This window comes from Bos indicus x Bos taurus, chromosome 8 (assembly GCF_003369695.1).
Source record: "Bos indicus x Bos taurus breed Angus x Brahman F1 hybrid chromosome 8, Bos_hybrid_MaternalHap_v2.0, whole genome shotgun sequence".
NCBI lineage: Eukaryota > Metazoa > Chordata > Mammalia > Artiodactyla > Bovidae > Bos > Bos indicus x Bos taurus.
Window position 1 is genome coordinate 62,910,096 of NC_040083.1, and position 125,820 is coordinate 63,035,915.

General features: G+C 48.1%; 3 protein-coding genes across 3 annotated transcripts; 1 reads left to right on the plus strand and 2 right to left on the minus strand.

Annotated features, from left to right (window-relative positions):
* The first annotated feature begins 262 nt into the window (after positions 1-262).
* NANS (N-acetylneuraminate synthase) lies at positions 263-20,138 on the plus strand. Its single transcript, XM_027549733.1, has 6 exons — positions 263-494; positions 3,837-4,052; positions 11,534-11,633; positions 12,590-12,744; positions 17,939-18,205; positions 19,901-20,138. Exons 1-6 carry the CDS (start codon positions 363-365, stop codon positions 20,108-20,110), a joined length of 1,080 nt encoding a protein of 359 aa, XP_027405534.1. The 5' UTR covers positions 263-362; the 3' UTR covers positions 20,111-20,138.
* Positions 20,139-24,101: 3,963 nt separating this feature from the next.
* Positions 24,102-49,124, minus strand: TRIM14 (tripartite motif containing 14). The gene is made up of 6 exons (XM_027549734.1): positions 48,771-49,124; positions 45,929-46,024; positions 38,250-38,483; positions 34,667-34,829; positions 31,374-31,463; positions 24,102-27,449 (listed from the first exon to the last, which is right to left on the minus strand). The coding sequence occupies exons 1-6, from the start codon at positions 48,984-48,986 to the stop codon at positions 26,914-26,916; spliced, it is 1,335 nt and encodes a 444-aa protein (XP_027405535.1). The 5' UTR covers positions 48,987-49,124; the 3' UTR covers positions 24,102-26,913.
* Positions 49,125-53,858: 4,734 nt separating this feature from the next.
* Positions 53,859-121,545, minus strand: CORO2A (coronin 2A). The gene is made up of 12 exons (XM_027549735.1): positions 121,328-121,545; positions 79,149-79,349; positions 66,532-66,648; positions 65,440-65,589; positions 62,785-62,964; positions 61,963-62,079; positions 61,158-61,262; positions 60,338-60,434; positions 59,256-59,368; positions 58,846-58,936; positions 57,803-58,077; positions 53,859-56,782 (listed from the first exon to the last, which is right to left on the minus strand). The coding sequence occupies exons 1-12, from the start codon at positions 121,493-121,495 to the stop codon at positions 56,651-56,653; spliced, it is 1,746 nt and encodes a 581-aa protein (XP_027405536.1). The 5' UTR covers positions 121,496-121,545; the 3' UTR covers positions 53,859-56,650.
* Between the last annotated feature and the right edge of the window lie 4,275 nt (positions 121,546-125,820).

Below are 125,820 nucleotides of genomic sequence, written 5' to 3' on the forward strand. Positions count from 1 at the left end.
GGCGCATTCTCTCCACGCCCAAGGAAGCCAGCCTTCAGCCTCCTTAGGGGAATGTTTGCTCACCGATGCACTCACTCTACGCCCGTCAGAGGTTAAGCTCGCGGCTGTGAGCCGCACTCCAAGCTCCAGAGAAGGCTGTTGGACTTCCTCTTTCCGCCGCACCTCTCTACTGCAGGGTGGCTCCGCCCCCTAATCTGATTGGCTGTCGGGAGCGAGGCCGTGCTTGGGGATTGGCTGCCCGGCGGCCAAGGACTGACGTGGCGGGGCCGGTGTGTGGGTCTCGCTTGGGCTACGGACCTAACGCTCTAAGGAGGTGGCGGGACCCTGACTGGCGGTGCAGCAGGGAAGCGTAAGCCACCACCATGCCGCTGGAGCTGGAGCTGTGTCCTGGGCGCTGGGTGGGCGGGCAGCATCCATGTTTTATCATTGCCGAGATCGGCCAGAACCACCAGGGCGATCTGGACGTGGCCAAGCGCATGATCCGCATGGCTAAGGTGAGGGGACGGTCTAGACAACTCGGGCACTAGCCCGGGGGCGGGGGCCGGGGTAGGGAAGGGCCTGGAGGAAGAGCGGCCTGGGCCGGGGTGGGGCGGGGCTGCGCAGAGACCGAATCATCCTCGCTCTGCCTCTCTGTGCCCTGCATCTGGCCTGGCGTCCAGCTCTCCAGGTCCACTAACAAACGTTTCGAATCCTGTTCTTCATCCCTTTGCCACCCTCCTGATTTGTTTGCGTTACTACAGTTGCTCCCTAACCCGACCTCTCTCGCCCCTTTCTGGTGGCAGAATGATCTTTCTGCAACACAGATTTGATGAGCCTTCAGTGGCTATGCACTGCCACTGTAGAGTCGAAACCCTTTAATAAAGTCTTCAAGACTTTAATGACCTGACCTCTTCCAGCCTATCATTTTTTAAATCTCTGACATTTTCTGCGACAGTGAATTACTTCCAGGAAGTTCCTGAAGTTGCTGTTGTCTCTCTCATCTGCCATTCCTTGTAATTACTTCATAGAATTTTGAGAATAAAAAAGATGTAAAGCTCTTAGTACAGTACGTGGCAAATAGGACTCAATACATGTTAGCTATTAGTGATATGATGTTAATGAACGCTCATGCTCCCACTTCTCTTGGACGCTTTCTCCAACTCCTCCTGTCAGAGTTGGGTTCCTGTAGTTTTTCCCATGGCATTGCATTGTCAATGTCTGTTTAAACTTTCTCTGTTAGACTGTGAGTGCTCTGAAGGGGGGACCTGTCACATTCTTCATTGTAAACTCAGTCCCCAGCATAAGATCTGCACTGTGATTCCTTGATTTAGAGGTAGTTCACTAAATCTTTTTTTCCTTTCACTTCCCTTCAGCCAGAGTTGTTCTGTCATTCATAATTAGGTTTTCTTTTACTCTTTCAGGACTTAACTCTGCTTTTATGGAACCCTACAGAATCATAAAGATACTTTATTTGGGGACTTCACTGGCACTGCAGTGGTTAAAACTCTACTTCTACTGTAGGGGATGTGGATTTGATCCCTGGTTGGAAAACTAAGATCCTGGGTGCCACGTGGCCAAAAAAAAGAAATACTTTTATTTTAAATTTTTATTTAATCATTGAAGTATAATTGATTTGCAATAATATTAGTTTCAGGTATACAACATAGTGATTCAATATTTTTATAGATTATACTCTTCCATTTAAAGTTATTGCAAAATAATAGTTGTATTTCCCTGTGCTGTACAGTATATCCTTGTTGCTCATTTATTTTATACATAGTAGACGGTACTTCTCAATCCCACACCCCTTTCTTGTCCATCACTCCTTCCCTCTCCCCACTGGTATCCATTTGTTTGTTCTCTAGATCTGTGAGTCTGTTTGAAACCTAAGTTTCCATCAACAAACGAATGGATAAAGATATAGTGTGTATGCACAATGGAATATTATTCAGCCATAAAAAAGAGTGAAATTCTGTCATTTACAACAATGTAAATGGACCTGGAGGATACTATGCTTAATGAAACAAGTCAGAGAAAAACAAATACTATATGTTATCACTTATGGGTGAAATCTAAAAAGTAAAATACACTTTTAAAGAGTAACAATTGCTAACATTTTTTAATGCTTACTGGGTCAAGTGCCTTAAATGCACCACCTAACTTTCAAATTTGATGCAAAGGGTGTGTTACACCTTGACTTATTTGTCAGTTTGCTTTTTTGCCAGTAGAGAAGCAATAAAAGCTTGAACAAAGAAACCATCAGCAGTGGGGTAAAACAGGGACAGTGATTGTGTTTTCTGAACCTAGAGTTGACCATAGCATTAAACAGATACAGAAATGTACCTCATTTACGAAAGAAGTGGAGAAAAGAAGGGGAGGAACTTTCTGTCCTCCCAGTACAACTGCTGTCGTGTGGGATGTGGTAGAACTTTCTCTGATCTCTCCTCATTAGTACTTTCTGCTGTTTTACTTCACTTTACTACTTCCTATAAAGGGAAGGTTTGCCTAGATGGAGACAAGCTTTGTAACCTCTTGAGCGTAAGTCTGCTTCTTGAGGCAGACATGAGAAGCAAAGGAGGGAAGCATTGCGCTAGGAAGACCATGTCGTGCAGCCTCCAGGAAAGCCCTCTGGCCACCTCTGCCAGAGTCTCCGCACAGTTTTGGTCAGGTCCCTCTAGGCCTTGGGGTCTTTATCTAGACAATGAGGACTCTGTCGTCCAAGGTCACTTTCAGGTCTAATGTTCTTTGAACTTCTTTCTAGCATCAAGTTTTGACCATGCCATTTTGTGGCTTTTCCAGGAGTGAAAGTGACGCTCTGAGCACAGACGTTTCTGGAGCCCAGGTTTGACCTGTGTGTCTGTAGCAGTGTCAGTGAGCTGAGACTTGAGAGAGTTTCCCTTAATCTTTCTACCGAGTGATTAAAAAAAAACAAAACAATTTTGAGAGCTTGGAGGCTGACTGGCAATAAAATTATAGCTTTTAGAGTCAGATAATCCAGCTTTTATATTATAGCTTCTGTTCAGTAAAGCTGGGGCATTTCTAAATTTTTCTGCTTGCCGTTACCCCAGAATCTCTTGTTCAAACAAGATGCCATATAGAAACCACATGTGCAGAACAGCTAACAGCCACCCCCATCAGGGGCTCCTCAGAAAGTTATAGGCCTTGGAGCTGTTCCACATGGCCATTTGTACAGATAGAGAAACTGAGGCCAGAGATAGGGAGTGACTTATCTAGGAGAGTCAGAGTTAAGGCAGATTCTTTTCCCCCTAAATTCTGGTCCAGTGCTCATATCCTCTGCTGAGTTATACAACTTAAAATCTTGATTGTTTGATTAATTATTTTTAATAGTATAATGTAAAGCAAAGTCCCCCCTGCCTTTTTTTTTTTTTTACATTTTAAGAGGGAAAAACAGAGGGGAACTCCTATCCCCAGCCTTTTCTTCTTTTGAGACTTCCTTGCTTCTGTTTCTCTTCTTTGGGAGTTCTTAAGAACTCTGTCGTTCGATGTTGGCATTTGTTTGTTTGTTAAATGTTTGTTTATTTACTGATTTGTTTGGCTGCATCAGGTCTTAGTTGCTGAGCCTGAGTGAGAGAGTGAGTGGTCTGAGTTGTGGCATGCAGGATCTTTTAGTTTTGAGGTATGCGGAATCTAGTTGCGGTATGTGGGATCTAGTTCCTTGACCGGGGATTGAACCCTGGTTCCCTGCATCTGGAGCATGGAGTCTTAGCCACTGGACTGGCAGGGAAGTCCCCTTGATGTTGTTTTTAAAGATAATGGTTTAATAGCAGTTGCCCCAACATTTCTCTTCTCTCTGAGAGCCCATGACCAAAAATTAAAGGAACCCTAATATGTTGCAGGAGTGTGGGGCCGATTGTGCCAAGTTCCAGAAGAGTGAGCTGGAGTATAAGTTTAATCGGAAAGCCTTGGAGAGGCCATACACCTCGAAGCATTCCTGGGGGAAGACATACGGGGAGCACAAACGCCATCTGGAGTTCAGCCATGCCCAGTACAAGGAGCTGCAGAAATATGCCGAGGAGGTTGGCATCTTCTTCACTGCCTCTGGAATGGATGAGGTGAGCCCTCTGCCATTTTACCAGACCTAGGGGACAACAGGTGGCCTGGTGTCTTGGTGTCTTTGACTTCAAGCCAGCTGCAGGCCTTGCTCACTTTACACTGTTTTGTGCTTTCTGAGCTAGAGTTCCCCATAACGTTGACCAGGTAAATGTCCAACTAACAGGAGGCCGGGGGGATTGGAGGCCCAGTGAGATTTGGAGGACAGAGAACTATGGTTTTCAAAACAGGCTGTCTCTGGGAGTAGGGGGCAACCACCTGGAAACCCAGCGTCCCTCAAGCCAATGGGAGATCCCACTGGGCCAATTTGCTCCCAGTGGAAAGTGGCCTAGACTCAGAATCGGGAAACTGCAGTCCTAACAGGAGTCCTCCTGTTGCCGAGTGGCTGTGGGTGATCTGGGTGGGGCGACACTGCATCTTCTAGAAGGGAGTGGCTCCCAGGATGGCCATGCCTACATCCTGGAAGAGACCAGCTGGTGCCAGGTCTCAGGTTCCATCTGCTCTGTGACCTGCCTCAAGACTCCTTCGTGGGCTCTTTCTTCAAATATAAAAAAATTTAGTTATAAAAATAATGTCACAGAAAGTTTAGAAAACAGGGAAAAAAAGGAGAAAAACTGACTCATAATCTCTACACAGCAGCTCTTTGTACATATTTCCTCCTGAACTTGTTTTATATTCGTATTTTATTACCTGGTTGTTATATTTTGAATGTTTAGTTCTGTGTTTGCTTCTTCCGGTTAATATTATACCACAGTGTTTACCCATATCCTGGTTTTCTTTCTCAGCTTTATTGAGCTATAATTGACATGTAACTCTCCATATCTTTTGCTGAAAGTTATTAATCGTGGTGTAGTATTTCTTTTGAGGATTTATAATATATGTGACCATTTCTTTATGTTTGAACATGAGGTTATTTTCAGCTTTTTGTGCTTTTAAATGATGCTGAGATGACCTTCTTTCTGTGTTTTGAGTTTCCTTAGGATAACTTTGCAGAAACGGATAAGTAGACAAAACTTAACATTTTTAAGGCTCTTGGCTAGTGATTCTTTCAGTCAGCTAGGGTATTTGAAGAGACTCCAGTTCCTTCTGTAGGCCTCTGACCTCTGTGTTACTGTTCCAACCCTAAGCTGTGCCTGTAAATTACATCAAAGAAGCATCACTCTAGTCTAGACCATTAGTAGATTAAAAAAGGAGGGGAAGCAGAGAACCTAGATGTCTGGGAAACTTGACAAGTTCAGGCATCAGTTCCGTAGCCCAGATTCATTCTTTAATTCACAGCCTTCATAAGCATGACATTCTTCAGATCTAGTTGTTCATCTAATAATCATAATTTCCTACATCTGAATTTAATGTTATAGTTTATGAAGCATCTTCGCTTACAGTACCATATTTTATCCCTACTATGTCCCATTTTACAGATAAAGAAACGGAGGCTCCAGGGGCTAGAAAGTCTATCCAATGTTGCACAGTTGGGAAATGGGTCTTGAGGGCAGATCTGACACCTTTCTGGGATTCCCCAGTGGCCACCCGGGTGCTGGTCCAGGCATGTACAGCTTTCCAGAGCTCAGCAGAGCCTTTGGGCTTCCCCCTGTTCTTCACCACCCTCCATGTTGGTGGCTGGAGAGTCTTGGACCCACGTTGCCCTTAGGACAAGGGGACAGATTTTTTCTTTTTTTTTTGGCCTCATCATGTGGCTAGCGGGATCTCATTTCCCACCAGGGACTGAACCCGGGCCAAGGCAGTGAGAGTGCCAAATTCTAATCACTAGACTACCAGGGAATTCCCAGGGATAGATTTTTTAATAACAGCTTTATTGACACATCATACAATTCACTCAATTAATTTTAGAACATTTTTATCACCCCAAAAGGAAGCCCTATACCCGTTAGCAGTCATTCCTCAATTCCTTCAATTCTCCCAGCCCTGCTGCTGCTACTGCTGCTAAGTCACTTCAGTCGTGTCCGACTCTGTGTGACCCCATAGACGGCAGCCCACCAGGCTCCCCTGTCCCCGGGATTCTCCAGGCAAGAACACTGGAGTGGGTTGCCATTTCCTTCTCCAATGCATGAAAGTGAAAAGTGAAAGTGAAGTCGCTCAGTCACGTCTGACTCCTAGCGACCCCATGGACTGCAGCCTTCCAGGCTCCTCCGTCCGTGGGATTTTCCAGGCAAGAGTACTGGAGTGGGGTGCCATTTTCCAGGCAAGAGTACTGGAGTGTGCTGCTGCTGCTGCTGCTAAGTCACTTCAGTCATGTCCGACTCTGTGACCCCATAGACGGCCTCCTACCAGGCTTCTCTGTCCCTGGGATTCTCCAGGCAAGAACACTGGAGTGGGTTGCCATTTCCTTCTCCAATGCATGAAAGTGAAAAGTAAAAGTGAAGTCGCTCAGTCATGTCTGACTCCTAGCGACCCCATGGACTGCAGCCTACCAGGCTCCTCCGTCCATGGGAGTTTCCAGGCAAGAGTACTGGAGTGAGTGCCATTGACTTCTCCTCTCCCAGCCCTAGGCAACTTCTAATCTGCTGTCTGTCTCTATAGATTTGCCTTTTCTGGACATTGTATATAAAAAGAACCAGACAGTATGTGGTCCTTTGGGTATATATATATATTTATGGTAACTCAGTGTTTAACTTCTTTGAGGAACCGCCAGACTTTTTGAAAGTGGCTGCACCATTTTACGTTCCACCAGCATGTATGAGGTTTTTGCCTCTCATTCCTGGTAAGTCCGGGTGGAGGTTATTTACCTTCTTTGTGCTTCTATGTCTTCAGCTGAACTCACCTCGCAGGGTTGTCATGAGGATTAAATGTGATCACCCGCAGAAGGCGCAGCACGCAGCCAGCGCTCAGCGACATTAGTTACAGTTGAGGAAGCAGCCCGGGCTGAGGGTCAGGAAATCCAGGTCCTTGCCCTGCTCTGCTGAGTTCATCTGCATGTGAGCTTGGCAAGTCGCTGCCCTGCTCTGGGGCCTCCATCTCCTTTCACGTGTGAAGAAGCTGCCATCCAAAGTCTCTCCCTGCTCTTTTGTCCCGAGTCAGCATAGAATCTGGCAGGGTCACTAAGATGACTTGGACCTGGAATGAGGACTTTCCTGTTCAGACTGTTCCCAGACACCTGAGCTCCTGGATGTGGGCTCTGAAGGGAATGCCTGGCCTCTGCTTGCAGCTGGGCAGCCGCTGCTCAGGAAGTCACTTCTTTAGGTCTTTTGCTGCTGGGTGGCTTTGAGGTTAAGAGTCAGGAGCAGACAGGGGAAGGAGAGGAATCTGGGTGTTGGTGGCTGGGGCTGCCTCTTGGTTTCCCAGGAAGTGTTTGGTGTATAAATTTGAGCTCTGCAGCCACACTCAGGTGCTGACACTGACACTTGCTCTGTGAGCTTGGGCTGGTCACATAACCTCTTTGAGCCACAGGTGTCCGTCCATCTGTGACAATGAGGTAATCAAGATGCCCACCCCACAGCTGCAGTGAGGACCTGGTGAGATGAACCTGGGGGCTTGCAAGATTTGTACCCACTGACTGACAGCTGTTCTGTTGCTTAGAATCCTTTTCTCTGCTTCACACTTAAAGGGGCAGGGAGTCTTCTCTGTCTCAGGAATGCTGTTTGCTCCCCACTGGTGTCCTGACAAACCAAGGCACAGGCAGCGAGGAGAAATTTTTTTTTTTTTTAGATTTATTTACTTATTTTTGCTGTGCTGGGTCTTTGTTGATGCACACGGGCTTTCTCTAGTTGCGGAAAGCAGGGGCTGCTCTTCCTTGCTGTGCAAGGGCTTCCCGTTGTGGCATTCTTAAGAGCCTTTGCAAGAGTGCCATTTGCTTTGCTCGCCAGGTCCCTTTTTGCCGAACCAGCAAGTCCTGTCTACCCGGCTGTTCAAGGGGGGTTGGTCGCTTGTTCCGTGTTTGTCTAGAAAGCAGCTCTGAGAATTCACCCCCGCTGACTTCCTCATGGACAGTGAGCATGTACTAAGTGCCAGCTTTCTCCACCGTGTGTGCTGTCCTGAGCGTTCTTTGTGTGCTGAGGAAAGGTTAAGGCATGGTGGAACTTTATGAAGACCAAGAAAATACCAGGCACCTGGTCAGAAGCTGCACAGAGGCCTGTGGAACTCGACTGAAATGAGCAGAGTGCCTTTGGTCGAAATGGAGAGTTTTGTTGAGAAAGCAAATGGGAGCCATGTCGTAGAGGCGGCCCTTGGAGGACCAATTCCAGCAGAGCCACCCTTCCCTCCTCGTGCCTGCCCCCACAGTGCCTGCCCTCGCTCCTCCAACACCCCTGCTCCAGGGCACCCCTGCCTGTGCTGTGGTGTGCTCTGACTGGGCTGAAGGCAGGCCGGGCCTTTTTGGCTCCATGCTTCCCCGCCCCCCATCCTTTCCTCAGCCTGGGCAAGCCCTCCGGCACCTGTTCTCCCAGCTTGTTGTCAGAGATCCCGAAATCAAGGGGAGTGGAAGCAGCTTTAGAAAAACCCCATTTCCACTCCTGTCTTTTCTGTTACCCCTTAGATCAGCAGGCTCCCAAATTTCTCATGGGATACATTATGGAAAAGGGGTTCCTCATTAATTCATTAATTAAAAGTCCCTTCCCCAAATAAACAAGGGTTCTGTGCTGAATACGTGTGGGAAATACTAGGAGTAAATTAGCTAGAGGAGGGTATTCATTAGGACCCTCCAAGGTGAGGTTTTACAGTGCAGTGTTTCACCCCAAACAGTTTGCTGGTAGGACCCTTTGCTCTGTGTTTAGCCCCTGGATGCCTAGTGAGGGTCATACTCGATTGAGTTCCTTTCAGACAGGCTCAGAAAGCCTTTGTGATGTGGGGCAGAGGAGAGGAGAAGTTATGAGGCTGCCTGGCTGCGTTGTATCGATGTCCCGTAGATGGAAGGGGGACTGAAAGCAGCATAGACGGGGAAGCCAGGAAGTCCACAGAGAGAAAGGCAGCCACTGGCGCTGACCCAGCCTGACGGGGCCTGGGCCCAGTAGTACTGCCTCAGGGTGGAAGGCTACTGAAACCGGCACCCTTTGCAGAAGAGATTAATCCAAAATGGCAGTTTTCTAAGTGGCCACTAGGTGGGGCTGGCTCCCTAGGAAGGCTGCAAGAAACCAGCTGCACCTTTCTCTGCCAATAGGAATTTACCCCTTTGCTCGCTTCAAAATTGTAGAGCTCCATGCATATTTTCCTGGAGAAGGAAATGGCAACCCACTCCACTATTTTTGCCTGGAAAATCCCATGGACAGAGGAGCCTGGCAGGCTACAACCCACGGGGTCGCAAAGAGTCGGACACAACTGAGTGACTTCACTTTATGTAGATTTTACAATCAGCATAGGTAAGCTTTTGCAAAGCATTTTTCCTACATTTGGCCCCGCCTTGCCCCTATGTGCCCTGCGCCTCTCCTGATTGGGCTCATCCATCTCTTTATGGCCCTGGGGACTCTGATCATGAGCCATGCTCTCACAAAGTGGAGCATTAGAGATGAAATTTTGCATAGGATTTTCCCTCTTAAAATAGAAAACACTCTCTTCATCTGCCAGATAGAGTGGGGAGGGTGGGGACACTAGACTTTATTCAATAAATATGTTTAAAACAAATGCTTTTCAGTTTCATCTTAGGGCTGGTTAATAGTATGAGACACACATACACAGGAGAGAATGACATAGAAAACTGTGGAAGGGAAGAGAGAGACAAGGAAGACATAAAGCAGAGGGGAGGAGGCGGCGGTGGCTTAGCACCTTGGAGGTGAGTGGTGCTTTGGCCATCCTGAAAGGTGTGTCCTAGATTGAGAGTGCCATCTGCCTTTGGCCTGTTCACTGGCTGGTTAGGCACTGTATGTCTCTCCAGCAGCTCTGTTGCTGCTGCTGCTGCTGCTGCTAAGTCGCTTCAGTCGTGTCCGACTGTGCGACCCCATAGACGGCAACCCACCAGGCCCCCCCGTCCCTGGGATTCTCCAGGCAAGAACACTGGAGTGGGTTGCCATTTCCTTCTCCAATGCATGAAAGCGAAAAGTGAAAGTGAAGTCGCTCAGTCGTGTCCGACTCTGTGCGATCCCATGGACTGTAGCCCACCAGGCTCCTCCATCCATGGGATTTTCCAGGCAAGAGTACTGGAGTGGGGTGCCATTGCCTTTTCCAACCAGCAGCTCTAACCCCTACTTATTAGAGGAAAATGATTCTCTGAGTGAGGCCAGTGATTCATCTGCTGGGAAGATGGGAGAAAGCTCAGGCAGTACTGGTTTGATTCAAAGAACCTGCTGGCAAGAACTTCCCTGGTGGTCCAGTGGTTAAGACTCACCACTTCCAATGTAGGGAGCACCAGTTTGCTTCAATCCCTTGCTTGGGAACTAAGATCCCACGTGCTGCATGGTAAGGCCAACAAAAGAAAAGAAGTAAAAAAATAAAGAACCTGCTGGCAGAATGACCTCATACTGTTCCTTACCACCCCCGAACCCTTTGGATTTCCACGCCAGTAACATTGCTCCTTGCTAGTCTGTTTCACAGAGCAGTAACAGTGGTATTACTGAGGAGCTTACAAGAAACGCAGACTCTTGGGCCCCACTCTAGATCAACAGAATCAGAACGTGCATTTCATTCATCCAAGATCCATGGCAGGTTCGTGTGCCTGTATTAAAGTGTGAGAAGCACTGACCTAGCTAACTTCCAAACTTACTTCTGAGACTTGGCCAGCATTTTAAGATAGATGGAACTTAGATACTGGGAAATATTCCAAGGCATTGACTCTCCCTACTTCTGATTTTCAACTTCAATTAAAAAAAATAGTAATGAAAAGTAATTTGGGAAGTTTTGGTAATTGTACACCAAATTGAGATTTTACTCTTAAAACTTGTGGTCCACTAATTCCTTCAGGAGGCATTTGCTGACATTTGCCAATTTCCTGAGGGTTATTGATGAATCCCAGATAAGGATGGTGAAGGGCCCTAGAGAGGTAGCCTCAAACAGTCAGATTGGTTTTTTTCTGTGGGCAGCATAATTTGCGGTCTGAAAGGGCTTGGGTTTGATGGGCCCTGCCAGCTGTGGATCAATGTGTCAGAGCTGGGCCATGAAACACTTCATTTCTTCTACTTTTGGCAAGGATTGAAATGGCCTCTCTTTTCCTGGCTGTTTGGTCCTGAGGCAAGGATAAGGCCTTTGAGGGCCACTCACTTTCTCAGTGCCTATTTGTGTGAGTCAAGATTAGGTCATGACCTTTCTTGTTTGTTCACTGGGCCCCAGGCCCCCAGGGAAGGAAGGTCTGGCCAGGGATCTGATTCTTTTCCAGATTCTCATAGACAGTGTGCGCCAGTATGCAGTGTTGGACAAATGGATGGGTGGATGTGAGTGAAAGAATGTTTGAATTTGAATGAAATGACTGATAATGAATCTGTGTTTGCTTTCAAGTTGCTGGGCAAGAGAAGGGGTATTTCTATTTGTAGGTGGCTCCTCGCCTGTCTTGAGGATGGTGATTTTGAACCTCGGTGAATGTGAGCCCCTCCTTTGATTTTTGTAGATGGCAGTTGAGTTTCTGCATGAACTGAATGTTCCCTTTTTCAAAGTTGGATCTGGGGACACCAACAATTTCCCGTATCTGGAAAAGACAGCCAAAAAAGGTAAGTGTTTAATTTTTGTCATACAATCTGAGTCCAGACTTTTTGTGTTTTTACACCATTGGTAATAACCCACTAAAGGAGTCTCCTGAAGACAGATTTTCCAATCAGCATTGACTCCCACTTTTTCATGTGCTGAGTTGAAAGAAATTAAAGATATACAGTTTTTATATGAATTTTTAAAGATTTCTTTTTTTGATGTGGACCATTTTTTTTAAAGTCTTCATTGAATTTGTTGCAGTATTGTTTCTTTTTTATGTTTGTTTTTGGGCCATGAGGCATGTGGGATTTTACCTCCTTGACCAGGGGTCGAACCCATACGCCCTGCATAGGAAGGCGAAATCTTAAGCCCTGGACCACTAGGAAAGTCCTCATAAGAATTTTAAAATGAAAATTATTTTTAATTTCTAATAAAATATTTATATAAAATGAAGGATATGACAGTATAAATGAAACTCCTTAGAGGCAGCTCTGACTTTGAGAAGTACTCTCTAGGTATATTAGAACATCCAGCCTCTGCACATCAGAGCTTGTACAGTGGTTCTCATGTCAGTACTGGGACTGAAGCAGGTCATATGATGATGATGCTTTCTACTTACTTCATAGCCAAGGATCTGAGACTACACAGGTAGGACTTGGCAGCTCAAGGCCTCACCCTCTTGAATCTGGGGCATGCTCACCCTACCACGCTGTGCAACCTCTTAATACAATGAGATGCTCATCTTTCTCTAAAGAGTGTCAGATTCCTCTTAATTTGGTTCACTTTGCTGCACAATAATGTTGTGGGGTGAAGGGAGTCTACGTTTCCTGTGCTTGAGGACAGAAACCCACCGACTTCGCCTGTGTTCCCCCACTGTGTAAGAGCTGTTTGAATGAGACCAACAGCAGGGGTGTGCTTAAAGGGAGAATCGGAACGCCTGAAAATAAAGTGCTGATGGTACTGGTGTTGGGTCCTTCAGGCCGCCCAATGGTGATCTCTAGTGGGATGCAGTCCATGGATACCATGAAGCAAGTCTATCAGATTGTGAAGGCCCTCAACCCCAACTTCTGCTTCCTCCAGTGCACCAGTGCCTACCCGCTCCAGCCTGAGGACGTCAACCTGCGTGTCATCTCGGTGAGCACAAGGGAGGGCCCTTGTCTGACTGGGTCACTGGCTGTGGGAAAGATGCAGCCAAAATTTTAACCAGCTTTGACATGCTTTGTAATTGGGACATCCTTCCAGTGTTCTGGCCTGGAGAATTCCATGGACTATGTAGTCCATGGGTCGCAAAGAGTCGGATGTGACTGAGCGACTTACACTTTCGCTTGATAGTCTTGCTGTTCCAGAATCAAATTAGAACCGACTATGGAGTTAAGCAGTCAGATACATTCTTAAAGATTATAAATTAAATTTTCTTAACACCAATCTTAATTTCTCTCATTATAAAATTTAAGGTGGAGTCTTTCAGGGTTTTTTTGTTTTTTGTCGTTTTAAGGTGCAGTCTTTGTAATTGGCCATATACATTTTCTTTGCCTGTGTGTATTGGCCATTAGGGGTCCCTTTTCTGTGAATTGCTGGCTTTTATCTTTTCTTAATGAGTTATGCATTTGTTTTTGTAAAATATACATACAATTTGCCATGGGAGCCATTTTTTGGTGTCTAGTTCAGCGGCACTAAGTGTTTCGCATTGCTGTGCCACCATTGCTGTGTCCATCTGAAGTGCTTTTTCTCATCTCAGAGTCATACCATATTCTATACTCATTAACATGGAGTGCCATGCGGCTGTCATTTTATTTTCTGTCACTACGAACAAAGCTAGTGGAGGTGATGGAATTCCAGTTGAGCTATTCCAAATTCTGAAAGATGATGCTGTGAAAGTGCTGCACTCAATATGCCAGCAAATTTGGAAAACTCAGCAGTGGCCACAGGACTGGAAAAGGTCAGTTTTCATTCCAATCCCAAAGAAAGGCAATGCCAAAGAATGCTCAAATTACCACACAATTGCACTCATCTCACATGCTAGGAGACTAATGCTCAAAATTCTCCAAGCCAGGCTTCAGCAATATGTGAACCGTGAATTTCCTGATGTTCAAGCTGGTTTTAGAAAAGGCAGAGGAACCAGAGATCAAATTGCCAACATCCGCTGGATCGTGGAAAAAGCAAGAGAGTTCCAGAAAAACATCTATTTCTGCTTTATTGACTATGCCAAAGCCTTTGACTGTGTGGATCACAATAAACTGTGAAAGAGATGGGAATACCAGACCACCTGACCTGCCTCTTGAGAAGTCTGTATGCAGGTCAGGAAGCAACAGTTCGAACTGGATATGGAACAACAGACTGGTTCCCAATAGGAAAAGGAGTACATCAAGGCTGTATATTGTCACCCTGCTTATTTAACTTATATGCAGAGTACATCATGAGAAATGCTGGACTGGAAGAAGCACAAGCTGGAATCAAGATTGGCGGGAGAAATATCAATAACCTCAGATATGCAGATGACACCACCCTTATGGCAGAAAGTGAAGAGGAACTAAAAAGCCTCTTGATGAAAGTGAAAGTAGAGAGTGAAAAAGTTGGCTTAAAGCTCAACGTTCAGAAAACAAAGATCATGGAATCCGGTCCCATCACTTCATGGGAAATAGATGGGGAAACAGTGGAAACAGTGTCAGACTTTATTTTTTTGGGCTCCAAAATCACTGCAGATGGTGACTGTAGCCATGAAATTAAAAGACGCTTACTCCTTGGAAGGAAAGTTATGACCAACCTAGATAGTATATTCAAAAGCAGAGACATTACTTTGCCAACAAAGGTTCGTCTAGTCAAGGCTATGGTTTTTCCTGTGGTCATGTATGGATGTGAGAGTTGGACTGTGAAGAAGGCTGAGCACCAGAGAATTGATGCTTTTGAACTGTGGTGTTGGAGAAGACTCTTGAGAGTCCCTTGGATTGCAAGGAGATCCAACCAGTTCATTCTGAAGGAGATCAGCCCTGGGATTTCTTTGGAAAGAATGATGCTAAAGCTGAAACTCCATTACTTTGGCCACCTCATGCGAAGAGTTGACTCATTGGAAAAGACTCTGATGCTGGGAGGGATTGGGGGTAGGAGGAGAAGGGGACAACAGAGGATGAGATGGCTGGATGGCATTACTGAGTCTATGGACATGGGTCTGAGTGAACTCCGGGAGTTGGTGATGGACAGCGAGGCCTGGTGTGCTGCGATTCATGGGGTCGCAAAGAGTCGGACACGACTGAGCAACTGAACTGAACTGACTGATGAACATGACTACTCTCGGTTTCTCAAATAAATGGAATCATACAGTATTTGTCCTTCTGTGTCCACTTGCTTTCACTTAGCATAACGTCGTCAAGGCTCATCCATGTTGTAGCGTGTATTAGCATCTCATTCCTTTTTAAGGCTGAATAATATTTCATTGTATGTGTATACCACTTATGGCTTATCTGTTCATCTGTTGATGGACATCTGGGATGGTTCCACCTTTTGGCTATTGTGAATAATGCTGATATGAATGTTGGTGTGCAAATATTCATTTTTCTTCATATTGAATTGTAGGAGACCTTCTTGAAACTTCTGAGTTTTCCTGTTCTGTTATTTACCAGCTCTCTGATTCTTTCAGTACAGTATTTGACATTCTGAGGTTTTCTCCCCCTGATTATGTAAGCTCTTATACATTTTTCTAGAGAATCTTTCCTATTTAACTTTTAAAAAAGTAATCTTTTTTCGAAATGACATGGCTGTCTTTGTAACTAAAATTTTAGTCCCTCCCAGTTTTGTAGTCTTTTCTCCATTGCTCGCTCATCTCTAAATCATATTATTTTTAAAAATAAAACATGATTTAAGAAAAAAAAGAAACTCAGCCCTGATGTATATAACATAGAAAGTGAACATCCTCTATAATCCCATCCCACAGATTACCATAATTGACAATTTAGTGTGTATGATGCCAAATATTTTCCTCAGTTTTCTTCCTTTGTGAAGCGTGGTCCTGTTTCCCTTCCACCATCCCCCTCCTCACCTCCCTGGTGTGCTCATGTCCTTTATCCTGAGAGCAGGGCATGATCAGAGTTGAACTGCCAGCCAGCCCCCCACCCCTACCAGCCCAGCCCACCCCATCACGGCAGGGTGAGTACTCTGACCTACAACCTGCACTTCCTTGTCCATCACATGCCCTTAAGCCTGGTTTCTGAGGCCTTTGCCACTCAGACGTCCTAATCTTTTATTAACTCCTGTCTGGGTCTTTCTGCTGTACTCAGGCCTTCTGGCCGCCCTCCCTAACAAGGCTTACTCGACTTAGCATGTCTTTTGTTGCTTCCAGTGAATTACAGATAACCAATTAATTAATTATTTAGCATTTCCACCAAAGGATTGAGATTGGGCTGTCTGTATTATTGATGGTGATCTTTGTGCATATAGCACGTTTGCTTCCAGTTCAGTTCAGTTCAGTCGTTCAGTCGTGTCTGACTCTTTGCGACCCCATGAATCGCAGCACGCCAGGCCTCCCTGTCCATCACCAACTCCCGGAGTTCACTCAGACTCACGTCCATCAGTCAGTGATGCCATCCAGCCATCTCATCCTCTGTCGTCCCCTTCTCCTCCTGCCCCAATCCCTCCCAGCATCAGAGTCTTTTCCAATGAGTCAACTCTTCGCATGAGGTGGCTAAAATATTGGAGTTTTAGCTTTATCATCATTCCTTCCAAAGAACACCCAGGGCTCATCTTTAGAATGGACTGGTTGGATCTTCTTGCAGTCCAAGGGACTCTCAAGAGTCTTCTCCAACACCACAGTTCAAAAGCATCAATTCTTCGGCTCTCAGCCTTCTTCACAGTCCAACTCTCACATCCATACATGACCACAGGAAAAACCATAGCCTTGACTAGACGAACCTTTGTTGGCAAAGTAATGTCTCTGCTTTTGAATATACTATCTAGGTTGGTCATAACTTTCCTTCCAAGGAGTAAGCATCATTTAATTTCATGGCTGCACTCATCATCTGCAGTGATTTTGGAGCCCCAAAAAATAAAGTCTGACACTGTTTCCACTGTTTCCCCATCTATTTGCCATGAAGTGATGGGACTGGATGCCATGATCTTCGTTTTCTGAATGTTGAGCTTTAAGCCAACTTTTTCACTCTCTACTTTCACTTTCATCAAGAGGCCTTTGAGTTCCTCTTCACTTTCTGCCATAAGGGTGGTGTCATCTGCATATCTGAGGTTATTGATATTTCTCCCGCCAATCTTGATTCCAGCTTGTGCTTCTTCCAGTCCAGCATTTCTCATGATGTACTCTGCATATAAGTTAAATAAGCAGGGTGACAATATACAGCCTTGATGTACTCCTTTTCCTATTGGGAACCAGTCTGTTGTTCCATATCCAGTTCGAACTGTTGCTTCCTGACCTGCATACAGACTTCTCAAGAGGCAGGTCAGGTGGTCTGGTATTCCCATCTCTTTCACAGTTTATTGTGATCCACACAGTCAAAGGCTTTGGCATAGTCAATAAAGCAGAAATAGATGTTTTTCTGGAACTCTCTTGCTTTTTCCACGATCCAGCGGATGTTGGCAATTTGATCTCTGGTTCCTCTGCCTTTTCTAAAACCAGCTTGAACATCAGGAAGTTCACGGTTCACGTATTGCTGAAGCCTGGCTTGGAGAATTTTGAGCATTAGTCTCCTAGCATGTGAGATGAGTGCAATTGTGTGGTAATTTGAGCATTCTTTGGCATTGCCTTTCTTTGGGATTGGAATGAAAACTGACCTTTTCCAGTCCTGTGGCCACTGCTGAGTTTTCCAAATTTGCTGGCATATTGAGTGCAGCACTTTCACAGCATCATCTTTCAGAATTTGGAATAGCTCAACTGGAATTCCATCACCTCCACTAGCTTTGTTCGTAGTGATGCTTTCTAAGGCCCACTTGACTTCACATTCCAGGATGTCTGGCTGTAGGTCAGTGATTACACCATCCTAATTAAATGCGAGAGATGCTTTCTGAATCAGTTTAGGTATTCGGTTATAGTTTTGGTGTTATTCCTGGTGGTTTGCGCAGTGTGACACATTCTTCAGATGTGTTCCTGATAAGAGCAGCCATTAGTTTTAAGCCTTCACAGTGTGCTGAGTGCCCTCCACGTGCTCACAGCAGCTCCCACCAGCTACTGTCATCCCCAGAAGGAGAGGTCCCGGGAGCCTCAGAGACTTCTTGGAGCTTCACAGATAGTGAGTGGCTGAATGGGGCCTCAGATCCATCAGCCTGACTCTGGATTGTATGTGGAAAGCACTACACTATTTAACTTTCTTTTCCTTTTTCTATTTTAAAGGAATACCAGAAGCTCTTTCCTGACATCCCCATAGGGTATTCTGGGCATGAAACTGGCATAGCAATATCTGTGGCTGCAGTGGCTCTGGGGGCCAAGGTCTTGGAGCGTCACATAACTTTGGACAAGACCTGGAAAGGGAGTGACCACTCGGCCTCGCTGGAACCTGGAGAGCTGGCCGAGCTGGTGCGGTCCGTGCGCCTCGTGGAGAGGGCGCTGGGCTCCCCGACCAAGCAGCTGCTGCCCTGTGAGATGGCCTGCAATGAGAAGGTGGGTTCTCCTGGCCTGCCGGGTGCCAGTGTTGAGAGGAGCTATGTGGGCTTACCTGAGAGGCAGTGGGAACCAGCTGTACCTGAGCCCAGAACGGTGGGGTGATGCAGGGATGTTGCTGCGAGCCCCTGAGGTTTTTGGAGTTCATGTTAGCAGCGGGAGGAACTTACTGAAGAACTTTAGCTATTCCTCTGGTTCCCTGGCATCATATGACGGTTTTCCATTAAGTCTCTGTGGTCCCAGCGCTGAAGACCCTGGTGGTGTCTGGGGCCTCATGAGGCATGCGGAGAGGTAGAGTCTGGGGTCCCATGTTGTAGGTAATCCTAGAGGCATGTTCAGGTGGAGGGGTTCCATGAGGCAGGGGCAGGAGGGCTGTAATAAGTCAAGGAATCCCTAAGCATGGGGAGAGACTGGAAGCATGGGGCAAGGGTTCTCAGGGGCTTGCTGGGGGATAATGCATACATTCCCTTGGGAGCCCTTTGAGCTAGCTGTGCAGCATTAACCTTCAGACAGAGTGGACGGGGGGAAGCCAGCAAACTCTGCCTGGCACAGGGGCCATCGGGCCTTCCTGGAAGCCAAGGCCTAGACCTGGCTCAGCCTCTGAGTCGGGGCTGCCAGGGGAGCAGGCACTCACTCCTCTGATGCTGCAGGCTGTTTGGGCCGAAGCCAAGATGCCACTCCAGGCCTGCTCCAGGAGGGTTGTCTTTTATTCCAGTGGGGCCTACTTGCTGCTCTCAAAGATGTATATACACTGGAAAATTAAAATAACAGTAAAAAGAAACTAACTGCCTTATAGAAGAAGAGAGGAGAAAGCTGGCTCAGAAACTGGAATAAGAGTTTCAGCAGCTGAGCACTGAATTTGGTTCTGAGCATCCTGGCTCTGTGGGTAGACAGTGAGACACCACAAGACGTAACATCTGATAATCATCTGCTAACAAGACCTTTGTCCTGACATAAATTCCAGAATGGATTCCTTGGCCCTCACCTGGAAGATGCAGAGTTAGATACTTTGTGGAACAGCATTTATAGACCAGACCTTAGAAATGCTGGTTCTGAGCTCCAGGTCTCCTTCATTCCCCTCGTTGCCCAGCCTGTCTGCCCCTTCCATGCTTGTGAGCCCTCCATATTCCTGTTGTACTGAATGAGGAGGCCGTAAGGTGTGTGTCCGTTGAGCCGCGGGCCAGGGGTCAGGGATCCCAGGTTCTCCTCCTGGCTCCTTGCAACCTTGGCCAGCTTACCCGCCCTCCGTACACCTCCATTTCCATGTGTTTAAAATGTGATACTGAACTGGATGATGACAAAAGTAATCACCATTTTTATTTACCAAGTCTGTGTTCCAGGTAGATTACGGGCATTATCATCACTAATCTGACAGGATAGAGGCACTGTTATTTCCCATTTTGCAGAGACTCTCAGCCTCGCCTTGTCCCCAGCTGCCTGGGATTTGGGTCTTGCTCTTTTTGGCTACATAACCTGAGTCATTTATTGTAAAGGCCACCCCTCTGAGTCTGAGTCCACCCCACACTGGCCAAGACCCTGCTGTGTGTGAGCTATTGTTCTAGGCACCCAAGGGGAAAACAGACTCCCTGCTTTCCAGGGACCTTGTGTGAGAAAACTGATCAGGGACCCTGGGGGTAAAACAGCGTGTGCTAGTTATTTGTGTGGCTGGCACTGAATCTTAAATTTTATCCACAGCTGGGCAAGTCTGTGGTGGCCAAAGTGAGAATTCCAGAAGGCAGCATTCTGACACTGGACATGCTCACTGTGAAGGTGGGTGAGCCCAAAGGTTACCCTCCTGAAGACATCTTTAGCCTGGTGGGCAAGAAGGTCCTGGTCACTGTGGAAGAAGACGACACCATCATGGAAGAATTGGTAGAGAATCATGGGAAAAAAATCAGATCTTAAAATAAAGTGCCATTCTCTGAATTCTGAATCGCCTTGCTGGTACCATCAGGTGCATTTGGCTGAGGTGGGGCAGGACTGCTGGTCTCTGGGGATCCCCAGGCAGCAGACATTTTGGGGCCAGGCCCTGGGTTAAGCCCATTGGAGGGATACAAAGAGCAAATATAGGCAGCCTCTGCCTCAGGTTGGCTGGCCCAGAAGGGGCAGTGGGCTCAGAAGCTTCTCCTCATTGCCCATTGCAGTGCAGAGGGGTGAATGCTAGCTGTATGGGCCCTTCCTTTCAGCCTGCCTTCTTCCAGCCTGCAAAGCCAACCCTAATGACCCCAAATGTCCCTTCCTTCCGGCTCTCTCCCCTTATCTCCTGCCTGCCCTGGTTTTTTTTTTTTTTTAATATATTTATTTAATTGGAGGCTAATTACTTTACAATATTGTATTGGTTTTGCCATACATCAACATGAATCCACCACGGGTGTACATGTGTTCCCCATCCTGAACCCCTCTCCCACCTCCCTCTGCCCTGGGGTTCAATCCAATTAACTATATAGTGATCACTTGGCATTAGAGAAGAAGGGGTTGGTCAGGGTCTTACAGGCAGAAGAATGAGCAAAGAGAGGGAAACGGCATATATTCCTTCTTTCAACAAGTGTGGAGGGCTTGCCACGTGCCAGGCCCTGCTCTGTGGCCTGAGGATGCAGGACTTCCGTTCTGATGGGGATGAATGCTTCACAAACCAGGAGCACAGGAAGTAAACCACAGCGTGTTAGAAGGTGACATGTGCAGTGAGGTGTGTGAGGGAGATGGGGAGCGTGGGGCTTTGTGTGTTTGCAGCTTCTGGTGACTTGTACGTATGCCAGTGATGCTAAAATCAGCCTTTCTAGGATCTGCAGTGAAATTACACCCAGCTAACAAAATAGCCTCACTGCTGGACTTCCTTGAACTACAGCACGAACCTTTCACAGACATTCCGTATCATATTCCTCTTTGTTCTTTTGAACCAATACTGAGATTATTTTCAGATTCTTAATCTTTGTTTGTATTTATTTGACCTGGTTACTGTAACTCGTGTTTCAGAGTGTGTCTTGGAGTCTCTCTTCAAATGTGTGAATTTGCCTTCTGAAGATTCTTTACTTGTGAAGATAGGGCCTCCCTCTCCTGTGGGTCCCAAGACAGCTTCTGGAAAGGCACCTACCTGCGTTTGTATGTGTGGGTGGGGTGGGGTGGGGCTCTGGAGTCATACGAGAATCCATAAATTGACATGCTAAGAGCTACAGTGTTACAGCATCCATTTCTAGCTGCTGTTTACTCCTTTCACTTCTCCCTATAAACAATCATGAGTAGAAAATCAAATTTTCTGATTCCATAACCCTTTTTTCTACAAGAGTAGAGATGACATTAAACTAAGGATCTGAAGACTTCCTAGTAAGAGACTTTGTATGGCAGCAGACAGATGTGTTCCAGGGCCTGAGAATAGGATATGGGTCTGAAAGGAAAGGAGGGAAGAGCCTAGCTGGGGCTCCAGCTGAGAATGTGCAGCAGGCAGTCTCTGGTCAGCTACCTCCAGGTCCTGTCAGACTGGAATGTTAGCTCCCAGGCTGCTCTGTAGACCTCAGAGGGCAGAAGCCCGGGAGCCTCACACTTTGAAGAGCAACTGAGGGCATAGGTCTTTGGGGAAGAGGACTGTGTAACATGCTGGAGAGGAGGAGGGCCATTGCCTAGAACATGCTTCCCACTGGCACATAGAGAAAATGACAGCCTGTGGATGATGTGTGTGGGTAAAGTATGGGGCTGCCTGCACACTCTGCCAGGAGGGCTGGCCGCCTCACGCTGTGCCAGGCCCTGAGGTCAGGAGGATGGATATCTGGGCACAGCTCTGGTCCATTTGCACGTCCCCAAGGCAGAGGAACCAGAGATCAAATTGCTAACATCCGCTGGATCATGGAAAAAGCAAGAGAGTTCCAGAAAAACATCTATTTCTGCTTTCTTGACTATGCCAAAGCCTTTGACTGTGTGGATCACAATAAACTGTGTAAAATTCTGAAAGAGATGGGAATACCAGACCACCTGATCTGCCTCTTGAGAAATTTGTATGCAGGTCAGGAAGCAATAGTTCGAACTGGACATGGAACAACAGCCTGGTTCCAAATAGGAAAAGGAGTACGTCAAGGCTGTATATTGTCACCCTGCTTATTTAACTTATGTGCAGAGTACATCATGAGAAACGCTGGACTGGAAGAAACACAAGCTGGAATCAATATTGGCAGGAGAAATATAAATAACCTCAGATATGCAGATGACACCACCCTTATGGCAGAAAGTGAAGAGGAACTGAAAAGCCTCTTGATGAAAGTGAAAGTGGAGAGTGAAAAAGTTGGCTTAAAGCTCAACATTCAAAAAACGAAGATCATGGCATCCGGTCCCATCACTTCATGGGAAATAGATGGGGAAACCGTGGAAACAGTGGCAGACTTTTTTTCTGGGCTCCAAAATCACTGCAGATGGTGACTGTAGCCATGAAATTAAAAGACGCTTACTCCTTGGAAGGAAAGTTATGACCAACCTAGATAGCATATTCAAAAGCAGAGACATTACTTTGCCAACATAGGTCTGTCTAGTCAAGGCTATGGTTTTTCCTGTGGTCATGTATGGATGTGAGAGTTGGACTGTGAAGTAGGCTGAGCACCGAAGAATTGATGCTTTTGAACTGTGGTGTTGGAGAAGACTCTTGAGAGTCCCTTGGACTGCAAGGAGATCCAACCAGTCCATTCTGAAGGAGATCAGCCCTGGGATTTCTTTGGAAGGAGTGATGCTAAAGCTGAAACTCCAGTACTTTGGCCACCTCATGTGAAGAGTTGACTCATTGGAAAAGACCCTGATGCTGGGAGGGATTGGGGGCAGGAGGAGAAGGGGACAACAGAGGATGAGATGGCTGGATGGCATCACTGACTCGATGGACGTGACTCTGGGAGTTGGTGATGGACAGGGAGGCCTGGCGTGCTGCGATTCATGGGGTTGCAAAGAGTCGGACACGACTGAGCGACTGAACTGAAGTACCTGCCAGGTGGGAGGATTCAGTGCTGGGCGTATAGTGTGGCAGCAGACAGTCCCTGTCTGCTGGTACTTCCACAACCAGGCCCTGCATGTGTGAACTTCTGAAATGTTTTCCAAAACACGGGAGCTATAAGAGTGGGCCTAGGAGACGAGGCGTTGGCCAGGGAAGCTCTCCTGGAGGTTGTGGCACTCTTAGATCAGCCTTGCAGGTTCAGAAGTGACTGAGGGAGGAACTGTGGGATTTGAGGCGTGGGAGGGGCTGTGGGTGTCCAGGTGATAGTTGGGCAGGGATGGCCACATGGAGAGGAAAGAAAAGATTTGGAAGGTGGTCAGGAAGCAAGCAAGGTCTTAAAGCCTGCTGACTTGGACCTGCCTTCTATAAGCAATGGGAAGCCATGGAAGGCATCAGAGCAGGACATGGGGAACTCAACCTTGGGCCTCTCACTCTTAGTGCTTATCCACCCCACCTCGTATGCAGCTTGGCTTCCTGGGCAGGCGGTCTCCTCCTCATGGTATGGGCTCCTGTCTACCAGGCCTGGCTGTGCCGGGCCACCTCTATGCCCTCTGCTAGGCTGCCTCCCACAGGCTATCATCACTGTCCCCTTCTCCCTGACAAAGAAGAACTGCAGAAACAGAAGAGATCATGGAGGGTCCCTGAAATCTCTAAATATTAGTAAGTGACCACAGATGGCTTCAATGTCAATCAAAAATTACAAATATTATCTTGGATAGGAACAGCTGGAAGGCAGGATTTATTTCCACATGAGCAAGAACTCAGTGAACTACCTTTAGAAATAGTGATCTCCTCCTGCTATTAGAGATACTCCATCAGGGACCAACTGACAGCAACAAGGAATTTGTGGAGAGGGTGGGAGATGAGCAAGGCCCCGTCCAGGCCTAGGTTCCGGGTACTTGAAGCAACACAAACTCCCAATGAAGAACACGGTTAAAAGGGATAGTATTCATGTTTTATTAAAACAAACCACATCTGCAAGCAATTTGCTCTTATTAATAAAAAAATTTCTACAAATTCAAGTCTACAAAGACAGTAAGTGATGGGTACCATTTCAGACCTGGACCCCAACAAAGCTCAGTCCTGTGTTGAATGCTGCCGGAGGCACCTGCTCCTGTCAGATGGCAGCTAGGAGTATCGGCTCTCTTAGCACTGCCATGCCCAACAGGAACCCATTGGCATGCCAACAGGTCCTGGCATGGCACAGCACTGTAGTTTTCAGGACAGTTCACATCCTCTGGGCTCATTTGAGCCTCACACCACTGCTAGGTAGGGTCATTAATCTCACTTTACAGATGATCTCCCATCAAGTACAGCGACTAGCCTGAGATAATGACTGTGGACAAAAACTGCAGTTTTTGTCCTTTATAGTTCAGCTCTGACTCTTGCTACAATACATGAAGCCCAAACCTCAAATCTCCCTCGGGGTGTAAGACTTCCTCTCAGAGCCCACAGAAGGTAATCCAAAAATAGATTCAATCCCACAGAGTAACCAGGCAAAAGCAGGGCATCACAGGCCTCATAAGAGAGGGGCCAGAGCAAGTAGGCACTGGCTAGAGACTGGCTACATTCACGTGAACACGGTGGAAGAGCACAGACCCCAGCCCCACCACTAGCTGTGAGATACTGGGCATGTTATTCATTCTCTAAGTTTTGCCATGTGTACAACTGTCAAACTATCTTTCTCCTAGGGGTGATGTAAGGATCGAATGAGTTAATAGTTGTAAAGCATTAGAACAGTGCCTGGCAAAATAGCAAGGATTTTTACTTGGACCCTGTGGCTGTGAGTCTGGGAATAAGTCTTACAGAGATGAACAGAGATGTGGGGTCAAGCGTACCCATCTCCCTCTGTCAGGAATGCCCTCTGCCTGTCAGAATTCAGCTTGGGGCCATCCCCGGTAGAATTAATTTCCCTTTTCCTGGAGTGTAGTGTTTAAAACATCTAGCCAAGCTAGAGTTTTAAATGATTTGGTTAGGACTAAAGCCACTTTTGAAGTTCCTTCTGCCTTGTATTCTACTTGTATTACACTGCCTCATATGAAATTACTGTTTTTAGGTAAAAAAAAAATTAAAAAACCACTGGATTTATATGGTTCAAACTAATTAATGCACTGAGAGTCTGTTTAAACCACGGAGATTCAGCCTTGCATGTTCCTCATCCTACCACTGCCCTCCTGTCAAGCACCTAAGAAGATAACTTAAGACAGTATAACTTCAAACCACATAAGGAATTTGACAAACAGGATGCTGAACGTTCAGAACCGAGGCACAGACCCTAGAAAGAGGCCTTTCCCTCCCTCCTGGAGGAGCTGACTTCCTGCTGATTTAACCTCTACTGACAACATCACTACTCTCTGGAAAGCAGGGGGTCTCTGCATTTCCTTGGCAACATTCTGGACCTGAGGAAAACAGGGATGCCTGAGCTGCCCAAACCCCACTCATGGTGAGTTCCTCTCCTTTTGATTCCAAGACAGTTGGGAAAACTGCCTATGGTCGCTTAGCAACAGTCATCTGCTGATTTCTTCCCAACATCCCCTAAGAAATGAATAAGCAGTAAAATCTTCCAGACTGAAAGCTGGGCTGGAAGGGCTGGGCCAGAGACACATGGCTGGGTGCTGGGGGGGTGGCCCAGTCCTTAATCTCTGTGGGTGACTTGAGGCAACTTTCTTTCATGACCTTATTCTCCCCAAATGTACAATGAGGTCAGGCTGGGTGATCTGTGAGGCCCTCCCAACTCAGCTGTTCTGATTCACTAGCAGTCAGCTAGTGGTCATCGACTCACTGCCTTGGAGGGAAGGGACTTTTTGAATTTTTCAGGGTGAGGAAGGCGTAGGATATGGCTGCCCTTAGAAATCTTCCAATCTAATTGGAAAGACAGGTTGGGGAGACTTCCTGGGGCAGTTAAGCCTGGGGAAGACAGACAGGCAAAAAGAAGAAAGGGCTTTCCTGTATAAATGTGTTTGTATGGGAAACGGCAAAGGCACGGGCATACAGGTGGAACTAAGTGACCCAGTTCTGATTGAAGGGTCTCTGAAAAGAGCAGTAGGAGCTAGATGAGGGTATGTACTTTGGGGCAGACTAGAAAAGCCTTGAATGCTAGGGTAAAGTGATTCCCCCGCCCCCCTCCCCATTGTAGTCCTTGGAAAGCTTTTGATAGTTCTAAGAAATTAAGTGAGGTTTCAAGCAGATCACTCTGGCTGTAAGGTAGAAAATGAGCTTGGGAAAGTGTTCAGGCCAGGAAGTGGTAAGAACCTCTGGCAGCTGCTCCTAAGGGAGGTGACATGGACAAGCTGAAGTAGAGTGAAGAGGAGGAAGCATATCCAAGGGACATTAAGGGATAGACGAGTCCTAGCGACTCTCACTCATTCACATATTTATCTTGCGCCTACTATGTGCCAGGCAGTTCTGGGTGCTATGTGAGCTGATGCTGGGGATCATGTTCACTGACATGGTCAGGGTGCTTAAGGCTCACCTGTGGGTGTGTGCTTTCAGGAACCTGAACTAAAAGGCAGTGTAGTATGAGTGTCCTGGTGGCGGGGTCGCACGAGAGAGCAGCAGGAGAGGACCTGCAGGTTTAGGGCTCGTTTGAAGCTCGCCTACTAGGAGAGGAACTGTACAAAGCACAGGGAAGGACTGGTGGGGGAGACAATGGGAATGCTTACAGAGGAGGTCGTAGACCAGCTCCGTCTGGATGCAGTAGAGTAGAGCCGTGGAGAGCCTAAGGCGGTCACTAGGGTCTCGGCCACTAGGGCAGCCGGGAGATGCTGATGGCCCCTTCCCAGAGCCGCAGAGCCGGGTACAGCGGCTCCTGGAAGGCGGCCCGGAAGGTGTGTAGGTGGCTCATGCCGCCCGTCACATCGTAGAAGGCCAGGACGCCGGCCTCGTAATCCAGGAAGACACCGAGCCGGTCAGGGTCGTGGCGGGGCCGCAGGCGGCTGCGCTGGCAGTCGTGGAAGGCCCAGTACTCGAGGTCATAGCGTTTGAGGCACCAGGACTGGCGGTTGCAGCCCAGGCGGGCGGCGTCCGAGGCCCCGTGGCGTCGCAGGGAGCCGTAGGCCGCGCCCACCCACCAGCCGACGCCCGCCTCCTGCACATCCACTTCCCAGTAGTGGCGGCCGGCGGCGAAGCAGTCGCGGCTCAGCACCTGCCACAGCGCGTCGAAACGCAGCGCCGCAGTGGGTCCCAGGCGGCCGAGGAGGCTGCAGCGTACCGTCAGGAGGTCGGCAGAAAGGCGCAAGCGCGCGTGCATTGTGTCGGGCTCCAGACAGGGCGTGCGCGCGTCTGCGGAGGGCGGGGACACCGGGCCAAGCCTGAGGGGCGGGGCAAGCGACCCCGACACCGCCCCGCCCCGCCCCTGGGAGAACGACAGTGCGCGCGCAGGCTGTCCTGCGCTTGTTCACGGAAGAAAACTGGAAACACGCAAATCACCAGTGAGGAGGTGATCGGGGAACACGGGGAGGAGACAGCATTTTAATACACATCCGTTGTACAGCTTGAATTTTGTACAGTGGAATTTGCTGCCAATTTCTAAAAATTTAAAAATAACCCTATCACTATTTTAACACTTGGGTGTCCTTCCAAATTTTTTTACTTGCCCCTTTATGGTTTTTTTCTTAACATTAGTGTCATACCATACAGACTCTTGGTAGTTTGTTTTTTAAATGTATTAATGTATTTATGAACATTTTACCACGTCGTATAATATTCTTTTATAAGAGCATTTTAATGGCAACGTTAAGATTTTGATGTATAGATGAATTCAAATTTAATGTATACCTTCCCCCTGCTTTAAAAAAATATTTAAGCTTTTAAGAAGACTTTTAAAAACACTAATGAATACATGTTTATATATCTGATTATTTGGGCTATATTCCTAAAAGAATTGCTGGGTCCATGAGGATGATTGCATTTTTAAGGCTTTTGCCAAATTGTCCTCCAGAAAAGTGGTGGTGATTTGAACTCCCAGTTACAGTTATTGTTGCATTATACACATTTGGAGACATGAAGTTAGAGAAAAATCTAGGTCTTAGGGCATGTGGATGTTCAACTTTAGTAGATACTACCAGATAATTTTCTTGGTAGTATTTTGGAGTTTTCTGGAGAGCGGTTTTATATATTTTTTATTAGATTTATTCCTAAGTTTTTAGAAAGTGTTACTGAAAATAATGTTTTAAACATTTCATTTTCTAATTGTTTATTGCCAATACATGACCTAAATCAAATCCCTTATGATTATACAGTGGGAGTGAGAAATAGATTTAAGGGCCTAGATCTGATAGAGTGCCTGATGAACTATGGACGGAGGTTCGTGACATTGTACAGGAGACAGGGATCAAGGCCATCCCCATGGAAAAGAAATGCAAAAAAGCAAAATGGCTGTCTGGGGAGGCCTTACAAATAGCTGTGAAAAGAAGAGAAGCAAAAAGCAAAGGAGAAAAGGAAAGATATAAGCATCTGAATGCAGAGTTCCAAAGAATAGCAAGGAGAGATAAGAAAGCCTTCTTCAGCGATCAGTGCAAAGAAATAGAGGAAAACAACAGAATGGGAAAGACTAGGGATCTCTTCAAGAAAATCAGAGATACCAAAGGAACATTTCATGCAAAGATGAGCTCGATAAAGGACAGAAATGGTATGGACCTAACAGAAGCAGAAGATATTAAGAAGAGGTGGCAAGAATACACAGAAGAACTGTACAAAAAAGATCTTCATGACCCAGATAATCACGATGGTGTGATCACTGACTAGAGCCAGACATCCCGGAATGTGAAGTCAAGTGGGCCTTAGAAAGCATCACTACGAACAAAGCTAGTGGAGGTGATGGAATTCCAGTTGAGCTATTTCAAATCCTGAAAGATGATGCTGTGAAAGTGCTGCACTCAATACGCCAGCAAATTTGGAAAACTCAGCAGTGGCCACAGGACCGGAAACGGTCAGTTTTCATTCCAATCCCAAAGAAAGGCAATGCCAAAGAATGCTCAAACTATTGCACAATTGCACTCATATCACATGCTAGGAGAGTAATGCTCAAAATTCTCCAAGCCAGGCTTCAGCAATACGTGAACTGTGAACTTGCAGATGTTCAAGCTGGTTTTAGAAAAGGGAGAGGAACCAGAGATCAAATTGCCAACATCCGCTGGATCATGGGAAAAGCAAGAGAGTTCCAGAAAAACATCTATTTCTGCTTTATTGACTATGCCAAAGCCTTTGACTGTGTGGATCACAATAAACTGTGGAAAATTCTGAAAGAGATGGGAATACCAGATCACCTGACCTGCCTCTTGAGAAATATGTATACAGGTCAGGAAGCAACAGTTCGAACTGGATATGGAACAACAGACTGGTTCCAAATAGGAAAAGGAGTACGTCAAGGCTGTATATTGTCACCCTGCTTATTTAACTTATATGCAGAGTACATCATGAGAAACGCTGGGCTGGAAGAAGCACAAGCTGGAATCAATATTGGCGGGAGAAATATCAATAACCTCAGATATGCAGATGACACCACCCTTATGGCAGAAAGTGAAGAGGAACTCAAAAGCCTCTTGATGAAAGTGAAAGTAGAGAGTGAAAAAGTTGGCTTAAAGCTTAACATTCAGAAAACGAAGATCATGGCATCTGGTCCCATCACTTCATGGCAAATAGATGGGGAAACAGTGGAAACAGTGTCACATTTTACTTTTTTGGGCTCCAGAATCACTGCAGATGGTGACTGCAACCATGAAATTAAAAGACAACTTACTCCTTGGAAGGAAAGTTATGACCAACCTAGATAGCGTACTGAAAAGCAGAGACATTACTTTGCCAACAAAGTCCGTCTAGTCAAGGCTATGGTTTTTCCAGTAGTCATGTATGGATGTGAGAGTTGGACTGTGAAGAAGGCTGAGTGCTGAAGAATTGGTGCTTTTGAACTGTGGTGTTGGAGAAGACTCTTGAGAGTCCCTTGGACTGCAAGGAGATCCAACCAGTCCATTCTGAAGGAGATCAGCCCTGGGTGTTCTTTGGAAGGAATGATGCTAAAGCTGAAACTCCAGTACTTGGGCCACCTCATGCGAAGAGTTGACTCATTGGAAAAGACTCTGATGCTGGGAGGGATTGGGGGCAGGAGGAAAAGGGGACAACAGAGGATTAGATGGCTGAATGGTGTCACGACTCGATGGACGTGAGTCTGAGTGAACTCCTGGAGTTGGTGATGGACAGGGAGGCCTGCCGTGCTGCAGTTCATGGGGTCGCAAAGAGTTGGACACAACTGAGCGACTGAACTGAACTGAACTGAACTGAACAACTAATTTTGGTATGCTGACATTACATCTGGCAGCTTTTCTAATTCATTTGTTAACTCTAATTTATAGCTTAATTTGGATTTCTGTAAAGAATCATGTCACCTTTGCATAATGATCTTTTTTCACTCTTTTCCTATCCTTAGAGCTTACATTTCTTTTTCTTGCCTCAAGTCACTCTCTAGGACATCTAGAACAATGTTGCATAGTAGTGGTTATACTGGACATCCTTTTCTCCTATTCCTGGGTAAATATCCAACAGAAATGCATATAGTTGCATCAAAAGATATGTACAAGGATGTTCATGTCAATATTATTCATTATAGGCCAAAGCTGAAAAAAAATATCTGTACACACATGTACTTTTAAAATGTCTGGAAGAACATATGCCAAAATATTAACATTTATTTCTGGGGGAGGCAATTGTTTTCTTTTCATATAAGTAATTTGTAATTCTCTACAAGAAGCATGCATTACTTGTATAATTTTTTAAGGAACAAAGATATCCATAATATATCAGTAAATGAAAACACAGATTACAAAACAGTATGTATAGTATGACACCATGTTTGTAAAATATATATATATTAAATATTTATCATTGTATGTTTATATAGATATGCCAAAGAAAGTTAAAAGGGCAAATAGTAGTACTTATCTACTGCTATGTGTCTGCTTGGTAGGTAAGCAGAAAAACTTCCGAAGCTCTTCAGTGATTTATGAGTTATTTTCTTTTAAAAAATTTTGTTTTCTACAGTGAACATGTATTATTTCTGAATTAAAAAAAAAAAACACCTGATAGTAAGGGTTGGAAAAAACCAAAGGTGTGTCTCTCAGGAAGAAAGGGAGGCCCCTCTACTTCAGTGACCCTCCTTCCCCACCATTACACCCCACCCTCTTCCCCCTTTCCCCACACCTGGGGTCTTACATTTTAAGAAGAGTGATCGCTCTGGTGAGGGGCTTGTTTTCAACAAGGAACCCGGCTGGACACAGGAGCCCGAGAGCTGACAGTTCCTACCTGTAATGAATTGTGAGAAATCAGTGCCTGGTGTTTAGGCAAGCAGCACTAACTACAAAACATTACTAAAAATATTACAGAACTGGAGATTCACATAATCTCTCCCCAAGAATGGCATGCAAATTTAAGTAGGAAATGCAAATTCACAGTAACAGGGAAACTCCAGGACGAGGCTCAGATCTACAGAGAAAAACACACTTTCCAAGACTGGAAGCAAATTGAGCACTGGCAGGCCAGTGTGAGTGAGCCCCGGACATGGGGAGGACACTGCAGGCTCCAGGACCATGCTGAGAATCAACCATGTATTCAGTGGTCAAGGAAGGGGGCAATTTCACGGCAGACATGCAAATTCTAGGATAAAGGTAGAAAACAGGAAATTACAGCTGAGTCCTCAGCAAGGTCATATTCATCCAGGTCAAAGGGAGTTCAGGTAAAAGGTCCTCCTCGTTTCATATTCATCCAGGTAAAAGGTCATACTCATCCAGGTAAAAGAGAATTTAGGGGAAACTCAGGTCACAATCCCTGTCTATAACAATTCAGTCAGGTAAGTGAGGAGAGAAATGGACGTGCTTGAGCTATGCCGCAAGGTAGAAAGTGCTCTGATCCAAGAAGAGACATGAAAGGGCTCCAGGGCTTAGAGGGGTCAGTGAAGGCTTCCTGGAGGAGGAAGCACCTCAGCTGGCCCTTAGATTTGGGGAAGCTTTGGACACCCAGAAAAAGGATGGGAGGCTTTCCCAAGAATATAGCAGGAGCAAAGACAGGTACTTGGAGTATTATGTAAAGTGAGGAGCCAAGGAAGGTGTTTGAAGGAGTGTAGACATGAGCAGAAGAATTTCTAAGCCTCTCTCTGATGGGGAATGGATAGGGTAGGGTGAGAGTAGAGACATCCTGTGGGTAGGCTCATGGCTGACCTGGGGCAGCAGGGATGGAAAAGGAGCCAGGTTCAGCATATACTGCAGTGGTACAAGTTCCAAGGCTTGACTCTACTGGGAGCGGGGAATGAAGAGTAGATTGGAGGCAAGCAGCAGCGGTTTCGGGGTTAGCGGGTGGAAGATGCTGGATTCCATTTCAGCCTGTTGAACCTGCAGTGTCTGTGGAACTCACAGGTAGGGCGGTGAGGCGGGATGATGGAAGGGCAGTGGTGCTGCAAAGACCCCATCTCCTTGGAGCCTTCCTGGGAGGCAGTACCTCTCAGTATTACCTGTGATAGTGAGAATGATGGCCTCATCTGGAGGTGGATGAGAGTGATGGCCTGGGAGGAAACAGACTCCAGGGGAAGAGAACACAATCCCTGGTACCAGAGTCTGTCTTAATTCTGCCTCGACTCCTACCAGCTGTGTGACCTAGCGCAAGTCAATTAACCTCTCTGACCCTCAGCTCCCTCATCTGTAAAATGGGGGATAATGAAGGCGTCTACCACATACATGGGGTGGTGCTGCTTGCTGTGCTTTTTAGCAAAGCACAGAGAATACATGAAGCAAATGACCGTTGGTAATCTTGCCATCAACGTGAGCTTCAATCACGGTTTGCCATTTTTTGATCATGGAGCGTATTTTGACATGGATAAGATCCATACCATGAAAGGCAGTTTTTGCCCTTAACATCTTCGGGAATTAGCTTTAATTCTCTAAACGCAGCTTCATCATTTTACAGATCAGCAAGACTCACTTCAAGAGGTGACCTTCAAGGCCATCAGATGCAATTTGGGTTGCTACAGTTCTTGTGATTAGGGTTTTTCCAAAATTTCTTATTTGGAACATAGCTGCTGCTTTCATAACCTTTCTTAGAAAACGGGTCAACCACTCACTTTCTTCTTTGTTCCTTTTTGCTGCCTTTTGTCAAGCACTTGCTCTTGCAAATCCCTATATGCTACTCAGACAGCCAAAAGGGCTGTTCCTTCCAATTCTAAGTGCTCTTTTTCATCTCAGAATATGACAACTTCTTTCTAGTTGTTCAGTTCAAAATCTTTGGAGTTTCCTTGGTATCTCTCTCTCTTCTTCCCTCTTGTGCCCACATCTACTCCAATTGACTGCTTCCGCCCCCCGCCCTTTGCTCTTCCTCCAGCAAGTCAAACTCACAATTGCCTTGTGCCTCAGGACCTTTGCACTTTCTTTCCCCTCTACCTAGAAGACATTTTCCCCAAGATGTAACAGCAGCAGTAACAATACTAGCTAGTGCTCACGGGAGCTTATTACGCCTGAGCACCATTCTGAGCACTTTACATGTAAGAACCCACTTAATCCTTACAACAACTCTATGAGATGGGACTATATTATCTTCATTCTATGGATGCAGGAACAGAGGCATGGAAAATTTAGGTGCCCTGTTCCAGATGGCAGGGTTAGGAAGTGGTGGACCTGGGATAGAAGCCCAGGCAGTGTGGCTCCAGAGTCCATGCCTGTGACCACTAAGCTCTCTGGCTCATGCTTCAAGTCACCTCCCACATCCCCTTCTCAAAGAGGCCTTCCCCACTTCCCCATAGAAAATAGCTCTTTCTCCTGGTCACCCTCTATTCTCCTTACTCAGTATTATTTTTTCAAGGCACTTCTTATTGCTGATACGTATTCATTAGTTGACTGTCTTCCCCTTAAAAGACTGAGCACCACAAAGACAGGATCACTGTTTTGTACCCTGCTGTGCCCAGCACATAACAGGGGCTCAATAACTGTTTTGAACGAATAACAGAGATGAAGGAATGGATACTTCTGAGCACCTGCTTTGTGTCAGGCCCTATGGTGACCTCAGAGATGGACCCAAAGTGGTTCTTGCCCTCCAGGCATTTAAGAGAGGCAGAGAAGGGCCATATATCCAGCTCACAAACACCCCCAGGCAGGAGATGGAGCAGGCCCAGAGCAGAGGGGAGGATGGCTGAGACAGCAAGGGAGCCCAAGGAAGGGCTTCCCAAGTAAGTGCCTTGACCAGGTAGAGGAGGTGGGGGGAGTTGGTCCGTCCAGCTGGGAGCTGAGTGCAGGCAGAGCTGAGGTGAGGCAGGACCCCGGGAGCGACTGAGGGGCAGGAATAGAGCAGAGCGGCTGTGAGAGACAGGACCTATCTCAGAATGAGTAGGAGGTGAGGTTGGCAGGGAGGGTTGGGCCCAGCCTTGGGCCTCTGTGCGGGAGAGACATGATTCAGACATGACTGCACCATCTCTAATGACAGGACCAGGGAGTGAAGGACCCAAGGTTGGTCACACAGTGACTTACTTTCCTTAAGGCGGACATCCAGTGGCGTCTGCAGCAGGCTCTGCATGGCTTCCACGAGGTCCTTAAAGAAGCTCTTGACGGGCTCAAATGAGTGGGGCACGGGGTGGCACAGCTCCCCCAGGCTCATCTGCTGCTGTATCTGCTGCTCAGTGGCTGTGTACTCCTGCGAGGGCACGTGGGGCTCAGGGTAACTTGGGGCCATGGTCCAGTCTCCACCATTACGCCCAGGAACAAACCAGCCAGCGAGCATAGGCCCCACCTGGCCCTGACACCTGCTGCCAGCCCAGACCCTGTCCCCAGGAGCGGACCCCCACCCCCAGTGCTGGGGGGCTGTTGGTTCTTCTCTCCCTCCCTGCGGTGTGCACTGAGGTCCACTCTGCATTAGGGGGCGAGGGACGGGGCAGGCTGGGTGCCCTTGCCTTTAGCTCACCACCTTGAAAGGGACCCCAAAGCTTTACAGACACTGTGACAGGGACTGGTCTGAGGTACGGGGGAACAAAAAGAGTGAGGGGCCAGTTTGCCTGGGGGAAGGTGCTCCTGGGGCATGTCCAAAATGGACAACAGAAAACCATGTCCCCCAAAATGAAAGCCAACGACTCTGGAAGCTCAACTGGAAAGCTGACTGAGGGGACATGCCCACCACAGTGGGGGGCTGTCTTGTTTTCTATCTGGACAGTACCTTTTATTAAATACCCTTCCTGTGTTAAGTATGGCTTTGCTAAGTGGAAGCTTGAAAACGGTCCTGGTCCCCCTTGCACCCACAGCAGCTCCACTCCAAGTTCTGGATGTGGAAGTGAGGGTGGGTGGTGACAGTGGCGTGTGGCTGTCAGGGACAGCAGTGGTGGAGGTTCCGGGGGGTGGCCCTGGGTCGGTAGTGTGAGCTGTGACATCTTGCCCAGGGGAGAAGCGGTGGGGTCTACACTGGAGCAAGCCTGTGCCACAGCCTTGGCTTCACTCCTGTGGCCTGGTTTTTATCCCGACTTTCTGGCCCTCTGGCAGATCCCGTGTGCTACCCAATACTTTCATAAACTGTTTTCTTGCTTAAAACAGTTACAGAGGATTCTCTTGTTTGCACCTAAGATTCCCTGTCTGCACTTTCTGGAGAGTTGTCCCAGGCAAGGATTTAGAAGATAGAAGATTGCCTTAGGCAAGCAGGCCCTGGCTGGTTGGCAGTGCTGCCCAAGATGGGAGGGGCAGATGGATTCCCCAGGAAGGAAGGAAGGTGGCTTGGCAGGAGGAATGCTGGGCCTTGGGAGGGGTTGTGGGTACTCTCTAAGCCCTGTCTACCTAGGAAGCTACAAGTCTACAGCCTGTCTTCATCTGGGTGAGGAGAAGGGAATTTGTGGGGAAAGGGGGCTAAGGTCACACCCAGAGGGCTGGCCAGGGAGTCAGAGCACTAGCAGAGAGGGCAGGGAGCAGCTCTGGGTAGCAAGAGGGTGACAAGAGGGAAGATGGGTGGGGTGGGGCTGGGAAGGGGAATGAGGGACAAATGGGACCACCTGGCAACACCAAACTGCAGCATTTAGCATAGGGCCTGACACACAGAAGGTTCTTGATAAATGTTCATAATGGAATAAATGAATGAAACCAAGCATATCTATTTCTTGCCTTTGCAAACTCAAAGAACAGCCATATAGCCAAGTATCTCTCTGCCAGAAACCAGATGTCATCTTGGATTCCCCTAATCACCAATCCTGTCATATCTCTCAAACCTGCTTGCTTCTCCGCATCCCCACTGCCCCTGCACTGGTCCAGCCCCCCATCATCTCTCTCCTGGATACCTGTGGTCTCCTCCCTGCTTCCCTTCCAGCCTCAGTCCTGCATGCCCAGTCCAGCCTCCAACCTGTCACAGTGACCTTTCTAAACCATTGATCCGACCATGTCATCCCTCAGTCCCAAACATTCCCCTGACCCCTTTTCTCTTTACAAGACAAAGTCTAAACTCCATGACTAGGTATATAAGATCCTGCATCAACTAACTCTGGCCTCCTTATCCAGTTGCATCTCCTAACAACCCCTCCCCTCTCGTAACCCCGCCCTGCCTCCAGCCAGGCTGAACCCAAGTGTTTCTCCAGCCTGCCAACCTCTCGCAGGCACATGGTTCCTTCTGCCTGGTATGTCCTCTCTGCCCCATCCCTCTGTATATACCCAGTGAGCTCCTCCTTATCCTCTCACACCAGCTCTACCGTCACCTCCTCCTGGAAGCCTTCCCTGATTCCCCATACACAATTGGACTTCTTTGGACACACCTTTACTTGCTAATTTGAAATGGCCAAGGCCACATAAAGGTATAAGAGTGTAAATATCCTCCAGGGACTGGCTTGACTAGTTTTGTACTGACTTATTTGCCTGCCTTATTTTGCAGCCAGAGCCCATGCTCATCTGTGGTTATTCTCAGTGCCATCTTTACTTAGTTGTACTCTGTCTCATCCTACAAACCTTTAAAGCATCTTACAAAAGTTATCTGCTGCTGCACAATTTTCCTTTACTGAGAAAAGTGAAGCCAAGAGAGAACCAGGAAAAGAACGTAAGCTAGAAGCCAGTGAGATGAGGCACAAACTCTATGAACAAAGTCTATCCCAGCTATATGAAACATATTTGGCTCTGAGCTTCCCAGAAGCCATGCCAAAGAGAAAGAGGAAGAGTCAGATGAAAAAGCAATCCAAGAGCACAGGTGACTGCACAGGAGCCTGGTGGATCAGATGGTAAAGAATCTGTCTGCAGTGCAGGAAACCCAGGCGTGCTCCCTGGGTTGGGAAGATCCCCTGGAGGTGGGCATGGCAACCCACTCCAGTATTCTTGCCTGGAGAATCCCATAGACAGAGGAACCTGGTGGGCTACAGTCCATGGGATGTCAAAGAGTCGGACACTGAGTGACTACACTTTCACTTTCACTGACAGAAGAGTTTCTCCCATGGCTCCCTGAAGACAGGAACTCCACCCTCAACAGCAGGCTTTCACTCAGTGTAGCAGTGAATATCACAGGACTAGTTTTTAGACTCTCCTTTAGTATAACAGCCTCCAACAGAGCCCAGTGGCCAAGGAGTCCCGTCCTTCTCTCCACTTTGAGCAAACTGTGACTCAACTCTTGAAGTCTGCTTAGTAGATTTTGCAAGGATACCGGATTTTCCAAGAGTGATGTTTCGATTAAGACTGTATAGTCAGAGGACCGGGCAGAGATGTCTTGTGGCTTTAGATTCAGACAGACCTTATTCCTACCAGCTGTATAACCTTGGATGAGTTCCTGCATCTCCTGGAGCCTCAATTTCTCCTTAGTAAAATGGGATGAGAATATCCAATTTGCAGAGTTCTTAGTAAATATTAGAGCTAAGATACCTAAAGTGCTTGGAACACAGAGGCCCTCAAAAATGGTGGCTGATAATGTCATTTAACTAGTCCAAGATGTATATTATCTTCCTAACAATGTATATTTTCTGACTTGTGTGGGGGCAAGGAAGTCTACATGCTGGCAAAGAAATTCTCTGTGTATTTCCTCAATGTATGAACGCCGTGTTCAGTGCCACATTAACCAAGATGAAATATGGTGGCCAGTGTCCCCTGTGGAGCAGAAACCCAGCATTACCTGCAGCAGCTGTACAGGATTGGTTTCTTGGCTGATAGTCCAGATCCTGTTGGACAGAGTGTTCATGACATCAATTTGTTCCCCACAAGACTTGATTTGCTCTGTGTATGCCTGCAGGGCAAGCTGTGTGTTTTTATCTATGAATTTCTTGGCCAGAGCTTCTTCTTCTTCAAGTAGTAATCTGAGTTCAGCAAATTTCCCGGTCAGCCAGGTTTTACTTGACTCTGCATGAGCCTAAAACACAAACGAACAATACAAAACCAGTTGTAGATGATATAATTGCCAACCAGGAAATCTAAAATAATCAACATGAAAAGAAACTATTATAACTTCTAAAAGGAGAGTTCAGCACTTTAGCTTTTTATAAAAAGCTTTCCTAAGTACTAGCTATAACCAATTGGAAAATGTATGGAGAAATAAAGATCATTTTTAAAGCAGCAGAAAAAACAGCAAAATATTTAAAATTAAACCCAACAAAAACTGTAAAGGCCTAGATAAATAAAAGCATAAAATTGTATGGAAAGACAAAATCTGAATGCATGGAAGAAAAACCATATCCTTGTCTGGGAAGATTGATTACCATAAAAATGTCATTTGTCTCCAAATTGGTGTATAAATTGGATACAATCCCAATCAAAGTCTTAACACGCATATTAACCAAATGTTAAATTATTGTGAGAGAGAATAAGTACAGGAAAAGTCAAAAACTGTTTTTTAAGGGACCAATGAAGGGGAATTCTCTGGCAGTCCAATGGTTAGGATGCCATGTTTTCACTATTAAGGGCCGCATTTGATTCCTGGTCAGGGAACTAAGATCCTGCAAACCTCATGGCATAGACAAAAAATAAATAAAGATCTATGAAGGATGAGCTGCCTTGTTGTTGTTTAATCGCTAAGTCGTGTCTGACTCTTTGCGACCCCATGGACTTGTAGCCCAATCAGGCTCCTCTATCCATGGGATTTCCCAGACAAGAATACTGGAGTGGGTTGTTATTTCCTTCTACAGGGGATCTTCCTGACCCAGGGATGGGAACTCGGGTCTCCTGCATTGCAGGCAGACTCTTTACTGTCTGAGCAACCAGGGAAGTCAAAACAAACTATAAAGATACAGGCTTTAAAACTATGTGGTTTAGGCATAGACAAAAAGATCAAGAGAAAGAATAGCTTAGAGAAGTATAAATATATATATTTGTTGAATAATATATAATTATATATTAATAGTTATAATATAATTGTTTATATAATTATATATTAATATTATATAAATTATATAATTATATATAATTCAAGAGATGGTGTTGGTACAGCATGGAATTAATCATTTGATAAAACTGTTAGATACTTACTTTATTCTGTATACAAACATAAAGTCAGACAGAATCCCACCTGTGAAGTACTCTTGTGAAAAATGTAAATCTGAATCTGATTAAGCCTCTAGCTCTAACTTAAAGATATAATTTAGAAGACATGTAGAAGACAGAGGAGCATGTTTATCATCAACTTAAGAAATACATCAATCAACTACAGTTTGAAAACTTTATTTCACTCGTAATTCAAACAAAATATGACATTTATAAAACAACTGGGAATGTGACTACTGGTTGGATAGTTGATGATATTAAGGAGCCATTGTTAATATGGTGATATTAATATGAAACTAATATTTATAATATGATATTAATATGATACCTGATTTTAAATACTTTTTTATGTATTTAAAATGTACTTGATTTTAAAAATGAGTCCTTATCTTATAGATACAGGTAATATGCTCAGAGTTTTACTGATGAAATTATATGTCTGGATGACATGTATGTATGCTTGAGGTTTTCCACAATAAAAGCCAAACAGACAATTCTAAATAAATTAAGGCATTATACATTAAAAAATAATAAACCTATCAAAATGAAATATAGAACGATTTTATTTTTAAAAATTTGGGAAGGGAGGACCTCCGTAAGACTCAGATAGCAAAAAGGGAGTCATGACAGGTTGGATCACATGAAAAAAGAAACTCTTCGTGAGAGGTAAGGCACTATACACAAAGCTACATGACAGGTGACAAACTACACAGGCTTACTGTCCATAACGTATAGTGCAAAATAAATCATTCCGTTTAAAAATGGATCAGAGATATACAAGTGTCAATAGACATACGAAGAGGTGCCTCAGCATCCCAAACCATCAAGATCAAGGAAGTGAGCAGCACTATATATACATATGTACTGGCCATCAGACTGGAAAAAATGCTAACTGATGGATAACACCAAGAATCCGTGTGTGTAGAATAGGCATTTACATACACCGTGAGTGGCAGTGTCTATTAATAGCTATTAGAATTTGTAGAGGGTGATATAATATCGAAATTTTAAATGCTTAAATCCTTTGATGCAACAACTCCTCTTGCAGGAATTGATCCTAGAAAATGTTTTCACATGTGCATAGAGATTTGTGTAACAAGACACTCACTATAGCATTGTTGGTGACAGAGAAAAGTTGGATAAAAGTTTCAATCTGAGAAGTACATGTATGTTCATTGTACAAATTATGCCGCATTCACACACTGAAATAACATCCAGTGATTAAAATGAATTCAGTGTCCTGATATGTGCTATAATTCGGATGAATCTTGAAGATATGATGCTAAATGAAATAAGCCAGACACAGAAGAACAAATGTTGTATGATTCCACTGATATGAAATATCTAGAATAGTCAAATTCATAGAGACAGGAGGTAGACTAGAGGTTACCAGGAGCTAGTGGAAGGGGAATCAGAGAAGCCCATGGCACCCCACTCCAGTACTCTTGCCTGGAAAATCCCATGGACGGAGGAGCCTGGTAGGCTGCAGTCCGTGGGGTCACTAAGAGTCAGACATGACCGAGCGACTTCACTTTCACTTTTCACTTTCATGCATTGGAGAAGGAAATGGCAACCCGCTCCAGTGTTCTTGCCTGGAGAATCCCAGGGACGGGAGAGCCTGGTGGGCTGCTATCTATGGGGTCGCACAGAGTTGGACACGACTGAAGTGACTTAGCAGCAGCAATGGGAGGGGAATGGGAAGTACTTGCTTAGTGATTACAGAGTTATGTTTAGGGTAATGAAAAAGTTTTGAAAACAGTGCTGATGTTTGCACAATACTGTGAATGTAATTAATGCCACTGAATTATACACTTAAAAATGGTTAAAATGGTCATTTTTACGTGTATTTTGCCACACACACACGAAGAATGCAGTGGACCTGCATTCTTGTCATGGAATGTAATTAATGCCACTGAATTATACACTTAAAAATGGTTAAAATGGTCATTTTTACGTGTATTTTGCCACACACACACACATGAAGAATGCAGTGGACCTGCATTCCTGTCATGGAAAGCTCTTCAAGACATCATGTGAAATGAGGCAAGCTGCAGAATAATACATACAGGATGGTCTCATTTATGTAAAAAATCACAAAGTAAAACTGTATATGGATATCTGCATCTGTATGTCTGCAAGTGCATTTAAAATATCTGTCTGGTCATGTCTGGGGAGGGGTGTGGGGTGGGGAAGATGGTCAAGAGGGATTCTTACTTTGTACTTGCCAAAGTTCTACACTATATTCTAATACACTATTTAAATTTTTAAAACTGAAATGTGTTTATGCATTACTAGTGCAATTAAAAACTAAAATCATAAAAAAAAGTAGGCCAGTATCTTTCCTCAGACCAAACATTTATACAACCCACTAGCAGGAAGATCCTTGGTATCCAGGCAGGCGTGGGGTGAGCAGGCTCCCCTGTGGTGCCAAGCAGGGTCCCCTGTGGTGCCAAGCAGGGTCCCCTGTGGTGCCATGTTCTCTCCTTAGTTGGAAAAGAATGTGTGGTTTGTCAGGATCTAGGGGATGAGTTCCCAAAGCCTGTGTTTCCCTTACAGTGTTCTACGCAGTGGTCAGGCTCTGAGTCTAATTTATACCACCACATGCCATAGAGATATTAAACAGTTTTTGGCTACCTTGGGAATTAGTCTACAACATGGTTTCTATGAGTCAGCAAGCCTGGAAAGTACATCTTTGTTGAATGACTAAGTGAAGGAAAGAAAATGTGTTCTAAACCCTTGATTTATCAACACATTTTGGAGGCAACGTATGTACATGGAGGACCTTTTTCTAGAAACTGAGAGCAAACGTCTTCTCCCAACAAACCTGTACTCCAAGCAGTTTCTACAGATCCACTTTTTAAAGAATATACAAAATAAGCTTAATGATACCACACATTGTTATAAATCTCAACATAGAAAACTTAAGGTATAAGCAACCTGAGACTGATTATGCAATATGGTTTAAAAAAAAAGAGAGAATTCTGGCAATGAAACAAAGAAGTACACTGGTTTGGGCCACATCGGTTCAAAGTGAACTGATATACTATATATATATTATATATATTGTTGTTTATTGCTAAGTCATGTCCGACTCTTTGCAACCCCATGGACTGTAGCCCGCCAGGCTTCTCTGTCCATGGATTTCCCAGGCAAGAACACTGCAGTGGGTTGCCATTTCTTTCTCCAGGGGATATTCCCAACCCAGGTGTTAAATCCAAGTCTCCGGCTTGGCAGGAGGATTCTATACACTGTGTATTTATATACTTTTTTTGTTGTCATTTACAAAAGTATCAAAAGCTCAATGTAGAAAATTTGGAAGATTTGAAAGAAGACTATAACCACTCTGATATATGGTCATCTTATCCCAGTTTGAGTAAAAAGTTAGGGCAGCAGTTAAGTGTTGATTTTCTCTACACCTGGATGTGTGTAGGGAAACACACATCTCAGCACCCCCTGGAGCCGTGATGGGGAAGCAAAGAGCCTATTAAGGAAAAATCATTTAAAGGGTATTGGGTGGGGACTCAAGATCAAGCCCTTCTTGATTGCTCTCTGGATAGACGTGGTTGGGTAGGCCTGGTTGTTGGCTTCTGATCAGTAGACTTTGGCCAATTGTGAACTTTATTGGTTTTAATTTGTTTACCAAGCTGTTTCATGGGCTAATTTCCAAGCAGATGATCTTTGCCCTAGTACTGCCTCTGAGAAAGCAAGGACGGAGAAGCATGGTTGCCCCAGACCTCTCTGCCACAACCGAGCCTGCTGCAGTTTGGTACAACGCACCAGAGTCCCCATAAACGTCTGTGCCTGTTGAGCCAGGTGACTCACGCTAGGAACATGTTCCAAAGGAAATAAGTCAAGGTGCCAAATATCACTGCAGTGTTGTTTCACCTGAGTGAAAAACTGGAAGGGATCTAAATGTTCAACATTGGGAAAATGGTTTCATGAATCATGGTCGAGCCATTTAATGGCACACACAGCCTCTAATACCAACACTGATAAACAACTTTTAATGACATAGGAAAGGGTTAGCGTCTTAAAAAACAACCACAACATCCTACCCAAGTAATGACATATGTGTTGTGCTTAGTCACTCAGTTGTGTCCGACTCTTTGTGACCCCATGGACTGTAGCTCTCCTATCTAAGCCACCAGGGAAGCCCAAGAATACTGGAGTCGGTAGCCTATCCCTTTCTCCAGGGGATCTTCCCGACCCAGGAATTGAACCAGGGTCTCCTGAATTGCAGTTGGATTCTTTACCGGCTGAGCTAACAGGGAAGCCCAAAATGACATGTGTGTGTGTGTGTGAGTCGCTCAGTAGTGTCCGACTCTTTGTGACCCCATGGACTGTAGCCCATCAGGCTCCTTTATCTATGGGATTCTCCAGGCAAGAATACTGGAGTGGGTTGCCATTTCCTTCTCCAAAATGACATAGTTTAGTCAAAAAAGGGAGAAGGAGCAGACATGGGAAATCTTCCTTCCTATTACTTTCAAACACATGGAAATGCTGAGCAAATTTTAAAGTTACATAACCAGATTAAAAAAAAAAAAAAAACAAAACCCACAATCAAACAAACAACAAAAAGGAAATCCCCAGGTCCCCAAAACAAAGAAAGAACTTGGTGTCAGAACCACGGTGAGTGACCTGGGTGGCATGGAGGTGGAGGGGCGTGAGACAGCCACAGCATGCTGGAGCCTGGGTCATCTAGGAGGGCGCTCTGGGCACCTGGCATCATTCCAGTTGGGAGTGGGAACAGGGCCATCTGACCCAAATCAAACCAGATTCACAGAAGGTTGCTCCATCCATGAACCAGGCACCAGTAAAAGTCTATCCACTGACCTGGGGAAGGGGCAAGGAATCTTGTCATCTACCCAGAGTCATGCACTACTTTTCCAACTTCCCATAAATCTGTAATTACCTCAAAATAAAGTTTAAGTTGGGTGAGTGAGTGTGTTAGTTGCTCAGTTGTGTCCAACTCTTTGTGACCCAGTGGATTGGGGCTTGCCAGGCTCCTCCATCCACGGGATTTTCCAGGCAAGAAGACTGGAGTGGGTTGCCATTCCCTTCTCCAGGGGATTTTCCCAACCCAGGGATCGAATCCAGGTCTCCTACATCACCGGCAAACTCTTTACTGTCTGAGCCACTAGGGAAAACTATAGTTGGGGAAAGCTTCAAAGAAAACCATTCCTTAGATTAAGCTGAAACCTGCCCCCCTTAAGACTTTCCACATGGATCCTAACTTTTACCTCGGGAGCCTCTAGACTATGTCTGCTCAGAGATTTACAGACAGTGAGCCTGTCCTCGGGGCTGAACATCCCCAAGCACCTCCCCTATCCCTTTGGGTGTGCCAACTTTTAGTTCCCATATTGTCTTAGACTGATGTTGCCTGAGCCCAGAGCCGTGCTCTTGAAGACGACATGATTAATAATTAAGCCAGGGCCACAGGTGTAAGACATCTGTCCTCAGTAAACTAGGGCAGGCTGTCACTCAAAAGCTAATGGACGCTGGACAAACAGAGGGCCATTTCTGTGGCCTTGTCTGGGTGCTAACTATTCCCATGGTCAGAGCCAGTCTCACTGCCTGACTTGAGGTAGCCAGTCCGGGTTCACAGACCCCTCAGTGAGACGGGCCTTGGGAGGGCATCCCACCCCAGCCCTCACTTTGAGGAGCCCTCACTTCTCAGCGGTGGCTGAGAAGGGAAGGGACTAGCCAAGTTCACCTAAAAGGCTCCTAAAGAGCAATAATACCATTCTCATAGTTAAAACAGCAGCTAGGATTATGTCAGTCCCAACTTCCTACTTAAAACTCACAAAGAATCCACTTAAGTAAACATTGTTATGACAGGATAAGCCTGAAGAACATGTCATGAAATATATTTAAACCTATTTGCTTTGTTTCAGCAGTGAAACTGAAAGTGTGATTTGCATGTTCCATTTTCTTTGCTTAAGGCAACTTGGGGTGTAGGGGGTGGAGGACTAGTCTGTCTAAGAATATGGCCTTGGAGATGGAGGGAGAAAAGACCATTCCTCCACTTTGTCAGGCATTTTGGGACAAGGCTAGGGCTCTGGGTAGAGGCAGATTCACTGCAAAGCTAATGAAAGAGAAGCCCCAGGCCACTCTCTAGCATGACCTCTTCATGGTCTTGCAACTAATTTTGTGCTCTTTTTCTTCAAAAGGGTCCCCTAAATTACATAAGCTCCAGGCCCCACCAAACCCCCCTTTGACGTTGGTTTTCATTTTCCCTGGCTCCATATTGGGGAGAACCCTGTGTCGGAGCAGAGAAGTGGACATCTCAACTAGGATCAGGAAGAATCCCCCACTTGCCTTGAGCTTCTCAGCAGCATCTTCTATCTGGGTTATGTTGCCAACTTGCTGCTGCTTCTTGGTTGCCAAATGCTTTAAGCATTCTTGGGTGAATTTCTGTATGTGAAAAAGTTAGGACAAAAGTCTTAATGTTGTCACTTTTGAGATAACAAGTCACTCCAGGGGTCATCTCCTCTCAACCCTGTATATTTTTTAGTGGAGGTATCTGGAACTCAGAAGGTATGGTGACTTGCCCAAAGTCATGAGGCAAGTTGGAAGCTGAGCTGGGACTAGGGCTCCTCTGATCCTCAGAGGCCCACATCAGGTATTCTCCAAACCTTGAGGTGCTCCCTTCTTTCTAGAACAGTCCTACTTGTGACCTGCTTTTCCAGGCCCTCTAACAGGATTTTAGGGAAGCAGCTTGGGGTCAGTGGAAGAGCATTCACTTCTAGAGTGAATCCTGAGTACTGTTAGTTCTGGGGCCTGTTCCAGGAGCTGCCTTCACAGAACCTCCCTCCAGGGTTGGTCTGTGGTCCTCTGGACTGGATTGGTGTTCAGAGGACCTGCATGTGTAAGAGGTCCCCTCTCCCACCTACGTGGCACCCAACTCCCTTCCATATCTCTGCTGTTTGCAATTGCCGTTTCTTCAAAGACCTGCTCTGTGGACTCCCCTACGCTGTGACCTTACCTCCGCCTTACCTTCTTACGGCTCACCTTACGTTCATCTGCTGGACCAGCTATGCACTTTCTGAGGGCAGATCTGCTCCATTCTTGGCTCCTGCTCCCCAAGAGGGACAAGGGGGTGTCCCTAAAGTGTTTGCTGGATTGAACAGAATTACCAGGGGCTGCCAGCTTCAAGTGGAGAGCTGAAGCACGCTATGTATGAGCCCAAGTCCCAGACTCGGACAGGACCTGCTAGGTCTGAGTCCTAGCTCTCCTTCCACATGACCTAGGCAAGTGGCCTCACCTTTCTAAGCCTCAGTTTCCTCAGCTGCAAAAAAAAAAAAAAAGGCGGGGGGGGGGGGGGTGGACAACCCCACAGAGTTGCTGTAAAGAATGAGGACACAAAGTGCTTGGTGTAGTGCCTGGCACACAAAATGCTCAGTAGGTGTAGCTTATATGGGAGATTGGGAGTGAGCGCTGGGGGTGGGAACACAATAGTAACCCAAGGATAAGCCATAAGCTCACCTTCCATCTTCCAGGAGCACATCCTCCATCCCCCCCCACCCCCCTCCCTTGAATCTTCTGGTCAAGCTCCTGTCTGTCAGCCAAGGATAATGTGGCATCCCGGTGCTTGAGCCCTCCAGTCACAGGGTGCCTCTCCTGTCTAGGTGCTTGGTGAAGCCCCACTTACTCGTCATGGCCAGTTTCAATGACATCCCCCACCCAGGAACTCTTCCTGGTCTTCCTGTCCCTGGTTCATACTTCTTCTTTTTGGCTCCCACTGACCACTGCCTCAGGCTCCCCAATTACAATACTTATCATACTGTGTTGTCACTTGTTTGTTCTTCCCCTACTAGCCAAGGGACGCCTCCAGGTCAGGGAAGAATTGGTCTGTTCCTTGACTCATGGATAAGCTGAATGGATGTCTAAGGAATGAATGGGTGTGTGGATACAAAAGAGGTAGGTGGACCTACCTATTAGAAGATGTTATCTCTGAAAGCAGCCTTGTTAACTCTGAAAACAGCATTTTGAGGAACTATTGTTATTATTAACTATTTATAGATAAGAAAAAGATGATCTTGGAGGCAGAGGAAAGCCTTGAATCCTGGGCTCCACCTGCTAGATTAGCCCAAGGTGGCCCATTCTCAAGCTTCAAAGTCACAATGGCTAAATCAAGTGCAGGGAATGGCTCTAGATCAGATCAGATCAGTCGCTCAGTCCTGTCTGACTCTTTGCGACCCCATTAATCGCAGAACGCCAGGCCTCCCTGTCCATCACCAGCTCCCGGAGTTCACTGAGACTCAACGTCCATCGAGTCAGTGATGCCATCCAGCCATCTCATCCTCTGTCGTCCCCTTCTCCTCCTGCCCCCAATCCCCATTCCCAGGGAATGGCTGTAGGGCTGGATTAATCACTTCCTGAAGGTAGAAGTGGCAGAATCAAATCTGTGAGGGGAGCACCTGTCTAGCCCAAAGAGGGCTTTGCAGGGGTTTGGCCAGTCACTGGACAAGTTGGCCACTAGGCTGGAACAGGAGTCCAGAGCCCCCTTCCACTATTAGGATTAAGCATGGATGAGCGCTCCAAAGTGAGACTGGGCCCGTGGGGAGCAGTCCTGGGTTCAAGGCCCAGCCTCTGCCTCCAGAAGCCTCTTTTTGTCGGCGAAGCGGTTGACCTAGCTCCCATTGACTGTGGTTGACCTAGCTCCCACTGGCAGTTAGGCGCGTGGTATGGAGCGTAGGGAGGGGGAGGGGCGGGGTTGGGCAGACCGGCCCAACCCCAGAGCCATGGGGACCCACAGCCCCTCCCAGCAACTCCAGGAGGGAAAACCAGAGGAGGCGTGTGTGTGGCTTTCCTGAAACACTGTTGTTTTCTAAGCTGGAGGGATTTTTTCATCTTTGTTAAAGGCAGCTTTTCTTTAGGTCCAAAGGCCGTGGGGTGAACCCACCGTGGTGGATGAGGTCCAGGATACCCGGCCAGCCAGGCGCCCAAGTTCTTACTCCCAAACCCACTTCTTCTGATGCTTAAATGATGGCCTTGGCTCGCCGGTACCCTTCCTCAGTCTCTTTCAGAACAACAGGTCGGCCTCCGAGATGGTCCCCGGGCCGCCTTGCCGGTCCCGGTTCCAACCGGGAACTGCCAGTGGGACCCGGCACGCCCCTCCCCGCCCGTTGCTGCGGGGCTCGCGCCCCAGCGTCCCCACCTGCACGCGCGCCGCCTCGTCCAGCGCCAAACCGATCGGGTGGCCGCGATGCGAGCCCAGCACTGGGCAAAGCGCGCACACGCAGCGGCGGCAGCGGCGACAGAAGAGCTCAACCACGCGGTCGCCGTGCTCTGAGCAGAGCCAACCGCGCGCGTCTTCGGGTTCCGCGGGGCCCAACCCCCCAGGAGTCCCCTTGAGCACCGCCGAGCCCGCCATTCTCCCTCCAAGTTTCTGGGCCGCGGCAGAGCAGCAGCGAGAGGCCAGTGGGGAATCGAAAGCTGGGCGCTGGGGCGGGGCGCGCCCAGTTCCGGCAGGGAAAGGCGGGTAGCAGGGCGCCGCACGCAGGCCGGCCGGAGGCGGGGGAGTGGGGTGCGGTGGCGGGTATGGCCGCAGCATCAGCACCCTGAGGACTGCGCTGTGCCGTCCGGCCCACCTGCCCCGCAGTGAATGAATGCTCAGGCCTGGGCTCCCGGCTCAGTGTCTGGCCCAGAGGCAGCCACAGCAGAAATGGGGGTCACATCGAATGGGCTACCTGGAAGGAGGTGGGCTTCCCCGCTAAGTGACCCTTGTCTTGATCAGGAAAACTGCAGCCCTGTGGGTGGGACCAAAGTTGGCTGTGGCCTTCTGGGATGTTGTGCGTTACCTACATTTTTCATTTTCCCTTAATTCTCTCTTGCCCTTTCCCCCAAGAGAAATAACCATTCCTGCAATTGTGAGAAACCGTTCAGGAAACTCTGATTGCCCCCACGCTAAAGTCTCAGCTTCTATGGAATGTCGGTTGGCATTATGGAAGTTCCTCAAAAAATTAAAAATAGGACTACCGTATGATCCAGCAATCCCACTTCTGGGTGTTATATTATATATATATATATCCAAATATATATAATATATATATATTATATCCAAATAATATGAAGTCAGAATCTCTGTGGTATCTGCACTTCCATGGTCACAGCAGCACTATTTACAATAGCCAAAATATGGAAACAACCCAGGTGTCATCAATGGATCACTGGAGAAAGAAGATGTGGTATATGTATGTACAGTGAAATATTATTCAGACTTAGAAAGGGAAATCCTACCATTTTCTAAATAAATGAGCCTAGAAGACATTACAGAGAAGGCAATGGCACCCCACTCCAGTACTCTTGCCTGGAAAATCCCATGGACGGAAGAGCCTGGTAGGCTGCAGTCTATGGGGTTGCTCAGAGTCGGACACGACTGAGTGACTTCACTTTCAGTTTTCACTTTCATGCATTGGAGAAGGAAATGGCAACCCACTCCAGTGTTCTTGCCTGGAGAATCCCAGGGACAGGGGAGCCTGGTGGGCTGCCCTCTTAGGGGTTGCACAGAGTCGGACACGACTGAAGTGACTTAGCAGCAGCAGCAGCAGCAGCAGCAGCAGAAGACATTATGTTAAATGAAAAGCCAGGTGGAGAAAGACAAATACTGTACCATATCTAAATATGTGGAATCTAAGGGGGAAAAAAAAGTCAAACTCATTGGAACAGAGAATAGAAAAGTGGTTGCCAGGGGCTGACAGAAAAAGGTAGGGTGGGGGAAAAGGGTACGAATTTTAAGTTACAGAACCCATCAGTTCTGGGGATCTAATGTACAGCATGGTGACTGCCATTAATAACACTATATTGTGTACTTGAAATGTGTTGAGATTGGCTCTCAAATGTTCTTCAGTTCAGTTCAGTCGCTCAGTCGTGTCCGACTCTTTGCGACCCCATGAATCGCAGCACGCCAGGCCTCCCTGTCCATCACCATCTCCTGGAGTTCACTCAGATTCATGTCCATCGAGTCAGTGATGCCATCCAGCCATCTCATCCTCTGTCGTCCCCTTCTCCTCCTGCCCCCAATCCCTCCCAGCATCAGAGTCTTTTCCAATGAGTCAACTCTTCTCATGAGGTGCCAAAGTATTGGAGTTTCAGCTTTAGCATCATTCCTTCCAAAGAACACCCAGGACCAATCTCCTGTAGGATGGACTGGTTGGATCTCCTTGCAGTCCAAGGGACTCTCAAGAGTCTTCTCCAACACCACAGTTCAAAAGCATCAATTCTTTGGCGCTCAGCTTTCTTCACAGTCCAACTCTCACATCCATACACGACTACTGGAAAAACCATAGCCTTGACTAGATGGACCTTTGTTGGCAATGTCTCTGCTTTTGAATATGCTGTCTAGGTTGGTCATAACTTTCCTTTGAAGGAGTAAGCGTCTGTTAATTTCATGGCTGCAGTCACCATCTACAGTGATTTTGGAGCCCCCCAAAATAAAGTCTGACACTGTTTCCACTGTTTCCCCATCTATTTCCCATGAAGTGATGGGACCAGATGCCATGATCTTAGTTTTCTGAATGTTGAGCTTTAAGCCAACTTTTTCACTCTCCTCTTTCACTTTCATCAAGAAGTTTTTAGTTCCTCTTCACTTTCTGCCATAAGGGTGGTGTCATCTGCATATCTGAGGTTATTGATATTTCTCCTAGCAATCTTGATTCCAGCTTGTGCTTCTTCCAGCCCAGCATTTCTCATGATGTACTCTGCATAGAAGTTAAATAAGCAGGGTGACAATATACAGCCTCGATGTACTCCTTTTCCTATTTGGAACCAGTCTGTTATTCCATGTCCAGTTCTAACTGTTGCTTCCTGACCTGCATATAAGTTTCTCAAGAGGCAGGTCAGGTGGTCTGGTATTCCCATCTCTTTCAGAATTTTCCACAGTTTATTGTTCTTACCATGCACAAAAATGGTAATGTGAGGTGATGGATGTGTTAATTAACTTGATAGTGATGACCAATTCACAATATATTTATATATTAAGTCATTATCTTGTACACCTCAAGAAATCACAAGCAACATAAATATATACAATTTTGTCAATCACACCTCAATAAAGCTACAGGAAAAAAGTCTCAGCTCCTGCCTACAAGGTCCTTGCCTCTTTAACATTTAAAAATTTTTTATTATTTATTTGGTTGTTCTGGGTCCTCATTACTGCATGTAGACTTCTCTTGCTGTGCCTTCTCTTGAGGTGGAGCACGGGCGCTAGGGCACACGGGCTCAGTAGTTGTGGCACATGGGCTTCGTTGCCCCATGGCATGTGAGAATCTTCCAGAATCAGGATTGAACCTATAGCAGGCAGATTCTTACCCTCTGGACCACTAGGGAAGTCCCCCTTGGCTCTTAATACCCATGACCTGTCTATGCTACCCTTTGCTTGTTTCCAGACCAGGGAGTAGGTACTTTTCTCTGTGTGGAACACTGTTTTCCTCAAATGCCCTTTGCCTTGTTTACTCCTATTTATCCTTCAGGTTTCTGCCTGAATATCGTTTCCTCCAGGAAGCCTTCCTTGCTTCCCCTCCAAGAGCAGCCTGCAATGTCCCCTACCTTGGCCCTCCCTTTCCTTCCAACCACAACAGAGGACTCTTTGGAGGCCAGGAACGAAATCTGTCTTGCCTGTTTCCCAGGGTGGTTTCTGGCCCAAACAAGTAGGTGGTGGTGTTGTTGTTGTTTGTTGTTTAGTTGCTAAGTCGGGTCTGACTCTTTGCAACTCCCATGGACTATAGTCCACCAGGCTCCCCTGTCCAGGGGATTTCCCAAGCAAGAATACTGAAGTGGATTGCCACTTCCTCCTCCAGGGGGATCTTCCTGACCCAGGGACTGAACCTATGTACTTCCCTGGTGGCTCAGACGGTAAAGTGTCTGCCTACAATGTGGGAGACCTGGGTTCGATTCCTGGGTTGGGAAGATCCTCTGGAGAAGGAAATGGCAACCCACTCCAGTACTCTTGCCTGGAAAATTCTGTGGACGGAGGAGCCTGGTAGTCTACAATCCACGGGGTCACAAAGAGTCGGACACGACTGAGCGACTAAACTTTCCAAACTTTCTCCTGCATTAGCAGACGGATTCTGTACCTCTGAGCCACCAGGGAAGTCCCACCTGTCCTGTAGTCTCCCATAATTCCCCATCTACCAGTCTCAATATCACAACATGGTTAACACAGGGATTCTCTACATAACCTTGCACTTGGTTCCTGGAAGGCCAAGATCACATTTCTTCATTTCTGCACCTCTAAGTCCTTGTGCATGCAGATGGCTCTCAGCAAAAGTTGGTTGTTTGAAAGAATGAAAGGATTTATTTTGGCTGTATGAAACAGTTTCTGAGGCTGTTGGCTTAGCTGATTCTAAACTCTGAGAAAGCAGTGACTGTCTTGCCTACCTGATATTATTCCCAGCACTTTGCCTGGAACCTGGCACTTAGTGGCTAAGTACAAGGGCAGATGAGAATTCCAGGGAGAGCCCATTCAGTATAAGGAGAAGCACTCCATGTTGCCAGAAGTGGGTGAACCTCACTGGTCCTCTTTCCTCTGGACTGTGGGGGGCAATTGGCGCTACTCATCACATCTCCCTGAAACACACTTTTCTCTAACCTTCCAAGATCCCACATCCCCTGGATTTCCTTGCACCCATAGCCACTCCTCTGATGTCATCTCATCCTCCTCAATCTCAAACTGTCCAAAGAGCTCATAGTCATCTCTGCAGGACACGCCCTAGGCACTGCACCTCTCCATCCAACTGCTTTCCTGGCTTTTCAAAACAGATCTCTCCTGCATCTGTCCCTACAAAATATACTCCTCTCCCAGGCTCCCTCCAAAAGTTCACTGTATGCCATCTTGCTTTCACAAAAGACCTACATTAGTATTTGTTTTCACTAACAGAAAACTGAAGCGGATTTTCCCTTTTATTAAAAAAAAAAAGGGGCAAAAAAGCAAAAAAAAGAAATTCAGCATTTGTTTTGCGGAGTTATTATAGAGGCATCAGGCACCTCCTAGCATCCCAGGCAGTGAGTGTGGCACTGGCAAACTCCTTCTGCGGGAATGACACTCAGCATTCTTAACATTAAGCTGTCTCAGCTTTGAACTGTGTCTGTGAACATCTGTGCTTCGCCTTGACTTATTTTGCATTAAGATAATTGCTTCTTCACTTTTTAGCCATTTTGGCTTATGAAAGGTTTCATGAGCACCTTCTACATTCAGATAGCGAGGGAAACCTGTATTTGTGAAACAAGTCAAGGAAAACTCCATATATTAAAATGTATAGGCAGATGTTTATTATTTTGTTACCTTCTTTCCATTGCACAATTCCACATCTATTTATTTTCACTTTTAGTTTTTTTTTTTTATAAAGGTACAAGGAATTTCAGAAACAATATTAAAATAATCAAAGGATTTCAGGCACGGTTTTGTATTAAAAGCATAGCTCAATTTCTGATTTCCTGCTTCCCTCTATGATACAATCTCAAATGATTGTAGATACACCCCAGAGCTCACCTCCCAGTGCTGTCTTCACTCTCAGAAAGTTCCTGAGTCAATAGTCGGGGGTTCTTAGGGTATGGAGTAAGGAGATGAGTACACAGTCTGCTTGTCCTGAGCCTGAGGGCCCTGCAAATGCTGGGCAAGTCCTACTTCATCAGCCAAGAACAAAAACAATTTTTAAAAAATGGCTTAAAAAAATATCTGATAAAAATTACCTATCTCTCTCCCTTGCTGTGAAATAATTTAAATAATTTATTGTAGATGTAAAAAAAAAGGAAAAGAAGTTTGTTCATGGATGCCTTCATATTGTTTTTAAGCACGAGGTATGGGTCCCTTAGGGGTGGGGAGAGCTTGAGCAGGAAGGCTCCGTGTGGAGGAGGCATGTGGGCAGCTCCCCAGACAGGACCTCACCTTCCTGCCTTTCAGCTTGTGCCTTGGGCTTGATGATTCTTCATTCTCTGAGGCTAGGTATTCCCTTTTGAACTTGGGGATAGCAGAGCCTAGCTCACCTGTTTAGAGTAGGATGGGTCAGTGAGTGGGGTGAGAGGGCTTTGTAAACTGTGAAGTGCTGGTCACAGATGAGGTGGGGGGAGATAACCCCATTCAGTGGAGCTCTGCTTCCCCGACAATGCCTGAGATTCGGCCTTTGGCAAGCTTGGCAGGACCCAGCAACTTAGTAAACATGACAGGGAACGTGGGCATGTGGTGTGTGTGTGGGCAAATGAGGGGACTCAGCCATGGCAAGGGGAGGGGGCCATCAGGAGCACACAGCCTTCATCGTGCTGCAGTCAGGGGTCCCAGAGACCCCCAGGATGATGTTTCTTACTTTTTAGGAGCTTTCAGCGTGGACTTAGAAGATGGGGTTGGAGTCCCAGATCCTGTCTGGCGCTCACTATCCTCATCTTCACTGAAAATAGGTACAGATGCACCAGTCCACTGGGTCTCTGTCCTGTGTTGCAGAATCATCTGGGAACTTAAAAAACATATACCAGGCCAGGCCCTACTCTGGAGATTCTCCATCAGTGGTCTGGGGTTGGGCCTGTACATCTGTAGTTCCTGAAGGCTCCCCAAAGGAATTCAAAGGTACAGCCTGGGTTGAAACATACCAGGCCTGTGTTGCCTCCTGCAGTTCCCATCTTAGTTCCAGGATCACCCTGTGCTTTGGGCAAAACTCATGGCTGGCACAGCCTTGGTAAGGAGGGGCACATTTAACTTCCAGCATTCCCTGCCTCTAGCTGCATTGTTGTACTGACCACTGTGAGAGAGAGCACCTTAGAGAAAGGGCTTAGAATACACAATAGAGAGACACAGAAAAACTGCCAGTTTGGAAGGGAAGTCAGGGTCATCTGGTTCCAGTTCCTTGCCCACTACAGTCATCCCTCCCCAGAAGCCCTCCTGGGTGGGTGCCGATGGGGCTCTCCTGCCACACTTCCAGGGCGCAGGCTCCCCACCTCCTGAGGACCTCTTCTGTTACCTTGGGCTGAACTCTACCTACATCATCCTGGAGGAGGCAGGCTCTATGACCTCAGGGCTTTGGTGGTGGCAGTCAGTGGTCACGGGCACCACTCTGCTGTCTGCATCCCCGCCTAAGGGACAGTGTCTACACATATTTGGCTAATTCTGGTTGAAGGGAGAGAGGATGGCCTTCTGTCTGTGTTCCACCATTAGGCGGAACCTTGACTTACTTCCTGGAAATTAAACTTCCTCTGCCCCTATGTTGTTTGAGTTCCTGCAGCAAACCCAGATCATCACCCTGCAAAGTAGCTTTCCTCAGGTCAAGGCCAAGGTTTTTTCATCTCAGGTGGCAGATCCTCTAAAGGACAGCACATTCCAGGGGCCTCCTTGCTCAGATGGAGAAAGTGAGACCAGAGAGCGAATGACTTCTGAGAGGTCACAGAGCAAGTCAGGGGCACAGATGAGGCCAGAACCAATGGATTCCTGCCCTGTGGGCTGAGAACCGCACACGTGCTGCCTCACAAACAGCAGATAGACCCAGGAGACCAGGAGCTCAGCCCAGCCCAGCCATGGATTCTCTGGGGATCTTGATTACTTGCCTGTCTCTGGGCCTCAGTTTCCCCACCTATGAAATAAAGAAGCTGGACCATGCCACTTCTTCGCAAACTTCTAATTTTTAGTAGGAGAATTATGTATTCCATAAAAGCCAATGTTACAAAACAAAACAGCCCTCCTGGCTTAATCTTCCCCACCCTGCCTTGCTATGAACCACAGCTTGAAAACCAGAGGCAGCTTCACCTCCTAGGTCCTTCCAGCTCTAACTTTGTACAGCATTGTTTTCCCCTTGAGAAATTATCGTGGACCCTTCAAAACAAGTAAACCGAAGGCAAGGTATCATCTAAAAAGAGTCAATTCAGACACCATTGTTTTAAGAAGGCAAATGGAAAATCGGCAGCAGGTCCCACTGGAATCTTTCAGCGACGAAGAGTTTCATTTCTGGTAAAAAATATAGAAATAGTAGCTGTTCTCGGAGGACCTGTGGTTTGATTCTGGACCTCCTCATGGAGCCGACTGGTGTCCCTGAGGGCGAGGAGGGCAGAGGACTCTGTTCAGAGCCTCGGTGAGTTCATACGCAAGTTTCTGATCTCCAGTTCCAACTGTTTGGCCTGGACCTCCCGCTGGGTCACCAGCTCCCGGAGCCTTCGGATCTCGTCTTGTTGCCGATAGAACATCTGCAGCAGCTGGGAGAGCACAGAGCAGAGCGGAGGGTCACTGGGCTGTCCTGGGATGCAAGGGTGCAGGACCCCAGCAGAAAGCACTGACATTGCCCCTTTGTCACTCAGAAAGGGGGGTGATGATATGAACATGGCTGAGACTTGAGGGCACAGCCACAGTAGATCTTTTATAAAAACCTTGTTTTCTTCACCCAGGAAATGAAATTCAAAAAAGAACTGACGTTTCAGGTATTTGTTTCCTTAGATTTCCCCACGGGTGGAGAAAAGGGTACTTGACCCTGAAGTTCTAGAGACTGGAGTTTTCACCACCACTAACCTGTGTGACCTTGGACAGGTTACTTACCCCTCTGAATTTCAGTTTCTTCCCCTGGAAACTGGGGGTCAGAAAACTAACCTCAGCATTATTACAATTGCTGCCAGTGTACAGGATGGCACTAGATGTTGGGTGTTTCCCCTAAGGATCTCTGTTATTCCACTGAATGCTGACAACACCCCATGAGGGCGGGAAGTAGTATTAATGCTCCCACGTCACCACTGTGGAAACTGAGGCTGGGGGGGATTCAGCCCCTGAGTCCCAGAATTAGTGCTCAGGAGAGCCAGACTCAGAATCCCTCCATGAGACACCAGCCCTTGTATCTGTTAGCTGCTACCTACTCTCGGGGCTGTTGAGAAAACACAATCAGATGATGCGAGTGCCTATCTAACTGGGACCCGGCACATGGTGGGCACTTAATAAAAGTTGAGTCTAAGAGCACAGAAAATCCTAGAGAGTCAGAACCGGAAGGGACTTTAATATCCAAGTCAAGCCCTTGTCTTTTTACAGATGGTTCCTCACCATCTGTAAGTAAACCCACCATATCTTGGCATGTGGGTGGTGCTCATGACCTGCTTGTTAAGTGAACCAGCAAGGTGAGTTAAGTGGCCAGGCCAGGCCACACCGTGGGTCATTTTTCTCACCCTCACTTTCTCCCTCCCCTCCCCAGCTGCTCCCCTCCCTTGGTAGACCCAGCCCCGCCATGTTCGCACCTCGTTCTCTGTCTTTGGTGGGGGGCATTCGAAGATGTCAAAGCCATCTGAGAGCCAGGTTTTCTTCTCCTCCTGTCTGTGTTCTGCCGCCCACCTTGGCGCCTTCTCCTCTAGTAGGGAGAAGGGCCTCCGGCCATCCTCTGCAACCAGGCTTTCTGTCTGGTTGAAGAGATGAGGCGAGGTGGGGGCCGTGGGCATGGAGAGGGTTCTCTCTGAGGGTAGAGGCTGCGGGCTCAGAGGCTCGGCACCAGGCCTAAGGGACATCAGGACGGGCTCTGGGAGGGAAGCAGAGGGCTGTGAGAGGCTGGAGAGCCCCTGAACAGACGGGCCTGAGGGGTGCTGACACACACGGAGCCGCACACAGACACAAAGATACATGCCACACGGGTGGCCCCATGCAGACAGGCACAAGCCCACAGGCTAGAGCAGAGTGCAAATGTACACTCATGTGATAAAGCGAGGCTTGGTTTGCAGGGGCTGCCCCAGAACACCATGAGCTCCTCCTGCCTGTGCTGCACTCTGCCATCTACCAGTTCACGAATTCTCCCAACACCCGCCTCCCACTGTGCAGGCCCTTGTGTTGGCAGACCCAGGAGGGAGGGTCAGGGCAGGCAGAGGGGCAGAAGGGCCCGGGAAGGGGCCACTGCCTACAGGGTCTCTGGGGTTAAAGAGTAATTGCAGAAGTGGTGGGAGGATGGGCAGGGGATCCAGCTGGGACTGTCCAGTCACTCTGCATAGTCCAGGGTATAAAGACATTTCCCATGGAGCAAAATTCCTTGAATTGGGGAGAGTTTCCTGAGCCATTGGGGGCAAGCCCCTTCCTGCCTCGATCCGCATATATGCATCCTAATGGCCAGAGTCTCACCAACTGGACCCCCAGGAAAGGCCCCTAGTTGCTCTTAACCAACTGTCAACCACCAATCCTCTGGGGTTATGGGTTATGGGAAGACACAAATATCAGCCAGACCCTCTCAGCCACTTGGGGCCACTGGACACTCCAGTGTCCCCCACATTCACCTGGGCCTTTTCTCTGCCTTCCTCACCTTTATTCATCCCACTGAGCCACTCCTGGGCTGTCAGAGAGGGCTGGGCACTGGCCGTGGGCGGGTAGATGTCCTCTTGGTAAGATTCTGACTGCAGGAGCAATCAGGACAGTGAGAGTGGGGATGGTTGGGGGAACCTCTTAGAGAGCCTGGGGTGCAGACTCTCCCCCCGACCCCTGTGAGTGGAGGAAACTGAGGCCCAGAGCGAAGGCACGTGCCCCAGGTCGCGGAGTGACTCAAGAGCAGCAGTAGCGGGGAGGGCACACTGCCCATGAGAAAGGCTTCCCTTTGAGGGGAGGCCATCAGCCTCCCGGTGGATCCCCAGGGGGATGGGCTCCAGGCTCCAGGTCCCAGGCTCCTCCTCCTCCAGGAGGGGTTCCTCCCTTGGAGATGGCTCCTACCGCCCTTACCCGTCGGGGTACAATCATGGATACGGGCTCGATGAGGCTTTTGGTTGTGATCAACTTGTAGAAACGGAAGATCTCACAGGAGGACACGTCGAGACCTCTCTTTGGCATAACACCTGTGGGTAGATGACGGAAGAGGGCCAAGGGATTCCTCAGCTGGGGCCTGGGGCAGCAGGGCCCCAGGGTGAGTGGCAAAGCCAGGCTGCACACCTGGATGTGAACAGAGACCACCCTCCTCCCACTGTTCTTCCCTCAACAAAGCGTCCTACATTGGGTCAGGCCCTGTGCTGGGGAAATGGGGTTGGAACCATCAGACTTTGCCTCCCATCTTCAAGGATTTTAGCCAGACTTTTACAGGAAGTGTGCTCTGCTCTAGGCCTTCCATCACTATCCCCACAGCTCCCAACCCAGACGGTCTTTATAAAAAAAAAAAAATGTATTTATTTAAGTTGTGCCACTTTAAAAAAAAATTTAGGTTGCACTGAGTCTCAATTGCAGCATATGGACACTTAGTTGCGGCATGGGGGGCCCAACCAGGGATTGAACCCAGGCCCCCTGCATTGGGAGTGTGGAGCGTGACCTGCTGGACCACCAGGGAATTCCCCTAGATGCCCTTAATACAGCGACTCCAGCTTCCCTTTGATTAATGTCAGCACGCTCTTATCTTTCTCCATTTACTTTTAATCTAGCTGTGTCTTTATGTATAAGTGGGTTTCTTGTAGAGGGCGCAGAGCTGCATCCTGTCTTGTTTTGCTTCTTACCCCTAAACATACTTAAAAACTAGGGCCTCTCTTAGGTCAGTGTCCCCCATCTTCTTGCTACTGTTGTAACTGCTCAACTTTCAGCTACGACACCTTCATACTCTCCCCATGCCTTGCTCGGCTTCCCTTCTGGCTCCTCAGGTCTTGCTTCCTCCAGGAAGCCGTCCCTGGCTTCTTCCTGCGTGCTCCCAGAGAACATCCCACATACTTCAAGTAGAGCTCCCATTGACTCAGAGTGTTGACCTGCGCTGCTTTTAGGGTGGGTCCTGCAGCTGACTCATCCCTATCTCCCAGGCCCCCGTGGCCTCCGTGTCCCACACTCACCAATCCCCTTCTGTGGATTATAGGAGTGGTATTCCGTCAGGTAGTTCAGGTGAGGTTTGTTGGCACTGATCTCATAGTAGTGGATGTTCCTGTCTCCCTGCGGGAGAGAGGGTACCATTCAGGGCCGGGTCCCGCAAGCCCCCTGCCTGGCCCCACTGCCACACCTCAGAAACCTGATGCTCACTATGAGTGATGAGTCGGCAGAGCCACCTCACACAGGGCACACCAGGGAACGGTCACCAAGGCAGCAGGGGGTCCTCACTTTAACACTCAATCCCCCCAACCATGACCCAAAGCCCACCCGTGTGTCTCCAAGGCAGAGGCTTGGGGAGCACAGACCTGAACCCCACTCCATCCAAGAGCTGCACACGAAGGTCAAAAGTGCAGTGTCCTGAGACGATCCAGTGGGTCTTACCCCTGGGGCACTTCGGGTTGTCATTGTCATAATGACTGGGTGGGCGGGTGGCTGCTGTGCCTGACACTGGGGTGAGGGGCCAGGGATGCCGAGTACAGGACAGTCCTACCCGGTGAAGACCCCCTCTGCCCAAATTCGAAGGTGCCCCTGCCAAGAAACACCAACTGGTCCCTCCTCATCTGGACCCAGAATTGCGGGGTGAGGGGGTGGTCAACTAGCTCAGGGTGTCCGGCCAAAGCCCTGGCCCCAGGTGTTCCTGTGGAGCCAGGAAGGTGGGAGAGGGCTGGGGGCTCACCACAGGGGTAGAGGATCCAGCCACTCTTGCCTGGCCCTGCCCCTGCCTTGCACTCCAAGGGCCCCAGGCCAGTGGGACCAGGCAGCGCCTCCCTCCTGTGCCAGACTGACCTTTCCCACCACGTAGAGCATGTTGGTGTCCGCATCATAGAAGGGAAATAGCACACCTGAGGAGCCATCGAGGTCCACCTCTGTGACAGGCACAGAGAGGTCATCCTGCAAAGGAAGGAAGACCAGGAAGGCCTGTGGGTCACTCATTGAGGACCTTGGTGGTGCTAACATAAGAATTCCTGCCCCAGGGCTCTGTGTGTGTGTATGTGTGTATGTGTGTGTGAGAGACAGACCACCTCCTTTTGCCTTGCTGGCATTTTGCCTTTAACAAATCACTTCTCATATGCATGATGTCATTCCAGCCTTCGTCCTCCTGTATTATATCTACTATGAGGCAAAGAGATTCAGAGATAGAGAAGTCTGTTCAACTCTGGACAAGAGCTCCTTGAAATCAATACTACTTGGCCCGGTCTTCACCCCCTTCCTCACCCCCACCCACGTTGAACAGGCAGCTCTTCTTGCTCACATGCCTCCCTATTTCATCCTAAGTCCTTGCTCCAGCTGTTCCTCCCATCCAGAAGGCCCTTTGCTTCTCCCACCCAACCCCGAGTCCTGGTCCCAGGCCCAGCCACCTCCCCTCCCTGACATCAAGGCTTCTCCTAAGTCCTAACCCCTCCCCCTCCTCGAATGACAAGATGCACAAGGTCTGGGTGAGTGCCATCAGGCTGCTGGCACCTCCCTGGTTGTCATCAATCAGTTTGGTCAGTGAGCGAATGCATGAATGAACAGATGAAGCAGCACTCGGCTAAGGGGTGCTGGGGAGGGTGCAGCGAGGGGCATTGGTAGGGCTGCTCTGGTGACTCACCTGGTCCCAAAGAGCCATCTGCCGGTTGTTCCACCGGGATGTGCCTGTGGACAGCAGCTTCTTCAGGTTTCCCAGAAACAGCACTTTGTTGGCCCGGTGCCCTTTATAGTTGGCTTCCTGGAGTGACATGTGTGGTCAGGGACTCCTTGGCTTCCACCCAAAATGCCTTCTTTTCTCATCCCAGCTTTGCCTGGGGGAATCCTTCCAGAGGCACCACCTCCAGGAAGCCTTCCTGGATCTTTCCCATCCACATAAAGTCTCTCCCACTATTTTTGTTGCGGGTTCTTTTTTTAAATTAAGACAGAGGCAGACTTCAGCCCAGCTCCATGTTTTTGCTAAGATTATTATTGAGCATTCACTACATGCAAGTGGGTACTGTCACCTGGGTTATTTCATTTAAACTTCCCAGAAGAAGGACTAATGTCCTATTGTTGCAGATGAGAAAATAAAGCCTCAGAGAGCAGAAAGCGCTTGTCTAAGGTCACACAGTGGATAGCAGTGGTACCTTATGGTCTCCTGACTCCATGTCATGCCTCTTAACAAAGCCAAGGCATATTGACAGCTTTGGAGTTAGACCAGGTTCAAGTCTCAGCTTTCAGTGTGGGCAAGTCCCTTAGCCTTTCTTAAGTCTTACTCTTCTCATCTGAAAAATGGGTATGATATATTCAACACCTCCCAACAGATGGGGATAACATGCATAAAGACTTTGGCTAGAACACTGACAGCATTACTGCTCTGTTCTCAGAAGCCCCTATGCTTCCCCCATGCCCACTCCACTTATTGCTCCTCCGATCCCAAGCTGGACCCCAGCCCAGCACTAACCTGAAGGACGGTCCCTGCTCGGGGGTCTAAAACCCGAATCTTGCGGTCTTTACAGGCAGTGGCCAGCAGGCTGCCGTTGGTGTTGAAGGACATGGAAAGGATCACATCTTGGTGACAGTTAATTGTCTTCACGGGGCTCATGATTACAGACTCCTTTGAATCCAGGTTCCAGACCATCACCTGCACAGCAGAGAGCCAGCTCTGAACCCAGCCCCACCCCCAGCCCCGTCCCAGTCCCCACAGTCACACGACAGCCAGGCTGCAGTGAAACATGGTATCCCCAGAGGGAAGCCACAGATGGCAGTCTGGCCAAAAGGCCTCGGGTGAGAGGATGGATCTGCCCGCTGAAGTGGCCACGTGGCAGGAGGGGGAAGTCAGCAGTCAGGCTGTCTAGCAGTGAAAAGAAAACACCATCTGCTTGGAGCAATGAAACATCCATGCTGGGAGGACCCCAGGGAACCAGCTAATCCAGGGGGTTTCAAACAGTCATTAGCAACAGTTTCCACCGCACAGTTAATAAGGGATGCTGTGTTTAGCTGCACAGGCTGTGCAGTGCACAGCTCCAGGGCAACCCATTCCCATAGTCCAAGATGTGAACAGAGCCCCCTCGAGTTGTGTACAGATAAAACTGTACAACCATAAGCAGTGATGTAAAAGGCGCTCAGTCATGTCTGATTCTTTGCACCCTATGGACTACAAGTCCATGGAATTCTCCAGGCCAGAATACTGGAATGGGTAGCCTTTCCCTTTTCCAGGGGATCTTCCCAACCCAGGTTTCTCACATTCAGGCAGATTCTTTACCAGCTAAGCCACAAGGGAAGCCCATAAGCAGCAGCACACCCTATCTAAACAGATAACAGAGCACTTCTGATCAGAATGGGGTAGAGGACCTTTCAACCACTCCCATCCCACCCTCTTATCCATCACAGAGGCTTCTGAGGTGCCTCTGTAAAGCCTTATAGAGTTGTGAAAGGAAGAGTTTAGAAGTTATGATGGCATCAACCCCATTTGTGTACAGACTGAGGCCCAGAGAAGAATAGGGACTTTCCCAGGTCACACTGCAAGTCAGAGACTGAGTGGGAACAGAATCAAGATCTCCTATGCTGTGAATTTTCTCATTCCATAGGGCCCACAGCTTGCTAACTTGACAGTCAATGAAGGAGGGTGAGGCATCTCTGAGCAGGGTCCAGCTCACCCCCTCCAGGAAGACTAATGGATTGAACACACTAATGGATTTGTCCCACACCAAAACTTATGTCTACCTGAAACCTCAGAATATGACCTTATTTGGAAATAGGGTTTTCACAGATTTAATGAGGTCTTGAGAAACCTATATGCAGGTCAGGAAGCAACAGTTAGAACTGGACATGGAACAACAGACTGGTTCCAAATAGGAAAAGGAGTACGTCAAGGCTGTATATTGTCACCCTGCTTATTTAACTTATATGCAGAGTACATCATGAGAAATGCTGGACTGGAAGAAACACAAGCTGGAATCAAGATTGCCAGGAGAAATATCAATAACCTCAGATATGCAGATGACACCACCCTTATGGCAGAAAGTGAAGAGGAACTAAAAAGCCTCTTGATGAAAGTGAAAGAGGAGAGTGAAAAAAGTTGGCTTAAAGCTCAACATTCAGAAAACTAAGATCATGACATCCCATCCCATCACTTCATGGCAAATAGATGGGGAAACAGTGGAAACAGTATCAGACTTTATTTTTAGGGGCTCCAAAATCACTGCAGATGGTGACTGCAGCCATGAAATTAAAAGACACTTATTCCTTGGAAAGAAAGTTATGACCAACCTAGATAGCATATTGAAAAGCAGAGATATTACTTTGCCAACAAAGGTCCATCTAGTCAAGGCTATGGTTTTTCCAGTAGTCATGTATGGATGTGAGAGTTGGACTGTGAAGAAAGCTGAGCGCCGAATTGATGCTTTTGAACTGCAGTGTTGGAGAAGACTCTTGAGAGTCCCTTGGACTGCAAGGAGATCCAACCAGTCCATTCTAAAGATCAGTCCTGGTGTTCTTTGGAAGGACTGATGCTAAAGCTGAAACTCCAATATTTTGGCCACCTGATGCGAAGAGTTGACTCACTGGAAAAGTCTCTGATGCTGGGAGGGATTGGGGGCAGGAGGAGAAGGGGACGACAGAGGATGAGATAGCTGGATGACACCACCGACTCGATGGACGTGAGTTTGAGTGAACTCCGGGAGTTGGTGATGGACAGGGAGGCCTGGCATGCTGCAATTCATGGGGTTGCAAAGAGTCGGACAAGACTGAGCGACTGAACTGAACTGAATTGAAAGAGGTATCAATACAAGGAGGCTATACTGGATTTGGGTGGGCCCTACAATGACCGATGTCCTTATAAGAAGAGAAGACACATAGATACACAGAGAAGAAGACAGAAGATGGAGGCAGAATGCAGTGATGCAGCTATGAACCAAGGAATGCTTGGAGCCCCTAGAAGCTAGAAGAAGCACAGAAGGACTCTTCCCTATAGCCTTTGGAGAAAGCATGGCCCTCCTAACATCTTGACTTTGGATTTCTGGCCTTCAGAACTGTGGAAATACATTTCTGTTGTCTTAACCCACCCAGTATGGTTCTATGTCAGGGGAGCCCCAGGAGACTAAATACACAAACCCACCTTGTAGTCGTAGCCGGAGCTGAAGAGGATGTTGGCAGCTGTGGGGTGCCATTCCACCAGGCCCACTTTGCGGGCGTGGCCCACCAGCTCCTTCCTGAAGGCTGTGAGATTCTTGGTCAGCAGCTGCTTGGGGATGTCCCAGATTTTAATCTGTCAGGAGAGACATAGCCCAAGGGGAGTTATTAGCTGGGGTCCCCTCGTACCCCGACAACCCTGAGCAACAACATTGGCACTGCCCCACAGAAGGGCCAGGGCAAGTCTCTCTGAATCTACCTGTCATTCAGTGGAGAGGCAGCTGGGGCTCCTCAGAGGGACAGGGGCTTTCCCAAGGTCCTCCAGCCCAAGCAGGGGCTGGAGATGAGCCCAGGCTTCTGGGAACCTGTGCTATCCTAACTGGTAGGTGAGTGGATGGGCCATAGACCTGATTCCCAGGCTGGAGATCACAGCAAGTCCACCTCTCAGCCTATAGAGAATATCCCTCAGAGTACAGTGGTCCCAAAGGCTCAGGGGAGAGCTCTGAATGCCAAGAGGAAGGGTTTATGCTATATCCTCAGGGTACTGGGAAGCCAGCGCAGTCTCTGGAGCAGGACAGGGCAGGGACAACCCCCAACCCCTTCTGTGAGAGAGGCCCCCTTGGATGGCCCAGAAGAGGAAGACTAAAGGTGAGAAGGTAGGTATTTAATGCTCCCAGTCTTATCCTTTTAAATCTTCCGTCTAAGTAAGATCTTCCTTCCCCACTGTCTATGAGATTATATGGCATAATATTTTCAAGCCACAGTAAAAAATGCCCTTCACAGCATTTTATAGTTTCCCCAGAAGATGTGCATTCCCATCAGGAAATGACACTGATCTGCATTGGATGGTTGGGAGATATTAGGCCCATTTTATAGATGGGGAGACTGAGGCCCATAGAGAGGAGGGGTGGCACCCCAAGTCCCACGGAGCCCAGAACTTCTATCTAATTCATGCCCTCCTCACACAGTGACCTCACCTTGTCAAGGATGGAGGAGTCAGGAGCGTCAGAGATGCATCCAGATGCCATTCTATCTCCCTGTACCCCAGCCCCACTCCTCTCGGGAAAGGAGCACTCACCGTGGCATCTTCAGAACAGGAGGCGATCTCAAAATCATTGAAAGGGTTCCATTTGACATCTAAGACATTCCCTCTGTGCCCGCAGACCTTTGGGTAGTGGGGGTCCAACTTTCCTGTCTGTAAAACAGTACCCAGGGAGGTTGAGGAGAGGATGCGGCTAATTCCACTTTAGCATCTGGAGGAGAGTCACTAGGGCAGCCAGCAGTCACTGAGTGGACAGGAAGATGTAGAGGGCAGAGCTAGTAGTGAATCCAGGACTTACCACTAATCCCGGTGTGATCCTGGGGGAGTCACAACACCTCTCGGAGCCTCAGGAAAATGGAGGCAGTAACAGATATTTCAGAGAGTTCGAGTGAGGGTCATAGGAGGTGAGGGATGGGAAGGGTCCAGCGCAAATGTCTAGCACATGGTAGGTGTTTAATAAAAGGACATTTCTCTTCATATACTGCTGGCAGGAATGCAGAAATGGTGCAGCCACGGAGGAAAACAGTCTGGCAGCTCCTCAAAAGGCTAAACAGAGTTACTGTATGACCCCATAATTCACTCCTAGGTACAGCCCCGAGAGAAATAAAGACATACGTCTACAAAAAAAACGGTACACCAATGTTCACAGCAGCATTATTCAAAATAGCCCAAAGGTGGAAACAACCCAAATGTCCATAAATGGATAAATGGATATATAAAACCGTAGTGTATTCATACAATGAAATATTTTTCAAAAAAGGGAATGAAGTCATGTCCAACTCTTTCCGACCCCGTGGACTATAGCCCACTAGGCCCCTCTGTCCATGGGATTCTCCAGGGAAGAGTACTGGAGTGGGTTGTCATTTCCTCCTCCAGGGGATCTTCCCAACCCAGGGATAAGAACCTGCGTCTCCTGCATTGCAGGCAGATTCTTTTATCGCTGAGCCACCCAGGAAGCCCCAGTATATTCATAAAATGAAATACGTTCAAAAAAGGGAAGGAAGTACGGGCACAGGCTACAACGTGGGTGAACACTGAAAACATCATGCTAGCTGACAGACACCAGACATAAAGAGCCACATATTGCACGATCTGCTTAGATGATCTACCAGATGTAGTTCTGCTGCTTGAGCAAAGAAGCACACTCCCTGGTACCTAGAATTCTGAACCCTGACTGATACATGTGAGAAGTCCAAGATAGCGGTAATTCCCTGGCTGTCCAGTGGTCAGGACTCTGCGTTTTCACTGCTGGGGGCCTGGGCATGTCTCAAGTTGGGGAACTAAGATCCCAGAAGCTTCTAGGTGTGACAACAATAACAAAAATCCAAAATAGTTAATCCATAGAGACTGAAAGCAGACTAGTGGTTGCCTAGGGCATGGGGAGTGACTGCTAATGGGTATGGGGTTTCTGGGGGTGACGAAGTTATTTTCAAATTAGTGGTGATGGTTACACAGCATGTGAATATCTAAAACCCACTGAATTATACAGTTAAATGGTGAATTTTACAGTATGTGAGTTATGAAAGTGAAAGTCGCTCAGTCATGTCCAGCTCTTTGCGACCCCATGGGCTATACAGTCCATGGAATTGTCTAGTCCAGAATACTGGAGTGGGTACCCTTTCCCTTCTCCAGGGGATCTTTCCAACCCAGGGATCGAACCAGGTCTCCCAGATTGCAGGTGGATTCTTTACCAGCTGAGCCACAGAGGAAGCATATGAGTTATACTTCAATTAAAAAGAAAGGGTGGGTTTTTCCTGGGGCACAGTGGTAAGAATCCACCTGCCAATGCAGGAGACACAGGTTCAATCCCTGATCCGGGAAGATCCCATATGCCATGGAGCAACTGAGGCCGTGCACGACAACTACTGAGCTGGTGCTCTAGGGCCAGGGAGCTCAAACTACTAAAGCCTGTGCACCCTTAGAGCCTGTGCCCCACAACCAGAGAAGCCACCACAATGAGGAGCCTGCGTACCGCAGCTAGAGAGTAGCCCCCATCTACCGCAGAAAAGCCTGCGCGGCAACACAGACCCAGCACAGCCAAAAATACATGAATCAAAAAAAGAAAAAAGAAAGGGCATTTCCTCCCTTCCCCTCTTTCCTGCCGAGAATTCCTGTCTAGGGGCTGGGAGGACACACAAGTTTCACAGCCCTGCAGCGGAGAACTCTTGGGTCATAAGAAAACTACACCAGTTCAAGCACAGAAGCTGGCAGCTGGCAGGGACCAACGCACTGATTTTACGCATCACACTGCATGGCCCTGGCAGTACAGGGCCCAGAACGCCCTCTGCCTGCCAACGCAGACACCGCCCACATCCACTGCCCAGCCTCAGGTGTTAGAGCCCGCCCACCGGAAGGCTCCACCCTTATATCTAAGTGAAGGAGACAGGGGAGAAGAAAACTGGCTGACACCCACCCATCTGGCAGATTATTACAAGGAGCCTGGAGGACAGGCCCAGTGCAAAGTGCTGGGTGAATATGAGACGCAGTACTTGACCTCACACAATAGTCTCGGGGACATTTAAAAATGTATTTTCAAGGACAGAGTGAACTCAGGGAACACCCACAGGCTCTTCTTCCCTCACCTGCCCAACTCTGCAGAGCCTCCTGCACTCTTGTGGGATGTCCTGAGACCATGCCCAAGGGAGAGGAAGCAAAGACCAGGGACGCTCTATGGCTTTGCCTCCTAGGGCTACAGAGAGGGCAGCTGCCGTGACTACAGACATAGGACATCCTATTACTCTGGCAAACTAGGAGACAGACACGTGAGCCTCTGGTTCATGCATCTTAGCTCTGAAAACAGGCCATGGTCCCAGGCTCCCCTTCAGAAATCCTCTGCCCAATTCTGATCTCATTCCTTGGGAAAGAGTCTTAGACATCTCTCCCTAGACTGGATCCCTTCCAGGAGAGGGAACTCTATAAAGCACATTATTTGACAAATTGGGACTTGAATGGTAGATAAAAGTATTATAAAGCTCAACTGAGTGAATTTGACAATGTACTGTGGGTATGTAAGAAAAAATTCCTATTTTTAGGAAACATAGTAGTATTTAAGGATAAAGGGAAAAGATATAGGTAACTTACCATCAAAGGGTTTAGAAAATAAAAAAGTACTTTCACATACATTGGAAAAGATCCTGAGGCTGGGAAAGATTGAAGGCAATAGGAGAAAGGTGGCAGAGGATGAGATGGTTGGATAGCATCACCAACACAATGGACATTAATCTGAACAAACTCTGGGAAATAGTAAAAGAGAGGGGAGCCTGGCATGCTGCAGTCCATGGGGCTGCAAAGAAGTGGACATTGCTGAGCGACTAAACAACAACAGACATTCAGAGAGAGAGAGGGAAAATAAAAGCTTCGGATGTGTCATTTGATAGTGCTGTGTGAGGAGGTGAGCAAAAGATCAATTTCTTTCAGATGGTTTAGCCTTCTTCTTGGATGAAGAAAACGGGCCCCCGGGCAGGGAGGAGAGCAGCAAGGCAGCACCTGGAGGGAGGGCCCTGCAAAGAGATCTCTGCACCCACAGGCCCAGCTCAGGTCTCCATGGGACCATCGCTCCAGCCACTACGTCATTCTCTACTGTCCTAAAAGATGACTAATAATCTCTTCCTTGCAGGGTGATGAGGGTAAAATGACGTACTGTAGCTGAAAAGTCCAACAGTGATCTCCTATAGTAAGTGCTCAAATAAGAGCTTTTATTATATGTACATGTGTGTGTACACGCACATGCATGCGTGCTGAGTTGCTTCCGTCGTGTCCGATTCTTTGTGACCCTAGGTACTGTAGCCTGCCAGGCTACTCTGTCCATGGGATTCTCCAGACAAGAATACTGGAGTGGGTTGCCAACATACACATACATCTACGTATGTGTATATATACATGTATATATATATATATATATATATATATATATTTTTTTTTTATAAAAGTTTTTGGTTGTGCCTCTTGGAATGAGGGATCTTAGTTCCTCCCTGACTAGAGATGGAACCCACATCCCCTGCATTGGAAGCACAGAGTCCTAACCATTGGACAGCCAGGGAAGTCCCACACATGTACACTAAAGTTGAGAAAAAAAGACTGGAAGGAAATGCATCAAACTGTTATTCATGGTTATCTCTATATGGTGAGCTAAATGGGTGTGGCTTTTTAAAAATCATCCTCTGTATCTTAAAATTTTTTTTTCTAAACTATAAAAACTGTGTAAAATTTTGCAATAAAAAGGTATTTAAGAGGGAGGTTCAAGAGGGAGGGGACGTGTATACCTATGGCTGATTCATGTTGATCTATGGCAGAAACCAACACAACATTGTAAAGCAATTATCCTTCAATTAAAAATAAATAATTTTTAAAAAAAAAGATATTTAAGACAAGACTACAGACTTTCTGAAAAGATCAGGTCCTTGCAGGATTAGCTAAAAATTTCTGATAAAACTGCAGTGTCTGAGGGGCTCTGCGATCAGGAATGGTAAAAAACACAGCAAAGCTCAACTGGCATGCACCTGTGGCAGGCATTACTAATGGATCACTGACCACCCCCACCCCCACGCCCACGCCCAGGCTGGAGGAGGAACTTGCCCAGGGTCATGGGGAAGGTGAAGGGCAGAGTTGGGCTGGAGCCCAGGGCGAGCCTGTGGCATACTCACTGTGGTCTGAGGGAGCACCAGCCCTGTCTGAGTCAGTGTCCTGACCCCCTTCCTGCACACAGCCTTTCCCTTCTCTTGGATCATTTCCTGGGCCAAAGGGCCAAAGAAGTCAGCAGCACTGTCTTTGGCTGTGGCCTACCCAGGTGCTCTCAAGGCCTTGATCTCTGCACTCTGGCCCAGGCCAAGCCCCAGTTTCTGCCCTGAGAAAGGTTTCTCGAGGGAGCTGATTGTCCCTGGCCTTGGCTGACTGGAGGCAATGTGCCCAGGAGCCCCGTTCAGACTCCAGACTCCAGCTCTGTGAGCCTCAGACTCGGAGGTACCTGAGAGCCAGGCCTGGCTCTGGTGGGCACTCCTCCCAGGCCTCCAAGAGCAGAGGCCCCAGCCCCACACAGCTTCTCTTCCTTCTTAGTGAACAAAGGATGGCAGGCGGTCCCCAGAGGCTGGTCGGCCCTGTGCCTAAGAGGGTTTCTGTGGGAGGACCCACATTAATAGACATTAGCCAGTCTGATGGGCTATTGACCAGGCTGCTAAAAGCCCTGTCAGGACAGGGATATTTATAATCCAGAGGCCATTGCTGCCTTTCAGCCCATTAGGCCAGCAGTCAGCCAAGGACAGGACTCTGATTTATGGATGTGCATGCGTGCGTGTGTGCGTGTGTGTGTGTGTGTGTGTGTGTGTGTGTGTGTGTGTGTGTAGGCTCTAAATGGAGGCTTCTCAGGTGGTGCTAGGGGTAAAGAACCTGCCTGCTAATGCAGATGTAAGAGATGTGGGTTCGATCCCTTAGGAAGATCCCCTGGAGGAGGGCATGGCAACCCACTCTAGTATTCTTGCCTAGAGAATCCCCATGGACAGAGGACCCTGGAGGGCTATGGTCCATAGGGTTGCAGAGAGTCGGACACGACTGAAGTGACTTAGCGCACACAGCACAGACTCTAAATCAGAGGAGACACACCTGTCCTCCTCCTAGACGCCAGGGAGCTGCTCAGCCTGGAGAGACAGCACCTCCGAGTCTCTGAGGGGCTGTCCCGGGGCAGATGGGGTGGACGGGACGGTAGGACCCAGAAGGCAGGAGCCAGGTGGGGTGGGACAGGAGAGGCTGTGGGGTTACTATCGTGACCTTAGGGCTCACAGGGAACCTGCCTCTCGGTCAGTTTCCTCATCTACAAAGTGGCAACAGTAGTAGAATCTCAGGGAGGATGTGAGGATTAAATGAGTTCATACACATACAGTGCTTAAGACTCTGTCTCGGGAATTCCCTGGTGGTCCAGTGGTTAGGACTCAGAGCTTTCACGGCCAAGGCCAGGGTTCGTTTCCTGGTCGGGAAACTAAGTTCCCACAAGCTGTGTGGCATGACCAAATGAAAAAAAAAAAAAGACTCTACCTGGTACATGGTGAGCTTTCAGGAAATTCACTAATGTAAGTTCATCAGAACTAATCACAATTACCCAGCTTTATTGTTGCTCAGTACTTTGCAGGGGCCAGGATGTACTTAGTGAGGCCAAGGTGTCCTCAGTGAATGCACTCAAGTACATTATTACATCTATAAGGAACATGTTTGCAAGTATTTTTCTTTAGGAACTATAATTTCAGGAGTCATTTATGTGCGAGGCCCTGTGCTAGGGGCTCTGCTCAATTATTTAATTTCCCTCCAGCCACCCCAGGAAGCAGTGCAAGAATCCCCATTGAGAACGCAGAAGCTGGGGATAGCAAGGGTTGATAATCAGAGCCACTCCAACCACGGCAGAGCCGTGAGAACTGGGAATGCTTTCTCTCACTCATGGTCTGTCTCTTGCTATCCTCACACCATAGTTATCATCACATCATGCAGGCCTTTCAGTGAGGACCTACTATGTGCCAGATCTTATGTCCCATGCAAGTGGCGGCAGAAGATGAATTACTCATGATCTGTGCCCTCCAGGAGCCGCCAACTTGTGGAGGAGGCAAGATATAGTTGTACTCAGGGCTCATAGGCAGAAGAAATGCCCTGGGGGGTCAATCAAAGAAGGCTTCTTGGAGGAGGATGCCTTTGAATTGGGGCTTAAAGGCTTTGACCAAACTAGGATGAAGGGGAAGCACTGCAAGTCAGAAAGGCTGGGCCATACACAGATAGGTTTCAAGCAGAGAGATTGTAAAGCAAACAGGAGGAAAGGTAGACTAATGGGTAGGAAGGTAGAGAAGTCCAGACAAGAGGGGACAGGTCACCTTGCATAGAAAGAGATGCACATGGAGAGATGGACAAGTGGACAGATGAGATGTGTCCTAACTAGAGTTGGTGAGACTTAGAGCGCTGCCCAGAGGAAACAGCTGAGCAGGGAAAAGATGACAGGAGTGTTCCCTAATCTTGCGAATACACGTGCTGCTAAAATGCAAATCATGTTCCTAGGAAGATTTAGGGAATGCATCATTCATCAGTCCTCCTCTCACATGCACAGATGAGCCTGGGGAGGGTCCACTGTAGAAGCCCACACCCAGGGCTGGAAGTGGTGAACAGTGGAGGCTATCTGGTAACCTAGCTTGGTCACCTCCAGAGGTGGGGAGCCCATGTCCCTGCTAGGTGGCTTATTTCACTTTCAGACCTTGTTACAAACTGTGAGCAAACACTTCTTACTCGGAACTTAGTATAGCCTCCCTGTGGCCCTCCCTACTCCCCTTACTCTCCACTTCTGGTTCCAGCTCTGTCCTTTGGACCCCAAAGGACACCTCCACCCCACGCCACCTCCCTGGTCCCAGGCCAGCTCTGTTCCAGGCTGAAGAGACTCTTAGAACTGGAAGAGACTTTCTCCCCCAAAGAAAAACAGTACAACAGTCTAGCACACACCCTGCATCTCTACATTTCTAGAAGGGGAACCTGAGTATGGAGGGAACAGGTGTATGCTGTGGAGGGCTCTGAGGCTTACAGCGTCAGCTGGGATGTGGATCAAGAGTTCTGGTGAGAAAGGCAGGACTTTGTGTGCAGGCAATGGGAGAGGGGGTGGGTCCTAGGAATGACATGGCATGACACAGGCTTAAGCAGGGTCTGGCTGGCCTTCAAGAGCACAGCAGTGAAGTGCTCCCCTCCCCCTGCTCCCAGGCACCTGTTCACCATGCGTCCCTTTGGCCCCCCAAGCCCATGCCCTCCTCTGGCCTGGTCTACTCCCAGCGGTGCTGCAGGGCTTGACCCCAGAGCTCTGCCTGTTCTTACTGGCATTCTTCCCTACCTCCACACCTCATAGCAAAGTCCACCTCCCATCTGATCAGGTGGGTCTGCCATAGGCCTGGTGCCAGGGTCCAAAGCCCAACCTGGCATGTCCCCCAGGCTCAGGGCGGGCATGTCCCCAGACCTCCCCACTGAGCCTTTGTTCCCTGAGCGCAGCCCTTGGTTGCCTAGGCTGCCAGCGCCACCCTGCAATGGGTTCACCCTGGGTCACAGGGTGGAAGAAAGGGACTGTGGAGTCACTCCCTTCGGGACACCTGACACCACATGGGGCAGCCTGGCCCTTCTGAGAATAAATCCCATACATGGTGGTAAAGCCAGGAATCTTCCAATCCTGTGCTAAAATAAGGAGTTCGCTAGCTTGTCCCTTCCTTTCTTCCTTTACTGACGTTCTCTGTGCCTGGATGGGACTTAAACCCTGGTAACTGACAAGGAACCGATGTAAACCAGAGCCAAAACTCAGGCGTGCAGGTCGGCTGAATGAGAGTGGGGCCCCAAGACCATGTCCAGGTCTGGGTCCACACCGTTCCTGCTCAGGGTCCTTCAGACAGTCAGCTCCCTGAGCCTCGGCATCCTTATCCATATAATGGGGCAATACGTCCCATAAAACGGGCTAATAAAGGTGCAGTGTAAGCTCTGGTCCTGCTGACCACATGGAAAAGGGCCTGCAGGCCTGTCTGCCCAGGTAAGCACGGCACCATGGGACCAGCAAGGGTCCTTTTCCTCTCTCAGCCTCTCCCTCCTGCTCCGTCACACTGGATGTGGTTACTTAAGAAAATGTCAACCAGATGCAATGTGTGGACCTTCTTGATGCTGATTCAAACAAACCAGGAGCAAAGAGGCATTTATGAGGCAATCAGGGGCTTTTTCACATAATAGGAAATTGCTGTGATCCTGGCATTGTGGTTATGCCAGAAAAACCACATTTGTTATGTCACATCCTGTTATGTCAATAACAGAAAATGTTATTATTTTATAGAATTGCAAACTGAACTCTGTGGGGGTAAAATGACAGTCTGGGCTTTGCTTTAAAATATTTCAGGAAAAAAAAAGGGATGGATGAAGCAAGCATGACAAAGTCTTCAAAATTCTTGAATCTGGGTGTGAAGAGTTTACGATATTGTTTTTACCTACCTTTGTGTTTGAAAATTCTTTTTGTAATGATAAAAAAATAAAGAACTAGAATAGAGCCTAGCTGCTGAAAAACAGCAGCATTGGCATCACCTGGGAGTAGAGACGCCAGACTTAACAAATAAAAAGAGGATACCTGGTAAAATTTGAATTTCAGATAAACAGCAAAGGACTTTTTAGAAGTTATGTTCCATGTAATACTTTACTTATGCTATAAAACTATTTGTGAAAATAGCTTGGCAGTTTCCTATAAAATGGAACATGTAACTACTTTATGATCCAGAGATTGCACTCCTAGGCATTTATCCCAGAAAAATGGAATTTACTTATGTGCACACAGAAACCTGTACACAAATGTTTATAGCAGTTTCATTCCTAACAGCTCCAAACTGGAAACAGTCCAGATGGCCTTCAACAGCCAAGGGTTCAACAAACTGTGCAACCACACCACAGAATACTGCTGCTGCTAAGTCGCTTCAGTCGTGTCCAACTCTGTGCAACCCCATAGACGGCAGCCCACTAGGCTCCCCCATTCCTGGGATTCTCCAGGCAAGAACACTGGAGTGGGTTGCCATTTCCTTCTCCAATGCATGAAAGTGAAAAGTGAAAGTGAAGTCGCTCAGTCATGTCCAACTCTTCGCGACTACAGAATACTACTTGGCAATAAAAAAGAATAAGCAATTGATACATACAACAACCTGGATGGATCTCCAGAGAATTCACTGAATGAAAAAAGTTAAGCCCGAAAGGCTACATAGTGTATGGTTCCGTCTGTATGATATTCTTAAAAAGCAAATGTATAGAAACAGAGAACAGATCTGTTCAATCAATGAAAGTTTATAAGTATCAACTGTGTGTGCCCACCGGGTGATATATGGGTAAGCCAAGTACTGGTTCTCCCCAGCTCCTCCCACATTGCAAGTACATTAAGAAGTACTACCAGAAGAACACAAGTGACTCTGATTCAAAGTACTCAGAGCATGGTATCCTAAGAAAGCAATGTGCATTGGAACATATAATAAAAAGGAGAATGCTCTGGACATTTGGAGGAGGGGGGAAAAGTGACTATTCATGAACATGGCATACATTTCCATTTACTTAGGTCATCATTATTAGCCTGTCAATGATGCTCTGTAATTTTCTCCTATTCAGTGTTGCTTATTAATTCCTGGGTATTTACTCTTCTCATTCTACTGGAAATATTTACATTTTTCTAAGCACTCTTGTTATGTAAAAATGCAATTCTGACTTGGATTCTGATTTTTCATCCAGACACCTTCCAAACACTGATTATTTTTCCTAGTAATTTGACTCTATGTTCTTCTGGTTTTCTATGTAGACAATCACATCAGTAAACAATATGGTTTTATCTCTTCCTTTTCAATCCTTATACCTTTAACTTATTTTTCTAGTCTTACTATGCAGGCCAGCACGTTTTATATTCTTTTTTTTTTGGCGGGGGGGTGTTAGTTCCCTGACCATGGGTCATACGACATAATGAACTGAGGATACAACATCACTTATTTAATATTCTTGCCAAAAATGTATGACATGAATCTAATCACAAGAAAACAATAGGTCAAATTCAATTTTAGCAACATCCTTCAAAACAGCTGGGCTTTACAGCTTTGAAATGTCAATATTATGAAATGAAGTAGACTAGTCTAATGAGTAAACTGACAACTAAATATAATGCATGATCCTGGGTTAGACTTGACCAGAAATAAAATTTTTTTATACACACAGAGAGAACGATATTAAAAAAAAGACAAAAAGTAAATTTGGCAGAATCTTAACAACCAGTGAATCTTGGTGAAGGATAATCATTTACTCAACTATTTTTGCAACTTTTCTGTAGGGTTGAGAGTCTTTCAAAACAAAAAGTTTAAAAAATTCTGTTTCCTAGAAGACAAGAGCCAGGTGGGGTGGGACAGGAGAGGCTGTGGTGCTACTTCCCTAGTGGCTCAGTGGTAAAGAATCCACCTGCCAGAGCAGGAGATACAGGTTCAATCCCTGATCTGGGAAGATCCCACATGCTGCAGAGCAACTAAGCCAAATGCAGCACAACCATTGAGCCTGTGAGCCTTAGAGCCCGTGCTCTGCAACAAGAGAAGCCACTGCAATGAGAAGTCCGAGCACCGTGACTAGAGAAAAGCCCATGCACGGCAACTGAGCACAGCAGAAAATACATAAATTAAAAAAAAATTCTGTGTCCTATGTTAGTGAAGATCCCTTTTCCTAGTTTGCAAAGAATTTTTATTTTGATCATGAATGGGTACTGAATTCTGTGTGTGTGCATGCTCAGTTACTCCAGTTGTGTCTGACTCTTTGCAACCCCAAGGACTGAAGCCCGCCAGGCTCCTCTGTTCGTGGGATTCTCCAGGCAAGAATACTGGAGTGGATTGCCATTTCCTCCTCCTGGGGAACTTCCCAACTCAGGGATCAAACCCACGTCTCCTGTGACTCTTGCATTGGCAGGCAGATTCTTTACCACTGAACTGCCTGGGAAGCCCAATATAAGCATTAGTACTGCAAATTTCCCTTGAAACACCACTTCCCTGCATCCCCATAATTTTACTGATATATTTCATTTTCATTCATGTCCAAGTATTCTTAAATTTCCATTTTGATTTCTTCTTTGATCTAGAAGTTGTTTAGAAAGGTGTTTTTATTTATTATTATTATTATTTTTTGGCTAGGCTGATCGGCTTGTGGAATCTTAGTTCCCTGGCCAGTGATTGAACCTGTGCCCCCTGAAGTGGAAACATGGAGTCTTAACCAATGGACCACCAGGGAAGTCCCTAGAAAGGTGTTATTAAACTTCTAAATGAATGAGAGTTTAAAATTTCTCTTTTGTTATTTATTTCTAACTCAACTGCATTGGGATCAGAAAACGTGATCTATGAATCCGTTTTATGTGTGGTTTTAACTTCTAAAGTCCTTTAGGGCTCTAAGTCTGTTGTTTGTTTTTTCAGCTGATGCTTACTCATGCTTACTTACATGCTTGGTAGCTCTCAGCTTATGAACTTCCCTAATCTTAATCTGTGGGAGTCCTGTTGACACTGAGATACTTTTCTCTGGAGAAACTTTCTGCTTCCGCCGAAAACCAGCCCTCCAAGTCCCTTCAGAGATGCTGCCTCAAGGCAGAGACTCAGGATCCTGAAAAGATCTGCTGTTAAAATTAATCTATATGAAACTGCCATTTTGGGAATCAAAGTCTGTTAAATATCAGCAATTGCATATGTCCCAACTTTTGCTGTCAACGATTGCCACAAGACAAGCCTGTTCTTCCTGTTCACTTGCTGCTTAGCTCTCCTACTTAGATTCCGCCTCAAGGTCCTGTTCTCTCTTGGAGAGAGGAGCTGGCTTTGGAGACTTCCCCAATGTCTCGTGAGCCCGGCAATGCATTTAATGTTATTCAGGAATGAATTTGCAGTGGAGTCCTAAATGTAAGACTCCTCACAGGAGTCCTAAACAATTGCAAGAAGCTGAAATCCCAGGAGAGGAATACTTTTCCAATGAAGAAACCAAGACTGAAAGGGGTGAAATGACTTATTCATGGTCACACAGCAGGGCTAGGACTTGAACCCATGTATGGAATCCAAACTGAGGCTCTTTCTACTTTCCCTCTGTCCTGTGCTGCCTCCAGAGAGCTGTTTGGGTCTGGGCCTAGCAGGCGTCCTTACCTGGTGCAAGGGGATGACGAGGAAGGCACCCCCACCAGTACACTCAGTCACGACTGCAATGAAGTGGGGGTTCACAGCGCAGAAATGATTGTCTTGGACGCTGTGGGTGATGGGCACAGAGTCGTAGCAGTTCTCCTTGCTGGCTGGTTTGCCAAAGACGTGGCGGAACTTGGAGCTCCGGTACTGGGGGTGCCATGACATCTGTGAGAGACAAGTGGGACAGAAGAGACATGAGGTTCACCAACTGAGAATAGGACATACGGAGTCTCACCTCCTCTCAAGGTGAGGGTGTGAGCAGAACAGTGGTCAGTTCTATGAGGACAGTGGCGTGCTAGGAAAGGTGCCCAGGTGAAAAGGCTAGAATTGTGGCTATTTGGAAGGGCCTGGTGAGATGGTGTACAAGTACTACTGACCTGTTTGCTTTCATTCCTTCGAGTGCAAACACAAAAAAGCAGAAAAACTGGAGAGAACTCACCCCACTCCTTTCCTTATCCAACACCTTACCAGACAGCCCAGCCTCCCTACTGAGCCCAGCCCAGCTAAGTGCGTTAACACTGCATCCTCTGGAGCCAGCCTGCCCGAGGTTCCAATTCCAGTTCTGCGCTTACCAGTTGGGTGGGCAAATAACAATTTCTGAAGTCTTGGTTTGCTTATTTATAAAATGGGGATAAAGAAAGTATCTGTCTCAGATGCATCATGAGATTAAATGAGATGATACACTAAGATCCCTTGCTCAATAGTAATAATTACTAGCACTATTATCATCCAGGCATCTTGGCCTTCCCTCACTCCTCATCCAGTCTTCTATTTGTTCACTCAATATGGACTGAGCACCACAGTGCGACTAGGCCCTGTGCCGGACACTGGGGGTTTGGAGAGAGCAAGCCTGAGCCCAGCCTTACAGGAGACAAGAGTCCCATGAGTGAGCCATTAGGGGAGTCTGAGCCACGGGGACCCAGTGTATCATAGGTAATAATGGAGGTTTGTACATGGCAGTCAGGGAGGACTTGCTGGCCACGGGGACCCAGTGTATCATAGGTAATAATGGAGGTTTGTACAGGGCAGTCAGGGAGGACTTGCTGCCCTCAGAGGAAGTGACACATGAGCTGTGATTTGAAGGATGAGTAGGAATTGGCCATGTAAGCTAGACCAGGGTAAGCTGGGGAAAAGGTGTCCTAGGCAGATGGAATAGCCTGGGCAAAGGCCCTGAAACAGAGGCCAAAATGGAATGTTTGGAGAACTACATATGCTATATACGTAAGATTAGCAAGATGCTAAAAAGAAAAATAAACACACACACACACACGTGTCCATGTAAACTGGATGACGTGAATGAGGAGAATGGAAGCTGGAGGGGTAAGCAGGGCTATATCATGAATGGCCTTAAGAGGACCCAGGGCTCATTAGTGGCCAAATCTACAGTGCCATGTGGCCTCCTCTTGCCCCTGCTGCTGCTCAGTTCAAACCCCTTCCTTTCGGTCTTGCTGACCCACTGGGCCCTCCCACCCTCTCTCCCCACGCAGCCAGAAGGACTGTTCTGCACAGCAAGCCTGGCTGTATTCCTCCAACCTAGGCCCCTACCTCAGAGTTCCCTTTGATGCTCCCCATTCACTGCTGCTTTATAGGATCAAGGCCAAACTCAGCTTGGGTCCCACCTCATATTCCAAGATTCCCTTTTTCTTGCTCATCTTCTAAACGGCACCTTCCAGATAAAGAACACCACCCAGTCTCCCTGGTACCTACTGCATTTTCAGTCCTCTGGGCCTTCACCCTTGTCTTTCCCTCTGCTTGGCTTGCTCTTCCCAGGCCCTGGTTGTCTGTACTCGTCTCTCCTCTACCCCAGCTCCCAGGTGGCCTCCACCAAAGCCAAACCGAGTAGCAGAGATCTCATTCTTCTGTCTCTCCTCCCTGCTCTGAATTGGAGTTTGGTGTCAGGGCTCCTCTACCAGCTTGCAGGTTCCTCAACGGAAGGCCTGGGGCTGCCCCAAGAATGCCCGGCACAGTGCTTTGCCCACGCCATGCTCCCAGGCACTTCTCAGGAAAAGGCATGTTTGACTGAGAGGTAAAGACAGGGCTGGCACTGACCCAGCCTGGGTGGTCTGCCCTGAGGCTCTTCTGTGTGCTCAGTCCAAAGGCACAAAATTAGGCAGTTGACCTCAGGAGGTCACAGTGATCAGGGGCCTGACACATGAGCCAAGCCCCTTATACAGCACCAGGTAGCCCATCAGCCTCATGGCAGCAGGTCTGTCCTGTGAAGCTCAGACATTTCAACCCTCCTTTTGGGAGCTTTGCCCAAAACCCTGGTGGCATTTGCCAGAGCTACGGGAAGCAGCACAGAATGCAGGGGCTGCTTAATTAATGCCCACTTGATCCCAGAAAGGATGCGAGAAGCCTTACAGAAATAGAGAGAACACAGATAGAAGGAAATAAAAAGAAAAAGCCTTGGTGAGGAAATAGGGACAGAGGGATAATGCAGGAAAAAAGAGATCACTAGGAATGTAGAGGGAGCAAAGCTATGAATGTGGGTTGCCCGATCCTGTACACAGAGGAGGTGGGCCTGGGGGATTTGTGTCTGAGCTTCCTAGCTGTCAATTCGACACGGGCAACAGAATCAAAAAGGGATTTATGTACTCAGTGCCTGTAAGACAAATGCCACCATTTGCTAAGGAGCCACATGGCTCTTCTCTATACCAGGTCCTGAGAGAAATAAGTCCTATAGACTGTCTTAGGAAAGAGGAGCAAAGATAATGGTCTCCCTTTAGTTCAGTTCAGTCCCTTAGTCGTGTCCGACTCTTTGCGACCCCACGGACTGCAGCACGCCAGGCTTCCCTGCCCATCACCAACTCCCGGAGCTTGCTCAAACTCATGTCCATCAAGTTGGTGATGCCATCCAACCATTTTATCCTCTGTCATCCCCTTCTCCTCCCACCTTCAGTTTTTCCCAGCATCAGGGTCTCTTCCAATGAGTCCGTTCTTCGCATCAGGTGGCCAAAGTATTGGAGTTTCAGCTTCAGCATCAGTCCTTCCAATGAATATTCAGGACTGATCTTCTTTAGAATGGACTGGTTGGATCTCTTTGCAGTCCAAGGGACTCTCAAGAGTCTTCTCCAACACCACAGTTCAAAAGCATCAATAGATTCAAGGGATTAGATTTGATACAGTGCCTGAAGAACTATGGACAGAGTTTCATGACATTGTACAGGAGGCAGGGATCAAGACCATCTCCAAGAAAAGGAAATGCAAAAAAGCAAAATGGTTGTCTGAGGAGGCCTTACTAATAGCTGTGAAAAGAAGAGAAGCGAAAACCAAAGGAGAAAAGGAAAGATATAAGCATCTGAATGCAGAGTTCCAAAGAATAGCAAGGAGAGATAAGAAAGCCTTCCTCAGTGGTCAGTGCAAAGATAGAGGAAAACAATAGAATGGGAAAGACTAGAGATCTCTTCAAGAAAATCAAAGATACCAAGGGGATATTTCATGCAAAAATGGGCTCAATAAAGGACAGAAATGGTATGGACCTAACAGAAGCAGAAGATATTAAGGAGAGGTGGCAAGAACACACAGAAGAACTATGCAAAAAAGATCTTCATGACCCAGATAATCACGATGGTGTGATCGCTCACCTAGAGCCAGACATCCTGGAATGCGAAGTCAAGTGGGCCTTAGGAAGCATCACTACGAACAAAGCTAGTGGAGGTGATGGAATTCCAGTTGAGCTATTTCAAATCCTGAAAGATGATGCTGTGAAAGTGCTGCACTCAATATGCCAGCAAATTTGGAAAACTCAGCAATGGCCACAGGCCTAGAAAAGGTCAGTTTTCATTCCAATCCCAAAGAAAGGCAATGCCAAAGAATGCTCAAACTACCGCACAATTGCACTCATCTCACATGCTAGTAAAGTAATGCTCAAAATTCTCCAAGCCAGGCTTCAGCAATATGTGAACCGTGAACTTCCTGATGTTCAAGCTGGTTTTAGAAAAGGCAGAGGAACCAGAGATCAAATTGCTAACATCCACTGGATCATGGAAAAAGCAAGAGAGTTCCAGAAAAACATCTATTTCTGCTTTATTGACTATGCCAAAGCCTTTGACTGTGTGGATCACAATAAACTGTGGAAAATTCTGAAAGAGATGGGAATACCAGACCACCTCACCTGCCTCTTGAGAAATCTGTATGCAGGTTAGGAAGCAACAGTTAGAACTGGACATGGAACAATAGACTGGTTCCAAATAGGAAAAGGAGTATGTCAAGGCTGTATGTTGTCACACTGCTTATTTAACTTATGTGCAGAGTACATCATGAGAAACGCTGGACTGGAAGAAGCACAAGCTGGAATCAAGATTGGCGGGAGAAATATCAATAACCTCAGATATGCAGATGATACCACCCTTAGGGCAGAAAGTGAAGAGGAACTAAAAAGCCTCTTGATGAAAGTGAAAGTGGAGAGTGAAAAAGTTGGCTTAAAGCTCAACATTCAGAAAACGAAGATCATGGCATCCCGTCCCATTACTTCATGGGAAATAGATGGGGAAACAGTGGAAACAATGTCAGACTTTATTTTTTGGGGCTCCAAAGTCACTGCAGATGGTGATTGCAGCCATGAAATTAAGATGCTTGCTCCTTGGAAGAAAAGTTATGACCAACCTAGACAGCATATTAAAAAGCAGAGTCATTACTTTGCCAACAAAGGTCTGTCTAGTCAAAGCTATGGGTTTTCCAGTAGTCATGTATGGATGTGAGAGTTGGACTATAAAGAAAGCTGAGTGCTGAAGAACTGATGCTTTTGAACTGTGGTGTTGGAGAAGACTCTTGAGAGTCCCTTGGACTGCAAGGAGATCCAACCAGTCCATTCTAAAGGAGATCAGTCCTGAATATTCATTGGAAGGACTGATGCTGAAGCTGAAACTCCAATACTTTGGCCACCTGATGCGAAGAACGGACTCATTGGAAGAGACCCTGATGCTGGGAAAAACTGAAGGTGGGAGGAGAAGGGGATGACAGAGGATAAAATGGTTGGATGGCATCACCAACTTGATGGACATGAGTTTGAGCAAGCTCCGGGAGTTGGTGATGGACAGGGAAGCCCGGCGTGCTGCAGTCTGTGGGGTCACAAAGAGTCGGACACGACTAAGAGACTGAACGGAACTGAACTGATGAAATATTGCTCTTCACAGCATTGGACTTTACTTCCATCACCAGTCACATCTATGACTGGTGTTGTTTTTGTTTTGGCTCTGTCTCTTCATTCTTTCTGGAGTTATTTCTCCACTGATCTCCAGTAGCATATTGGGCACCTACCGATCTGGGGAGTTGATCTTTCAGTGTCCTATCTTTTTGCCCTTTCATACCGTTCATAGAGTTCTCAAGCCAAGAGTACTGAAGTGGTTTGCTGTTCCCTTCTCTAGTGGACCACGTTTTGTCAGAACTCTTCACCATGACCAGCTGTCTTGGGTGGCCCTACATGGCATGGCTCATAGTTTCATTGAGTTAGACAAGGCTGTGGTTCATGTGATCAGCCTTGATCACATGGTTGTTTGTGATCAAACACAAACACTTGGTTGGTTTTCTGTGATTGTGGTTTTCATTCTGTGTACCCTTTGATGGAGGAGGATAAGAGGCTTATGGAAGCTTCCTGATGGGAGAGACTGACTGAGGGGGAAACTGGGTCTTATTCTGATGGGTGGGGCTATGCTCAGTAAATCTTTAATCCAATTTTCTGTTGATGGGCGGGGCTGTGCTCCCTCCCTGTTATTTGACCTGAGGCCAGACTATGGTGGAGGTAATGAATCATTACCTCCACCATAGTCTGGCCTCAGGTCAATATTTCATCTGACAGAATGTGGTCCACCGGAGAAGGGAATGGCAAACCACTTCAGTATTCTTGCCTTGAGAACCCCATGAACAGTATGAAAAGGCAAAATGATAGGATATTGAAAGAGAAATTCCCCAGGTCAGTAGGTGCCCAATATGCTACTGGAGATCAGTGGAGAAATACCTCCAGAAAGAATGAAGGGATAGAGCCAAAGTAAAAAGAATACCCAGCTGTGGATGTGACTGGTGATAGAAGCAAGGTCCGATGCTGTAAAGAGAAATATTGCATAGGAACCTGGAATGTCAGGTCCATGAATCAAGGCAAATTGGGAGTGGTCAAACAAGAGATGGCAAGAGTGAACGTTGACATTCTAGGAATCAGCGAACTAAAATGGACTGGAATGGGTGAATTTAACTCAGATGACCATTATACCTACTACCGCGGGCAGGAATCCCTCAGAAGAAATGGAGTAGCCATCATGGTGAACAAGAGAGTCCAAAATGCAGTACTTGGATGCAATCTCAAAAACGACAGAATGATCTCTGTTCGTTTCCAGGGCAAACCATTCAATATCAGAGTAATCCAAGTCTATGCCCCAACCAGTAACGTTGAAGAAGCTGATGTTGAAAGGTTCTATGAAGACCTACAAGACCTTTTAGAACTAACACCCAAAAAAGATGTCCTTTTCATTATAGGGGACTGGAATGCAAAAGTAGGAAGTCAAGAAACACCTGGAGTAACAGGCAAATTTGGCCTTGGAATACGGAATGAAGCAGGGCAAAGGCTAATAGAGTTTTGCCAAGAAAATGCACTGGTCATAACAACACCCTCTTCCAACAACACAAGAGAAGACTCTACACATGGACATCACCAGATGGTCAACACCGAAATCAGACTGATTATATTCTTTGCAGCCAAAGATGGAGAAGCTCTATACAGTCAGCAAAAACAAGACCAGGAGCTGACTGTGGCTCAGATCATGAACTCCTTATTGCCAAATTCAGACTTAAATTGAAGAAAGGAGGGAAAACCACTAGACCATTCAGGTATGACCTAAATCAAATCCCTTATGATTATACAGTGGAAATGAAAAATAGATTTAAGGGCCTAGATCTGATAGACAGAGTGCCTGATGAACTATGGAATGAGGTTCGTGACATTGTACAGGAGACAGGGATCAAGACCATCCCCATGGAAAAGAAATGCAAAAAAGCAAAATGGCTGTCTGGGGAGGCCTTACAAATAGCTGTGAAAAGAAGAGAAGCAAAAAGCAAAGGAGAAAAGGAAAGATATAAGCATCTGAATGCAGAGTTCCAAAGAATAGCAAGAAGAGATAAGAAAGCCTTCTTCAGCGATCAATGCAAAGAAATAGAGGAAAACAACAGAATGGGAAAGATTAGAGATCTCTTCAAGAAAATTAGAGATACCAAGGGAACATTTCATGCAAAGATGGGCTCGATAAAGGACAGAAATGGTAGGGACCTAACAGAAGCAGAAGATATTAAGAAGAGGTGGAAAGAATACACAGAAGAACTACCCAAAAAAGATCTTCATGGCCCAGATAATCACGATGGTGTGATCACTGACTAGAGCCAGATATCCTGGAATGTGAAGTCAAGTGGGCCTTAGAAAGCATCACTATGAACAAAGCTAGTGGAGGTGACGGAACTCCAGTTGAGCTATTTCAAATCCTGGAAGATGATGCTGTGAAAGTGCTGCACTCAATATGCCAGCAAATTTGGAAAACTCAGCAGTGGCCACAGGACTGGAAAAGGTCAGTTTTCATTCCAATCCCAAAGAAAGGCAATGCCAAAGAATGCTCAAACTACCACACAATTGCACTCATATCACATGCTAGGAGAGTAATGCTCAAAATTCTCCAAGCCAGGCTTCAGCAATATGTGAACCGTGAACTTCCTGATGTTCAAGCTGGTTTTAGAAAAGGCAGAGGAACCAGAGATCAAATTGCCAACATCCGCTGGATCATGGAAAAAGCAAGAGAGTTCTAGAAAAACATCTATTTCTGCTTTCTTGACTATGCCAATGCCTTTGACTGTGTGGATCACAATAAACTGTGGAAAATTCTGAAAGAGATGGGAATACCAGACCACCTCACCTGCCTCTTGAGAAATCTGTATGCGGGTTAGGAAGCAACAGTTAGAACTGGACATGGAACAACAGACTGGTTCCAAATAGGAAAAGGAGTACGTCAAGGCTGTATGTTGTCACACTGCTTATTTAACTTATGTGCAGAGTACATCATGAGAAACGCTGGACTGGAAGAAGCACAAGCTGGAATCAAGATTGGCGGGAGAAATATCAATAACCTCAGATATGCAGATGACACCACCCTTATGGCAGAAAGTGAAGAGGAACTAAAACGCCTCTTGATGAAAGTGAAAGTGGAGAGTGAAAAAGTTGGCTTAAAGCTCAACATTCAGAAAACGAAGATCATGGCATCCTGTCCCATGAATTCATGGGAAATAGATGGGGAAACAGTGGAAACAGTGTCAGACTTTATTTTTTTGGGCTCCAAAATCACTGCAGATGGTGACTGTAGCCATGAAATTAAAAGACGCTTACTCCTTGGAAGGAAAGTTATGACCAACCTAGATAGCATATTCAAAAGCAGAGATATTACTTTGTCAACAAAGGTCCATTTAGTCAAGGCTATGGTTTTTCCTGTGGTCATGTGTGGATGTGAGATTTGGACTGTGAAGAAGGCTGAGCACGAAGAATTGATGCTTTTGAACTGTGGTGTTGGAGAAGACTCTTGAGAGTCCCTTGGACTGCAAGGAGATCCAACCAGTCCATTCTGAAGGAGATCAGCCCTGGGATTTCTTTGGAAGGAGTGATGCTAAAGCTGAAACTCCAGTACTTTGGCCACCTCATGCGAAGAGTTGACTCATTGGAAAAGACTCTGATGCTGGGAGGGATTGGGGGCAGGAGGAGAAGGGGACGACAGAGGATGAGATGGCTGGATGGCATCACTGACTCGATGGACGTGGGTCTGAATGAACTCCTGGAGTTGGTGATGGACAGGGAGGCCTGGTGTGCTGGGATTTATGGGGTTGCAAAGAGTCAGACATGACTGAGCGACTGAACTGAACTGAACTGAATGAAGATAACGGTGACCTCCTTCAAAAGGTCCCATGCAGGCACTGCTGCTCGAAATGCCCCCAACCCTGCAGCAGGCCACACCTCCACCAGGGACTCCTGGACACTCATGGGCAAGTCTGGGTCAGTCTCTTTTGGGGTCACTGCTCTTTTCTCCTGGGTCCAGGTGCGTACAAGGTTTGTTTGTGTCCTCCAAGAGTCTTTTTTCCCAGTCCTGTGTAAGTTCTGGGGGCTCTTTGGTGGGGTTAATTGTGACCTCCTCCTAGAGGGCTTACACCATACGCAGGTCTATTGCACCCAGAGCCCCTGCCCCTGCAGCAGTCCACTGCTGACCCGTACCTCTGTAGGAGACACTAAAACACAGCTGTGTCTCAGTCTCTGTGGGGTCTCTGGGTCCTGGTGCACACAAGGTTTGTTTGAGCCCTCTTAGCGTCTCTGGCGGGTATGGGGTTTGATTCTAAACGCTATTTTGCCCCTCCTACCTTCTTGCTGGGGTTTCTCTTTTGCCCTGGAACCTGCGGTATCACCTTAAAGTTGCTCTAGCACCACGCAACCACTGCTCCAGTGCCCTGAAGCCACCACTTTGGCAACCTGCAGGTAATTAGTGGCAACTGAGGAGTTGCCTGGGGCCTGGGCTGGGGTTAGCAAGTCAGCAGGCTCAGCTCCTGGCCCACACCCTTGTCTTGAGCAGCAGTACCCACTCCAGCATTCTTGCCTGGAGAATCCCAGGGACGGCGGAGCCTGGTGGGCTGCCGTCTATGAGGTCGCACAGAGTTGGACACGACTGAAGTGACTTAGCAGCAATAGCAGCAGCAGGGGAGGGAGGGGCATCTGTTTGTGGCCTTGATGCTCCAGACACTCCATCACTCCCCTTACATCCCAGCCGCCCTACAGTTAGTCCTAGCCTGGGCTTCCCAGGTGGCTCAGTGGTAAAGAATCCATCTGCCAGCGCAGGAGAGGCAAGAAACTCCGGTTCGATCCTTGGATCAGGAAGATCTCCTGGAGAAGGGAATGGCAACCCACTACAGTATTCTTGCCTGGGAAATTCCATGGCCAGAGGAGCCTGGTGGGCTATAGTCCTTGGGGCGGCAAAGAGTCGGACGCGACTGAACACATTAGTCCTAGCCAGTGCATCGTGGGCAGACGTGATGTGTCACCTGCCTGTGACCCTCCAGAACTCTTGTCCTCGACTGGAGGGATGAGCAGCCCACAGGTTCCAGATGGTGCAGATTCCCTCATCCTGAGTCCCCCAGGCACTCTGTGAACACAGTACCTCTTGCCAACTGACTCATGTTGGACACACAGCGTGACAGAGAATTAAATTTGTGTAGTGAACCACTGAGAAACAGCAGAGGTATTTGTCACCCAGCAGACCCTACCCCTGGTGGCTCTTGGGCTTCCCTGGTGTCTCAGCTGGGAAAGAATCCACCTGCAATGCAGGAGACCTGGGTTTGATCCCTGGGTTGGGAAGATCCTCTGGAGAAGGGAAAAGCTACCCACTCCAGTATTCTGGCCTGGAGAATTCCACGATGTATAGTCCATGGGGCCGAAAAGAGTTGGACACGACTGAGCGACTTTCACTTTCACTATCGCTTACCACTCCTGACTAACACAAAGAGTTGGATATGCCTTAGGACCGAACAACATGCACTGCTCCTGCGTGCATGTATTTATCAGTTCACGAGTGAGTTTCAGGACTCAGCAACTCAGAAAGCAGGAGTTTTACGTTCCCCACAAGCAGGTACTTGCCTGGAAATGAGTACTATAGTGGGCCCTTAGCACTGTGAGGCCTTGCCCACAGGCTGGGCCAGAGCACAGATCTGGGCCAGGTCTACCCCATGTCACTTGTCCCGTCCTGCCTGGTCCCATCCAGCTGGGTCCACATCAAAGCCATGGCAGGCCTTCTCAGGTGGAGCAGGCCAGCTCCCTGGGGCACAAAGCAGAGGGTGGCTCCTTCTGCTGCTGCTATCCCAAAGGTGCTTAGTGGGCCAGATGCCACAGGATTAGGCTCTTTGGGCTGAGAATTCCCTGCCCTGCAAAACGATTAGTCATCACCTAACATCCTATTGAGGGTTGTTTTTTTTTTTAAAAACAACAAACTTTTTATTTTTTGGCTGGCCACGCAGCATGCAGGATCTTAGTTCCCTGGCCAGGGATTGAACCCACACCCTCCCCCGTATTGGGAGCATGGAGTCCTAACCATTGGACCACCCGGGAGTCTCCATTGGGTTTCTTTCCTACTGCCTGACAGTGGACTAGCTCGATGCCCCTACAACCCTCCTGAGGCCTGTTGTCCTCATTCGGTGCCGAGGGACCGACTTGAGCAAGATCACAGGAGTAGGAGCAGCGGAGCGGGTAAGCAGAAGCCACTACCTGGTCTAGACGCCCCTCTTCCCAACTCCTGCCCCCTGGGACTTTTGAGAGAGATGGAGACATAGATAGGGCACAGAGACCCAGAGATTGTCCTGCCTGGCCCCAAGGGCCTGTCCTCCCAGCCCAGCCCTGCATCATTGCAGGGACAAGGGTTAGCTGCAGGGTGGCTGAAACCGAATCCAAACTGGGTGTGGTACAAAGCAGCATAACAGATTATTCATTAATGGTGCTGATCCTGGCTTCAGGGAGAGAATGAAATTACCTGATTTGGTCTTTGAATGTCAGGGGTGGGGAGGGTTATCCACCAGTTCCAGGCTACTATTGTCCCCTTAGTAAGCCTGTGTTCCACATCTAATATTTGGAATTACATTTTATTCTTTCCCTTAAAACCCAACCTTGTCATCAAGCTGCCTCCAGACACACCTCCTGGGAGGGTATGAATCACCGCACTTAACTTCAGCCACAGTTAATAGAAGATTAGAATCAAAAGTTTCTTAGCTTCACAAAGTGAAAAAAGATGATCATAACTGTATTTGAAGGTGACCTACAAAGACCAAGAATTAACACAATACCAAGAATTAACACTAATTATGGATAGGTCCCAGATCTTGACTCGAATCCTGGGTTGACAGTTATGGAACAGGAAGGAAGAGGGCAGGGCACAACCTTTGAAATTATGTCACAGCCCAAGGGCACATCATAAACTGATTAGATAGAACCAAACTTGTCCAAGACAAGTAAACCTGACTAGACCTTGATCCTCAGGATACTCTCACTAACACATCAGAGCTAGCTGACACACCCAGAGGTGCCATGACAGTTCCAAGGTCAATCGTCAAAGACCAAAAAGTGGGCAGTGGCCCAACCCCGGAAATCCACACCCTTTCCCCAAAATAGTTGGAATAATCCTCCCACTCATCAACCTATGAAATTACTCAGCCCATAAAAGCTAACCACACCATATCTCGAGGCTGCACTCACCCTCTGCAACGGCCCACACTCTGTGGAGCGTGTTTCTCTCTGAATAAAAGCCACTTCTCACCTACCAGTTTGTCTCTCACTGAATTCTTTCTGAGATGAGACATCAAGAACCTGAGCTTCATTTGGCTCTGAAACCAGGCCTGTGATCGCAGTTGGAAGACCATGGGTTTTGACTGGGTTCAAGTCCCATATATTGAGTTTTGGCTGGGTTGGAATCCCAGCACATGGGTTCAAGTCCTAGTCTGAGGTAAATGGTTTCAGCTTTCCATCACAGAGTTTATTTTGATCCTGGCTTTGACCCTAAACTTGACAGGAAGTTTCTAATTCACTCTCTAATTCCTTTCTAATTCACCCTCTCAGATCCCCCACCCTCACCCCCAGGACCTGGTGAGATATCTGGTTCAGGAAGCCAAGGCCCAGTTGAGGTCGAGGCCCCCCGCTTGCTGTCAAGACAGATCTCTGCCTAACCATGGAGCCCTCCTTTATTACCAGACAGAAAGAAGAAACTACAGGTCTCAGCTACTTCTGAAGTCAGGCCCTGGCTTAGCTGTCACTTCTTGGCACTAGGTGTCTTTATTTTTGCCTCCAACAGGCCAGTGACAGGGTCTGAAGTGATGGGGGAGGGGGGTGGGGATGGGGCAGAATCCAGGGAACTGGGACCTCAGGGTCTCACCCCACAGGCTTAGTTTTCTTCCCTCTTTCGAAGCAAGGAGAGTCCTTGTTGCCCCCCACAGAAGCAGCAACACCAATTGTTCCGGTTTGTCCAGGTTGGGGTGTGGGGTCGGTATTCCTGGGATGCAGGACTCTCAGTGCTAACATCAGGAAACTTTTGGACAAACAGGGAAAAGTTGGTCACCTTGCCACCTACCGTAGAGGCCTCCAGAAAACTTTTATCCTATTCACATGCAAAAATTCTACCATAAATCATGAGTAGCCTTGACTCTGACAACTTGCCTATGAGATGGAAGGCTCCAGAACGACTTCTTAGAGAGCCCATCATACTGAATCAAAGAACACAACATCTCTAAGCAGAAAAAGCCAAGGTCTGTAAAGTGAAAGTGAAGTTGCTCAGTCGTGTCCGACTCTTTGCAATCCCATGGACTGTATGCAGTCCACCAGGCTCCTCCATCCATGGGATTTTCCAGGCAAGAATACTGGAGTGGGTTGCCATTACCTTCTCCAGGAAATCTTTTCAACCCAGGGACCGAACCCTGGTCTCCCACATTATAGGCAGATGCTTTACCATCTGAGCCACCAGGGAAGTCCCAAGGTCTGTAAAGAGAGGTGAATATGGGTACATGCTGTATACTCAGTTGTGTTCCCACTCTTTGCCACCCCATGGACTGTAGCTCCTCTGTCCATGGGATTTCCCAGGCAAGAATACTGGAACGGGTTGCCATTTTCTTCTCCAGGGGATCTTTCTGACTCAGGGATGGAACCTGAGTCGCCTACATCGGCAGGCAGGTTCTTTACCACTGAGCATCAGGGAATAATTTAATTCAATCAGCAGGTTTATCCACTACTGACTTAGTGCTTATTCTGTGCCAATCCAAGGGCTTAGTGCTGGGGTAATGGGGCAGTTCAGTCACTGTTCTCCACCTATGTGTACTTCTCAGGGATGTGGCTGAGAGCAGGAAAGGATGAGATGCCACGATCTTAACAGGATGCTAAAGCACAGAGCAGTGGTTTGCAATTTTGAATGCACATCAGACTCACTTAGATCATCCATTAGGGGACCCAGGCACCAGCTCTGTCCAACATGGGAGTCTCTAATCACACATGGCTTCTAAATTAAAGTTAAAATCAATTAAAATGAATTAAAATATAAAATTGGCTCCTCAGTTGCACCAGCAACATTTCAATTGTTCAGCAGTCACACATGGCTACCAGGTACCCAACTGAACAATATAACTACAGAACACGCCCACTGTGCCTTTGTGACCTGGGACCAGTTACTTAACATGTCTATTTCTCACCAGTAAAATCAAGCATGATAACAAATAACAGCTAACACATTGCTTACTGTATGTGAAGTATGTTCCAGGTACTAACTTGATCCTCACCAGGTAAGTATAGCTGTTAGGGAACTATTGACTGAAGCTGCTCTCCCTGGCCAGGCACAATATTGACCGCTTGCAATAGTTATCTCACAACAGGAGGGCCCAATAAGGAACATGTTATCTCCAGACTGAAGAAATCAGGAAGGGCCAAAAGGAGGGCGCAGACGCAAGTCCCTAATACATCTTACCAACCTCCCAGAAACCTTTGCACATTCGGTTTCCATCTTGGCTGAGAGATGCACGTGACAGTAGGAAGGACCTTGAGTCAGACCAAACATGGGCACAAGGAAGATGACTGCCCGGAGACAACCCAGAAAGTAACCATTACCATAAACCCTGAGACTGCCATCCATGTGGCAGAGCAGTTCTCCTGGGTTCCCTCATCCCACTGCTCTCCCCTTAGGTGCCCCTTTCCAATAAAGTCTTCTGCTTTCTCAGCACATGTGTTTCCTTGGACAATTCATTTTTGAGTGTTAGACAAGAGCCCACTCTTGGGCTCTGGAAGGAGTCCCAGAGCAACATTATTATCACTACATTATTACAGATGAGAAAACTGGTAGGTTAAGTAATGTGCCCCAAATCATGCAGCAAGTGAACGGATGAGCTGGAATCCAGAACCCAGGAGTTTAGTCCTGGGTCGACACTCTCCTATGGGGCTGCCCTGACAATTAGAAGAAATAATCCATAGAGTACATGGACCAATGCCAGTGTACATTGTTCCCAACAACTGTTTGCTGTGAATGTTAGGGGAACCATTGACTGAAACCGCCCACACTGGCTAGGTTCCATAGTAACCACTTGCATGAGTTGTCTTAAACAGGAGGTCCTGGTAAGGAACGTGGAACTAACAAACTACTACCAAGTGGAAGAATTCGGGAAAGGTCAAAAGGAGAGAGGAGACACCAGTCCTACCAACCTCCCAGAATTATTTTACTGGAATTTATCTTGGCTGGCAGATGTGCAAATTGAGACTATTCACCTGATGCGAAGAACTGACTCGTTGGAAAAGACTGATGCTGGGAAAGATCAAAAGCAGGAGGAGAAGGTGATGACAGAGGATGAGATGGTGGGATGGCATCACTGACTCAAGGGACATGAACTTGGGCAAACTCCAGGAGATGGTGAAGGACAGGGAAGACTGGCGTGCTGCAGACCATGGAGTCACAAAGAGTCGGACACGACTGAGCGACTGAACAACAAAATGTGATTTAGTACATGACAGGGACGTGCTGAGGGCCCAACATTTTGGGGATGTGAGTAAAAATCCCAAACCAGAAAGGGCAAAGAAGCCTGCTAGGTGCAGAACTCTGACCCTCAGTAATCATCACATCGATGAGCCGCATGAAAAACTAACAACCCCTGTGGATCCAGAAGAACCTGGAGACGAAAGGCATATATTCGTGCATGTCTCTGGCGGCGCTCTCTAGGGTACAAAAGCCCGCAGCCTCCTAGACTTCCCCTTAGCTCCGAAGGGCAGATTCAAACACTTATTAATCTTGGAGGTGAGGGAATGCAGAAAGAAAGGAGAGGCAGTCAAACAATAGCACAGTGATAAAGCAGAGTTCTGGTTCATCCTTAGGGGATATACGTAACAATATATCTTTGAGCTCTCCTACAGGAACTAAGGCCCCCCACCTGGATGAACCAACTTTTAGGCTGAGCACAAGATTCCTGGAACACCACTCAACTGCCTCACTACCAACCAATCAGAAGAAAGTCATACACCCTGAAGCCCTCACCCTAAATGTTGCCTATAAAAACTCTTCCCCAAACACCACTAGGGAGTTTGGGTCTTTTGAGCAAGGACCACCCATTCTCCTTGCTTGCCCCTGTAAGAAACCTTTCTCTGCTCCAAATTCTGACTTCTCGGTATGTCTGGCCTCACTGTGCATTGGGCACATTGACTTGGGTCTGGTAGCAGAGGCCAGCAGCCTAGTTTGCCCCTGTGCTGAGGGGACTGAGGGTCTTGGTGGGAGTGGGAGGGGAGGGTGGCAGGGCAGAGGAAGCCCTTCGGTTCTCTCCATGGGCACAGCCAGGTCTTCCCTGGTGTGGTTCAGCGGTAACGCATCTGCCTGCAGTGCAGGAGACCCAGGTTTGATCCCTAGGTAGGGAAGATCCCCTGGAGAAGGGAATGGCAACCCACCCCAGTATTCTTGCCAGGAGAATTCCATGGACAGAGGAACCTGGCGGGACTATAGTTCATGGGGTTGCAGAGTCAGACACGAGTGAATTACTAACACTTTCACTTTCACACGGGCACAGCCCAGGCCGGAAAGCAGAAAGATGCTGCCTGGGGACGATTCCCTCATCAGCCAGTCCTCAGCTGCCTGGGTTCAACAGCAGCGGAGGCTGCGGAGCCCTGCAGCCAGCATGTAGACACGGTGCTGTCCCCGGGTCCGCTCTGCCTCAGTACCCTCCCGCCTCTGCCTTTGTCACCCCTCCTCCAGCTCTACGGTCCTTCTGGTCCACACAGATGCCTCCCCGCAGGCCCACAGGAAATGCAGATTGAGTCTGAGAGAGCCAAGAAGGCCTTTTTCCTCTTGATGAGATTAGGCCTGAGCGAGTGCCTCCTCTGGACATCTGACACTGCCCAGAGCCAGGTCCCTGGGCCCCAGCGGGGAGTAGGACATCTCCTGAGATGACCCAGCCTCCTGGCCCCACAGCGCCTTTGCTCTTGACCCTTCGCTTAAGCTGTGCAAGGCCTGGTCAGCCTTTTTTCTCATTGACTCTGTTTCTCCTCCACCCCAGCCCAGGCTTCCTACTCTGCCCCGACCCTAACCCTGTCATTTCCCTTAAGAGCTCCCCCTAACCCCGCCTCACAGATCACCTCCGTCCTCAGGATAAAGCCCTCTGCTAGACTTGCGTTTTGAGGCCCCTGCTCATTTCCTGATAGCCTTCCCCTCTGCTCCACACACTACCCTTTGAGCCACACTGGTTTATCTGAGCTCCCCTCAAAGTGTTGGCTTTCCCAGACACCCCATCTTTGCTCACAGCCCTTCTCTCGGCCTAGACCCAAGTCAGCCCAGGTAATGCCAAGGTTGGCCCTCAGCTGGGTTCCTACGATGCCCCTCCTCTCATCCCACCTTCCTGGGCTGGTTCAAATAGGACTGCCCCCAGGGAGCCTCCCAAGCTCCAAGGCCTGGGCAGTCTCTCTAGCCCATGAGGTACCCCATCCTGATACTCAGAAAGGGGAAGAGGAGGCACCTGGTTCAAATCCTGGATCCCCATTTGTCTTTGGGTCTGCCTGCAATGTGAGAGACTCTGGTTTGATCCCTGGTTTGGGAAGATCCCCTGGAGAAGGGAATGGCAACCCTCTCCAGTATTCTTGCCTGGAGAATTCCATGGACAGAGGAGCCTGGTGGGCTACAGTCCATGGGGTTGCAAAGAGTTGGACATGACTGAGTGACTAACACACGTCTCTCTCACGGGGCCTTATCTAGGATTAAAGGAGGTAACAGATGTAAAATGCCTTGCCCGTGTCTGGTACTGTAATTGGATACAAGTTCATGTGCCCGATGCATGGTGAGGCTAAACCAATGCAAAGTATGGAAACACTGGAGTTTAGAAGAGAGAAAGTTTTACTGCAGGGCCAAGCAAGGTGCTCATGCTCAAAAATCCCAAACTCCCCGATGGTTTTGGGGGAGAAGTTTTTAATAGGAAAAATTTGGGGTGAGGGCTGCAAGGTGTGTGACTTTTTTCTGATTGACTGGTGGTGAGGTAACAGGGAGGTGTTCCAGGAATCTTGGGTCCAGCCTGAAGATTCCATCCTCCCCCTGGTGGGGGCCTTAGTTCCCACAGAAGAGCACAAAGGCATTGTTTTAGATATCCCTTGAGGAGGAACTTGGATCCTGCTTTAGCTACACGACAGCTAATTTTTCTTTTTTAAATATTTATTTATTTGGCTGTGCCAGGTCTTAGTTACTACACACAGGATCTTCGATCTCCATTGCAGCTTGCGAGATTTGTAGGTGCGGCATGTGGAAGCTTTAGTTGCAGCCCGCGAGATCTAATTCCCTTACCAGGGGTCGAACCCAGGCCCCCTGCATTGGGAGCTGGGAGTCTAAACCACTGCACTCTAGTCTCTTGATCGTTTCTCCTTTGTTTCTGAATTCCTTATTTCCCTAACTAATAGCTTTTTGCATCTGCCCTTTGGAACTCTGGGAAGATCTAGGAGACCGAAGCCTTTATCCTATGAAGAAGAAATGGGAGAGCCAGAAAGGCTTTTTGTGAGACCCGGGGGGCCTCACAGGGTCCTGCTTGGTTTCAGTACTAAGTAGAAGCTCAGTTGATGGATGTTTCATTCCATTTCTCCTGTCCTGTTTCCTGTGTTCCTTCCATCTTTCATCCAAGCCATCCAAGCCCAAATGGTCCTCTCCCTTCAGCTTTGGCCACCCACAGGCCAGACCCCACAGGCAGGTACCCAGGAGGAGACTGCCCTAGCTGCTTTTCTGAGCTTTCACTCACTCCACAGGCCTCTCCTGAACACCCTCTCTCTGGGTACCAGGAGCCGGGGACTGGGCCTCTCACTTCCACAGGAGGTCAGGTTGGAGAGTTCTAATTCTGATGCCAATTTGCTACATGACCTTGGACAAACCTGTCCCCTCTTGGGTTCTGTTTGTCTACTCATAAAATGGTAATGCCTCTGCCCTACCCACCTGTTAGAACCATCAGGTTGCGGGTTCTGCAGCCTGCAGGTGCCAGATCCTGGGGCTGCGAGGGCAGTGGGACTGTGAGCCTGGCAGCCACCCCAGCCCCCAGAGCTGTTCCTACCTTGACCTCCGGAGAAACAGAGCAGGGCTTCTTCCTGTCTATGCCCCCTGACCAGGCCCCGACCAAAACTCCACAAAGATTTATTGCCCCACAATTTCCTTATCTGGGAGTTTCGAGAGACAAGGGTCACAGAGACTTTTTAAAGATGCCTCCTGGAGGTTGAAAATCTGGTAGCTTCACTTCCTGCTCAACCATCCACTCTCTGGCACAGCCTCTGGATCTGTCTTTGGAAAGAGAGGGACACTGAGACCCCGAGAGGGAAAATGCCTCATTCAGAGCCCTAAGGTGACCCTGGGGGAGGACTGAAGCAGCCCTGGGATGGGTACCCAGCCCGGGGGCCTAAACTCTGTTGTCAGTGGATCCACACATCACCCTGCCCAGCTGCAGGGATCTGGGGCCCAGAGTGAGTCCAGGTAGCATCCCTGGGACCCTCTCTGAGCCCTGCCTGCACCAGATGCTGTAGGGCAGAGGCAGGAACAATCCTTACCTGCTGGGAGCCCAGACTGAAGGGAAAGGCCAGCGAGCTCAGTTCAGGGCAGTAGGGAGATTGAAACCCAGTGAGTGGGTGAAGACCGCCAGGAGGCTCTGTTTGATCTCAGCCTTCAAGGCCAAGCAGAGTGAGCCCAGGACAGAGCAGGGCCAGCACTGCAGGGGGAGGGCTCAGTGAAGGCAGAGCAAGGGGCTCACGGTGGGGGGATGGGCAGGCAGAGGCATATTCAGGCACCCAAGGGTCCAGTTCAGCTGGGGCCTCAGCAAACACAGAGGAGCAATGAGGGCTGAGGGCTTCCCAGGTGATGCAGTGGTGGAGAATCCGCCTGCTGACGCAGGAGACGCGGGTTTGATCCCTGGGTTGGGAAGATCCCCTGGAGAAAGAAATGGGAACCCACTCCAGTATTCTTGCCTGGAGAATTCCATGGACAGAGGAGCCTGGTGGGCCACAGTCCATGGGGTGACAAGGAGTCAGACATGACTGAGCAACCAACTGACTGAATGAGGGCCAGAAGCTGGCTGGGTGAGGCTCTGAACACCCGCTGAGCTGGCACTTGAGTCCATGGAGGGGTCAGGTGTCAAAGTCTGTAACCAAGGTGTGGCCTGTTGGGGCTGAGGCGGATTAGGAGGGCAAGAATTTTCCTTCTTCAACTATAGGCTGTGTTCAAGGAAGAAATAAGTGAGTTCATTTCATACCCGGCTCCTATCTGCTGGAGGGGCTGTGGAGCATGCTGAGATGAGGAGGATTCTGGGCTCAGGAGGAGACGAGCCTCACTGACCAGGGAAGAGCTGGCAGGCAGTTGACCAGGGGTCAAGGCCTGACTGCCCCGCCGCCACCCCCTAGACCTCAGCTCTTTGAAAGAAACACTGAGTCAGGAGACCCTGCCTCCAGGTCCATTCCTGGGCCACTTCTCAGCAGCTAGAGTTTTAAATCAGAAAAATAACTTCCTTTCATCATTTAACCCATCTCCCTGTGGAAAGAATCCCCAGGTACGACTGAGGGCTGCTTGCTCCTGCCTGAGCCTGGGCAGCCCAATATTTCATTTCCTGGTCAAGCCACATACACATACACACAGGAGGGTGATGGGAAATTCCTACCTGCTTCTCCCCCACTTGCTTATCCACCTGGAGGTAAATGCCCCTGCACAGCCTTAATCAATTCCCCAGGCATTGTCTGCAACAGACACCAGGAGAGGATGGTGAGGCCTTCTCCCCATTTCCAGCCTCCCTGGACTCTGCCCACACCTGTTCAGGCTGGTCCTGCAGGCCAAGGAGGGAAGGAAGGTGGGAGATCCAGTGTAGGACAAAGAGTAGAGGAGAGATGTCAGCACCTCTGGCTGAGGAGGCCCTTCTGCTCCGGGACTGACTCTGCCAGGACCTGTGACAGTATCTCATTTACACTTTGTAAGAACCTCTCCGGAGAAGGAAATGGCAACCCACTCCAGTGTTCTTGCCTGGAGAATCCTAGAGACGGGGGAGCCTGGTGGGCTGCCGTCTATGGGGTCGCACAGAGTCGGACACGACATTTCCCTGGTGGTCCAGTGGCTGAGAGTCCACCTGCAGCACAGAGGACACAGGTTCAATCCCTGTTCCAGGAAGATCCCAAGGGCCAGGGAGAAACTGGACCCACGTGCTACAGCTACTGAAGCCCACAGGCCTGGAACCCGTGGGCCTGCAATGAGAGAAGACGACATCGTAATGAAAAGCCTGAGCACCACAACAAAGACCAATCTCTCTTACAGTGGTTCTCAAATTTGAGAGCACATCAGGGTTTCCTGGAAAGCTGATTACTACCCAGACTGCTGGGCCCATCCTTGAGTTTCTGATTCAGCAAGTCTGGAGTGGATCCTGAGAATCCTGCATTTTTAGCAAGTTCCCAGGCAGCACTGATGCAGCTGGTTCAGGGGCCACTGTGAGAACCACCGCTTTATAGCCCTGCTCTGTGATTTACAGAGACCTTCCCATTCACTGTTTAATTCACTCCTCACAACCACCCTGGGGTGGGGAGAACCAGCCCTACTTCCTGGATGGAGCAAGCTGCACTCAGCTGGGAGCGACGGAGGCACTTTCCTGAGGTTACACAACAAGAGGGAACCTGACCTCCAATGACTGTGAGCACACAGCCACATCCTAACTCGGGGCTACTGGGGGCCGTGGTCCTGGGCTTTCTTTCTCCAGTATTCTTTCAATACACAAATGCAGTTCAGGCCAGCATTAAGAATTGGACAGGTGTTCTCACGACAGCTTCTGAACAGCTATCTGAATAACAGGCATCGAGGGCAGGTGGTCAAGACACTGGCTTCAGAGTCAGAGACCTAGCCACCAACCCAACTCACCTTCCCTGTGTCTCAGCACTACACGGCACCTCCCAACAGCCAGGCTGCTGTGAGATGAGGCAAGTAGTGGGACAGAGACCCTAGCCTTGGCACACAGTGAGGCCTCAATGAACCAGTGGGCACAGACAAGAGCAGTGAGGGATGTAAGGAAGATCCAAAATTTCTCTGCATTTCAGTTTCCTTAACTGTAGACTAGGGTCAAAACCAAAAACTACCTTATAGGGGAATCATAAGGATTCCATGCATTTATCCATTCATGTTGCCTTAGAACAGTACCTGACCCAGGGCAAACTGCGTTAGTGTCCTACGTATGGTCCCTCTGCTAAGCATGATAGTTTAGCACTGAGCGCTCACTTTTCATCCACACATGGAAGCAAACCAACATTCAAGAATAGAACACAAAACAAAAAAGAAAACATTAAAAATCAAATCAAAACCAAACAAACGAATAGAGTAGGCTGTGAGTGCAGGCGTGCTAAGTTGCTTCAGTCGTGTCTGACTCTGTGGGACCCTATAGACTGTAGCCCATCAAGCCCCTGTGTCCATGCGATTCTCCAGGCAAGAATACTGGAGTGGGTTCCATGCCCTCCTCCAGGGGGATCTTCCCAACCCAGGGATCAAACCCGCATCTCTTGTCTCCTGCGTTAGCAGAAGGATTCTCTACCACTAGTGCCACCTGGGAAGCAGGCTGCTGTTGCTGCTAAGTCGCTTCAGTCATGTCTGACTGTGTGACCCCACAGACGGCAGCCCACCAGGCTCCCCCATCCCTGGGATTCTCCAGGCAAGAACACTGGAGTGGATTGCCATTTCCTTCTCCAAGGCATGAAAGTGAAAAGGGAAAGTAAAGTCGCTCAGTCGTGACCGACTCTTTGAGACCCCATGGACTGCAGCCCATCAGGCTCCTCCATCCGTGGGATTTTCCAGGCAAGAGTACTGGAGTGGGGTGCCATTGCCTTCTCCGCCAGAGCAGGCTATGCGCAGTCAAATGAATGTGCTTCATGACACAGAACAGTACACTTAAAAATGGTTAAAACGATACATTTGATGTTTTGTGTATTTTACCACAATAATAATAATAATAAAAAGATAAAAAGAAACAGCAGCCCCATATTAGAGTGCCCAGCTCTCCTGCACTCCTCCACTGTCTCTGCCCCTGCTTCCATGCTTGTTTTCCCAGGGAGCTCCTGCTTCTTTCAACCCTCCCTGAACTCTGTCCTTAGAGCTGGTCCCTGCTGTACCTTCGGGGGGGCAGGACAGGTTGGTTCGGCCCTCACCTTTTCATTCCGGGCTAGTCAGGGCCTCCTCTGCCTAGGCCTCCCGCAGAAGGGGCCCTGTGGGGGACGATTCTCACTACTCTTCCAGGCGAGTGCCTTCAGGACAGCCTCGCCCTGCTCCCAGAAGAGGGTGGATCTTCCATCGACCTCCCTCTGGCTTGCTGGCCCTCTCTGTGGAGCTGGCTCTGCTCCTCATGGTGAAGGAAGGGGCCTCTTGAGGGAGCAGTGCCCTCAGTGATCAGCACATGCTCCCACCGGGCTTCGGCTGGAGCCCTGCTCTGTGCAGGGAAGGTGCACAGTTACTGAGACCAGGGCTTGGGCTCCAGTCTGCTCTGCCGTCTTTTGCTGTGTGACCCTGCTCAAGTCATTGTCCCTCTCTGGGCCCCAATGCCCCAGCCATAAAATGCAAACGTGCATCCCTGCCTGAGACCCTCCTAAGGCTTTAGGGAAGCACTGAAGGGAGAATAGAGGCAAAGGTGCTTTCTTTCTTTATTATACAACATGACCATGTTGAGAGGTGGCAGAGCAGTGGTTACAGACACGGGTGGGAGCCCACCTACTGGGGTTGAATATCAGCACCTCCTCATACCAGCTGGAAGACCTTGGACAGGTTAGTCAATCTCTCTAGACCTCAGGTTTCCCGTCTATAAAATGGCGTGGTAATTAATAAACGAATTCATATCTGACAAGCACTTACAGTACTGCCTGGCACACGGTAGTTATTCACTAAGTCGTGTCCAACTCTTTGTGACCCCATGGACTGTAGTCTGCCAGGCTCCTCTGTCCATGGAATTTCTCCAGGCAAGAATACTGGAGTGGGTTGCCATTTCCTACTCCAGGGGGATCTTCCCAACCCAGGGATCGAACCTGGGTCTCCTTCATTGCAGGCAGTTTCTTTACCGGTAGTCTGAGCCACTAGAGAAGTCAAAAAAGTGCTAGTTGCTCAGTCAAATGCAAGATAAATTCAAAATAAGTAACAGCAGCTCCACCGTGGGACAGATCTAGAGTACTCTGCTAAAACACAAGAATGTATATAACAAAACAGAAGCAGATTCACAGACATAGAGAACAAACTAGTAATTTCCAGTGGGGACAGGGAATGGGGAGCTGGGGCATGGGATTAAGAGACACAAACTACTATGGATAACATAAATAAGCACCAGGGATATATTGCACAACACAGGGAGATATAGCCATTATTTTTTAATAACTTTATCTGGAGTATAATCTATATAAACATATTGAATCACTATGTTGTACACCTGAAACTAATAAAATGTTTTAAGATGCCTATACTCAATAAAAATAATTTAAAAAATAAGTAATAACTTCTATCGACTACTCACTGTGAGGAGGCACGGTTTTAAACTGTTTACCTGTATTAATGGATTGAAATGAACATTTAGCAAAAATGAGTCAGGACTTTGAACAGGGCTTACAGATTAAACCAGAAGCACAAAGAGCCCATGTTCCTTTTCTCTTCAAAGAGGCGACACCTAAAGACCTAAAGATCCAGGGATGGGAGGAGTCATCTGTGCTCAGAGCCAGGAAAATCTCCTTAACTGGAGGAAAACAGAGGAAGCCTTGCGCCCCTCCCCCACCCTCAGCAAAGATTTCTAATCTAAAGCTCTAATTCTTATCTAATCTAATTCTTAGCCAGGCCCACTAACTCCTGTCAAATGATCTTATTACATCTGGAGGCAAGAAACAGACGCAGCATCCCAGGACTGCCCAGGGTCAGGGACCCATAGGGGCATGCAGCCCAGCTCTCCACTCTCCTTTTCCACACCATTCCATCTGAAAAGTCTGCAGATCTAGGCTTGCCCCATTCTACTGTGGAGAAGCTCACCCCTTCCGGGGACAGAAGAGCTCAATGATTAGACTTCCTCCTTTTATGAAGCGGAAATCTACAGTTTCCTCCACAGCCCTGTCTCCATCCCTGGAGCCCCACCAACCACATCCGTTTCTCTGCCTCACAGTGGCCCTTCCAGAGACCTGAGGCACCTGATCACCTGTCCCCGGGGTGGCTCTTCTCCAGGTTGGGAGTTTCTTGGGTGACTTAGTTTCCCATCTCCCCATTTTGGTTACCTCCCAGTAATGCTCCAAGCTGTCCCCATCTCTCACCCAGTTTGGAAGGATCATAGCCAAACCCTCCAGATGGAGGCTAAGAACCACTCAGCAGAGCAGGTCTCCAAAAATAACCCAGACTTTGCATCTCAGAGAAGCAGAACTGGCCAGACCCCACAGAGATCATGAGGTACAGATGGGGAAACTGACTACTGTGCCCAGGGCCACCCACACAGGGCAGAGCCAGGAACAGGATCCAGGTCTCCAGCCCTCAAGCCTAGGAGAGTCCTCTAAGATGGGGAACAAAGTTTCCTTTGATCCTGCATCTGGATACAGTGTCAAATATTTTTTCCTTATCTGTGTTGCTGTTCTCGAAGGAACAAATTTCAAGGATAGCTGGGGAAGAAGGTCTTCTAATTGTGAGGCCGAGGGTCATATCCCCTAGCTAGGGTCTCCCAAGGCTCAGCCCTTTGGAAGGTGGGCTGTCTTTCTCCAGAGTAAGGTTCAGACAGGGGGAGATGGGGCTCCTTAGGAGAAGGAGAGGAGACAGACCCCAAGTCTTTGCCGCTAGAAAGTCCAGCAGAGCATGAAGGGTAAACTAAAGCACATCAACTCAACTCAACTCATATTTTCTAAGTCCCTAGTTGGAGACAGACCCTTATGCTGGGCTCTGTGGGCCCAGAGGGAGTCTTGGAGTCTCTGCCCCTGACACAGGAAGAAAAATGAACAAATCGCATCCCACTCAAACAAAGGACGATCACAAACGTGGTGGTGTGTCAAGAAGTGGCAGCAGCAACGAAAAGACCAGGAAGTTAGAGCAGTGGCACCCAAAATGTTTTGATCATTTACTACTTTCAAAGGGAAAAAGATTGAGCTCACCCACCCAAATATATTACATACAAGTAAACATGGGCTTCCCTGTAACTCAGATGGTTAAGAATCTGCCTGCAATGTGGGAGATGTGGATTCGACCCCTGGGTAGGGAAGATCCCCTGGAGAAGGGAATGGCTACTCACTCCAATATTCTTGCCTGGAGAATTCCATAAACAGAGAAGGCTGGCAAGCTATAGTCCATGGGGTCCCAAAGAGGTGGACACGACTGAGTGACTAACACTTATGCACTAACAGACATAAGGTACAATCTATACAAGAGGCAAGATTTAATATTAACCAGAGTGACTAAATCTCTACTTCAAATAGTGTCCTCCCCCTCAAAAAATCTTGGACTAACTTCTTGCCTCATGGTTGTTTTTTTTTTCCCTTTCCTTGTGGGTGATGAACTGATTGTGCTAAAAATCCAAGTGTTCATTCTCCCATTCTCTTATCCTCATGCACTAGCATTATCAGAATTCCTAACAATTCAGTGTCCTGGTAGAAATCTTTTAAAATCACTTGCCCATTTATTGAGGGTTAGTTTAGTTAAAACTAGTCAATATAATCCACAAATCCAATCTGGATTAATTAATCTAGATTGACCTGAACTGACGGACCAGGTTAATCAGTTGAGATAACCTGCCTAAATTGAACTAAAGAGTGGGGTATCCTTATCACCCCTTTCTGAGACTTCTGGAGACATGAGACATGAGGCTGCCTGACCCCTTCTTGGAGAGGGGGTCAGTGTGTCTACACCTGGCAAATGATGGCAAACTTCAATTATTTTCTTGTTTAGATAATATTTTTTCCTGCACTGCACTGAGCATTTTGCGTACCTTCTTGGATGCCACCAGAATAGAAAACAGGGAGATGCTCAGAGAAGATATTCAGGCTGCAAGGGCCGGTAGCGATCAACCAGTTTAACCCCTCATTTTGCAGGTGAAGAAACAAAGACCCAGGAAGGGCTATAACTGGTCCAAGGTCACCAGGCTAGTCAGTGGCCGATCCCAGAGGGATTGCAAATCTCTAGTTGTTGATGGTAACACCTCTCTGTTCTGGCCGCAGTCAGCCCCTTCTGGCCTCTCTCATTGGGCCACAGGCTGCTCCTTGACCTCTCACCCTTGGGGCTGCCTCTCTTGTGATGTAAGATCACCTGCTGGGCGGCAGGGAGATGTGCATCTCAGCAAAGGTTACAAGTGCTACCAGGATGGAGGACATGGTGTCTCAGTAGGCCATGGTTCTGAGAGTCACTCTGAAGCCTCAGTTTTGTTATCTGTGAAATGGGACTAATCAGGTTCAGCTGTTGTCTGAGTGCCCAGGTTTCACCAATACGTGAACCGTGAACTTCCTGATGTTCAAGCTGGTATTAGAAATGGCAGAGGAACCAGAGATCAAATTGCCAACTCCGCTGGATCATGGAAAAAGCAAGAGAGTTCCAGAAAAACATCTATTTCTGCTTTATTGACTATGCCAAAGCCTTTGACTGTGTGGATCACAATAAACTGTGGAAAATTCTGAAAGAGATGGGAATACCAGACCATCTGACCTGCCTCTTGAGAAACCTGTATACAGGTCAGGAAGCAACAGTTCGAACTGGACATGGAACAACAGCCTGGTTCCAAATAGGAAAAGGAGTACGTCAAGGCTGTATATTGTCACACTGCTTATTTAACTTATGTGCAGAGTACATCATGAGAAGCACTGGACTGGAAGAAGCACAAGCTGGAATCAAGATTGGCGGGAGAAATATCAATAACCTCAGACATGCAGATGACACCACCCTTATGGCAGAAAGTGAAGAGGAACTAAAAAGCCTCTTGATGAAAGTGAAAGTGGAGAGTGAAAAAGTTGGCTTAAAGCTCAACATTCAGAAAACGAAGATCATGGCATCCGGTCCTGTCACTTCATGGGAAATAGATGGGGAAACAGTGGAAACAGTGTCAGACTTTATTTGTTTGGGCTCCAAAATCACTGCAGATGGTGAGTGCAGCCATGAAATTAAAAGACGCTTACTCCTTGGAAGGAAAGTTATGACCAACCTAGATAGCATATTTAAAAGCAGAGACATTACTTTGCCAACAAAGGTCTGTCTAGTCAAGGCTATGGTTTTTCCTGTGGTCATGTGTGGATGTGAGAGTTGGACTGTGAAGAAGGCTGAGCGGCGAAGAATTGATGCTTTTGAACTGTGGTGTTGGAGAAGACTCTTGAGAGTCCCTTGGACTGCAAGGAGATCCAACCAGTTCATTCTGAAGGAGATCAGCCCTGGGATTTCTTTGGAGGGAATGATGCTGAAGCTGAAACTCCAGTACTTTGGCCACCTCATGAGAAGAGCTGACTCATTGGAAAAGACTCTGATGCTGGGAGGGATTGGGGGCAAGAGGAGAAGGGGACGACAGAGGATGAGATGGCTGGATGGCATCACTGACTCGATGGATGTGAGTCTGAGTGAACTCCGGGAGTTTGTGATGGACAGGAAGGCCTGGTGTGCTGGGACTCATGGGGTTGCAAAGAGTCGGACAAGACTGAGCGACTGAACTGAACTGAACTATTACTCTGGAAGGCTCTGTTTAGGAGGGTGAGATCTGGGGTGCCCTTAGAGCCGGAGCATTCTGTCTCTGACCACCAACTGCAGCCCAGGACACCATAGGACCTGGAGTTCTACAGCACAGTGGTCCCCAGGGTGTGCCAACCCAGGCCTGGTAAGGTGGTGGGCATTTGTAGGCATGGATCCTGGGCCTTCTGAGGTATTGGCTAGAATCCTGCTCCTGTCTCTAGGGCTCTCTTCCCTCCTGCTGTGAAGGGGAAGCTGGGGGTGGGGAGACAAAGGCAGTAGGGAGCTGAGCAGTCAGCTGGGTGCAGAAAGTAAGAGGGGCTTTTTCTATAGAGAGCTTAAAAACAATAATAAAATCAACAAAAAGCCTGGCTTCATTATCATGATGTGCCTACAGTTCTAAACAATGTCAGTGATAAAACATTCCTTCCTGCCAGGGTAGGCTGCTCCCACCTCTCTGCCCTTGGTGTCTGGCCAGCATCTGATACTATTCCCTTTAGATTGAGCCAGACCAGACTGTATGTTCACCACATCCCAAACAGGCTCAGTGTGCTTCCTGTGCCAGCCCTCGGCTTCTGCTGTTCCTTTGCCAACATCTCCCTCCTTACCACTCTGTATGTCCAGCTGCTACAAGGCCCAGCTTAGATGCTTACTCTTCCAGGAAGTCTTCCCACATGCAGTTCTAGCCATCCCCTAGCTGGCTCTGACTATTCTCCCAAGATGCAGACTAAGTGCTGCCATGTTCTCAGCTTGAGAGCAAGATAAGTGAAAGGGATTACCCTCTGAAATCTGGAATCCACAGGACAGAAAACCATACCAGGGAGTCACTTTTCAGCTGTGTGACTTCAGACGAGCCCCACGACTGAAAACAGTCCGACCCGCTTCCAGAGTCACTAGTTCAAGCACCCCTTGCTGACCACACCCTCCCTGCTTCCAGCTTCTTGGCACTTCCAGATGTGACCCATCCTCTGTCATCACCCCTGAAAAGTGAAAGTGAAGTCGTGTCCGACTCTTTGCGACCCTGTGGACTGTAGCCTACCAGGCTCCTCTGTCCATGGGATTTTCCAGGCAATAATACTAGAGTGGATTGCCATTTACTTCTCTAGGGGATTTCCCAAACGAGGGATTGAACCCGGGTCTCCCGCATTGTAGACAGACGCTTTACTGTCTGAGCCACCAGGGAAGTCTCACCCCTGATGGATCAATAAAAAACAGGTTCAGGCTCAAGGAGAGAGCTTTGGACCAGAGACCCCTCTCCAGGACAACATAATCCCTCAGGCTTGGCTCCAGTTTTTCTGAAAGGCCAGCTTGTAGGATGGTGTCTGGGCCATGTGATATTTGCATACCATGATGCCCATTCCTTGTCCCAGCAACCCAGGAGATCAGGCCAGGCTTTACCCACTGCAGACACCTTCCCCCGTGAGAACTTCCACCACTGGCTTCCTCTGCCTTCTCTCCCCTACCTGCCCATTCTCTCTTCACTCTTTTTTTTCCAGCCAGTTCTGTGGTCTGTCGTCTCACTCTTAAGAACACCATAAAATCTTTCTTCCTCCTGACTTCTCTCATCATTATCTGGCAAAACTCTGATGCTGGATGAACCAGGATATCTAAACACTTTGGGGGAAAAAATTGACGGAAACCCACAGGGTGAGATCCTTTTCCACTACTGCCTGTATCCCCCCAGCACCCTTCCCCCTGTGAGTCAGGCCTTTCGAAAGGCACATTGGGCAAATGAGATCCCAGCAGTGTGCTCCAGTGAGTGCGTGTGCAGTCACTCAGTCGTGTATGACTCTTAGTGACTCTGTGGACTGTAGCTTGCCAGGCTCCTCTGTCCATGGGCTCCTCCGCCCAGGGGATTCTCCAGGCAGGAATACTGGAGTGGGTTGCCGTTTCCTCCTCTAGGGGATCTTTCCGGCCAGGGATCCAACCCACTTATCCTGCATTGGCAGGCAGATTCTTTAACACTAAGCCATCTGGGAAGCCCCTTTCTCCTTGTATCTAAAGCCAATCCATCATTCACCCCTCCCTCCTCTACGTCCTAAATATCTCTTAAACCATGCACATTGGCTACTGTTCCCACAGCTACCACCGTGTTCTTACCTGGTCACATAGTCTTCGATAGCAAACACCTTGCCCCTAATCTTTTCAAAACATGGAAATTCAAACTTCTCTGGTGATTCAGTGGTTTAAGAATCTGCCTTCCAATGCAAGGGACGTGGGTTTGACCCCTGGTCAGGAAACTAAGATCCCATATGCCACAGAGCAAATAAAGCCTGTGTGACATACCTAGAGAGCCTGTGTGCCACAACCAAGACGAGGCCCAACCGAAAAGAAAAAAAAAGATGGAAATCTGCCCACGCCACTCCAGTCCATTGCTGCAAGGCCTGAAGGGTCTGGCCCACTCTACCTCTCCAGATTCACCTTGGGCAGGGATCTGAGCTACAGACACTTGGGGCTTTGAATTCCTCAACAGCCCATTTCCTCCAGCCTCAGGGCCTTTGCACAGGCTGTTTCTCTGGTCTAGAATGTTCCATTCTCATGGAGCATATTCTACCCTCACCCAGCTACTCCCCTGCTTATCTTTCAGATCTCAGCTCAAAAGTCCTTCCCTTTACAACAGCCTTCTGCAGTGATCCTGGACTAGGCACGTTTCTCCTCTCTGCCTGCTCCATATGCCCTCTCTTTTCCAGGTTTTGTGGGACTCTCTGGGTACTGCACAACTCTCCTTTGATCTGTGAGCTCACTGGGACAACCCCTAGATTATCTGTTTTGCTCCGTTTGATATCCCTAGCACTGAGCTGTGTGATGCGGAAAGTGATCAATACGTAAACAAAGGTCTTGTTCAAATAAAAATTGAAGAATTACTTATTTAGGGAATGAATGAGTGGGCCCGTCTAGGTGAGGTTGTAGGATTATCTGTGCGGGACAGGCCTCTGCAGTCTCTCTCCAGGGCAGGCCATGGGCCAACCTACTCTTGGAAATGGTCATAACAAGGATGAGATTAATGACTCAGCCAGCAAGCTCTCAAGCCTCCTTCCTGTCCATGAGCTCCTCAGCCCTCCTCCAGGCCCCCCATTACTCAGAGCACCTGGCATTTAATGGCCAGTCCACCAGGGCATTTCTGCACTGGCAATACGTTTACACTGCTGAACATTATTCCCAAGAGTCAGAGCTCAGGAGCTGGTCTTTGGAGTTGGATTAGGAGCAAGTGGTGGAATCCAGTGAAAACAGGGTTCGAATCCTAGCTTTACCTCTGGCTGACTGTGTGATCTTGCAAGCCACTTCCTTGGGCCCTGGTTTCCTCATCTGTAGAAAGAGGCCAAGAATATCTAGCCACAAGGTTGCTGCACATATTAAATGAGTGGATATATAGTAAATTAAGAATCTAGGTAGGGGCTGGTCATATGTCGTATTTAGCTGATTCTAAGACACACAGTTTTTAAACACACATCTTTGAAACTGGGATGCAGCTTATAGTTTAATTGCTTGCCCTTTTTCTTCCTAATGGATTATAAAATAGTGGTATATCTTACAACAGGCAGTGCTCTGCATTCCATGAAATAGCACTGCTGCTGCTGCTAAGTAGCTTCAATCGTGTCTGACTCTGTGCGACCCCATAGACGGCAGCCCACCAGGCTCTCCCGTTCCTGGGATTCTCCAGGCAAGAACACTGGAGTGGGTTGCCATTTCCTTCTCCAATGCATGAAAGTCAAAAGTGAAAGTGAAGTCATTCAGTCATGTCCGACTCTTAGCGACCCCATGGACTGCAGCCCACCAGGCTCCTCCGTCCATGGGATTTTCCAGGCAAGAGTACTGGAGTAGGGTGCCATTGCCTTCTCTGTGAAATAGCACAGTAACTCAATTTTTCTATTCTCTTTGCAAAGAGGTCGGACAATTCGTGAGAGTCCCAGGGACCAAAGACTGAGAATCCACATCACTGAGGATGAAGGGTCTTCTGGGGTCTGGCACGCTGAGGTGGAAGCCTGAAGCATCACGGAATCTGAAAGCACAGGCTCCTCCCCAGCCTGGCGGCCTCTGGACCACTTGCAGCTGCCCCAGTCCCACTTGGGGGGGGGAGGGTGCGGCCCAAACTCCAGCAGGACCCTCACTTCTCTGGATCTGACTCTATGCTTCTGCTGATGTTGCCCGGGGTCCCTGGCTTTGGGCAGTTAGTCATAATGCTGACTGCTTACCTAAACTTCTAGTCTTTGTCCCAAAAGAGAGCCCTGGGAACCCCTCTGGAGACCCCTGGAGACCTCTCCTCCCATGTGATACCTACATCAAGCCATCCGTGGCCCCTGCCCTCAACTGTTCTGGAAGACCAGCACTGAGGATCCATTCCCCAGGCTTTACCCAGGTCCTCACGCTGTGGGTATCTCCTTAAACCCTCCAGCCTGGTGAAAGGAGACTGGCTGGATTACTACACCATCTACATTCCATTTTAACACACATTACATACAGCCACCTCTTTACAGAAATAAAATGTCTATCACAAAAAAAATTCAAAATACAGAAAAAGAAAACAAAATTTTGTCATCTAGAGATAATCAACCAGCTTGATGTGTGTTGGGCTGAAAATTCTTCTGTATTTACCTGTGCGTAGATCTAGTCTTTCTTCATATTCCAAACCAAATTCCATAACCAAAATGGGCTCACTCCGTACACTGCTCTTTTCCTTGATTTTCCAGGTAAGACAAATTTGCAGACCTCTCACTACACAAGCTGGTTTCTTCCTGGTGACCTCACCGTGCCCCCCATCCTCTCCATCCCTTCACCTGGCAGGTCCCTAAAGCCCCCCTTGGTCAGGCCCCTGAGGCCCGGCCTGGGTGCCCAGCCTCTAGCAGGGTGCAGGGCTTATGGCCTCAGAGGTTCCTGGGGACACTTGCCCCGCTTCCTCAGGACAGGACTGTGACTGGATCGCACTCGCCCTCGGGGCCTCCTCAAAGCACAGCTGCACCCCAGCACAGATACACTCTAGAACCCTTAAATCAAGGGGTGTGAAGTGAATCGTGGCTGTCTGTCCCTGCTGGGCTTGACCACAGACCTTTCAGAACAGACCGAATGTTCTCTTGGACTCAGATGCTGCCTTGATATTCCCCTAAGCCCTGGGGACTTAAGATAGCACAGTAAACAACAGAGAACAGGTGCCTGGCATCCACAGTTCATTGAGTGTTTGCATGCTCTCTGTCCAGTTTTGGAACTCACAACCACCGTATTCATTAAGCAAAGCAAGTGTTTATTATCCCCACTTTACAGATGAGGAGACGGAGGCTCAGAGGTGGGGCAATTTACCCATTGACCTTTATTGCTTCTCCCGCCTTGAGAGTTTGGCCAACTTCAAATCCCACTAACAACCTGGCCCAAGCATTACTTCCTCCAGGTAGCCTCCCCACTCTACCAGCCTCCCCAGGCTGCATTAGATGCTCCTCCTTAAGGGCCCATAGCTCTGGGGTTTCCCTATCTGAACTGAGCCCCTCACCAGAATGCATGCCCTTGAAGGTACTGATGGGTCTGGCTTGTTCCCATTCTTATTCCCCAGGCACAGTAAAACCTCAATAGATGGCTGCTGAGGGATAACAGATCCCAATAGATGGAATGAAGATGGTTACGATTATTAAGGCAGGAAATGCCCTCCCCACTTTACAGAAGAGGACAAGGGGTAAAAAGAAGGGACAGGACTTGCCTACAGAGCATGTCATTGACCAGGACAGGTCTCCCTCTTCAGAAGGCTCTTTTGTTCCACTGTGTTCCTTGTTGCTTGCCATCTTAGACGCCAAGCCTCTGCTTGGGGTTCATTTCCATCTCCTCTTGCACTGGCTAGGCCTCCCTGGCCAAGCAGGTGTGAAGGGGAGCACTGAGGAGGGGTTTCTGGCTGGGAAGGCTTAGTCCCCCAGCCTGGGCCAACACCCTGGGGTAGCCCTAGGAACAGCAAGAGCAGTTGGCTCTCTATTGAGCTCTTCCATGCGCTATGCCCTGTGCCAGAACTTTCCATCTCTATTTCCTTCATCCTACAGCTAGCAGGTGGGGAGAGAAGGATCCCGGCCTGAAGCTCACCCAGTGGCAGTGCTGGGATGGGAAGCCAGGGCTGCATCCCTGGCAGCAGGCGGCCCAGGGAGTTTGCTGGCACCAGCGCCAGAAACAAATGCACAGTCAGAGTACCAGAGACAACTCCCAGGGGGCCTGTAGGCTTGGCAAGGTCCCAAACTCTCCCCCCCTACCCTAGTCACCTCCCAGCAAGGCTGCTGGAGGGCTGAGATTCTTGGGCCCAGGGAAGACAGGCCCGCCCTGGAAATGCCCAGCACTCTGTATGTGTAGGTCATGGCACCTGCCAGCCCCCTGCAAGCTCTGGGCTCAAGGCCAAGCTGGAAGCAGCTGTCATATCAACTCTACAAATCCTCAGCTCCCTGTTTCTTCTTAGAATGAGATCGCACATATCTGCTCCCAACTGGCTGAGAGATGCTAACTAAACAAGGCCTCACCTTTCACTGGGCCTTAACTTCCCTGTCTGTGAAATGATGCTGGGGGTGGGGTGAGTGGAGGCTGTGTGTCTCAATAAACTTACCAATGGACATTCTAGTTTGCCTACAGGCAACGTAGCTCAGTGATTAAGACCCTGAACACTGGAGTCAGATGACATGGGTCCAAATGTATGACCCTGGGCAAGCTGCCCAACCACTCTGGGCCTCAGTGTCCTTATCTGCGAAATGGGGATAACAGTAGAAAAAGAGACAAAGTAGACATTACTAAAATGTTTATATTGATTATCTGAGATAAAAAGAGAAGACAGTGATTTATTTTGTTTTCCTCTCTTTTTTCTAAATTCTCTATTATCATCAAATATTTATAACAGAAAAAACAAATATACTTTCTTGGCAAATTAACTTCATTGAGACATAATTCACATATAATCTAATACACCCATTAAAAATAATAAGTAATAGTAACTTATTCTATAGACTGTTTTGAAGATTGACTGGGCCAGTTAAAATCTTAGATGGCGCCTGAAACAAAAGAGGTGCTATTAAGAATTTGTTAATACCAAAATCAGATTGATTATATTCTTTGCAGCCAAAGATGGAGAAGCTCTATACAGTCAGCAAAAACAAGACCAGGAGCTGACTGTGGCTCAGATCATGAACTCCTTATTGCCAAATTCAGACTTAAAATGAAGAAAGTAGTAAGGAAAATCACTAGACCATTCAGATATGACCTAAATCAAATCCCTTACGATATACAGCGGAAGTGAGAAATAGGTTCAAGGGATTATATCTGATACACAGAGCGTCTGAAGAACTATGGATGGAAGTTCATGACAAAGAACTATTGACGGAGGGATCAAGACCATCCCCAAGAAAAAGAAATGCAAAAAGGCAAAATGCTGTCTGAGGAGGCCTTACAAATAGCTGTGAAAAGAAGAGAAACGAAAAGCAAAGGAGAAAAGGAAAGATATAAGCATCTGAATGCAGAGCTCCAAGGAATAGCAAGAAGAGATAAGAAAGCCTTCCTCAGTAATCAATGCAAAGAAATAGAGGAAAACAACAGAATGGGAAAGACTAGAGATCTCTTCAAGAAAATTAGAGATACCAAGGGGACATTTCATGCAAAGATGGGCTCGATAAAGGACAGAAATGGTATGGACCTAACAGAAGCAGAAGATATTAAGAAGAGGTGGCAAGAATACACAGAAGAACTACCCAAAAAAGATCTTCACGGCCCAGATAATCACGATGGTGTGATCACTCATCTAGAGCCAGACATCCTGGAATGTGAAGTCAAGTGGGCCTTAGAAAGCATGACTACGAACAAAGCCAGTGGAGGTGATGGAATTCCAGTTGAGCTATTCCAAATCCTAAAAGATGATGATGTGAAAGAGCTGCACTCAATATGCCAGCAAATTTGGAAAACTCAGCAGTGGCCACAGGACTGGAAAAGGTCAGTGTTCATTCCAATCCCAAAGAAAGGCAATGCCAAAGAATGCTCAAACTACCACACAATTGCACTCATCTCACATGCTGGAAAAGTAATGCTCAAAATTCTCCAAGCCAGGCTTCAGCAATACGTGAACTGTAAACTTCCTGATGTTCAAGCTGGTTTTAGAAAAGGCAGAGGAACCGGAGATCAAATTGCCAACATCCGCTGGATCATGGAAAAAGCAAGAGAGTTCCAGAAAAACATCTATTTCTGCTTTATTGACTATGCCAAAGCCTTTGACTGTGTGGATCACAATAAACTGTGGAAAATTCTGAAAGAGATGGGAATAGCAGACCACCTGATCTGCCTCTTGAGAAATCTGTATGCAGGTCAGGAAGCAACAGTTCGAACTGGACATGGAACAACAGACTGATTCCAAATAGGAAAAGGAGTACATCAAGGCTGTATATTGTCACCCTGCTTATTTAACTTATGTGCAGAGTACATCATGAGAAACGCTGGACTGGAAGAAACATAAGCTGGAATCAAGATTGCTGGGAGTAATATCAATAACCTCAGATATACAGATGACATCACCCTTATGGCAGAAAGTGAAGAGGAACTAAAAAGCCTCTTGATGAAAGTGAAAGTGGAGAGTGAAAAAGTTGGCTTAAAGCTCAACATTCAGAAAATTAAGGTCATGGCATCTGGTCCCATCATTTCATGGGAAATAGATGGGGAAACAGTGGAAACAGTGTCAGACTTTATTTTTCTGGGCTCCAAAATCACTGCAGATGGTGAGTGCAGCCATGAAATTAAAAGACGCTTACTCCTTGGAAGGAAAGTTATGACCAACCTAGATAGCATATTTAAAAGCAGAGACATTACTTTGCTAACAAAGGTCTGTCTAGTCAAGGCTATGGTTTTTCCTGTGGTCATGTATGGATGTGAGAGTTGGACTGTGAAGAAGGCTGAGCGGCGAAGAATTGATGCTTTTGAACTGTGGTGTTGGAGAAGACTCTTGAGAGTCCCTTGGACTGCAAGGAGATCCAACCAGTTCATTCTGAAGGAGATCAGCCCTGGGATTTCTTTGGAAGGAATGATGCTAAAGCTGAAACTCCAGTACTTTGGCCACCTCATGTGAAGAGCTGACTCATTGGAAAAGACTCTGATGCTGGGAGGGATTGGGGGCAGGAGGAGAAGGCGATGACAGAGGATGAGATGGCTGGACGGCATCACTGACTCGATGGACGTGAGTCTGAATGAACTCTGGGAGTTGGTGATGGACAGGGAGGCCTGGTGTGCTGCGATTCATGGGGTCTCGAAGAGTTGGACATGACTGAGCGACTGATCTCATCTGATCTGATCTGAGCGACTGAACTGAACTGACTGAAATAAATAAGGCCCAAAGCCAGCATGGTTTCCTCCTCCTCTGGCTTGGATTCCTATTTCACCCCAAGGACCAAGCTCAGCAGATCCTCTGCCCCCATGTTCAGTGGTTCACGCTGTCCTGGTCCAGCTTCATTATTCCAGCCCTAGACTCTTTCCACAGCCTTCTCTCTGTACAGCAAAAGAATCGCAGTAACACTCAAATGTGGCCATGTTCTTTCCTTGTTCAAAGCTTTCCATGGCTCCTACTAGGCTTGACCAAAAGCCCTAGCTCCTCTATGAGACAATGTTTCACCAAGTTACTGAAACTCTCTGTATCTCTCTTCCTTTAAATGAAAAAGAGAAAAATCATACCTCCCTCAAACTTACAGAATTCCATACTGCATGAGACAGGGTACACAATCTGACCACGGGCCTCCCTCACTTGTGTCCTCTTCCCTCTTACCACTACTCTAGTCAGCTCTTCCTGAGGGCGCCAAGCATGGTCCTACCTTAGGGCTTTTGCACTGGTCATTCCTTTCACCTGGACAGCTCTTCCCCCAGGAATCGGCTAAGCCTTCTTCCAAAGGTCACCTTCTCAGTGATTCTCCCCAACTATTTGAAACCACACCTCTTCCCTTTCATTCTCCCTCACACACTTGAAATATCCTTTTATGTTTTATTTGGTCCATCTCATTTATCACCACCTATTTTATTTGTCTGTCTTCTTTTCCTATGAGACTGTAAGCTCCTTTACGACAGATTTTTTTTTTTAGTCTATTTTGTTTACTGTCAAGAACCCCTCCTCACCATACCTAGAAAATAACCTAGTGCAGTGAAGGTGTTTAATAAATGAAAAGTTGAATGATCAAATGTGAAGCCCTTAGGAAAATCAGGCAGGTGGTAACTACTCAATAAATATTAGCTTATTATTATTGTTATTGATAATCCAAGGCAAGGCTCCCATGTTCTTCCTCCATGACTTCTGTGAGCTTACACAGTAATCTAATCACTCTTTCCCCCACAGCACCCTGCCAATCTCTCAATTATATGGTAAGGAACACACTGCTTTTTAATTATATCTTTTTCCATTCAGCCTGAACCAAATAAAATGGCCATTTCTTGTTAAGTCAAAAGTAGCCAGATATTGGCCTTTTCACATAGTTTAACTTAGTACGTTTCCCATGGTGGCCTGCAAGCCCCCGGGAGGCACCTCAAGGGCTAACACAGTAGGTGTCCTGTAAATGTTTGCTCCAACTCCTGGCCCTTCATAATAGATGTGATTGCTAAACACCTATAATCTGTTCTGAAGGAGGCAACATAAAACAATACATGGAGAATCTTGGTGAATTATTTTCTGATCCTCCTGGAAAATCTCTGTCCTCTAAAATAATCCAGGTTCTGGACATTTTGCGGTAACAAAGCTCTAAGGCCGAGGGAAACCCCTTCCCTAGAAGAAAAATGCTAGCTAGTTGTTTGCCTCTAAGAGGATTTATTTAATGATGGGGTCATGGGGTAGGGAGGCTGGAACATTCTTTGGTTATCCTTGTGTTCCCTGCTCCTCCTAATAAAGGCTTCTGCTACGGAGATTTGCTCAGTCTAGAACGTGAGTTGTCCAGAGCTCAAGGAAATTCAGCAATCACTGAATCTACCCCACTTCACAGGTAGGGGAAGTGAGGTGCAGAAGAGGGCAGGAATTGACCTGAGCTCACAGGATGGGGTGAGGAAGAACCTTCGCTGAATGTACGCTGACATGAGTCTTGGGGCTTTTCCTCTGGACCACACTGCTCCTGTGTTAGCCAGACTCTGGTATTGGAAACTTCAGTATCATTATTTTAAAAGCTGTACTTTTTAAATGAAATGCTTATTCAGCCGTAGTAAAACACCAAACGCTTCTTTACCATAAGATAACTTCTTGTAAATAACAGCACTACACTCATCTCTCCTATAATTACTTCCTTAGGGCAAAGTCCTCAAAGTAGAAGACTAGGGGCAAACGGAAGTTAGGACCATTTTCATGGACTTTTGGAACAAGCTGCCAGATTGCCCTGCAAAATTAAACGCTATTGGAGAATCCCTATAGCTTTACCAGCATAGAGTTTTATCCTTTTACATTTATTTCTGCTAATTTTATAGGAATAAATAGAGTGCTTTCATTTACTATATGGTATGTGTTTTCAGACACACACACACACAAGTCCTGGAATCAAGATCCCTGGGCTTGGTTGCTTGTCTGCTGTGTGATCTTTGACAAGTCACATCCCCTCCAGGGACAGAGGATATCTATCTGTAAAATGATGGGGTTGAATGAGATGATTTTTTAAGATTCCTTTCAGCTTAGATATTTCATAATTCCATGGTGCATTTTAAAATTATTGACCTAGGATGACTGTTTAATACCCAGGATCTGCCATAGCTCTAAATCAAGGTCCAAACAGCTTGGACTAGTGGAACAGGAAAACAGAACCTGAATTATATGCAGGTAAAGATGACAGGAGACATAGGTAGCACTTAAGCCTGTTCGAGGGAGCTGCACTTGAGTGACAGTACAGATACTTAGTCTGCTTTTACGAGGGAATAATAACACTCATCTATGGTCTAGCCTCAAGTCCCGTGCAGCTCCACCATGGCCAGAAGGTGAGGTTGTGGTCACTCTACTTCAGCCTGAGAGTCCCAGACTTGCAGTCAAAGGTACCTCACCCTCAGCAAGTGCTTGGCCAACCTCTGCTCACACACCTCTGAGGACTCAGCGGGCACCCCCTACCCCAGCAGCCTCGCCCTTTTTTTGGCTGTAAGAAAGCTCCCAGGTGAGGGACAGGTCTCGCAGGAGGACAAGGGAGACCAGAAGGCCCAGACCTGATGCTCTGAACCTGCTCCCTCAATCAGGGCGGGTGACAGGAGAGGATACGGTCTGGAGAGAGGCTCCTCTGGCTCCTCTCACTCCAGACCTAAGGCAGCTCACCTGCAGGTAAATCCTAAGGAAGTGGGTTGTGAACAAGCCCCAGGCTGACTACTGCCCTCTCTGGGGCAGACACCTCAGCTCCCTGGTCCCGCCTTTGCTCTCTTCAGCTTCAACAGAAGAAACAATGCTGGATGTGGGGGTATTTATCTCTGAGGTGAACTGACTTAAGAGTCCAGATAACTACCCCAGGGTGGGAGGCAGGGAGGAGTCAGATGTTGTCTGTGTGCTCAGAGCAGGACTAGCAGATCCTAGCTCTGTTTACAGCTAGTGAGATTCCCATAATAAGGGGTGTGCAACTGGGCAGCAAGACCTTCCAGAGGGGATCTGACCAAGGGGCTGGGCCAGATGCCAGGATTCTTCTTTACACAGAGAGTCGGGAGCCACACACAGTCCCTCAGACACCTGCTCTGTCCCAGACCCAACCCCACCCAGACATGGCTCTCCTGGTGCTGGAGCCCCTCTGGGGTCCATGCATGGACCTAGCCCTGTCACAGCAGGCTGGGACACCGAGCTGGGCGTCAGCACCTGGTGGGGAAAGGAAGGGAAGGGGAGGGCAGGTTCCACACCATTCCCTAAATCCAGGTGCCTGCACAGGTTTGGTCTAGGCAAGTCTGGGGCCGAGGGCCCCACTACCTCCAACCCAAGGTTCTCGCCGCCCCAGACCGCGAGGTAGACTTGGCTGGCAGACTCTGATGGCCCCACCCTGCATGCCCAGGCCAGCTCCACAGGGACCTGGGGGGTGTCCTCTCCCCTTGCCTATTTCTCGTGCCCGGAAGCTGAGGCCCAGCAGGTTTCTTAGCCAAGAGAGGGTAGAGTACCACACGGGTCCCATGGGGCACCCAGGCCGCTAGCGGGGGCCGGGAGGGAGGCTGACGGGCACGACCAGCCACACCCAGCATGAGCCGCGTTCGTTCCGGGTAGGCTGTGCAGACAGTGCCCATGCGAGCTCCGCGCCGTCGGGAGGCTGGAGCCTGAGGCGGCCCCTACTCTAACAGTCAGGCGAGGAACGTGCCACCACTGCGCCCGCTATTCCGACGGGGAAACTGAGGCCTGGAGAAGAACAGTGCTTTGTGCAAGGTCACGCGGAGGGGCTGGAAGCCAGGTCCCCCGCGCCCCGCCAGGTCCCCCGCGGTGCGCCGAGCCCCAGCATCCCTCCCCAGGCGCTGCAGCCCGGAGGCGCAGCGCGCACACATCGCACAAACCGGGAAGGTATGGCCGGCGGCCCGGGGCCGCCCTACCTTGATGACTGCCGCGCAGGTGGCGGTGGCGGTGACGGCGGCGGCGGCGTCCAGCTCCGACTCCGCGCTCTTCGCCGCCGCCGAGTCCCGGAGCCCAGCGCCGCCGCCTCCTCCTCCCCACCGAAGTCTGCGGGCGGGGCCGGTGGGCGGGGCAAGGGCCAGGCACATGCCCCGCCCTCGCGCCCCGCGAGTTCGCGGGGCCACCCCTCCTTTCTCCAGTCCTCGGCCGCGCTCCTGGCCCCCAGGGCTGGTCCCGGGGCGCGCACACGCGCGCAGAACGGGCGCGCACACCGGCGTGCACACGCCGCAGTGATTGGGGCGGGCTGCCTGGCTAACCGAGCCGAGGCTGGGGACAGTCACACTCGCCTGCCTTCGCGTCCCGCCGCTCCCTCGCCGAGTGGCTTGGAACAAGGGACTCGATCTTCCGGGAGCCTCAGTTTCTCCCCTGGTGAAAGGGAAACAGTAACTGTGTCTGCCTTAGCTGTTTGAAAATTAGATGAGACGATCTAATTTACCCACCTGGTGAAGTGCGTGCGCAGAGCCTGCCTCGGGAGCAGCGCTCTTTGAACCTGGGCTGGTGGTACCGTAATTCCTGAGGCTTCTCTGTCCGCCTGCAGGAAGAGGGCGGGGAGGACCCGGAGGACGCCCTTCTTTCTCTCTGCAGCCAGGAGGGGGCGCTGCTGCCCGTTCTCGCCTGCTATGGGGTTTTGCATGCTAGGCACTGGGACAGAGATGGGGGTGGTCCAGCCTTTTAGGAATACCATCAGCCAGCACTTAATGAGCCGGGCACAGTTCTAGGCACCTTCAATGCATCACCATAGTTTATGTCACACAAACCTATGAGGTTACCTGTTACTCATCTATTTTACACATGAGGAAGCTAAGGCACAGAGAGGTTAAAATAGTTTGCCTAAGATCACACAGGTAGTAATTCAACCCTAGGCAGAGTGGTTCCCAAGCCCAAGCTTCTAACTACACTACCACACCACCTCTCTTGTGAAGAGCTCTTTTTTTAGTGGTGTATCTCTAGGAGCTAGAACAGTACGTGGCTCAGTAAGTGTTAATTCACCTCAACGTCTTAATTCACCTAGTGCCAGGGCCAGTAACTGGTGCATCCCCCACCCCCTTGCACTGTCACACATCTGTGCCTTTGTTCATGCTGTCCCCTCTGCCTGGAGTTCTCTTCCCTCACCTCCTACTGTCGTTTCTTCCAGGGCCAGTACCAATGTCCCTCTCTGGGAAGTCTTCCCAGATTCCAGTGGCTGTGCCCTCCCAGCCATGTATCTGCCTTTTACCCCTCTGTGCCATGAGAGTGGGTGGCTGGGACCACGTTTGGGGACAGGCAGGTTGACAGGGACCTTTCTGGGGGGGCCTGGACATATGACCAGTGGGGAGGCCATTGGAGGGCTCTGCAATAGACACACCCTGGGACTCTTCCTAGAGATGCTGTGTAGGTGTGCTTATCCCCCTTCCCCTTCCATCCCCCTAACGCTGATCCATTTGATGAAGACTACCTGCCCAGTAGTCACGTACAGTTGTGAGAGCTGAACTGTGAAGAAGGCAGAGCGCCAAAGAATTGATGGCTTCGAATTGTGGTGCTGGAGAAGACTCCTGAGAGTTCCTTGGGCAGTGAGGAGAGCAAACCAGTCAATCTTAAGGGAAATCAACCCTGAATACTCGCTAGAAAGGACTGATGCTGAAGCTGAGGCTCCAGTATTTTGGTCATCTGATGTGAACAGCTGACTCATTGGAAAAGCCCCTGATGCTGGGAAAGACTGAGGGCAGAAGGAGAGGGTGTTAGAGGATAAGATAGCTGGCTGGATGGCATCATGGATGCAATAGATGTGAACTTGTGAGGGACAGGGAGGCCTGGCATGGTGCAGTCCATGGTGTAGCAAAGAGTCGGACATGACTGGGCAACTGAACATCAACAACACCGGCTGACTATCTGAATTGCACACATGGGGAAACTGAGGCCAGAACGGGAATGACCTATCCAGGGGTCTCTAGCTAGGAAACACACAATAGGTCTGGTCCCAAAGTTGGGTCCATCTGCCAGGACCTTCTATTGGGCCTTATTGCTGATTGAGATAGGCCAGAAATCCAACACCTTCCTGTGTCAGCATGGCCTTTGTTTAATTTGCTGTGTGTTGGGACTTTGCTGGTGGTCCAGTGGTTAAGACTGTGTACTTTGAAGGCAGAGGGTGCAAGTTTCAACCGGTGGTTGGGGAACTAAGATCCTATATGTTGTGCGGTATGGCCAAAATTTCTTTTAAAATTTAACCTGCCACATGTAGGTAAATGTCTTCTGGGTGACAAGAACCTGTTTTTGCATGTGCGTGAGGGAAAGTGGCAAGTTCTCCCCTATCTGCCTAGCATGGAGCTTTCTGTACCATGTGGTCCTGTGCTCATGGCAGGTTGAGCTGAGGAAGGAGGGGACCTGTGCCTGGGAGGATCAGGGTTAGGGGGAGGTTCTGAACATGCGGGAGAGCACCCTGAACACAGGCATCCTGTAGAAGTTAGCATGTATCTCCCACTTTAGGGTTCAGATCTTCCACAGTGGCCCCCTGCTGTTTTGAGGAGCCCCTTTATTCTTAGGATATTGCCCAGGAAGGTTCCCTGGGTAACTCCTTTCCCTCACCTGTAGAATGGAGCGTGTCCTGATTGCTGGGGGCCTCGTGTCTGGGAGAGGGATGCTCTGAGCTAGGGGGCCCACCCCTGGGGTAGGGAGGTGGGGCTGTGAGGGATCAGATCCTCCAGCCAGGAAGGCAACAATCCCTGGGGATGGTGGGGGCGACAGCTGTGGTGCGGGGCCAGGAACCTGACACTGGGGCTGGGCCCCAAATGCCTTTCAGGAAGAGCTGAGGGAGGGCGGGCAGGCTCCCAAGGAGCAGCAGCCGCCCCAGAGATTCTCGGAGTTCGGCCCCCCCTACGCCCACCCCAGTCCCTGCTACAGCCTCCCTTGTCAGGTAGATGGTTCTTCCTCCCATTTTCCTTTGCCTGGGGTATCCCCACTCGCCCTCACGGCTCAGGGGGCCATAGGCCAAGCTTGCCCTTTCTCCTGGGTTCTTGGGGGAGGTGTTCTAGCTTGGAGGAGCTCTCCCTGGATTTTCCAGTTAGCAGCCTCTAAGGCTTAAGCATGGCTTAAACACTTGTGGCTTTTGTGACTTTGGGCAAGTTGGCTAACCTCTCTGAGCCGTCTCCTCATCTGTAAACCGAGCTCTGTCGGATGAGTGGGTGCTCTAGGACAGGCAGTTCACATTCCTGGCTCTCGCTCCATCTCCCCGATACAAGGCCGGAGGCCCCACTAGTCAGTCCTCGTTGCCTGTGGTCCCCAACCCTGTCGCTGTACCGTAACACCCATGCCCCACAACAGGCTCTGACCCAGCACCCAGGTGGTACTGTGGTACAGCCAGGTAGGAACCAGAGGTGACACAGTGCTGGGTCAGCTGCATAATACCACCCCTCCCAGTGAAGGAGGAGGAGGGGACAGACATTCAACTTTGGGCAGAACTTCTTTGCCCGGGCGTGGTGTGTGTGTGGTGGGGGCGGGCGGGGAGAGAAGCAGAGGGAAGACAAGTGAAGACAAAGGATGAGGGAAGGAGGAAAGGGAGGTGGGAGCAGAGGCGGGTGGCAGACGGGAGGCGAGGGGTGGGGGTGCGTTGTCCAGCAGCCCTGGTCTGAGCTGGGGTCACGTGCTGTATTTTTGCCAAGGAGGGAATCTGGTTTTAAAGGCTGGAGTCAGAGGGACCAGCTGGACCCAGTCTCTCCTGGAACCGGTGGCCTTTTCTGGCCCTCAGGGCCTTCCTGGTGATACCTTCTTTATGAAAAGGCCATTCACTGCCAAGGCTGTGTGCTTCACTCTGCCGGGCAAGCAGACGCAGCACCAGCGTCATCTCCTTTAACCCTCCCGGCGTTCCAGGAGGCCAGACCGCCCAGTCTTCCTGGTGATGGCCCTGAGGGATACAGCCTGCAACCTGTTGGGGGTGCAGCCAGGACCCCTCCACCCCAGGCTGCCCTCAGACCACCATCATGCTTCAGTTACTGTTTGGTGGTGAAAGGACCTCAGCAGACGAATAAGTTTGGCAAATATGAAAAGGCCATCAAGCCTTGGTGTAGTGTTCACAGCCGCCCTGATGAATGTGGGAGGAAAGGAACCCTGAGGGTCCTCTCCCTGGGGCTGGTGGGGGTGGTGATGGGAGGGAACAAGGGGTCTGGTGCGCCAACCCCGCCAAGTTCACGCTGGTGGGTGAGAAAAGGGCCTGTCCCTTGTCCCCAGCAATGGGTGTGGCCTCCCTCCCAAGCCTCGAAAAGAAACTTGGATCAGAGCAGGAGGCTTTTCTGTGAGAAGCCCTACCCTAGTCCCTCATAGCAAAGATTGCTGAGCCCAAGGCTAGTCTGGCAGACAGTCATAGGCTTTGCTGAGGAATGAGCTGCTCACATCACTTGTGCAGCCTCGACCCCCTGCACGGAGGGCGATGGGGGAAGCCTGT

What these genes read in the sequence shown, in the direction of transcription:
- NANS (XM_027549733.1), top strand. Translation starts at nt 363, where the DNA reads ATGCCGCTGGAGCTGGAGCTGTGTCCTGGGCGCTGGGTGGGCGGGCAG. An exon ending in CTGCCTCTGGAATGGATGAG is followed by an intron (nt 4,053 to 11,533) that starts GTGAGCCCTCTG and finishes TGATTTTTGTAG; the next exon opens with ATGGCAGTTGAGTTTCTGCA. An exon ending in AGATGGCCTGCAATGAGAAG is followed by an intron (nt 18,206 to 19,900) that starts GTGGGTTCTCCT and finishes TTTTATCCACAG; the next exon opens with CTGGGCAAGTCTGTGGTGGC.
- TRIM14 (XM_027549734.1), bottom strand. Translation starts at nt 48,986, where the DNA reads ATGGCGGGCTCGGCGGTGCTCAAGGGGACTCCTGGGGGGTTGGGCCCC. An exon ending in ACGAGGCGGCGCGCGTGCAG is followed by an intron (nt 46,025 to 48,770) that starts GTGGGGACGCTG and finishes TTTCACATACAG; the next exon opens with AAATTCACCCAAGAATGCTT. An exon ending in ATGCTGCTGAGAAGCTCAAG is followed by an intron (nt 38,484 to 45,928) that starts GCAAGTGGGGGA and finishes TTTGTGTTTTAG; the next exon opens with GCTCATGCAGAGTCAAGTAA.
- CORO2A (XM_027549735.1), bottom strand. Translation starts at nt 121,495, where the DNA reads ATGTGCCTGGCCCTTGCCCCGCCCACCGGCCCCGCCCGCAGACTTCGG. An exon ending in CCTGCGCGGCAGTCATCAAG is followed by an intron (nt 79,350 to 121,327) that starts GTAGGGCGGCCC and finishes TGTCTCTCACAG; the next exon opens with ATGTCATGGCACCCCCAGTA. An exon ending in GCTCCGGCTACGACTACAAG is followed by an intron (nt 62,965 to 65,439) that starts GTGGGTTTGTGT and finishes TCTGCTGTGCAG; the next exon opens with GTGATGGTCTGGAACCTGGA.